Source organism: Xyrauchen texanus, chromosome 21 (genome assembly GCF_025860055.1).
Source record: "Xyrauchen texanus isolate HMW12.3.18 chromosome 21, RBS_HiC_50CHRs, whole genome shotgun sequence".
Classification (NCBI taxonomy): Eukaryota; Metazoa; Chordata; class Actinopteri; order Cypriniformes; family Catostomidae; genus Xyrauchen; species Xyrauchen texanus.
This window is the reverse complement of record NC_068296.1, coordinates 15,255,095-15,358,990: the sequence shown is the minus strand read 5'-3', so window position 1 is coordinate 15,358,990 and position 103,896 is coordinate 15,255,095. Positions and strand designations below refer to the sequence as shown.

Sequence of the window (103,896 nt, the reverse complement as noted above, 5' to 3'; positions counted from 1 at the left end):
TATTTGTCTAAAATTTTCTTTGTGTTTTGCAGAAGAAAGAAAGTCACACATCTGGAATGGCATAAGGGCGAATTTAAGGTACAAATAAGTAACAGTTATGGTAACAGTTGCAGGATACCACTTTTTACAGTGTGGGAACCAAAAATTGTTGGTTGGGAAGCCATGTATCCATGAACTTGTTGACCCCGTTACAAAAGACAGTCAGGGTACGAGATCATCAACTGTACCACACACACAAGGTGACATATATTCCCATGCAGAGGACACACCCCTCTATTGGCAACTTGAACTGCTAGTACTTCCCACACTGATATCTACATGTGCATAAACGCACAACGTCTTTCACTCATCGATCGCTCTTTTTCAGCGCGATTTTTCACTTCTGTCACAGGTTTATAATTTGTCGGACGATTTCAGCGAGGCGCGTACTGGGGTTACGCGAGGGTAAAGCACTCATCCACATTCAGTGAGTGAATGGAAAAGTAAATGGGATGAAAGCTCAAGTCAGTGAGCCAGCAGGTCGGACCGTCAAAGCGTCTTAACTGCTGCAGCTGGAAGGAGGAAGAGGAGAGCCCATCCAGGAATCCGCACGGAGCGTGGAAAGGACTGGTGCGTTTGAGAGATTGGTGAACCACCTCAGTGATCTTATTATCTATACCTGTGCATCAATTAGCTAATTTATTTTCCTCAGTTTCATGTAGTGTCATACACAATGGACATATTGACAGTCTGAAGAAAGCGTCACTAAACATGCTGTTCAATACGCGCAGATCAACTCCGCAAATGTCTGCTATAAGGATGGATAGAGACCGAAAGTGTTGGCACATATGGGACAAATCGAGTCTGGGCAGAAGGAGTGATATTAGGGCGATGATAAGGGATGTGGAGAGGGGACAGCAATGGACCGTGATTTTTCTGGTGTCACTCGCTCTGCAGCCGCAGGTAAGCCGCTGATTACGCGCTATTTTCAGCCGCCGTTTAACCCTGCTTTGTCTTTTTTCACGGTTGTTTTCCATGCCCAGTACTTCCAAGATACAGTTGTTCCAGCTTCACATCTCTACAACATATTTGCACCTATTCCATTTTGCTGACACCGTTTGGAGCAACCTGTTGCTCCGTCTTGCTTTGTTGCGCGCTGGACTTGTCGCTCTTTTGGGCGTGTTGTTTCATTTTTCATGCTGATATTTTGTTCTCATACTCAATCATGGCTCATATACTACAAAACCCACAAATATCTGAAGCGCATAGGAATTTGTTATAAAGCTTTTTTTTGCGCACAAATTTTCTGTTGCAGAGAATTTAAAAACAAGGCTAAAACATATTTGTGTATAAAATGTACCCTATTTGACAGCTCTCGATTATTTGTTTATTTGTGGAAATTGCAGTGTTTTTCTGTTTAGAGAGAGACTTATTGTTAAAGGGATAGTTCACCAAAAAAATCTCATGCTATCCTCATGCCATCACAGATTTGTATGACTTTCTTTCTTCTGCAGAACACAAACGAAGATATTTAGAAGATCTCAGCTCTGTATGTCTGTATCAATACAAGTTAATGGGGCCAGAAAGCATATAAAGGCATTAATCCAGTTGATAAATCTATATCTTCAGAAGCGATAAGATAGGTGTCGGTGAGAAACATATCAATATTGAATCCCTTTTTACTATAAATTCTCTTCCCTGCCCAGTAGGTGGCGATATGCACAAAGAATGTTAATAGCATTCAAAATAAGAAGATAGTGAAAGTGGAGATTTATGGTTATGGTATCCCTGAAATTTCTTTATGTCTACATAAGACAGTAAAGTAGCAGCTATGGTGATTTTACAAAGACTCTATATAGGCATGTGATTTTGCTGGTGTTTGCAATCCGATTCCATCCATATGGCTTTGCTGCATTTAGTAAAGTCAAAAAATATGTATATATCCCTTAAGAATCGTGTAAGGAAAATGGTTTGAAAATGAACAAACTGATTTACTTGCTGTTTTAAGCCAAAAGTTAATTGACTAGTAATTTATAGCAGTCAATCTCTAAAGGGGTATAATATAATTCTTGATTCTATTGTACTCCCAATGATACAACTCCCTCCCCAGGACCAGCCACCTACTATTCCAAGCTTTGAGGTTTCCACTGGGGTAGTTGGTCTATGGTAAAGATGACACCTCACCTGCTGTGGAGGGCAGGCCCTGGGGATGGGAACCCTTTGACTGCTGAACATACCTGTCCTGACATTAAGGGCGTGTGAAAACTGCAAATATTTTGTTTCTATGGTTTTGTGCAACATGATCTTTCTTGGATGATAATCTCAAGACTGTTCAGCAGTATGTTGCAGTTAATCTTAAATTTGACAGATCATAGAAATGCAGATTCCTGAAGTGAAGGATTGCATGGCTTTGTGTTGTTTTTATACAGTTTGGTAATGCTTTGTTTTTTGGGTGGTAAATAATATTGCATAGGTTGCAAGTGTAACAATTATGCATTAAATAAGGAGACCCATAGCAGAACAGTTTCTAATAGGCCAGCTGTGTTATATGCTGTGTTGGATAATGCTGGTCTTGTACTCAGATTGTGGATGTAATAGTTGAATAATAGCCATTTTAACTGAGATATTTGAAAAATACAGTTTTTCTTTCATAAATTGCCAGATGTATGAAAAAGTGAAATTACAAAATTAGTACTGGAAAGTTAAACAAATAAGGTTTTGCTTTTGATCATTTGGCAACTGATAATGTACAGGTATCCCATGCATGCATAACCTGGATATGTCAGGGAATTAAATTGTTTTTTATTAAAATGACTAAAACTGTTCATACATTTGTCCAATTATGCTCAGCACACAAATATTTTAATCAGCTTGAAATTGCTCTTTGTTAGTGCAATTTCTATAAAATCCTTATCCAGTAAAAACAAATGACTGGAAAAGCCATGGCAAATTTTTGGTCAAAATGTGTGTGGGTACCCTGAATATTGAACAGTAACTCAATTCCAGCCTTTTAATTGGGTCATTGTCCCCTCATGTTGGGCACGGGTCCTCTTTGTTTTGAATAGCAGCATCTCTTTGTCTCTGATGTTGGACAGACGGAGTTCAGCAAGAGTCTTTGTGGTGTTTTAATGGTTTTAATGAGCTCTGTCACCAGCGCAGGAATGAGGTTGTGTGTGATTTTACAGCAAACTGGGATGGTTGTGACCATCATTCCGCAGTCAACATGGCCAATACTTTAAAATTAATAACAATAATGTGGCCAATTTATACCAGACCAGCTTCCAAGATTGTCAAAATCACAGAGACTGAATATTTATTTGTCAACATACAGTACACAGTTAGAATGGCAAATCAAGGCAAGGCAAGTGTATTATATAGCACATTTCATGCACAATGGAAATTCAAAGTGATTTACATATAAATTTGAAAGAAAATACAAGATACATAAAAAAAAAAAAAAAAATCAATTAAGAACATGAAATAAGAATACAAATTAATACAATAAAAATTTTTTTATAAATGATTAAAATGAATAATAAGAAAAATAATATTAAATGGTTGACACCATCCATAACTGTTGTTAACCTTCCCTGATTAAAAAGAGGATAACCAAAATTGTTGATACACACTTTTGATTGTTGTCAACCTTCCTTGGCACAGCAGAGGATAACTAAGTTGTTAACACCATAATGCTGAAGTAATCTAAATAAAGAGATTCAAATCTGCTTCCGTGCCGACACAGAGAGAGACTGCATTATATTACAGTTCACACATACATTTGAGGCAGCTGTCTTCGGTTTTGGATATTACTGGAACACTGTTTTGGTTCAACTGCATGTTCTTGTGCATCGGTCCCTCTTTTTATGTGTCTGAATTCGTTTGACAGTCATTTTATTGTCTACGTCTGCATTTAACAATGTTACACAAGCACAATATGCCCTGTGTTTTATACATTTTTAAAGCAACATATTGCATTTGACTTTGTGTGACTTTAAGTGTTAAGGGTTAAAGTTATTTCCTCCTACCCAGTAACAGGATGCAAAGCAATATTTGTTCATTATCCTACTTTGTCTAATTCTGCTGACTTTATGACTGATCTTTGACATCAATCTTGTCTTACTGTGAATTGTCAAATTTCCCTCTTGAAAGAAGAATAACACGAAACCCACATAGGTTTTAAACCACCATTATTTTACTTGATAAGCTAGAAAACATTGTGCAAACAGTATATGGTCATTCTATAAGTCATATTATGCAAGTTATAACTACTTACATAAACATCTGGATTTATAAAAGAACATCTTCTTATGGTTCAACATGCATCTACAAACAACACAGAATGGCAGTGACAGTCAGCGCATCCTCATCCACTTTCATTCGTTCCTGGCTTTTTTTTTATTCAGGTTCCGGGGCTTTTGTAGATTAGTGGTTAGATCGATCAATCACACATCTGCATTTATTCCACTTTTCTTTGTGCAAAGGGCAAAAGAGCATGTTTACCTATTTAAATGAATATCAGATGCTAACACTACATCAAATGTATAGTCTTTACTAGGGATGCACTGATACCATCCGATACCAGTGTTGTTTTGTTGCATAATCAGTTTAGAATATCTTTACATTGTTGTGTTGAACTAATTGTAATTGTCTTTAATATGTAAAGAAACACAAACCGCTAACTACACATTATTTCATATATTTCAGAATAGCTTATTAAGAAACATGTTATTATTAACTAGTATACTGGATAATGTAGCAGCAAAATTAGCAGTAATTCCAAAAATGTTCGGTAGAAATGAAACCAGTGTTTTTTTTTTTTTTTTTTTAAACATTTGCACTTTCTTGGACTGACCATTTAGATAAAGAATAAATAATAAAAAAAACAAATAGCTAAATAAACATCAGTAGTACTGTTTAGTATCAGTCAAATGCTGACTATATCAATACTGCCAGTCAGTTAGTGGCAGGTTGTAAAACAAGAAGCATTTACACATGTCGAGTCAAGAGATAAACAGCACAGCGGTGTTACACCGTATTCTGCTATACAAGTTCAGGGGAAACTTTCAATGGTGGAAAAATAGACTTTTAAATATTACATTTTGTAAATGCAAGGACTGGACTTGTTCGGTTGAAGGGGGTACCAAACTGCGAATCCTGAACAAAACAGTTTGGTGAATACATGTTTACACATTAACTTTCATTGCTTGTAAGCTGAGTGTAAGTAGCTACGTGGTTGGTTAGTTAGCTATAAGCTTGTTGTCATGGAGAGTAAAAGATGGACGTTGTTTATTTACAGCATTGCGTCTCACCTAACAACGTAGCCTGAAATCAACACTCAACCGACACAATCCACCACCGCACCGTTGTCTGCTGAGCTGCAAAATGATGCTCTGATGTTTACCTTTCAATCTGCTACATTACTGACTGCACTGACAAATTATAGCTAGCTAACATAGCAAACAGATGTGATAAACATGAGTGAAATTGTTGTCTGGGACAGGGTTAACGTTATATTAGTTATATTGAAAAGGGAAAATGATGGGGTCATTGTTTATTCAATTTCCAGTATGTATTTCAGAAACTAGTTAGCAACTTACCATGAAGACGCTGCTTAACTCCGCACTGTCTGCAGAACCACCATCAGCTCAGCTCTGTAAACAATGTAGTTGGAGCGCACTCTGCTGGACAAAATACTTTATGACACCAATTCTAAATCACCCCAAACATTGTTTTCTGCATTATATGTTCAGAAAAAAATTAATGGTTATCACAATGCTTTTCGGAGCTCTGAATCAAGTGAATCACTTAATTTGATAAAAGTGTCGGTAAATAATGCAGCGTTTTGGATGCCTCAGATTGTCACACACTGGATACTCCCGCTGGTGAAATCACATGATTTGACCAGTGTGATATACGCTTAGAAGCACTGGAAATGAAACAATTTGTTCAATAAGGTTTTAAACTTAATGCAGCATATTTCTAAAGTGCTCATCACTTGTTAAAGTCTGCTGATGCTTGACTTTTGGATTGCTTGAGGGAGACATCAGTTTGATCATTATTATCTATCAGGAACAAGAAAGCAATGACTCAAAGCAGCTAGTAGTCATTCTTTTCAGTCAATTCCCATGCTATACTAATATTAATGCGTGCACCAGAAGTGCCCACATTTTTATGTCAGCCGAAGATCTGTTGAGGTGTAGGCTAAAAGTGTAACCCCCCAGTTCCGGCGCCCCTGAGCTCTGTGATGAAGCTCCACAAGAGAACTTGCTGAAATACAGGTATGTCAGGAATTACTCTGGCATAGAAGAGAAGCAGAGAAAGAAAAAGAGATGGAGAGTGATGGCTGGTGGTCTATCTGCAGAGTGTTTGATGTGTCCATGCTTAGGAGCAGGAATGGGACAACATGCCATGCCAGAACAATGGGAGGACAGTCCAGACATTCAGGGGCCCTGCTGAGACGTAGGGTCACAGGGAGAGTACAGGCACCACAGAGTCTTACTGTCTGTCTCTGCTTGGAATGCCTCATTTACAGGAGAATCTGTCTCTCTCTCTCTCTGTGTGTTTGTATATTTGGTTCTGAAAGATGCTTTAGATTTTTTTCCTTGTATTTGCATCTTTATGTCAGAGTTATCATATTGGTGTTCCGGTGAAACTGAAAGCATGTCTGACCTTGAAAGACAGAAAAGATGAAAATTATGTGTCATTACAAAGCTGTATGATGTCATTTTTTATGTGGAACAAAAAAGTAGAAGTATTTGAAGAAGTTTTTTTAGTTTATTATTGTGACCATATCTGTCAATTTCCAAAAAGGACAAAACATCCCACCATAAAAGTAGTTAATTCAATTCACACACTATATTCCAAGTCTTCTGAAGCCATATGATAGCTTTGTGTAAGGAACAGCCATTGATGCGTGGGCTTCATGCAAGCTTTTGTGGAGTTAACATTTTGGTACAGCTTAAATTTTGGTCTGTTCTCCACACAAACCTTTCATGTTGGTTTAGAAGACTTGGAATATAGTGCACAAGTCGTATGGACTAGAGGTCATCCAAAATATCAGTTTTACCATTTAATCTGTGCCTATAGTTGCTTTTTGGAACTAACGGTTATCGTCAAAAATCAATGTTGATATTTGTTTTTATTTTTTGTATTCCTCCATGCTTCTCTGTGGCTTTTGGCCTTCATTTGGTGAATATAAAAGCTACAAAAAGCTAAATTTGGTGAATATTTATATATAGAGTATTTCCAATCTCCAACCATCAAGGTATTCCATTGCCAGATGTTTGGATGATGATGGGTAAAGAAACAAAACTGCTACACTAGCGTTTGTGCTACAGGTAGTGTCATTTACCATGTTTTCAACATCTGTCTCTGCAAAAGTTTGTTAAACAAGCTTAAATATCATGTCATGAATCCTTATCACTAACTTTATACATCTCCCTTGGCACTGACATACTTGTGTGACATGCACATGCATGTCGGCAAAATTGGAATTGAAGATTTCCGCACAAGTTTCCAAGTTGAAAGTTTGATTTCAAGTGGCATCCATTGCACAGTTCCTAGTAGAATCTGAATTGAATGGAATGAAGCATGTCACCATCACAGTTTAGGGACTATTTCATGATTATTAATGCTAAATTTGATCAAAAAGACATGTATAACCTGTTGACAAGGAATCACCGATGATCTACAATTGATGAATGATGATCTGCTGTTGATAAATTACTGTTCACACAGTATTTATTAGTCAATATTACAATGTTTACTTTATAGTAATTTTATTGTAATACATGCTTTCTTTCACTTGTGTGTTTGTGTGTGCTGGAAACACAGACATTGTTAAAATTAAACGTCTTGTGTTATACACCAAATCTTCATTTTCTGGTTATTATTGGGATTTTGGTTGCTAAGCAACCAAAGGGGCATTACTCATTTTGTACTCTTGCAGCCTCTATGTCTGTGCCTGTCACAGTAATTAAAGTAAATACAGTTTTAAACAATTAATGAACATGCACCATTGGAACGGTCATTAAGACACTAACAGCTTACAGATGGTATAGGCAATTAAGGTCACAGTTATAAAAACTTAGGACACTAAAGAGTGTAAAGTTGGTCGGACTCGCGTTTATTGCCGAAGAAATGAGAGTTACACCAAGGCCAGTACTCTGGAGCGGAATCGATTTGGAGGTGGAGGGTCCGTCATGGTCTGGGGCGGTGTGTCACAGCATCATCGGACTTAGCTTGTTGTCATTGCAGGCAATCTCAATGCTGTGCATTACAGGGAAGACATCCTCCTTCCTCATGTGGTACCCTTCCTGCAGGCTCATCCTGACATGACCCTCCAGCATGACCATGCCACCAGCCATACTGCTTGTTCTGTGTGTGATTTCCTGCAAGACAGGAATGTCAGTGTTCTGCCATGGCCAGCGAAGAGCCCGGATCTCAATCCCATTGAGCGTGTCTGGGGCCCGTTGGATCAGAGGGTGAAGGCTAGGGCAATTTCCCTCAGAAATGTCCGGTAACTTGCAAGTGCATTGGTGGAAGAGTAGGGTAACATCTCACAGCAAGAACTGGCAAATCTGGTGGAGTCCATGAGGAGTAGATGCACGGCAGTACTTAATGCAGCTAGTGGCCACAACAGATACTAACTGTTGATTCTATTTTGTATTTTTTGCCCCCCTTATTCAGGGACACATTATTCCATTTCTGTTAGTCACATGTCTGTGAAACTTGTTCAGTTTATGTCTTAGTTGTTGAATACTTACGTTCATACAAATATTTACACATGTTAAGTTTGCTCAAAATAAAAGCAGTTGAAAGTGAGAGGACTTTTTTGCTGAGTTTAGATGTGATTAATCTCTTATCAGAACAAGTAACATTGGGAGAATTTACAATTCATAACACGTTTTATGGATGAAAGTGCTGCTTCCCACAATAAAGATTTAATGCACTCATGTCAGTTTTTCTTTTTCTTTTCCATTTTGTAACCTCTCTGTTTTAAACTTTCATAGGTGGTGTGTGCAGTGGGCACATTTGAGGTGCAGATTCGACAGTGGCTGAACCCTCAGGGCTTTCTACAGAATGGGCAGTGCTGTGACCCCCAGGCCAGCGGGGGGCAGCACTGTTCATCAGGTGATCAGTGTGACACATTCTTCAAAGCCTGTCTGAAGGAGTACCAGGCCCGGGTCATACCTACTGGCACTTGCACATATGGCACTGGCAGCACACCTGTCCTAGGTGGCAACTCCCACACCTTACATCACCATGGGAACGAGGGAACTGACAGCAGAAATGGACAAATTAATATCCCATTTAAATATGCGTGGCCAGTGAGTAGAACACTAATTCATTAATTGCTCTGCAATACCTATTGCAACACTGTTAATGTGAAAATATATTTTCTATATACATCATGTATTGTTTAACTTTTTGGCATTGACTGCCGCTGATACTCGGATTCGATGTGCAGGCTTTTTATCTGTTATCATACAGATGATTAAACATGTTACAATATTTCGGGGAGGGTCTAAAAGGTATCTGTCATGTCACCATTAAAGTCTCTCAGTTACCAAGACATAACTTCTGCTGCCATTTTCATCTCAGATTGTAAGATAAACAAAGCTTTTTCGAAGCACTGGTATTTTATTGAAGCATTTTGACACTATCAAGAGTGCTAGAGAAGTCTGTATTTATATTTTCTGTTATTTCATCAAGTTCTTCTAGACTTTATGGCTCACTGAATATGTGAGAATACTGGAAGATTATTAGTGATGCTATCTTTAGAGCTTGAAAGAATAGTTCTACCTAAACGATAGTTTGGTGTATATTGAGTGACATTAGCTGATCGCGACAAACAAGAGATGAGGTAATGATCTGAGATGTCATTGCGCTGCGGTAGAATTTCTATTTTATCAACATCAACTCCATATGCAGGGTTGGGGAATAACGGATTACATGTAACAGGATTATGTATTTAAAATACAAAATATAAGCAAGTGTATTCAACTACAGTTACAATTTAAATAAATGGTAATTAGAATACAGTTACATATAAAAAGTATTTTGATTACTGAAGATATTACTTTGCATTTTATTGCCATTTGTTTAATTTGATATTTAGTCCTTTCTGATGGAGTCACTTTCTTATGATGTGTTACATTCCTACGAACAGACAGAGAACTACGTTTGGAGCAGAAGAAATGGAAATAAACCTTGTGTAAATTGTCAGATTTACGCGAAGATAAAATGCTATTTCAAGCCATTTTACATGCACATGTTACCAGGCACGATCATATTTTTTATCAAGTAAATTCACGTTGGATCATAATTTCTTTCTTTCTAGTAAGACCTTTGATATAAGGGCAAAAATCCTATTCTTGATTATCATATTTGTATTGTTTACTTAATATATCTAAATATCTAAAAGTCCTTAAAACAAGCTCAATTAGATTGATAATAATATTAAAATAAAATAAATAGCTAAATAAACATCAGTACTGTATGTTTAGTATCAGTCAATTGCTGACCATTAAAATAAAGAATAAATAAAAATACAATAAATAGCTAAATAAACATCCATGTTGTATGTTTCGTATCAGTCAAATGATGACCATTAAAATAAAGAATAAAATAAATGGCTAAATAAACATCAGTACTGTTTAGTATCATTTAAATGCACACAATATTAATACTGCCAGTCAATTAGTGGCAGGTTGTAAAACAAGAAGCATTTACACCTGACGAGTCAAGAGATAAACAGCGGCAGCCGTGTTACACTGGGGTTACACCCGGGTGATCCATATACTGTAGCAAGGGCAAAAGACGACAGAGATTTTTTTTATTTATATCTGACTGTGTAATATTAAGCATTAGTAGTTCAAAAGACATAAACTTATATTCTGTCCTTTGTAAAGGACAACAAAACCTCCTCCTCGACCCTTAGGACGAGGCTCATATTTATAACAATAACCTGGGGGAGCAGATTCATTTAAACTAATACACGCTATGGTTCGACTTGCATCAAGTCTACTCTCTTTACTGTTCTGAGCTTGCACTTCCACTGCAGTTTAGTGCTACATCAACGTGGGTGGGATTATAGGATGATCGTCATAATTGCGCAGCCTCTGCTGCTGTACCATCATCTTAAACACGACACAAACTGACCAAAACAGTAACACAACCGCTAGCTGTTAGCTACTAGCTCATTGTGCTGCATAAAGCAGTTGTTGCATGGTGATTTTACACAAGTGTAACAGTTAAATTGGCCTGGTTGTTTTTTCAGTAGCTTTTCAATGAAATAAAGTGAAGCTTTCAAGCAGAATATAGAATTAACATACCTTCCTCCATTGTGGCTGCGTCCAGGCCACTCTCCCTCCCATTGCTTGCCGGTTTGGATAGTGTCCATTTGGTGGAACCACTTCCACTTTTCCTTGATGGTTCTGTAGTCACTTAAGTTTATTTTTGAAACTTTTCCCTACACTATTGGTAGGTCCGGTGGCAGCCGTGTGCGGCCAACTGATGAGACACTTCCTGAGAGACTTTTTCGTTTCACTCATCTCTAACGAGTGGACCGTCTGCACCTCGTTTATTGACCAGGGCGTGGTTTTGCGCACAACCATTTCTTTTTTCACAATTCAAAAGTCGCGTGAATAAATGATACTGTTATCGCTGTTACTAACTTTAAAACTAGCGGGTTGATGTCACGTATCGGAAATCCAGTGATGTTGGTAGTGACGATTCTCCCTGACCAGTCAGTGATCTGCAGGATTTCGATGTCACATTTAGTATCAGCTCGGCTGGCTTGGAACCTCTACAAGGTAATACTAAAAAAGTATCAGGTACCAGGTACTATCCACAGTGGAAAACTCCAAAAAAGTGAGCTGAGTCGAGTTGAGTCGAGTCGAAGTTGTACCATGCAGTGGAATGCACGGTAAGGGTCAATGACGTAAAAATAGGCATTGCATATGCAGGTGTATTTTGCCCTTGTGACATCACAAGTTCTTTTTCTATTATAGAGGAAGTTTTCAATTCTGAAACTGAAATGTTTTTATAGTCCAATGCCCTCTTATTTGTCAAAAGATGAAGGAAATTTGTATTCCTCATGCCATGACCCCTTTAAAAATGTGACAGAAATATATTGCTTCTGTATAGTAAAATGTAATATTTAATGTAGTAGTAGTAGTAGGCTAATAATTATGATAACAATAATATATAAATAATAATTACATTATATTTAAACAATATCTCAAACAAGAGTTTAATCTCTGCTTTTTAAAACTATGATGCTCTACTGTGCAGCATTGTATTCGATGATAATAATAATAATAATAATAATAATAATAATAATAATAATAAACAATTTTGTGTTTTGAATTGTGCTGTGAGGATCAGCACATAATTTAATAAAAAATAATGCAATGGTTGAAAAGTAATTGTTTTGTTTTACATTTGATAAAAATTCTATTAATAAATGTGATTTTTTTTGCGATAAAATGTAATTAAACTTTAAACCCTGGAATTCAGAGTAAATAACATGGAAAACACAGAATTTGGGAACAAATCTAATGGAATTTGAAAGAAATCTTACGGATTTCATACGGCAATAGGAAATCAATTTGAAAATAGTAATTTGGTGAATATAGTGGTGCAGAAATTGCAGTTAAGGTTATAAAGGTTAAGGTTATTTTTATTGACTTTCTAATAGGGAAGTATTTTCTTAACCTTGATCTGACCTAAGTGGCATTACAGCTAGCATACAGGGGCATGCTGTGCCAGGGATCCTTACTAAACTTCACTGCTGTGAGTGATTCGGTCAGTGTTTGGCTCGCTCCAGCCTGGGTCAATAAAGTGATTCTCTCACTTATTGATTAGTGCAGATAGATAGTGTGTATGTGTGAGTGAATGAGAGAAAAAGATGAGATTGTAAGACTGAGATATGAATTGAGATATTTTTTTATTTTATGTATTTGCATTGTGTAGGCAGGCAATATATATATATATATATATATATATATATATATATATATATATATATATATATGTGTGTATAATTTTAAGTGAGAGTTTTACTCTCTAGTCATTGGCTTGACTACATTAGTGTCTCATCCACTCCGCTTTCTGTTAACCTAAAACCCTTTCTCTCTTTCTTTGTCAGTATGTCTCATCATTTTCTATATTTTCTCTTATGTGAAACATTGTGTTTTTACACTTCTCTTCCTGACATATTGACATCACTAGTTTATATTATCTGAAGTAGCAAAGCAGACAGACCCAAGAAGAACACTACAATTATATGCCATTAATCGTTAAACTTAAATGCAAATCTTTAGTTAGACCACAGTGATTTATTACTGGTGTAGTTTTTCATGTTATCATTTCTCAACTTCAACCAAACTCTACTTGAAGAAAGGAAGGGATGTCCAAAACCCAAAAAAGGAATCTCTTAAGTTAATGAACTTGACACCCCTAAATTGCCTCTCTTCTGTTTTTATTGTGGTGGAGATCATGAATGTCAAAAAATGTCACATTGTTATTACACAGTATATCAATTTTATGATCATCTGATGAGTCAAAGAAATCTCCAATATTAGAAAGATAAATCTTATGACCTCCAACTCTCTCATGTAAAACATTTTACAGTATACTCTTGCTGTAATTACTGTCTACTATGGTGCAACTTTACAATCAGCTCCGGGCCACAGAATCTCTTCAAAATAATTTGGCAGATGGAGGAGACTGATGGTTTGAAAGCAATGCTTGATAAATATTTGCAATAATGTATTGCAGTTAAAGATAGTTCACCCAAAAAAAAAATAATTATGTCATCTTTTACTCACCCTCATGTTGTTCCAATCTTCCAATAAGTCTTTTGAAGCCATATGGTACACTGAAAAAAATTGCTGGATTTGCTTAAAAATATAGTGAATCATTTTGCGTCCCACTTTTTATGCAAATTCCACTAGGAATTTTAAGCAATGTTACTACCTCAAAAAAAAATTAGCTGATAGATTAGTAATGAGCTTCCATTCAAAAATGTTTACTTAAAATACTGTGCCTCACCAGCTACTACATTTAAGATTTTTTTTAAAACCTAAGAGTCTCTGTTTGCCCAACTATGCATTTTAAGTACATTTTGCTCAATTGTAAGTGCTAATAGCATCTTCAAATTCTAGGTGCTGTTCATTTATCTTCAATTAAATTTTAAATAAAATTACCTTAAGAAATAACAGACAACTGGTGAATGTCAAAGGATTTTTATTGTTGTTTACACATTTACAATCTAACATAGATATTCATGCTCTCCTAGAACCAAAATATGTTCTCAAATACAAAAACGGTAACAAAATCATCACGATAAACCAAAATTATAAAAATAAAATGGGCTATGTAATGACTTAAAAGGTAACTGTTGACTTACAGTAAATCTAAATAAACGCAATTCAAAATGCATTTTCACAGACTGAACACTGCAGAAATATATACAGGTAGGAGAAAACTATCTGAACTAAAACTGTAACAAAAACACCAGAAACAGTTTGTATTTAGAAATGAAACCATTAATTCAAAAGATCTTTTCAACTTGGCCAGACATTGCCATCATCAATACACAACACCATTTGTTGTATGATCTTAAAAAAAAAAAGAAAGAAAGTTTCAGCTTCTTTGGGTAGATGATGTGAAGGGCATAAAGTAGCCCAAATAGTCAGTGCACTGACCCAAGTTTTGACAAATGTCCCCAGCTCATTTCCAGCGAGTTGAATGTCAACTTTCGCTCTTACTTCTCCAAAGCATTGATGGCATCTGCTCCTTTCTGTGCTTGGCCAAGCTCCTTTTCCTAAATGCATATAAATAATCTTTGTCAAAATGTAGATTAACAGTTTCCATTGTGTTTATTTGCACAATTAAATATCCTCACAATCAATAATTACAGAGTAAAAAAAAAAGTGATGCTTAAAAGGATAGTTCACCCAAAAATACAAATTCTCATTTACTCACCACCATGCCATCCCAGACAGTTGCAAGAGTATTACACTTATAATGTGACTCTTTTCTACAAACCAACTTACACATGTTGCTACCAGGGTGTCTCCTTGAGGCAAACCAAAAATTATAATTCTCTCATCATTTATGCAGACTTATGCCATGTCAAACTCATTTGACTTTCTTCAGGGGTATACAAACAAAGATTTTTAATGGATATATGATGTGTGTGTGTCCATATAATGGAAGTCAGTGAGGTTGAACACTTTCAAGATCCATAAAGGCAGCATCAATGTAACCCAAATGACTTGAGTGGAAATTTTGGTTTGTGTTCCACAGAAGACAGAAAGTCATATGAGTTTGAGAAGGCATAAGGTGCAGGCGAGAAGGCCAAATGAGAAGAGAAATATAATTTTTGGGTGAAATCCAATACTAAAATAATTTAATTAAGCTGAAAAGTGAATATAAACCAACACTCAGCTAATGTAAGCTGGTTTCCCTTTAAGACGAAGGGGTTCAATGAGACATTTGCATTGAAACATGTAGAAAAGTTACTTGTTGCCTGCTGGGTTTCTGCCGTGTGAGTGATGCCTGAGCAGCAGTTTAAGATTAACTGTCTCTCCGGTGAAAAATCTGCAGGAAGTCTTCACCACTGCCCGACAATGAGAAAGCACAATATTTTCAGATGAGAAAAGTATGGTGTAAGTGCCACATACAGAATATTTATTATTGTCAATGACAACCTCTATGTCGGTTAAGGCAAGCGGCAACCACAACAGTGAAACTCATTACAGAGACCGAAATGTATGCTTCACATGATATTGATGTATGTATTTATTCACGTCATCTCTAACACTAACTGAACGCTAAAACTGTAGATGCAATAGATGAAGCTGAATATAAAACAACACTCAGAAAATGTTAGCTGGTTTCAAGATGTACAATTTGATGTTTGCATTAAACAAATTAATCTAATCAGCCTCATGCAGACAAACTTTTGCTATAAATAACTCTGTGTTCAATGGAAGAAATAAAGTGAACCATTCCTTAACCATTCCATACATTCTACTTTATGAGTATATAATGTGAGTCTGTACAATGCAGATATGTATGTATGCATGCATGTGTTTAATATTGCATCAGGGTTTAAATTTGTCACTAATGTGAGTGTGAGAAAATTCGACAGTAAAAAAGACTGTCTAGATCACTTTCAGGGCAGGGCTGAAGGGCGAGAGAGAGGGAGTGAATGGATTTCTGTGGGCATCAAGGGGGTGAAAGAACAGTATTATCAGTCCATCTTTGTGTGGTGGTTAGGGTGGAGGGAGGGGAGGGGGGTATCAAAATCCCAAAGCCTCAGGTGAGGAGACATACAGGTGAGCATGAATATTATATGAGGAAAGGTGAGCTGTTCTCACTCTCTCTACCTGTCTTTCTTCCTCTCTCTTCGCCTCCTTGCTTTCTGATCCTTTCTTTCTCCCTCTCCCTCCTTATGCTGAAAGTGTTGAATGCTGAGTGAAGACACACACAGTGTTTCACCGTTAAATTGTGTTGTCATACTGTAACGCATTGTGGCTCCTCTATTGTTTAGTGTTTCCTGATTAATGGTGCTGTGATTGAAACTGTTGGCCTTTATGTGGTCACTCAGAAAACTAGATCATCACTCTCCCTTTCTTCCGTTATGAAGAGAGATGACAAGAAAAGAAAAGAAAAGAAAAGAAAAGAAAAGAGAGGAGGGCGTTTATGAGAAGGATGAATGGATATGGAGAGGAAGTTGAATAGTTGATGGGTGTGTGAACTCCAGGTTGTGGGATTTGGGTTTTTGTTGGTGTCTTCAGTGTCCAAAGTCATTACTTCTCTCTCACCCCATAAACACTGGGGCATTTAAAGACAAAGGGGCAGATCATATGTGACTGGGGGTTAATGTGGGTTATTAGGGTGACAACAGCACTGGCTGTGGATAATCACCATCTGAATGGGTCATTGTGTGTCAGCTTAACCAGAGGTCCCCATTTATATTTACTTACATAAGAAATACATATAGAAGATCAGAGGCAAAATACGAAATGCCATTGTATTTATGGAGTAATCCATTATTCAGTAGAGGGGGGTCAAAATCAAATTCCCTTAGATTTGGGAGCAAAACTACAATTAAAAAATGACTTAAGAAAGATGTCAGGATTATTATTTTTACACTGAAATAGGTACTATTTCTGAAGTCAGTTGACTTCAGCTCCTCTTGTCACTTTGTATGCCAATGAAGTGTCCAAAAAAAGTTATTTCTCCAAAGTTGAAGTACCTACAGCTCCAGAAGGTTTTTTCAACAAAACAAAGGCCTGAAGTTCAAATTCTGTAAAAGAGTTTCTCAATGATATAACAGGATATTTTAAAGAAATAAATTAGGCTGCTCGCTGCCTAATGCTAACATTTTTCTCAACACAACTTTGGTAAAGCCTGAGCAGCAGGGTAAATTAAAGAGGTTCGCACACCGGACGCATATGGCGGACAACATAGCGTGTTCTAAATTCGAAACAATTATTTTCTATGAGGGTACGCACCCACCGGCAATGCTCAGCGTCAAAATTCTGCTGTGCCACATAGGGCTGCTCGTATAGAATTCCATATAATTCGACCCAGATCAGTATAAAAGGACACCGATTATTTACTCTAGCCATCGCTGGATGATATATTGTGTATATGTATCTTTCATATAGACTACACAATGTATTTTAATTTTTTTTGTTACTAATATATTTTGACAGCTTGAATGAGAGAAATTGCATAATAAACCTTTCAATTTATAATCATACATTTTGCACAGTTACACCAGTTTCAAACACTAACCTGTAAACTCATCAATGTGACTGTTAATTTTTGAAGAAGTACAAAAACCTTTGTTAACTTTGGACTGCCATTTACTGAGCTGCATAAGCTCATCCTGTGTGAGTGATCGTGACCACGACCTGCTACATTAAATGTTATATCACCCCCTTGTGGTCTCTCAATGCTATTAAAACCGAGGCCAACTGACTGAGTTGGAAAGCACACAAATTAGGCTTCTAATTTAAATGTCGGCTAATTTTAATATATTGACGGCTCAAAAATATATATATAAAACAACGTGCCGATCAATAATAGATAAATCAATATTTTATGACATCCCTACTTATGATAGAATTATATATTAAATCAACAATATATATATTAAATAAACTTTGTGATCATTTTTCAAATGAAAGATATTTAATTTCATTTAATTATTATTTTGAATTTTTGGGGGGAATTTATTTGGAACACAAACCAAGAGAAAAGATTATTTTTAAATAAATGTTTGGTCTGGAATAAGTACAGTAACAGCTTTATGTTTTACGTTGTGTTATATATCACCTGAGATAAATAACAAGACTCAAAATAGTAAAGCCAATATTATTAAACAGAGAGATTTGGCTCTCAAATTTTTAAAGAGGGCAATATAATGTACTTGAGGGGGATATGCCTGGTTAAATGGCATGTTAACAGAGTGGGCATGTCCAGACATGATTCCAGACAGTGCTTATGAATCCTATCCATCAATTAAAAATGTAAGATCAATTTACCCATGGCTACACTTCAATTCAAATGAGTAAATTCAGGAGCATATATTTGGGTGGATAAAAAACGACACATTGATTTCTGTGGAAGTGTTTCCGTTGCATTCCATTTGAATAAAATGTATTAAAATGAATCAATGCAGCATTGATTTTGTTTTGTCTTAAAATTTTGTAATTACATGTTGAATCTCTGACTGCCCCAAGTAATTGTTTTCCTAACGCTAATACGTTTTTGTCTTCAAATCTTCAAAGCATTTTTAAGACAATTAGAAAATAATAGAATAAAATATATTATGTTATATTTTGTTGTTTTATTTTTCATATTTCAAAGAGATGATGCAACAAATGATAGAACGGATTCATTAACTCCACGCCTACATTTTGAGACTCAACTGACAGTCAAATGCATATTGAGCTACACTTAAGCATAAGCTACACAGAAGCTACAAATATGTATTTCCTCAGACACTTTATTAGTCTAAACAGACGTACAACTTACAGAATTTCTGTAGTACACCCAAATGTCAATAGTCTGTTCATGTGCTGTTCTTCGTGAAATAGCAATGCCAAATGTAAATCAAGTCAATCACTGAAGTATCAGTGCCACCTTGAATAACAAATAACATACTGTATAATATGTATGTGTACACACATATCAGATATCGATAATTCACCACTATTGTGCAGAATGCCGATATAGTTGTAATATGTATTAATATGGCACTAATTAGTCTTGTAATAAACAAAGAAATAAATGTCCTGTGATAGCAAATTTAAATAGAAATGAAATAAAAATATGATTTATAGAAATGGAAATATATATTGGGACACTATTACATATCTCAGAAAACTAAAGACCCTATACACTTATGTAATTAAACTATTAGAAAACATCTGTATGTGTGTGTGTGTGTGTGTGTGTGTGTGTGTGTGCGTGCACAATTTTGTCTTTTTTTTTTTTATTTTATTGATGGATGATTCATAAAAGAAAGGTTGAAGAATACTAAAGAAGTTGGTGCATAAATAAAACAAAATGGAAAAGAAGGTGGAATGAGGTCCCGGATCAATAAAGACCTGATGCATACATTTAATGGTTAAAATAGTGCTTGTATTTCTATACTATTAAGTATAAATACATTCTCAGTAAAAAAAAAATAAATAATTATTATCACTAATTTCCACATTTTAAAATAATTCAAACTATAATTGAAGTTTGGAAATCATTATGGCTTAAGCACTGAAAGGGTGGAAGCCCTATTGTTCTTCTAAGGATTGTTATTATTATATTATTATTCATGAGACTGTCATCACATTTAGACAAAATTATGCCAAGATATTGAAGATGCTAAATTGTGAACAGATTGTTGATATATCGAACGGTGTTGCCATGGCGAGGCATGAAATTAATGGCGAAAAATGGGAAACAGGAAGTGTCTTATATCTTCTGTGTGCAATACGTGCATCTAAACTGAGATGTATGTTTAGTGTTGGTGGCTAATTACATGGATGTGACTATTTTGGATCATGGTCACAATGCCACCACCTGGCAGCAGGAAGTGTGGATTTTACAACAGTTTTTAAAATAGTCCTCTTATATTTACCCAAATTGCTTCAAAATTGTTAAGAATAATGCTAAATGCATATGTCCACCTTGCATTGTTTTCCGAAAGCAACGGGGTGGAAATGGACCCATGGTACTGGGCTCGTCATTGCTGCTTGCAGCAATATTTGTTATTATTGTTATTATTTTTTCAAGGTTTTTGGTATTTTTATGGTAATTAACATGCATGAAAACTCTTGAAATTGTTCACACACATTTGCAAGGGGAGGACATACTAAGTAGTGGGAATTGGGCATTCCAAATTGGGAGAAAAAGGGGATAAAAAAAAAAAATGAAGACTCAGACTCGAGTCCAAGTCCAAACTTGAGTACACCAACTCTACTCTGTAGCACCCCCATTTTCATATATATATATATATATATATATATATATAGTTTTCATTAAGCGGTACAACTTTCATACTCACAGTCATTAGCTGTGCCCAACAGGAAGTTGGCCATTTTGGATTTTCTGAAAATCACAGGCTCTGAACTTTTAAATGCTCCTCCTAAGGGATTCGTGTAAATGGCACCATATTTGTGGAACATCATACCAAGACATTCCAGATGCTATGTTGTGAACAAATTGTTTATATTTTGAATGGTGTTGCCATGGTGAAGCAAGATATTTTTGATGAAAAATGGGAATGTTGCCTTACATCTTCTGTGTGCATTGAATAATTTTGATGAAACTTCAGCTGTATGTTTGGTGGTGAGGGCTGATCACATTTACAGGTGAAACTCGAAAAATTTGAATATCGTGCAAAAGTTCATTAATTTCAGTAATTCAACTTAAAAGGTGAAACTAATATATTATATAGACTCATTACAAGCAAAGTAAGATATTTCAAGCCTTTATTTGATATAATTTTGATGATTATGGCTTACAGCTTATGAAAACCCCAAATTCAGAATCTCAGAAAATTAGAATATTACATGAAATCAATAAAAAAAAAAGGATTTTAAATACAGAAGTGTCGGCCCTCTGAAAAGTATAATCATGCATATGTACTCAGTACTTGGTTTGGGCCCCTTTTGCATTAATTACTGCCTCAATGCGGCGTGGCATGGATGCTATCAGCCTGTGGCACTGCTGAGGTGTTATGGAAGACCAAGATGCTTCAATAGCGGCCTTCAGCGCTTCTGCATTGTTTGGTCTCATGTCTCTCATCTTTCTCTTGACAATGCCCCATAGATTCTCTATGGGGTTCAGGTCAGGCGAGTTTGCTGTCCAATCAAGCACAGTAATACCATGGTCATTGAACCAGGTTTTGGTACTTTTGGCAGTGTGGGCAGGTGTCAAATCCTGCTGGAAAATGAAGTCAGCATCTCCATAAAGCTTGTCTGCTGAAGGAAGCATGAAGTGCTCTAAAATGTCCCGGTAGACGGCTGCATTGACTCTGGACTTAATAGAGCACAGTGGACCAACACCAGCCGATGACATGGCTCCCCAAACCAACACAGACTGTGGAAACTTCACACTGGACTTCAAGCATCTTGGATTGTGTGCCTCTCCATTCTTCCTCCAGACTCTGGGACCTTGGTTTCCAAATGAGATGCAAAATTTGCTCTCATCAGAAAAGAGGACTTTGGACCACTGAGCAACAGACCAGTTCTTTTTTTCTTTAGCCCAGGTAAGACGCTTCTGACGTTGTTTGTTGTTCAGGAGCGGCTTGACAAGAGGAATAAGACATTTGAAGCCTCAGTCCACTCCTTGTGAAGCTCCCCCACACATTTGAATGGCCTTTTCCTGACAATCCTCTCCAGGCTACGGTCATCCCTGCTGCTTGTGCACCTTTTTCTTCCACACTTTTCCCTTCCACTTAACTTTCTATTAATGTGCTTTGATACAGCACTTTGAGAACATCCAGCTTCTTTTGCAATTACCTTTTGAGGCTTTCCTTGTGGAGGGTGTCAATGATGGTTTTCTGCACAACTGTCAGGTCAGCAGTCTTCCCCATGATTGTGAATTCAACTGAACCAGACTGAGAGACCATTTAAAGGCTCAGGAACCCTTTGCAGGTGTTTAGCTGATTAGAGTGTGACACTTTGAGCCTACAATACTGAACCATTTCACAATATTCCAATTTTCTGAGATTCTGAATTTGGGGTTTTCATAAGCTGTAAGCCATAATCATCAAAATTATATCAAATAAAGGCTTGAAATATCTTACTTTGCTTGTAATGAGTCTATATAATATATTAGTTTCACCTTTTAATTTGAATTACTGAAATTAATGAACTTTTGCACGATATTCTAATTTTTCGAGTTTCACCTGTATGTGTCTATTATGGGTCACGGTCATAGCACCACCAACTGGCAGTAGGAAGTGTGGCATTTTTAACAGACTTTGAAATAGCCCTCTTGTGTTTACATGAATTGCTTTAACATTTTAAAATAATGTAAAATTGTAAAGGAATTTTTGATATCTTAATAATTTATCTTAAATAAACAATGCATTAATTGTTATTATTCCTTCCTTGCTATATTTGGGTGTTTTTGAGGCACTTGGCATGCTTAAAATATCATTGACATTTTTGGAAAATCGTGCATTTTCCAAAAGCCACCAGATGGAAATTGACCCATGGTGCTTGGGCCCATCATCGCTGCTTGCAGCTATATTATTATATTTACATTTGTTCTTCTTTAAATAGCTAGAAAATCATTATTAGGCACAATTTATACTTGTCTATAAAATGAAATTAATTTCTAGCATTTAAGGAAATGCCTTTAGATCAAAAGGGTTTACGGATCATAAGCAACAAAAATTCAGTCTAGTGTGTCCAAATGTTTGAATGGTAGTGGAAGAGTATTTTTGTATGTATGTGTGAGAGAGATCGAGAAAGACTGGGCCTCCAGGGTAATCTGTAAACTGTAAACTGATCCTCTTCTATTGTGTCATGTTGTATTTTGGAGAGTTTCACCACTCAGTTACCTGGACATACCTGCTGCCTGGGAACCAGATAAACTAATTTACCACAGGGACGAAACGAGAGCCTTCTCTCTCTCTCTCTCTCTCTCTCTCTCTCTCTCTCTCTCTCTCTCTCTCTCTCTCTCTCTCTCTCTCTCTCTCTCTCTCTCTCTCTCTCTCTCTCTCTCTCTCCCTCTCTCCTCCTTCCTCTGTTAGCTCCTACAAGCACACACACCACATACCTGTGCAGTCATGCAGGTAGACTAATGTATACACAATTGTTTCACTATTGTCTCTCACTCTCTTTCATTTTATCCTTGCACTTTCCTCCAAACTCACATTCTCTGAAAGCAGCCACATGCTTACTCTGACTAATCGACATTTCAAGTGACAGAGGATGCAAATTTAATGCATTAAGATTCATTATTTTATGCTACAAGATGGCACAGCAGATGGCTGCTTTGGTGTGGAGCATATTTGTTACTTTTGTTTGTTTGCCATGTTTGTTGTCACTCTTTCTCGATTAGTTTCACCAGGGATGAACTGCTGAAAATTTGGCAGAGCATACCTGATAATTTTTTGCCGGTATGTGATTATTCAGATGTTTTATTAGACATCTTAGTTGGAGGTGCAGCGGTGCTCTACAATCGATCCAAAAGACGCTCATGAGGGAAGCGAGCCGGCGTGCTTGTGAAGCTTCATCAATACGGCCTTAAGACTCCGCTGCCGAGTATTCATCAAATGTCCGCTCCCTCACAAACAAAACTGACATACTGCTTCTGCTCACTCAAACAAATAGGGACTTTTCTAACTCCATTTCTCTGTGATTTGTGGAAACCTGGCTGAATGAAGCCATCCTGGACAGCGCATTTCATCTGCAGGGCTTCCAGCTGTTCAGAGCAGATCGTGTTGCGGAATCATCGGGGAAAACGAGAGTCAGTGGAACATGTTTTTACATCAATGAAAGTTGGTGTACAGATGTAACAGTGTTGAAGAAGATGCCCTGTCCTAATCATAAACCTGTAAGCCTTCATTCATAAACTCACTGCAGGAGTTTTCCTCGTTTATTCTGGCGAGTGTGTACATCCTGCCTAACCATGCCAAAATCAATCAAAGGGAGTCCAAAACAGACTACAAATCCCATGAAGCCTTGCTCACTTTACACCTATGTGTGAAATTCCAAAGGATCTTACTCTCAACTCCTATTGGGTGAGGCACGATAGAATGCCCCTCAAACATGACATTATCGGGAGTAGAAATACCTCTGAGATCCTTCTGGGTATTACGCACTTTGCGTGCTGTGCATAGACGCAGCTCATCGATGCTCTCAGGTGTAGCCTCGTTGCACAAGGAAGTAACGTACGACTTGAAACCGTGGCCATATAATCTTCATCTCGCTGGACAAGTTGAGATTACTCTGTGTTCCACCGAACACTCGAATGGATCCGAAGGAGACAGCCAAGCAATCCGCATCTTCATCCGTTTGCCTGCAGAAGTGAAGAAAGAAGATTTCTCTTCCCTCTTCAATCAAGTTGACCCAGGTGATTTCTCCACCAGCCCACCGATAATCAGCAGCCATACCGCCCACCGTCAGAGCGAGGAAATGGCCTCCTGTCATCACCTGAGCCTGGAGGAACAGAGTCGGAGTTTAAGAATGGATGAACACACATTCTACCTGCGTCCTCATGCGATTAAGAGGCTTACGTCTGGGCAGAGATAGAATATTCTGGTGTGTTATTCTTGTGTATCAATTTTATTGCTTGTTAAGTTTATGGACCACCAAGTCCACTCATTGCTGCTAATAATGCTGTGGCAGGGTGGAGGGCAGGGCCGGGTCGTGATCATACACATCAGGTCCCTTTTCAGGCAAATTAAGCCTCCGAGAGGGATAAAGGCCGATGACAGACGGTGGTGCGAAGAGAGAGAGATAGTTTATGGACATGTCCGTCATGTGTGTGTTTGTGTCTGTTTAAGTTTTATATTAAAAATATTATTTATATTGACAAGCCGGTTCTCGCCTATTCCTTTCCATTGACTGCTTTACAAATACTTAGTATTACTGTACTGTAATGTACTTTTATCAAGAATGAGATTTGCTTTGTTGTAGTCCAACCACATTGGACTGTTGTGTATTTCTGGCATCACAGATGAGACCGGCACACTGAGTTTATCCATTAAAGAGCCAAAGACCTCGGGACAGTTTACAAGCCATTCACCACGTATCTGAGTGATAAACTAACAGCTGCTTTCTCTCCCACGATCGCGAAACCGTCTTCGTTGCCGCCACTTTATTCTCTCTCTCTGTCGCACACATACGTGACCCCTCACAAACATACCCGCACACGCATTTGGCTAGTAGATAACTTGTTAATAAAGCTCAGCTTTGTCCCTAAGTTATCGTAAAAGCAGAGACATGCGGTAAAAAGTCATAAACCATTAACCGGCCTCTCTCCGCCCACATTCACGGCCAGAGAGTGAATGTACTCTCTGGCCGGAAATCTCGCGTGTTGTACACTCCACGAGAGTCACATCTGCCATTTTATGCACGTCACTCCTTTCGCGCACACGCACACGCACACGCACACGCACACGCACACACACACACACACACACACACACACACACACACACACACACACACACACACACACACACACACACACACACACACACACACACACACCCCTCCCTTCCTCTAATGTGTTATAGGTTTATTTTGGTTACCATATCTTGTCACTGTTTAGTTTGTAGTTGTAAGTCGGAAGTATATTGCCTCTATTGTATTGATTATTAATTTATATTACTGCATCAATAAACTTTGTTATATTTCATTTTGGTTTGTTTTGCATACACCTTTGTCAAAGGCTGGCAGGGAATGTTAGTGCTCTGACTCAAGTCTTCATTGTTTCCTTTTGACTGTTGATGTTCTCCGGATGTTGATTTTCCTAAGAGAACAATCTAATATTGAGACTGTTATACTGTCTGGTTATTAGTCCCTGATTCCAGGGTGGTGCCATGGCGATATTAATCCTTATTAATATTCTATTGATTTTGATAATAGTTAATTATCTTTGATGATTGTTGAATTTGAAGGATCAATAAGCTAGTGTTAATTCTAATCAATCAAGTCAAGTCAAGTGGTTTTTATTGTCGTTTCAGCCATATACAGTTAGTACAGTACACAGCGAAACGAGACAACATTCCTCCAGGACCATGGTGCTACATAAAACAACATAGGACAAACACAGAACCACATGAGACTACACAACTAAATAAAATACCTATATATACCTATATACCTATATAAAGTGCACGTGCAAACATGTGCAAAACTTTCGGGACAGTACAAGAAATTTCTAACAATGAACAGGACAATAGGCACAGTGAGAGAGTACAGCGCCGACCAGTACACAGTAGTGCAAAAAGATGACAGTTTCTAAAAACATAAACATAATATACTATGAGATAGTGTTCTATGCACATAGCAGTTATTGAGGTAGCAGACAGTTATAAAGTGACTGTAATTAAAGTGCAACTCAGGACACGTGTGTGTGTGTGTGTCAAACCAGTCTCTGAGTATTGAGGAGTCTGATGGCTTGGTGGAAGAAGCTGTTACACAGTCTGGCTGTGAGGGCCCGAATGCTTCGGTACCTCTTGCCAGACGGCAGGAGGGTAAAGAGTTTGTGTGAGGGGTGTGTTGGGTCGTCCACAATGCTGGTTGCTTTGTGGATACAGTGTTTTTTGTAAATGTCTTTGATGGAGGGAAGAGAGACCCCGATCATCTTCTCAGCTGTCCTCACTATCCTCTGCAGGACTTTGCGGTCTGAAACGGCGCAAGTCCCAAACCAGGCAGTGATGCAGCTGCTCAGGATGCTCTCAATAGTCCCTCTATAGAATGTAGTGAGGATGGGGGATGGGAGATGTGCTTTCCTCAGCCATCGAAGAAAGGTGATAGAGCTGGTGTTGAGGGACCAGGTGAGATTCTCCGCCAGGTGAACACCAAGGAATTTGGTGCTCTTGACGATCTCCACAGAGGAGCCGTCGATGTTCACAGACAGTGTTCACCTTGTGCTCTCCTAAAGTCAACAACCATCTCTTTTGTTTTGTCGACATTCAGGGACAGGTTGTTGGCTCTACACCAGTCCGTTAGCTGCTGCACCTCCTCTCTTTTTGCTGACTCGTCGTTCTTGCTGATGAGACCCACCATGGTCGTGTCATCTGCGAACTTGACGATGTGGTTCGAGCTGTGCATTGCTGCACAGTCGTGAGTCAGCAGAGTGAACAGCAGTGGACTGAGCACACAGCCCTGGGGGCCCCAGTGCTCAGTGTGGTGGTGGTGTAGATGCTGTTCCTGATCCGGACTGACTGAGGTCTCCCAGTCAGGAAGTCCAGGATCCAGTTGCAGAGGGAGGTGTCCAGGCCCAGCAGGTTCAGCTTTCCAATCAGGCGCTGAGGATTTATTGTGTTGAATGCTGAGCTGAAATCTATGAACAGCATTCGAACGTATGAGTCAATATTCTATTGAATTTGAAAATTAATGGTTATCTTTGATTATTGTTGATTTAAAGGATTAAAAAGCTATTGATTTTATTAATTGATAATTATCTTCGAGGGCGGCACGGTGGTGCAGCGGTTAGCACTGTCGCCTCACAGCAAGAAGGTCGTGGGTTCAAACCCTGGTTGCCCTGGCCTTTCTGTGTGGAGTTTGCATGTTCTCCCTGTGTCTGCGTGGGTTCTCTCCGGGTACTCCAGCTTCCTCCCACCATCCAAAAGACATGCAGGCTAGGTTAATTGGTGTCTCCAAAAAATTGCCCTGGATGTGGATGTGGAGGTGAGTGTGAGTGTATGTCTGTCTATGTGTGGCCCTGCGATGGACTGGCGACCTGTCCAGGGTGTCCCCTGCCTTTCGCCCAATGTTAGCTGGGATAGGCTCCAGCCCCCTGCAACCCTGTACACAGGATAAGCGGTTGATGATGGATGGATGGATGGATGGATAATTATCTTTGATCATTTTTAATTATTGCTAATAACCAAACCCGCTCTTGAATGTAGCACACAACAGGAAGTTCAACCTGCCACAGGAGCTGCTGACACAGTTCTACTCGGCCGTCATTGAGTCTGTACTGTGTACATCTATAACTGTCTGGATTGGTTCAGCCACCAAATCAGACAGAAGGAAACTACAACAGACACTCAGGACTGCTGAGAGGATTATTGGTGCCCCCTGCCCACCCTCCAAGACGAGGACATCTCCAGAGTGAGGAAATGTGCAGGTCGAATCACTCTGGACCCCACACACCCTGGCACTCCCTCTTTGAAATGTTGCCCTCTGGCCTGCGCTACAGAGCACTGAGTGCCAGTTCATCCAGGCAGAAGAACAGTTTTTACCCTCAGGCCATTTTCCACATGAACAATTAAACTGCCTCAGGACTCCCCCATAGTGCAATAATGTAAATACATATCTCATGTACATACACTACCGGTCAAATGTTTAGGGTCACTTACTCATTCTTTATTATTATTATTTTTCACATTTAAGGATAATAGTAAAGTCATCAAAACTATGGAAGATCAGAAATGGAACTAAAGGAATTTTGTTGTTTCTGAAAATAAATAAATAAATAAATAAATAAAACCTATATAATATTTTAGCATATTAGAAGTAGTCACCCTTTGCATAGAATTTTCAGAAATGTACTCTTGACATTTTCTCAACCAGCATGGAGAGGTGCTGGTCTTGTACACTAATCATCTTCAATCAAAAGGGACACAATTTACGGTTGTTCTGGAAGTTTAAGCTTGTTTGGCTAGTGCAAGTGAATCCCCTAAAATCCCGTTTGCATAAACTGTAGTCACTCTTGCGTTAAGAATGCTAACTGTTTAACCCATTTGGTATTATCTACTTTTGATGAAAGAAGCAATACCGTTGGCATCCAGAGACATATTATAGTGAGACAGTTGTTAGTAACCTGCCATTTATGGAGGCACTGTTTTGTTTGTGCTTGTATGTTTGTATGACTTGCTGCAAGACCACATGGCTGTTGGGAGAAACTAGGGTGGAGAGATGGTATCAAAATCGGCGAATGAGTCAAGACACTTCTTCTCTGATTTTCGTTACACCTCAGGCAAGCTGTCAGTATTCAAAGAAAGTGATGACACTGAATTTACAAGTAGTTGTTCAGTTCAGTTCTGTACACACTAAGTGGATTTCATAAAATTTTGGTCATCATCACCTTCATTTTTGGGAGGAAATTGGTTTTAGAATGTGGTCTTCACTCCCGCAAGGGGCCATTCAGAGCAAACAATTTCTTTCTCTTAAAAAAAGTTAGATATATTCGTAGCTTATTTATGCGTAACATATATAAGAGAATACAGGTGTCTAAAGATTCTTTTTTTACTTTGCACGACATCTAAAAAACATGTCGCTCCTGCAAAAGATGCTGAAAAAACAATTGGATGTGGTGCAATGGTCAAAGATGTTCTTCTAGCACATATCTACATAGAAAAACAATAAAAAAAGTGCATAGAAAAATGGCCCTATAATAACTTCAGAAATTAACCTTGGGCCATAATGCCGCTGAAAGTTTCTGCCATCTAGTTTAGTGTTAGTTTAGGGTTAAATATGGGTTTAGTGCATTTGCAAACACTGTAATTATCTGTTGCTGTCAAATATAAAAATAATTGTTATATTATTTAAAAATTATATTATTTAATAATACCAATTAAAAAAGTAAATTCCAGGGGACAAACATTGCTCTTTAAAAATAAGTTAATTCTTGACACTGCCGTGTCTTTTGTGTGCTATGATAATTTTATGTGCTACTGTATCATTACTCTTATACCATTAATTTCTATTTATTCACGCTTTCTTTTGCGTTATTCCTTAATTTTGCTCTTCTCTGAAAGTTAGTCACCCATAGAGTCTCGCCCACGGTCTCTCTCTCTCTCTCTCTCTCTCTCTCTCTCTCGTAGTCTCTCCCTGCATCTTTCTCTTTTTCTCTTTTCATCTATTTGCTCTTGGGTACTGCCTTGTTAACTAGACTATTCGCTCCTGTCTTATCTACTCCAACACCCCAGTTTCTTGTTATTTTATCAGACTGACTTCTGTCTAATGGTGAGACAATTACATATTGAGCAGCTGGGACTCAGACACAGGTTTGAGTTCTGTGGAATTATTTTTAATTGACCTTGACTGGCAGGTTACTTTAATTGGCCATTCTCGTTTTAACAAGTCTGGTAATTTGTACCTGATGCATTATGTCTTCAAGCACTGTACTGTACTCTTCTGTGTGTATCTTTTATGACACCTCCCTCTCATTAGTTTGAAATCAGTTTCTTTTTTCACCTCAAGTGTTTTCCATTTCTCCCCTGGTTTAGGGTAAAATATTAGTGTCCAGGCTAGTTAACTGGTGCTCTGGGGGCTGAATGTGGCAGATCTCTGTGATGTTCTGCAAGTCTGATTGGCAGAATTGTGACTGTACCATCTCTCTAGTGGCTGTTTCACTTATTTACTGGTGCTCAAGTCTCCTTCAGACAAACAACCACCCTTAGTGCAATCAGTCTCACAGGACAAATCACAGTGAGGCGAATAAACTAAACTGTTGTGCCACTTTTGTGTGTAGTATTTCATCTATACTGGTGCTATCTGTGCTGGTATAGTGCCATGCTACGTGTATTTAAATTAAAGGGATAGTTCACCCAAAAATAAAAATGCTCTCATCATCTTCTGCTGAACACAAATTAAGATTTCTAGAAAAATATCGCAGCTATTTAGGTTCATACAATGCAAGTGCATGTGATATGATATGATATGTGTGTAAATATTTTAGTCCTTTTTTTACTTTTGATCAAAAACCTCCACTTTCACATTCTTCTTATTTTGTTTTTGGCAATTCACATTCTTTGTGCATATCACCACCTACTGAGCAGGGAGGATAATTTGTAATAAAAAAAGTACTTAATTATTTATCTGTTTCTCTCCCACACCTATCATATCGCTTCTGAAGATATGATTCAACCACTGGAATTATGTGGATTACTTTTATACTGCCTTTGTGTGTTTTTTTAACCTTCAAAGTTCTGACCACCATGTACTTGCATTGTTTGTACCTACAGAGCTGAGATATTCTTCTAAAAATCTTCATTTGTGTTCAGCAGATGATGAGAAATTTTTTATTTTTGGGTAAACTCTTAAGTCTCAGTAATTCTTTTCAAAGAGAACACACATTCTCTTCAAGTATAATTAATTCTCTTATAATGAATTCTGCCCAGTGTATCACAAATACTTATTGTTACTTTTTGGTGATGATTATGTATTTTGATGTAACCATATTTTCTTAATACAGCTCCTTCCATTTTCATGTACCCACAGACATGCATATGCTAAAAATGCTTGTAATGTTTTTATTTTAACGTGCCAGACAAAAGGGGCCACCCACCCCTGCCTTGGGACCTGTCATGGAGTGAGTGCTCAGGAATCACATACCTTTGTCAAGCCAATTAATCCAGAAATAATTTGACTGTGAGAGAGAGGGAAATTTACTGGATGGAGAAAGAAAGTGAGTGAGGGAGTGTTAGGCACCTGGTAATCAGTCCTGGAAAGAAAAAGAATATAATAAAAAAAAAAAATAATAATTGCGAAAGAGAGGTCAGGTTTAGCTGTGATTATGGCTATATTCGGAAAAGCATACTACCAGGGCCGTAGCAAGGACTTCTGGCCCCCTAACTGTAGGCTATATTGCTCTGGGCAATTTACCTATTAAAAGATTTCAGTTTTGAATTTGTTGTGGGCCCCCTGGATCCCTGGGCCCCTAGAATCATTACCACCTTTCACCCCGATACCATAATACTATTTATGTGGTATATAGTATGTGTATTGTTCCCCTTCTGTCACTTACTCAACAAAAGAGTGTATACCTGTAAAAGAGAAGTATTTTCCCCTCTAAAAGAGTATGTATTTTTACTCACAAAAGAGCAATACACAACATGCGTTGAACGTCCTTTTCAGGATGCATCTTTTTAAAAATGCCCTTCCGCCACTGTGTAGTTCCTGGATAATGTTGATATCTCTCCAAGACAGACGTTCCCCAGGTGGACAAAGCGGATGCGATTCACCTGAGCCCCGAGAATGCCGCCACCTGGAGGTATCGCCCGGTACTCCCTTCCAAGGCCTGTAGAATGATGTTGTCACTGACCTCGAAAGCCTAAAAGCAGCGCCACTGGTCAGGCCACCTCCGCCCTGCATGCCATGGCTCTCCTGCAGATCCACCAAGCCAAGGCACTGCACCTGGTAGTCCCGACCCTGATGTGCTGCAGGAACTGAGCTCTGCCACCGACCTCTCTCTCAGAGCCACGAAGGTCACAGCGCGGGCATTCGGGTGGGCGATGGCCACCCTTGTGGTCCAGGAATGCAACCTCTGGCTGAACATGGTCGAGTTAAACTCAGTCTCAATGACAGCATGCCTCACGAACGAGCGCACGCAGTCGGTGATCAAGTGCATCGTTCTCTTCGAGCCCGGCACAGTGGTTCCTATAAAACAGTTCCAGAGTCTCCTGGGGCTCAGGTCGCTGCACGCCACACATATCCCTGGCAACCGCAACACGACGGCAGACACGCATTCGTGACAGGTTTTGCCCAGCGTAGAGTGGAGGCTCCACCCCCGGGTAGTCCAGCTGATTTGGGGCCAATGCGGCATGGCACAGGTAGATTTATTTGCCTCCCAAGACAATTCCAACTGCCTGCTCTGGTACTCACTAAAAGAGGCCCCTCTTGGGACAGACGCGCTTGCACACAGCTGGCACTGAGGGCTGCGCAAGTACGCATTTCCCCCAGTGAGCCTTCTTGCACTGGTGCTGTGCAAGGTCAGGGAGGACGAGAAACAAGTCACCTTAGTCGCTCCTTACTGGCCCACTCAGACTTGGTTCTCGGTTCTCATGCTCCTCGCAACAGCACCTCCCTGGCAAATTCCCCTGAGGAAGGATCTTCTTTCCCAGGGACAGGGCACCCCCTGGCATCTGTGCCCAGACCTCTGGAATATCCGCGTCTGGCCCCTGGATGGTACGCGGAAGATCTGAGTGACCTACCATCTGCGGTTATAGACACGATCAACCAAGCCAGAGCTCCCTCTACCAGGCAGCTTAATTCCCTAAAGTGGCACTTGTTCGCAAATTGGTGTTCTTCCTGGTCTGAGGACCAGCAGAGATGCGCAGTTCGGTCAGTGCTTTCATTTCTGCAAGAGAGGTTGGAGGGGATGCTGTCCCCCTCCACCTTGAAGGTGTATGTAGCCACTATTATGACCCACCATGATGCAGTGGACTGCAAGTCCTTGGGTAAGCATGACTTGATTATCAGGTTCCTTAGAGGCGCCCGGAGGCTGAATCCTCCCCGGCCAAGCCTGTTCCCCTCCTGGGATCTCTCAGTGGTCCTCTCGGGCCTTTAGAAACCCCCCTTCGAGCTGCTTAACTCAGTTGAGCTCAAGGCCCTCTCCTTGAAGACGGCCCTCCTGATAGCGCTAGCTTCCATCAAGAGGGTGGGGACCTGCAAGCGTTCTCTGTCAGCAGCTCTTGCCTGGAGTTCGGTCCGGCAGATACTCACGTCATCCTTAGACTGTGACCGGGCTACGTGCCCAAGGTTCCTACGACCCCCTTCAGGGACCAGGTCATGAACCTGCAAGCGCTGCCCCGGGAGGAGGCAGACCCAGCCTTTTCGTTGCTGTGTCCGGTACGTGCTTTGCATATCTATTTGGACCACACGCATAGCTTTAAATGTTCCGAGGAGCTCTTTGTCTGCTTCGGAGGACGGCGGAAAGTGAACGCCATCTCCAACAGAGGTTAACTCACTGGGTCATTGACGCTACCTACCTGGCCTACCAGACCCAGCCCGTGCTCGCCCCCTTGCGGATTCGAGCACGCTCGATGAGAAGTGTGGCATCCTCATGGGAACTGGCCAATGGCACCTCCCTAGCAGACATCTGCAGAGCAGTGGGCTGGGCAACACCCAATGCCTTTGCAAGATTCTACAATTTCAGGGTTGAGTCAGTCTTGTCCCGTGTTTTGTCAGATCCGTGCTGGTAGAACTCGGTAATACGAACAGCCGACCGGATATTCCGCTTGCACCTAGTGCCCTTCACCAAAGTGATCCAGTGTGCTCTCTCTCCCAGGTTAGCCACTAAGCTCTCGCTTCCTGGATGTTATTCCTCCCTGGCATTCTGTCCTGCGAATTCAGCGGAGGAATTTGCAGCCAGACCCACTACATTGTGTCACTACATTTGACTCTGCGTCTCGTAACATGGTCTAGTGAACGGCGTTTATTAAATGGGACCCCTTGTGTCACTACATTCGACACAACGTTGAGTGAGTGACAGAAGGGGAACATCAGATATAAAACTATTTGCACACACACACACACAAATGCAGACACACACACGCATATATATAACCTAATGTGAAAATCTCTTGTGATTACTGCAGCTGTTTCTATGGTTACAGAAGGTGTCTGCGTGGTGCTTTGACATGTATCACAGACCGAACGTAAAATTGAATTCCAGTTGTAACTGAAGACTGCACGAACGCAAAATATCTTAGAGGAATTCGATCTAACATATATCCACCAAATAAAAGTGATTTGAAGCGGCTGTTTAGGAGCATCTGATTGACAGAGGGATACTGAAGAGGATGGATGTAAAACATGCAGACAGAAGTCATATAAAGGTACACATCCTACAAATGGGACAGGATGTTCCACTAGTCGTCCAAAAAACAACTAAATATTTTTAGCTGTGGTGCTTTTAAAGGGATGAATTGAGAGATGCAACTTTTTGGAATGTTTAAGCTAAGGATGGGCATTTTCAAGTAATTTTGGAGTCGAGTACTGCCAGTGCTGGACGGATTACTTGTGAATTGTAATCAGGTACTGATTACAAATTTCATGACAAAAATTGCAATCAGTAACATAATGTAATTGATTATAATTTGGGGGTAATCTAATCTGATTACTTTTGGATTACTTTCAACCTAGTTATATTTTATGTCACATGCATTTGAGAAGGATAATCATTTTAAAATACAAGTACAAAGAGCAAGAAAATGGACTCCACTGCATCAGCAGCAACAGTAGAGTGATTGGCTTTGTTACATATTGCTGCACATTTTGCAGTTGAACTATTGTGTACCCTGCAGGCAAGACCATTAGAGATGGCATCCACTAGATCCTTTGAAGCAATTAAATTCAATGTGTAAGCTGCACACCATTGGTGAGGTAGTAAGAAATATATATATATATATATATATATATATATATATATATATATATATATATATATATATATATATATATATATATATTTAAATTGATATGTAGTTTATTTTAAGTGCATAAAACAATAAAAACATTACATGAACAAACAGTGATATTCCTGAAATCAACAGCAATGACATTGCTAGATCAAAGCTAATAGCTCAAAACACAGACTCATTTACTTTGAAACCTTACTACTTTGTAATAGTCCATCACCTATTGCTTAGCTGAGGTGCATATCTCACTGCTGTAACGTAAAAGGAGCACATGCTAAAAATGTTCATCTGTGATACTACTGCACTTTTGAATATGATGATATTGATATGAAAATGATTAATAAATTAATTACAATTTACTGCTATTGCCTTTTTAATGCAATGTAATCATGTTATCTATAAAAAGTAACAGTATCCCGATTACAAGTATTATAAAATGTAATTTAATCAAATTACAAGTACTTGATTTTTATAATCTGATTACATAATCTTGATTACATGTAATCCACTACTACCCAGCACTGAGTACTGCACACATAATAAGAAAATTAGCAAATAATCATAACCAGTTAACCACGATTCCCCTTCTGTCGCTCTCTCCACGTTGTGTCAGAGAAGCTACACTAGGGGTCTCTCTTGAGCGCCGATATTCACCTCTGGACTATGAAAAAAGGCCAATGAGAGTTGGCAACCAGTATTTGCATGTCCCGCCCCCGGACATACGGGTATTTAAGCGGCGCAAATACGGGAGTTCATTCAGAAAATTTCTTCGGAGCCGATGGTCATGCATGAACTCTGCTGCGAGTTACACACCAAGTACCTGTTTAATCCTCTGACGCTCTGCATGCTGTTGGATCTGACGGCGCATAACAGCGGCTTTCTCCTTCGTGCACGGCTGTGCATTCTTGCCCCTGGGCGCTTCGACAGCGCTGACAACTCGAAAGAGTTATTCTAAAAGAGTAATTTTGCTCTAAAGAGCAAAACACAGCGGCGTTGAGCGTCCTTTTCAGGACGCGTCTTTTTAAAGACGATATTTCCGCCCCTGTGTAGTTTCTGGATGTGGTTGATGTCTCCCCACCTCTGACGGTCATAAAAACTGCCTTGCATTCCTGGATTGCGATCACACGCAGGCAGCGCTTTTATGAATGGTCTATGTTTTCAGTGCGAGAACATAGCCATGACAGCATTGCGGTCATAGGCTTTCTCTTGTAGTGAGGAAAAGCCGCTTCAGCCACCCCCGCGCCTCGCCTCCTTCCCACGGGATTGAGGTAGGCGCCGCGGGCGATGAAAACGATCTTGGGACAATGACGGGCTGCGTTTCGCCGGGTGAACCCCCTCGAAACCCCCCGCCTCCCCGGCATGCTTGCTGGTTTCCGTCCGAGCTCGGGATGAGCATTCTCTCCATTGGGTTATGTTTTCAGTGTGAGAACATAGCCGCGGCAGCGTTGCGATCTCTGCTTTCTCTTGTAGTGAGAGAGAGCCATCTCAGCCGCCCCCCGCGCCTCGCCTCCTTCCTACGGGATTGAGGCAGGCGCCGCGGGCGATGGAGAATGATCTGGGGAGAATAACGGGACGCTTTCGCCGGGTAAATCCCCCCGAAAACCTCCCGCCTCCCCGGCACAAAAAGCCTGCTTCCCTCGAGCTCGGGATTAGTGCAGTCCGCTTAACAGCCTACCGTCCGGTCCCTCGAGCTCCCCGGCATTGGATGATGACATCACCGCTGCATCGGAGAGCGTAACAGCGGCGTCGGATGCAGATAACTCGCCTGGGCCGCCACCTCCGGGCCTCCGCCCAGTCTGAGCCTGACGCAAGAAGGTCCGCTATGCTTCCCCGGGCTTAATTGGTCCCGCGGGCATGTGCGCCGCTCAGAGCCGCGCCCCCCGGATTCCTTCCCGGACGCGCATGACGAGCTGAGCAAGCCCAGCTTCCTCGCTCCTCCGCTCTCGCTACCCTCGGTGGTAGAACGGTCCCAGACCGCTCCCCCCTGCACGCCATGGCCCCCTCCTGCAAGTCCACCGGGCCAGGGCACTTCAAAATGTGCACTTGGGTAGTCCTGTTCTTGACGTGCTGCAGGAACTGCACCCAAACAGGCGATGGCCACTCTGTGGTCCAGAAACGCAACGATGGACAGGCAGTACGGGAGGCAGACAAAGCACGCTTTCTCAAACGCCCCGTCTCCCAGCTCCGTCCATTCGGCGACACCACTTGACGACTTCACCCAGCAGTTCTCAGTGGTGAACAAAAAAAAGGCTATTTTCAAGCAAAAAAAAAAAAAGCATCCTGCCCTGCCGCAAACCTGCCGCCAGGGGCCATGCCCTGTCTGCTCGCCGAGGGCGTCCTCCTGCGGCTTTCAAGAAAGAAAGAAAGCGGTGCTCTGCCTCAACTAATAAGTGAGTGGGCCCAGCTCTCAGCCCCAGCGTTGAGTCCCCTGCAGAAGTTGGACGCCCATCATCTCACGGACCCCCTTGAGGACCCAGAAGGCTCCCAGGCGCTCCTGAGATGACAGACCCAGAGACCGAGACGTTAGCTCCGGAGCTGGTAAGACCACTCCGTTCCCCGGTGGAGGGCCAGGAGGAGAATTTTTTGTTAAATTCGTTACACTCTATAGAGCTATTTCCTTGTTGTCTCTGGGGTCACCTGGCCCGCAAATGCCGTTCTCATGGCACTCTGCTTTCAGGCCTCAACAGTCCCGGCTCCATGGACGCGGTGTCCCCGCCTTCAGCCTCACGACTGTTCCCCGGCCGGCCAGTTCAGACGAGTCCAGAGAACGCCAGCATCGGACCTCCTCCTCAGTCACGAACCCGCCCCCTGCCGGGTGCGCGGAGCGAGGTAAGTGCTTTGAGCTTATTCTCAGCACCGGAGCCTCGGGACGCCACGTTGCCTCCCGACGCCGCGTTACCTGTTCCGCACCGCTGCGAGGCCCCGCCGGGTACGTCCAAAAAACTCATCCCCTTGGTGCCCTAGCACGGAGCTTAGAGGCGTGGCTTTCACTGCCCAACCCGTCACGCTGGCTGCCCCGGACCATTCGACCCGGTTACGCAATTCAGTTTGCCAGGTTTCCGCCCCCCTTCGTTGGCGTACATTTTTCCGCAGTACACGGCCAACATGCCCATTCCCTGCGCGAAGAAATTGCCTCCCTTCTATTAGAGGACGCGATAGAGCCTGTCCCTCCAACCGAAACGAAGAAGGGTTTCTACAGCCCTTACTTTGTTGTACCCAAGAAAGGCGGCAGCTTACGACCGATCTTGGACCTGCGAGTTTTCAATCGGACCTTGTCCAAACTCCCGTTCAAAATGCTCACCCAGAAACAAATTCTATCTGGCGTCCGGCATCTAGATTGGTTTGCAGCGGTAGACCTGAAGGACGCGTACTTCCACGTCTCAATTCGCCCTCGACATCGACCCTTCCTACGGTGCGCGTTCGACGGCCAGGCGTATCAGTACAAAGTCCTCCCCTTCGGCCTGTCTCTGTCCCCTCGCATCTTCACGAAAGTCGCAGAGGCAGCCCTTGCCCCGCTCCGAGAAGCCGGCATACGCATACTCAATTACCTCGACGACTGGCTCATACTGGCCCACTCCCGAGAGTTACTATGCGCACACAGAGACCAGGTGCTCAGCCACCTCAGCCGTTTGGGGCTTCAGGTCAACTGGGGAAAGAGCATGCTCTCCCCGGTCCAGAGCATCTCTTTTCTCGGTCTGGGGTTAGACTCAGTCTCAATGACAGCACGTCTCTCCAACGAGCGTGCTCAGTCAGTGCTGAAATGCCTTGCTTCCTTCAAGCCAGGTGCCGTCGTCCCGCTAAAACGTTTCCAACAGCTCCTGGGGCATATGGCATCCTCCGCGGCGGCCACGCCGCTGGGGTTGATGCATATGAGACCACTTCAGCACTGGCTCCAGACTCGAGTCCCGAGACGAGCATGGTGCCGCGGTACGCAAAACGTAAAAGTTACTTCTGCCTGCCGCTAAACCTTCAAACCCTGGACAGACCTCTGCTTTCTAAGGGCAGGTGTACCCTTGCAGCAGGTGTCCCGGCGTTCTGGTCACAACCGACGCCTCCAAATTGGGTTGGGGCGCCGTGTGCAACGGGCACGCAGCCGCAGGCCGGTGGAACCGAGGCCCGCTGCGCTGGCACATCAACTGCCTAGAGCTGCTGACTGTTTTTCTGGCCCTGCAGAAGTTTTTCCCGTTAATTCAGAACAAACACGTCCTAGTCAGGACAGACAGCACCACGGTCGTAGCCTACATAAACCGCCAAGGCGGAGTACGCTCCCTCCACATGTCACAGCTCGCCCGTCGTCTCCTCCTTTTGGAGTCAGCAGCGACTGGAGTCACTGCGCGCCACTCACATCCCGGCAACCTCAATGTGATAGCGGACGCACTGTCAAGACAAAGCTTGCCCGGCGGAGAGTGGAGACTCCACCCCCAGTCGGTCCAGCTGATTTGGGACCGGTTTGGCAAGGCTCAGGTAGACCTGTTTGCCTCCCAAGAAACCTCCCACTGCCCGCTCTGGTATGCCCGGACAGAGGCTCCCCTCGGGGCAGATGCGCTGGCACACAGCTGGCCCGCGGGGCTGCGCAAGTACGCATTTCCCCCAGTGAGCCTTCTTGCACAGGTGCTATGCAAGGTCAGGGAGGACGAGGAGCAAGTCATTCTGGTAGCCCCCTACTGGCCCACCCGGACTTGGCTTTCGGACCTCACGCTCCTCACGACAGCCCCTCCCTGGCGAATTCCCCTGAGGATGGACCTTCTTTCTCAGGGACGGGGCACGCTCTGGCACCCGCACCCAGACCTCTGGAACCTCCACGTCTGGCCCTTGGACGGGATGCAGAAGATCTAGCCGGCCTACCATCGACCGTCATAGATACAATCAAGCAAGCCAGAGCCCCCTCTACCAGGCATCTTTACGCTCTAAAGTGGCGTCTGTTCGTGGACTGGTGTTCTTCCCGAGCCGAAGACCCGCAGAAGTGCGCAGTTAGGTCAGTGCTCGTGTTTCTTCAGGAGAGGCTGGAGAGGAGGCTGTCCCCCTCCACCCTCAAGGTGTATGTCGCCGCTATCACGGCCCACCACAACACGGTAGACGGCAAGTCTCTTGGTAAGCACGACTTAATCGTCAGGTTCCTAAAAGGTGCCCGGAGGATAACTCCCTCCCGGCCTAACCTGTTCCCCTCCTGGGATCTCTCGGTCGTCCCTACGGGACTCCAGAGACCCCCCTTCGAGCCGCTTGACTCAGTTGGACTCAGGGCCCTTTCTCTCAAGACCACCCTGCTGATCGCGCTCAATTCCATCAAGAGGGTCGGGGACCTGCATGCGTTCTCTGTTAGCGACGCTTGCCTGGAGTTCGGTCCGGCAGACACTTTCGTGATCCTAAGACCGTGACCGGGCTATGTGCCCAAGGTTCCTACCACACCCTTCAGGGATCAGGTGGTGAACCTGCAAGCGCTGCCCCGGGAGGAGGCAGACCCAGCCCTTTCACTGCTGTGTCCAGTATGTACTTTACGTATCTATCTGGACCGCACACAGAGCACAAGACACTCTGAGCAGCTCTTCGTCTGCTTTGGGGGACAGCAGAAAGGGATCGCTGTCTCCAAGCAGAGACTCGCCCACTGGGTTGTCGATGCCATTTCCCTGGCTTATCACACCCAGGCCGTGCCCCCCCTTGCGGGTCCGAGCCCACTCCACCAGGAGTGTTGCGTCCTCATGGGCACTGGCTAGGGGCACTGCCCTAGCAGACATTTGTAGAGCAGCGGGCTGGGCAACACCTAACACTTTTGCGAGATTCTACAATCTCCGAGCTGAGTCAGTATCGTCCCGTGTTTTCTCAGGTACCGAGCCCGTAGAACTCGGTGGCACGCCGACGATCTGACCGGGTGAATCGCTTGCACCTAGCGCCCTTCCCCTAACCAGGGGAAACAGTGCGCCTTCATTCCCAGGAGATCCCAGGTTTGGGACACTGGTTGATTCCTCCCTAGCCCTCGTGGGTCGCAGTTCAGCGGAGGAACTTGCCGACCCAAGCCACTGCGGGTACCGCAAGCTACCCTGTACTGGTATAGGTGCTCCACAGTTAAGGCCTCCTCCGGAATCCCCCTGTGTGTAACACCACGGTTCTGTCCCCTCTGGCGAGCGGACTCCCGTGCTTCCCTTAGGCAGTCACGGCTGCCTCGGTTGCCGTGCTGTATGTTCCCCCCTCTATAGGCTGGATCCACCACCGCACCGACTTTTCCACATAGGCCCTAAGTCAGGCCTCTGATGGTTTTGCCACTTAAATTTGCCTCCCCTCTCGGGTAGGCGTGGCCTCCGCAGGGTCTTCTCCGCCCTGAATAAGGGCTAAGACCCCCTTCCCTCAATGCGTGTAAGGGCCCCGGCCTAAGTTGCTCTATGCGGGAAACATAGAGAGAAAAGAGGCCCGGCCAGGCTTGGCCCGTTCCCAGGTTGGCGGCCAGCACCTTGTTCCCCCCCAGGGTAACGATAAGGAATCCTGATGGCTTAAATGGGGCATTGGGGACGGGTACGTGCAGCCTGATACAGTTGGTCATCCTGCACGTAAGAATACCTGCTCGCTCCTGTATCAGCAGTTCACGTACATGGCTCAGCGCGTGGCGCTTTTATAAGTGGACCCCTAGTGTCGCTTCTCTGACACAACGTGGAGAGAGCGACAGAAGGGGAACGTCTAGGTTACGTATGTAACCTCTGTTCCCCGATGGAGGGAACGAGACGTTGTGTCTCCCCTGCCACGTTGCTGAGCCGAGCCACTGTTGTGGCCGGACCATTTCTGGCTCCTCAGAAAAATCCTGAATGAACTCCTGTATTTGCGCCGCTTAAATACCCGTATGTCCGGGGGCGGGACATGCAAATACTGGTTGCCAACTCTCATTGGCCTTTTTTCATAGTCCAGAGGTGAATATCGGCGCCCAAGAGAGACCCCTAGTGTTGCTTCTCTGACACAACGTCTCGTTCCCTCCATCGGGGAACGGAGGTTACATACGTAACCTAGACGTTCTTTTTTTTTCTCAGACTGTAATCTAACCATCAAATCTCACACCGTTTCATCCCTAGTCATGTGACAAGGTAGCATTCCACTATTTGAAATGTTTATCGTACAATAGTGCACTTTGTTTCACATAACAAAAAATAATTGCCAGTTTACACTGTGATACAGTATTCAACAATACTGCTTTTATGTGCTTTTAAACAGCACTCTTTTAGGCAGTTTGGCATGTGGCCACAGTGCAGCTCACAGGCATTCACTTCAATTTACAAACACATAAACACTGGCATTGTCAAAGAAGAAAACAACTATACACATACTGCCGAACACTGATCCACAACATCCTTAACAGCACACACTGACCATCACTCTGGCAGATAATGATGGCTTTTCAGAACCTCCTCAGAAACCATACATCCTTCTCAAAGACCAAGACAGAAAAGGAAGATGGGGGACAGCAGAGAATATTAAAATATCATAATAAGTGTACATCTTGGAAATTAGACATTAATCAATGAGAAAATACCCAGCACCAGATTTGCAAAAAAAAATAAAAAATAATCTTCAGTATTTTTGTTTCCCAATAAAACACCTTATAACAAAATAAATGTACTTGAGAAGCAAAATCACATTAGATGTGAAAATTATAGTTCACCCAAAAACGAAAATTCTGTCATCATTTTCTCACCCTCGTACTGTATTTTTACCGATTATACACTAAACACACAGCTCTGCAGATAGATATTGGACACACTGCATGAAAATCAAGCATTAGTAGTGTGTGTTGCATTTGTGTACATGCCTGCTTGTGTGAAGGAGATGACAGAGCATAGAGGCGCATCTAATTTGTTCTGTGGTGTGCAGTGCATGTGACTATATATTATTTCATTGAATGACATCCTTCTGCTGTTTAATGATCACACATGGCCATATCGAAACTTCTTTTTATTATTATTTTCAAACGGTCTTTGATTTCATCTCCAAATTCTCACATTATTTATATTTTGCTTATGGCAGCAAACTTTAATATGGTACTGAAATTAACAAGATATCGTACCATTTACATTTTTTTAGTATTGTGATATTTCGTTAATACCACACGACCCTACTGACTAGTTTGTATATTCTTTGTTTGATGTCAGAAAACATGGCTGCATCGCTGATTTAAAACAGTGCCCTTTTATTTAGTGATTGTTTGAATGTTTGTAACATAAAAAAAAGATATTATTCTGATGTTGAAAAGACTATTTGAGCAGCTGGTTCATCATGTCAAACAACACGAATGCAGATTGGACCGGCTTGATCGTATGCCTCTGAGCCCAGCCTAGTGTAATCACACTAGTTTGATTGTACATGCGAAAGGGTTAAGTCTTGTTTTCAGAGAAATCTAACCAAATTTAGGGAGATTTATGCTTAAAACAAGAAAAGAATATCTGCAAATGGGGTAAAAAAAAAAAAAAATTAATTAAAACAGAAGTACCATTTTTTCTGAAAATACTTTTCTTCTTGAGAACCTAGGGGTATGATTCTCGCTTCGGGTGCGGAAGGTCACGGGTTCAAATCCCGGACTAGCCCCCATTTGTTATAGCTCCTTGAGACTGTAACAAGGAAGGGAGACCAAACAAATATATATATATATAGTATAATTTATTACAGGGTTATATATGAAGCCCATGAGTGCAATTTACAAAAGAATGATGGAATAAATTATCAATCTATTAATTTGAATACGTATAAAAATTAGAGTAAATAAAAATAATGGACAAATAAATAAACACTTTTAAATGTGAATAAACCAATTTATAAATGTACAAATAAATAGACACATTTAAATGTGTTTATTTAATTCATGTTTTAAAATGTACTTATATTAGCAATAAAACAACACATATGTCATTTTTAAACGCACCTTTTAAAAAGCATTTGGCAATTGCTTTTCTTCATCCATTTGCCAGTTTCAAATTTATTGATTGATAATTTATTCCTTCATTCTTTTGTAAATGGCACTGCTGAGCTTCCATAGTTCTGGGGGTAAACAGTTATAAAGTGAAAAATGTCACATGATGTCCAAGGCACCACAGTCAACAAATGACAGATCAGTCATGCCAGAAAGAATGAACAATGCATTCTAGGAGATGGGACATTTAATGCTTTATGCTCTAGTTCAGTGGTGGTGCCCTGAATGAGCAAAGGAGGGACACTTAAATAGGCCAATCCCCAATCAGGACCAGGTGTTCATATCATCCTTGAAACCTGCTGATCTGACAGAGCAAAGAAACAATAGAGAGAGCCAAATAAACAGGGACAACACAGACAGGCAAAGACACAGCACCACAGCACCGACAGGACCGTAATAAAAGGATGTTTCAATATTTTTGCTGTAAAACAAGAAAAAATACTAGAAGAAAATGTTTGTTTTTTTGCAGTGTGGAGATAAACATTGTAGTAAAGGACATTACATGGTGTTCCTAGTGCACACAAACAACAGTGCTGACCCCTCAAGACCCTGGTCTCTCTCTCTCTCTTTCTTTCTCTATCTTTCTGTCTCTCAGGGCATTGGGGTTAATTTAGAGAGATAATTAATATACGTGTTCTATTTTTGTCTTTTCCGCTCTCGAAAACCCTCTATGGCACTTGAAGCCTCATTGTTGTGCTGGTATCACCTTGTGCTTCCATCAGGATTAGATAGAATGCTACAGCTTCCATGGCAACACCTGCTCTTTGTAGATGTGTGAGAGAGGTTAGGAATGGATGAGTATCATTATAATGGGGTTGGGTAAATATGTGTGTGTGTGTGTGTGTGTTTTTTTGAGCATGCATAATTACTCTTTTGATGTTTTAGGGGACTGTTTTTCTGCATTAGTCGATGTGTAGGCCTGCATCTATCCTTATTATTGCATGGATGTGATGTGATTTTGTATTGTGGTTGGTGAGGTATGCACTGAATTCAATACATTGGCACTAAAAAGTGTTTGGATATTGAAGCCACACTTAAAAATGTAAGCATATCTTTTGCACTATGCCAAAATATCAACCCAAATGGTATTCATTTTAAAGAAATATAGCACACTTTTCAAACAAATTACTTCAGAAAAAGTAGTATGTTAGATTTCAAATTATAATGCAAGAGATATTGTATATTGGGAAAAAAAATTAAGTACAGTAATTTCACACATTCACTAAAAATAACTCTGGGAGAAGATGGTTAAAAGTCATTGAAAAATGGAAACTTGTTTTGAGAAACTTGCAGATGCCTATTGGTATATTGTTTTGTTATCTAATGCATTTCTTTTATATCATTGAAACATTATCAAACACATAAAGCAAGAACATTTACATGGGACAAAGTATAATAATGTTTTCAATATATTCTGCTGGTGTGGGACAATGAAAATTATGATAGAGGATTATGTCAAAATAAAGCATGTAATAGTTGTGAGTGAATGACAGAAAAAGGGAAATTCCTCTTGGAGGGCTAGAGTTCTTCCTGTTGTAATGAGCAGTGTTTGTACAGGCTGTCTCAGTCGGGATATCCTCCTGTACCCCCATCTGTGGGAGATGAGATGAGTTTTAAAATTGACAAGTGCTTCTATTTGTATTTAATAACTTTTGTAGAGCTACACATGGTTTGTGATATTGTATTTTGGCAGCCATTGAACATAGGAGTATTTGAACAAAAAGGAGTCAGAGAAAAGAGAGAGAAAGAGAGAGAGAGAGAGAGAGAGAGAGAGAGAGAGAGAGAGAGAGAGAGCAAGCAATGTGATGAATGCAAGTTGGCATATAGATGTTTATGGGTGGAGGGACATATATTTAGAGGGGAGAAAGATGGTGGGTGAGCAAAAGGGCAGAAACAAAGGAAAAAGGCCCCTTTAACAAAAGCCGTCATTAGGGGTTAGATGGAAATAGATGTCCAAATGATGGAGTGGAGATGAAGAGAAAGAGAGGAATAGGAAACTAATTTAGTATTTCATAACAGTTAAATCTTGTCAGCCTGAAGCAGTTTTTTCCAGAAAAAAGTTCTCTCATAGTAAAAGGTTGGGAACTTATCCTTCATCCTGCATAAAACAAGCACAATTCAATGTCACTTAGAAATAAGAGACCAGACACTAATTCATAATTATTTTTAATTTTTTTTAATTGGCAAGACTACTTTTACTTTTGCTTAGAAGCTAAGTATTGAACTTGGGATGAAACTTGTCATGCAAAGTTTGGTCTACAGACATACAGTAGATAATACCTTAAATCATGTGGCTTGTTGAAGAAAGGTGTGCTATTTCTTGACTAAGCATTCTGAATAATTTTTGCCTCATGGACAATAAAATGGGAAGAAAATTCCATAGCTGGAGGGACCCAAGCCATATCTAGTCACCAAAATACTTGGTGTGGCTGTTTTGACTTGGGCCAGTAATTAACCACCACCCTAGCAACTGCATTGCAATGTGCTCAAAAGTGCTCAGAACACCTTAGCAACCACATAGCAACGACCTGGTGACCACCTATAACACCCTAGCCTATGGGATAGCGCAACTCACATTTTCTTATTCAAAATATTTTAAAATCAAGTTTTGATAGCCATGTATTCTGCATAAATGCATTAATGAAATCGTGATAAGTCTGTTTGGTGTGTATAAAAGGTCAGATTATTCTCATCCTATGTTCTAAGCTAATAATGTTTCACATTATTAGAAATAGACCCAGATTGCTTATGTCTGGACGCTGAACTCACGGTACAAGTCTAAGACAAGTCTTAATCTTTGTCTTAACCCCCTACCAAACGCTCATTCTGATCCCAGCCAATCCTCTTAATTGAATGTTACTGAATGGATGATGGATTTCAGATGCGGGACTACTATATTAAGAGAACTGGCTAACATGCTTGGATAAATCTATTATCTGTGATCAGCATGTGAATAGACTCTTTCGCTATATTTTGAGGTCTGTTCAATGGTATGAAGTGTTGCTATTCTCAGATGCCGGATGCATTGAAATCCAGTGCTAGCAAACTTAGAGAATCCTCATTATAAATTCACTGCAGTGCAATTTTGCCTATATTTATAAGTGTGAATAGAGCTCTTTCATACATAGGCATCCATGGATATTACACTGTCAAATGTCTCCCTTGCCGAAGGCTTTTGGAAATGCAAAAAAAAAAACCAACCAATTTAGACATTAAATTAGAGCATATGCATATACAAGCAATCTCATTCCAGAGGGAGAACTCTGTATAATAAGGTTTTACATACAGAATATTTATGTCTTTTGATTGGCAGCTAGCCATCTTCATAGACAGTGATTGTTCATGATGGTTTTTGATATATTCAGTGAAATGGTTTTGGTGTAGCTCCTCATGTGTTTTGATGCAGGGAGGGAATAGCAAAGGCATCACTGAGGCACAGCTACTGCAGGAAAAAAACTGCTTTTAAAATTTTAGTGGAGACACAATGGGAACTAAAATTAAATGGCACTTGAAACATATAGAGTACAGAGTTGAGTCTGAAAAATCAAGTATTTCTTTTTCAACAAAAGGTCAGTGAAATGGAAGTGAATGGGGCCAATCTGTAAACGTTAAAATACTCTCTGTTTCAAACGTATAGCTACAAGACATTAACAATATGTGTGTTAACATGATTTCCATGTGATACAATCACCTACTAACCATATCTTTGTAAAGTTATAGCCAATTTTACAACTTCACTGCCATGACGATGTATTGACAACAAACCCTAAAATTACGATTTAAACAACTTTACAGATAAAATAATAATGTTTTAATGATAAGATTCACATTTAAGCCTTTAAACCTTCCAAAAAATGTAAGTGCCTCACAGTAACTTTGATTGTTTTAATTAATTTTGTTTTAAAGAAAAGGAGGGATGAATTATTTTTTGTGGGAATCAACATTATGCCACAAATGCTGTCGACTGAGCTTAACATACTGAACTAGGAATATTCCCAATTTTTTTATTTTTATTAAGTTTTATTTTAAACAGACAAAATGTATAAAATTATAAAATATATAAATAAAATAATCAAATAAAATTAAAACAAATATATGCCAGAATGGGTAAGGGGCTGTTCAGACCAAATATGTTATTGCAAATATTGCTTTTGGATCAAATGTTGGTTGTAGTTGTAGTTATTGATACATTTATATTTGCCATAAATAAAATATATATATATATATATATATATATATATATATATATATATATATATATATATATATATATATATATATATATATATATATACACACACACAATATATTTGTTTAATTATGTTGTTCTTGAACTACAGAGTTGAATGGTTGAGAAAATAACAGGCTAAAATTACACACATTTGTAACTAGCTACTTTACATGCTATGCTAGTTTATGTTTTAAAGTTTATCTCTAATAAATCTCATGTGTGCCTTTAATGCTTTTTTGTGCTTCTAAAAAAATTATGTGATACCAAAGTGGATCGTATTTGTGGAAAGTTGCAAACGGTTGACTCTACCAATTCACAGATACACATGCACCCTCTTTGACTCTTGCATCACTCTTGCTATTATTGGTACAAAGTTTTGTCTCTAAACTCTTATCTGATATATGTTTATGTTGTTTACTGTTGGATCTTCCGGCATCTGTGTGTCTTTTCCCCTCTTGTTAATTTGCTAGTTTACTCCATTTATTTTGGGTGTGTGTGATTATACATGATTGTATGAGAAACAGCAGCACAGACATGATAAACAGGACATTATATATTTGTGTGTGTTAAGTAATGGGACAGTCTTTGCTCTTATCTAGACTGTTCCCACAGGTCTCAAGAATACTGCATTAACACAAAGAGCTAATTATAACTGTCTGTCATTCTTAAAACCTTTTTAAAGATTTAAAGTCTTTTTAAGTCACCATTATTGTATTAAATAAGGTTGAACTTATATTACTATATGAGTTTATGTGAGTATACAATCTGTATTGGAAGGGGTCTTAAAATACTATATGAATAATACACCAAAATAATTTTTTAAATTTGTTTTTATTTTTTACATGTGCCAATTGGTACATGACACCTAATGTACCCATTGACTTTTTATCAACATTACGATTTTAGATATTAATGGATATGAATGTATAAGGGAAAGTGAAAATCTTTGATAAATGATAAAAAAAACCCTCAAATATTCATTATAGTCTCTCAATTATGATGAACTGACAAAAACTGCATGCATAATTATGAAATTATTAGAAAAATGCTTTTAAAAAAGTTTTAAATGAAATATAGGAAATGAGCAGTGTTCAAATTGAGTCTCTTGGGGTCACCTACCCTTACACTTTCTGTATTATTGCTATTATTTATCAGCATGGCTTGTGTATTTAAAGACGTTGAAGGAGGGCCTCTCATGGGCACAGCATAATAAATGGACAAAGAAATTTCTCCACATAGCATCCAAGTAATAACTTTACAACTATTTCATAGTGAGCTAACATATAGTGATAGATATACCGGCAAATCTCCTCATATAGTAACTGCATGCATGTTAATGAACCTCAAGCGATGGTTACGTTTTAAGATAAAATATTATTTAATGTTAGTAATTCAGTTGTACCAACAATCATAAATCAAAGAATAATTACAACTATGAGCCAAAACATTTAAACCACCTGCCTAATATGCTTTTGGTCCTCTGCGTGCTACCAAAACAGCGCTGACCCACAGAGGCATGGACTCTACAAGATCCCTGAAGTTGTCCTGAAGTATCTTGCACCAAGACATTAGTAGAAAATCCTTCAAGTCCTGTAAGTTGCGAGGTGGAGACGCTGTGGATTGGACTTGTTGGCCCAGCACATCCCACAGATGCTCAATCGGATTGAGATCTGAGTAATTTGGAGGCCAGGGCAACACCTTGAACTCTTCCTCAAACCATTTCCGAATGATGTGTTCAATGTGGCAGGGTGCATTATCCTGCTAAAAGAGGCCACTGCCATCAGGGAATACCATTGCCATGAAGGAGTGTACCTGGTCTGCAACCATGTCTAGGTAGGTGGCACATGTCAAATTGATGTCCACATGAATAGCTGGACTCAGGGCTTCACAGCAGAACATTTCCCTGAGCATTACACTTCCTCCAATGGCATGTTGTCTTCCCACAGTGCATCCTGGTCCCATCACTTCACCAGGAAAACAGCACACACGTACACAGCAGATAAAGATAAAACTGAACTCATCGGACCAGGTGAGATTTTTCCACTGCTTCAAGGTCCTGTTCTGATGCTCGCGTGCCCATTGTAGGCACTTTCAACGATGGGTGGGGTCATCGTGGGCACTCTGACTGGTCTGCAACTATGCAGCAGCCCCATACGCAGCAGGGTGCAACACATTCCTCTCGTAACCATCATTATCATTTTCTGTGACTTGTGCCACAGTAGACCTTCTGTCAGTTCGGACCAGATGGGATAGCCCTCGTTGCCCTTGTGCATCGATGAGCCTTGGGCATCCAACACCCTGTCACCACATCGCTGGTTTTTGGTTTATCCCTCCTCGGACCACTGTTGGTAGGTACTCAAAACTGCTGACTGGGAGCACCCCACAAGCGTTGTCATTTCAGAGATGCTCTAACTCAGTCATCTGGCCATAACAATTTGGCCCTTGTCAAAGTTGCTCAGGTCTTTACTCCTGCCCATTTCTCCTGCATTCAACACGTTGAATGAATTGATTGTTCACTTATCATCTAATCTATCAAGACCTTGACATGTGGTCTAGTTAGAAGATGATCAACGTTATTCGCTTCACCTGTTAGTGGTTTTGGCTCATCAGTGTATATCTTACCATTATTGTGAGGTGTAAATGAGTATCCAGTGCCATTCAGTCACCATCCCTGCATTCCAAATGGGATAAATCTACCCCCGAAGGGCACTTCAAAGAGGGAACAATTTTGGCTGCCATGTTGAAGGGTTGTTCCAAACCGAAGGGCTCATAAATAGCTGCTTCGAAGTGTATTTCGAAATGGCCATTTCTGTAGGGTTCAACAGATGGACACTTCGATGCCAAGCGGACTGGCACCGGAGCATAGGTCAGAAATCTGGAGGTTTGCCAAGTGTAATTTAGTGTAAATTAAACCAGCTGCAACGGCAATCTCTTTTCTTTAAATAAAAACATGTGACTTCACTTAATTTCCTTAATCCATAACAGCTTTTAATTATTATAATGAACTTTTAAAATTATTTTAAATCACTTATTTGATTGAAACTAGTTAATGCTTGTGTTATTTTACTGTAAATTTGGAGGAGTTTAAATAAAATAATAATGCACAGTGATATTGTATTGATTTAATAAATGCACTGTTCATTTGTTTATTTTAATTATTAATAATAAGATGTTTAAATATTAACTTTAACATTTTCATAAAGAGTTTCGCATTTCTTTTCAGTTTGCATTCTGAAAGCAGTTAGTTATGCAAAATCATGTGTATTTCTGATTAGGTGCAAGTGATGTTTAATAACATCAGCCTTTGTGCGACAGCAGCAGCTCCTTTGGTGTGGATAGATGATGCAGAAGTGCGTTACGAATTACCAATACTTCAACCCTCCGAAGCTCTCACTCTGGAGAGTAAACTCTCTGAAGGGATTAGAGCATAGAGATGAACCCTTCAGAATGGAACGCACCCTATCTGTAAGTTTAGTCAGAAAACAGTGTGTGGGGCATTTGGACGTGTTTGGAATTTTCCGATGTATATACTAAAATGATATACTAAAAAATTTAATATGGAGTATTTATGAAATCTGGGAAAGATAATTTTGCATTGTCAGTGAAAAAAACATCTGCTTATGTTTCTAGTATTCTTGCTTTGATGAAAAACCAGGGGACCCCCCCAAAGTTAAATTCTTTGGTCCCTCAGCCCCACCTCAATTCGAACACTGTATATGACCCCACAAATACCATTATACGTGAATATGTTGATTATTCAGTACAATGGTACATATCTGTGTACCATGAGATTTCCAACCTAATACCAACATCGACTTTATAGACTTAAAACAATTTTGTTTGGATAGGTTTTGTAAGGTTATGATCCATTGTGTCCTGTATTACTTGCTTAAAAGAGATACCATTAAAATTCTTGTCAAAATACATTACACATGTTTGATAACGATAGTGATTCATGAGTCATTAATCAAAACGTAAAGACGTCAAAGATGTAAAACTTACATGACAGATACATTTACTAGAACAGAAATGACAGTAGTTCATCCAGAGCCAAATGTGTGGTAAACCGGGTGAGCTGTAATGTAGCAGATTTCTGAACTTGACCTTTTACAGGAGACACTCGTACACCCTTCCTGCATGTGTGTGTGTTTGTGTAACTGGCTCACCTATGTGTTTGTGTGTATGCCTGTATATGCCCTTGGCACAGCCACAGGTCCGTTGGCCTCCTCAGTGGTGTTGTAGTCTGATAGAGAGAGAGAGAAAGACAGAATAGAGGAAAGAAAATGGGAAATACAGTTCTGGATGTAGGCCAGCACTGATGTAATGGGTGTGTATGAGTGTGGTTTTGTTTTAGAGAGCTTCACATCCTAACCTCTCTGTTCTTTGCCTCATCTCTTCCCCCAGGATGTCCCAGAGCCAAAACACAGACTGTGAGCTGAGATATCAGCGGCTCCCTAAACCCACTCATTCACATACACACAACAGTCATTACACACAACACTTTAGATATACTAAGCTACACATGGCTTGATGGGCTTAACATGAATCAGCCTCCCTCAAGTAAACATTTATTAGATCTACATGCTGTTTATCCAAAAAAAAAAAAAAAATCCCATCAGGAATGCAGTCATAAGGATTTTTTGGGACATCTGACTGTTGTATTAAACAGTTTTTTAATTTATTGTACTTTAAAATATTGCCTCTAAAATCATATATTTGAGGTACAGATGTGGTCTGTTTAAAGCAAATTGGTGCCTTTTAAGCTATGGTATAAAATAAGTCAGCCTGACTTAAACGTGATTTTGAAACTGTTTATAATGTCTTATGCTGATTTTCTAATTTAACAATAAGAAACAAGAGGTCATGCAATATTGTAAATATAGTCACAAGCTGTTGTGAAGCAAAACGCACAAGTGTATTTGAGTTGTAACAATATTCACAATACTGCACAGCCTTGAGGGCGTTTTTGCTTTTGTAAAACAGTTTTACCTCTAATCCTTCTAAATAAAATAAAAAGTAAATTAGTATTTTAAAATGTAATCCATTTTAATGAATAAAAGAAACATTGTAATTAAAATAAATAACAGATTTTGGTGTTTTGCATTTTATGAGATCTGCTCCTACAAAAAAAAGGACCCAAAAGTTCCATGGAACTACCACACATTTTTACTATTTGGGTATATGTCTGTTTTTATCAACATCAAGAATATGAATGTACAGTAAATAACAAATTTAATATCAGTGCCCACTCCAGTGCCATTGGAATTTCTGTTTGATGGATAGAAAATAGAGAGGTAGAGATATGTTTTGATAATGGAGATAGTATCGTCTCTGTGGCTATTTACTGCTGAATAGGAGCTTCAAATCCTCCTAGGTTTTCAGTGTGAGGTGTATGTGTGCTTATGAGGGTGCCAAGAACAGAGTGAGTGTTCTGGTTTATCTCATTGCAGAGGGTTGAGTGAGGGCTCTTGGGTCTGAGAGGGGTCCACTGTAGGTGGACATTTTAGTTTGTGTGTCTGTGAAATTTGCCTTTGTTCTGTTTGTTTATTTAAGGTTGTGGGTGCTGTGAATGCTTCAAGCTTTTTAGGGCACTGAGTGCATGCTGTGTGTGTGTGTGCAAGTATGAGTGTGTGAAGAGGTAAAAGAAAGAGTTTGCATCTCAGGTTGTTATTTTTCACAGTGCTGTTGAGTTGTGGAGAGCTTTAGCTGATTTTAGTGACCAAGCGTATGTGTTAGTGTTTGTACTTTTACAACAATTATCAAGTGTAAATGTGGTGTTGTCGTTGTCTCTGTAGGGGCCAATGGGGTAAACATGTCTGTTTACATTGTGTAATGACTCCTAGCTCATTATATGAAACATTTATTAGGTGTTTAGCATTGGTGGCACATATCTCAAGTGTAGTGAGATACAATATTTATATTGTAATTGGTGCAGAACATTTCACTTTCTAGCACAAGTGTGCATTTTTCTTTATAACAGCAATTATTTATATAATAAATCCATTAGTTTTATACTTGCAAAGGACATGGAGTCTTGAAATGATGTTGACTATTAGTTGGTAACAATTACAATCTATAAATGAGTTACTTATCAAACTTTACAATGTTTGACCTTATCAGACTAGCAATCGTTATGTGTAATGTAAACTAACGTTGCCTAACTTTAGTAACATCAATTATTTTAAAACAGTGTTTCCAATAAGTCAAAACAACAGCATAAGGGATGGATGGCACTTACATGACATACAAGTGCCACATGACATGTTTTCGGATATCCGTCTTTTCCTTTCTTTTGTTATTTATTTGTTCATTCACTCTGATAAGATATCCTGTATCCTTGTGTACACCGGTGTCTCGTACCACATTTGTCCGCGCAGAGCAGAGTCGAAGCACAATTACATCATTACCAAAAAATGTTCTTCCACAGACACATGTAGTTTTATAAAAGTTTGGAATGCTGATTTTGCTCTTATGGAAAGAAATTGGTAAAATGACTATTACAATTTGAAAAAAAAAAGAATATTCAGAACGTCTTAAACTACTTCAAAGAGTTCTCATCAAAAAAATCCTCCATGTGCAGCAATGACAGCTTTGCAGATCCTTGGTATTCTAGCTGTCAGTTTGTCCAGATACTCAGGTGACATTTCACTCCACACTTCCTGTAGCACTTGCCATAGATGTGGCTGTCTTGTTAGGCACTTCTCACGCACCTTACAGTCTAGCTGATCCCACAAAAGCTCAATTGGGTTAAGATCCATAACACTCTTTTCCAATTATCTGTGTTTCTTTGCCCGCTCTAACCTTTTCTTTTAGTTTTCCTGTTTAAAAAGTGGCGTTTTCTTTTTAATTCTTCCGATAAGGCCTGCACCTCTGAGTCTTCTCTTTACTATTGTACATGAAACTGGTGTTGAGCTGGTAGAATTCAATGAAGCTCTCAGCTGATGACATGTGAGGCATCCAGGTGGATGCTGCACACTGGTGGTGGTTGAGGAGATTCCGAGTGCCTAGAAAAGCGCTATATAAATGCAAGGAATTATTGTTATTATTATTATTATCTATTTCTGAAACTAGAGACTCTGATGTACAATCCTCTGGTTTAGTTGTACATCTGGGCCTTCCACATCTCTTTCTGTCCTTGTTAAAGCCAGTTGTCCTTTGTCTTTGAAGACTGTAGACAAAAGACTTTGGATGAATTCTTTAATTTTTTTTGCCAGTTTCAAGCATTGTATAGCCATCATTCCTCAAAACAATCATTGACTGATGGATTTCTTGAGAAAGATTTTATTATTTTATTTATTTTTTTCATTTTTAACTGATTTTGAACTTAACACATGCCAGACTATTGCATACTGTGGCAACTCAAAAACAAACACATAGGCAATGTTTAGCTTCATTTAACAAACAAAATAGCTTTCAAATGTGTTTGATATAATAGCAAGTGATTTTCTAGTACCAATTTAGCATGATTAATCAAGGATAAGGTTTTGGAGTGATGGCTGCTGGAAATGGGGCCTGTCCAGATTTAATAAAAATGACTTTTTTCAAATAGTGATGGTGTGGTTTTTTACATCAGTAATGCCCTGACTAAACTTTGTGATCAGTTGAATGCCACTTTGGTGAATTAAAGTACCAATTTCCTTCCAAAACAAATCGGTACATTATTCAAAAATTTTGGCAGCCAGTATACACACACATATATATATATATATATATATATATATATATATATATATATATATATATATATATATTAAAACATTCATATAATATTCACCTTCAAATGATTACAAAATCATTTCACTCTATTTTGTTGCCCCCTGCTGGACTTTTCACTGGAGAAATGCAGCCAAATGTGTAATGAAGCATGTAATTTTGGTTTGCAAACATTTAGCCAATGGCACGGAAATTTAATGATATCAGACTTTCTAATCTACTTTGTTTATGTGCTTTGGTTTGAGATACCCATTAGGCTTTTTAGTCACATTAAGTCATTCTTCTTCATCTCATGTCCATTTCCCAGTCAGTCATTCAATCACTGAAACATTTTCTTTCATTATGCTCCCTCTCTCCTGTCCTCTCCTCTCCTCTCCTCTCCTCTCCTCTCCTCTCCTCTCCTCTCCTCTCCTCTCCTCTCTTCTCTTCTCTTCTCTTCTCTTCTCTTCTCTTCTCTTCTCTTCTCTTCTCTTCTCTTCTCTTCTCTTCTCTTCTCTTCTCTTCTCTTCTCTTCTCTTCTCTTCCCTTCCCTTCCCTTCCCTTCCCTTCTCTTCTCTGTAGTGGGCACTTATGAGACAGGCGTGACTGCACATCCAAACTGCTTTTTAGAGTGTCGTTATCCAGAACACAGCAGCTGTGTCATTTGCATGGCAAGGTTTGGACCTCTCTCACTGGAGAATGCAAGTGTGGCTTTAAATTATTCATTTTAGGGGACACAGAGAGGAAGAAGAAAATTATCCTCTTTCTCTCTTGGTCAATCTATCTTTTTCTACTCATTCTGTGCTCTTACAGATTTGTTAGCTCCCCTTTAAATCAAGTTGAAATGTTGTGGTCCGCTTGCTCAATACCGCAATCTTTTAAGTCTACTCTATTTGTTTAAGTTCTCAGGGCTGTCTGTAGATGACTGTCTGACTGCAGACACACTTGGTCTCTGTGGTAGTGCCAATCGATGGTGACATTTTTCAGTTTCCTGGGTTGTTTGTTGTTTTCAAATTGCCACAATCTGTTCCCCCATTGGAGTTTAGAGAAATATCAGAATAATAGCTCAAACCAGCAGATTTAAAAGCAGATTTCAGACCAGTACACATGAAGAGCACATCACAAACAGCCATGATGGATAATTACTTGAAGTGGTGCTTGCTAAAGAAAATATTGCTATTGCTTATTCTGTAGTATTAATCTTCAGTGCATAAATCTGCATTGTTTATGCTACAGACATGAATGATACCCTCAAATCATGCTGCTTGCTGAGGACAGGAGAGTTGCGTAAAAATAAAATTTGTACTTATGCAATCTGACATTGTCACCTGGTGGATGATAAAATGGGTGCAAAAAAATCTAACTTATATTAACCCAAGCCATATAACAGAATGTCATAGGTACATTGGGGTGGGTTGGACACTTGGGCCTGCAAGCAGTGACCTTTCAACTACCCAGAACACCCTCGCAACCACATAGCAATGCATTAAGAAAACCTCCCCGAGCACTTTATCAAATGCATAGCAACCACCCAGAACAACCTATTAGCATGGTGGCAACCTTCACATGGTCAAGCACCACTCTCGATTTCTGAAAAAAAAAAAAAAAAAAAACATCTATTTGGTCTTTTCTGCTTTACATGAATTAGAAAAAATATAGACTACACTCAGTTATTTTATACTGTCTTTATACAGTATTTTTAGTTTATCTACTGAATAGTCATGTAGTTGATTTCACTTAACATACATTTCTTTGTTTGTGTCTTCTGTCTAGAAATCATTTTCTCTGGTGATTGATGCTTTGGACCATGACAATGAAACATCAGAGCCAGGTATGATGATGATGATGATGATGTTGTGTGTGTGTGTGTGTGTGTGTGTGTCTGTGTCTTAAATAAAATCCATGGATCATATGCTTCCTCACACAAACTATTTGTTGCAGTTTAATACTAAAGGGAAAATAGAAAGAAGGAAAATTCTCACACAACAAAAGACAATCCTTGTTTCCCCCTCATGCTTTCTCTTGGGGATTACAAGAGGTCTGAAAGATGCATAGGGTCACTCTCCATGACTCTTTCATTTCCTGTTGCTTTCTGATTTCTTTCTCCTCATAATTGCAGAAAAGCTCCTTGACTGAAAATGTTGCTGCATTTTACCCAAACACACACATAGACACTCACCGATTATGTTCTCACACAAGTTATGGTAGACTTTTTTATGAATAAATTCATAAATTACACACACATGCATGCTTATTAAAATAATACATTTTAATAATTTGGCTATTACCACTTTATATTTTAAAATAACAAAATGAGGAGAAACATAATGACAAACCACAGACTGATATAGTGCTTACTAATAGATGAGGTAATCATCACATGTAGTACACTGGAAAATGACTGCTGTCATGTTCAATACCTAAATCCAAACCAAGACTTTAAAGGAATAGTTAAAGTTAAAGGAATATGAACAGTTATTTACTCTGCTTTACCAGAATGTTATTCCAAACCTATATGACTTTTTTCTATGAAACACAAAAGGAGTTCCCTTTCAAAAAGCTACACTTATGATGCTGCGCTGAGTTAGCACTTTGGGAACAACTTTAGGTGTGACCAGCTGTGAATATGTGTGCAACACTTCAGTGAACATTGACTGGAATTTATAGCCTCTGGCGGTGACATCATTGGATGCACCTGTAGCAGGGCTATAAATAGATGCGTCACAGGTGCATCGTCAGATCTTTTGTCTTCAGATCACTCTGTGTGTATGTGCTTCATGAGCCCGTCAGAAACTGTGTGGTGCGAGCATTGCGATCTGCTCTCGGTCAAAATGCTCCACGCTCCTCTCGCATACTTCCGAGAGGCGGCGCCCACACTTCAATCGTGGGGCTCTCGTATGGATCTGGCTGAGGAACGAGAGACGGGTACGTCCCTATCGCTCGCTCTCTCCCCAGACCCAGCTGGTCCTTCCCGTGATCCTGAAGCGCGCTCCGGTGCCTCTTCGGTTCATGAGGGGGACCTTGAATCTCTTGAGTCTGCGAAAAGTTACCCACCTCCGAGCATTCCGGGCATGATAGTAAATCATCGGAGGAATTACTCGAGGTGATTACTCGTGCGGTGGCCAGGCTTCAATTAGACTGGCCACGCGAACAAGAGACCCCCAAACGCTCCAAGTTGGTCTAAATACTAGGTCTCATGGCGTCTGCGTCCACGGTGATCCCTTTGGGCCTTCTGCACATGAGACCGTTTCAGTTGTGGCTAAAAGCCAGGGGATTTCATCCAAGGACCAGTCCCCTAAGGCAAATAAGGGTTACGCGTTGCGCGCTTCCTTCCCTTTCTGTGTGGTTCAGACCCCGGTTTCTTACCCTGGGTCCCACTCTGGGGCACATCAACAGCCTTGAGTTGATGGTGGTATTTCTGGCCCTGAAATACTTCCTCCAGCATTTGATAGGCTGCCATGTCCTGGTGTGGGTCTCCTACATAAATCATCAAGGAGGTCTACGTTCACGTCAGCTGAATACTCTGGCATGTTGGATTCTCCTTTGGGCCCAGGGCAAGCTCCTGTCACTCAGGTCAGTTTATAACCCTGGATGTCTGAATGTGGGAGCAGATTTACTGTCCAGACAGAAAATACTGATCGGGGAGTGGAAACTCCACCCCGAGGTAGTGGAACAAATCTGGGTGAGATTTTACAGGGCAGAAGTGGACCTCTTCGCGTCTCAACAGACAGCACAATGTCCCCTCTACTTCTCTCTGAGTAACCTAACCCCCTGGGTCTGGACGCGATGCGCATACATGGCCCAGAATGCATCTGTATGCGTTTCCCCCAGTTTCTCTGCTCCCGGGAGTCTTGACCAGAGTTTGCCAGCAAGGGTCCTGCCTCTTACTGATAGCGCCACGCTAGCCGAACAGGGTATGGTTCTCGGAGATAATGTCTCTCCTCAATGGCTCGCCATAGCCAATTCCGGACAGGAAAGACCTTCTGTCTCAGGCACATGGGACAATATTTAATCCCTGGTCCAAGCTGTGGAACCTTCATGTCTGGCCCCTGAAGGGTACCAACTGAGGGACACTGGGTATTCACCTGAGGTAGAGCGAGACCATTTTAAGTGCTAGGGCTCCCTCTACCAGAAGAATCTACGCCAATAAATGGGGTGTCTTTGAAAGATGGTGCAGTGCACATAATGCAGATCCAGTTAACTGCCAGATTGCTTCAGTTCTGGACTCTCTGCAGGAAAAATTGTCAGCAGGCATATGCCCCGCAACTCTCAGGGTCTATGCAGCCACCATTTCGGCTTGCCATGCCTTGATGGACGGGGTGCCGTTGGGGAGACATCCTCTACTCGCTCACTTCATTCATGGAGCTATACGACTGAGGCCTCCTACTAGGACCAGGACCCCTTCATGGGACTTAGTAATAGTCCTTGAGGGTCTGGTTGAGACCCCCTTCGAACCTCTAGAGTCAGCGTCTGATAAACTTCTGACTCTCAAGATGTTTTTTCTTATGGCGATTACCTCTCTAAAGAGAATTGGGAATCTACAGGCTATGTCTGTCTTGCCAGCCTGCTTAGATTTTGCCCCAGGAATGGCTAAAGCAATTTTGCACCCTCATCCTGACTACCTGCCTAAGGTGCCTTTCTCTATCTTACATCCGGTCACTCTCGAAGCCTTCTGCTCCCCGCCGTTTACAACGACGGAGCAGGAAAGACTTCACAGACTTTGTCCAGTCCGTGCATTTCAGACTTATGTCCACCGCACTAGCCAGTGGCGTGAGGGCAACTATTCGTTTGCCATGGGGGCCGCCACCAAGCAGAATATGTCGCATTGGGTGAGGGACGCTATTGCCTATAGGGATAGTTCACCCCAAAATGGAAATTCTCTCATCATTTACTCACCCACAGGCCATACCATTTTGATTTTTTTTCTTCTGCAGAACACAAAGATTTTTAGAATAATATTTCAGCTCTGTTTCAGCTTCGCACCCAAAACTGATTGGAGCACTTCAGAAGACATTGATTAAACTACTGGAGTCTTATGGATTTCTCTTATGATGCTTTTATGTGATAAAATTTGGACTTTCAGAGTTCTGGCCACCATTCACTTACAGAGCTAAAATATTCTTCTAAATATTAGGGATGTGCACGAATAGTCGAATACTCAAGTTTTCATTCTGCAATAGTTATTCGAATAGTAAAAATACTATTCTAATTTCGCAAAGGTTTGCTTTGCTGGCCAAATATACAGTGAGATGCATGTTAAATCTTGAACATACAAACTAAACCTGGCAGTTATAACAGAATGCACTGGGTGGCGCTGTTGAGTGTGGACACAAGTTGATCACATTTGTTGAGCAAACGGTTGTGTCAGCACGTTCTGATGGACACCAAAAAATCGGGTTATTGCGAGAATGTGGCTTACTGTGAGAAAGCTGGGTACCTGTTTACATGTACTGGATAAGCAGTGTACACTTTACTCTTGTATATGTGCAGCTCATCAGAAAGCAGCATCCCATAGCAACGTAATCCCTGCAACGCTTCTGTAAACAACAAACATGGCATCTGAGAAAGACTATGCTAGCTGGGGTAAGGGATATTACATCATTTAAACTGGTGTGTATAAATGAGTATAGTTTACAGAGCACGTGGATATGCTTGTTTTTCTCAACAAAAACATGAGATACAATATAAACATGATAACTATTATATGGCGAGTGATTATATTCGTCCTCTACATTAACTGCCTCAGTCTACTTCATTAGCGGTTCTTTTCCTTCGCTTTGCGTGAGCTTAAATGCTTTCATTCTATACTTTTTTTTCATGCATTGCTTGTTTAAATATTTTCAACAACAATAAAAAAAAACACACAGGACATGATATAAGCTTGTTTTGGATATAATTAGAAGCTTGATTTTTTTTTAATGAACCTTTATGACTAAAATATAATTTTACAACATCTCTTTCTCACTAATTACCTTCATTTAAATAATAGAATATTCAAATATTCCTTTTTATGAGCTTAAATATTAGAATACCAAATTATTGATGAATGCCCCATCCCTACTAAAAAGCTTTGTGTTCTGCCAAAGAAAACAAATCATACATATTTGTGATGGCACGAGGGTGAGTAAATGATGAGATCATTTTCATTTTTGGGTGAACTCTCCCATTAATAGGGATGTACCAATACCACTTTTTCTATTTTGATCCGATTCCAATATCTGAAATCTCAATATCGACCGAGACCGATTTCGATCAAATACCAGTGTTTTTTTTTGCATAATCAGTTTAGAATATCTTCTATCTTCTTGTGTGGAACTAATTTGAGGTACTCTTTTATATGTAAAGAAACTCAAACCTCTAACCACACATTATTACATCATAAAAGTATTGCCTATTAAGAAAAACTTCATTGTTAGCTAGTCAGCAAAATTAACAGTAATTCCAGATTAAGTTTTCAGTAGAAAAGAAGTATTACTGTATATACTGTCATGCAGCTATAACTTTAAAACCCTCTTGCTTTTATTTTGACACTCTGAATTTGCCAGGAAGTCCTGTACGTGTCTGTATGTAGGCTAGTTCAAAGTAGTTTATTTTGCTTCTTATTGAAATTCTTGAAAAATGCACCTCCGGTGCCATTCTAAATGCATATTATAAGTGAACCGAACTATTGAGCATCTACATCTGAGATGTAGCGTTCAAATATTGTGCACCGCTTTGAAGTCTGATAATAGTCACGAGTGCATCCCCAGCCTGCGCTTGCTTATGTGTGTGTTTGTATGTGTGTGTTAACAGAGCATTGCCATTCACTAATTCACTTGGGCTGCGCATGCATACTATATATTTACTTATTAAACACAGTCTTTTGCCATGTGGCTTTGAATAAAATGCACGAGTCATAACGACTAATTTAGTGGTGTTTTAATGGTTCTTTTATGTCATTTTTGGAGCATGACAGAAATGAATATGACTAGCACACAGGATTTGGATCAGGCTCGTCGGACCGATAACCAAATTATGTAAAAACGTCAGCATTGAGGCCGATACCAATCCAGGTTGCATTAATAGAGACAAAAAGCTACACAATCAGATTGCAGTTTTGTAAAATGATTTGAATCAGGAATGATTCAGAAACAAGGGGAGAATTTTTGAAGAATGTTTTTTGCATACATCAACAGTTCCCAGTGTCCATGGCTCTCAAATGAAACATTACTAATAATTAAAAAAACAAACACACTATCCTAAAGTGCTAATAAAGTAGTCCATATGACTCTATATTCCATGTCTTTTTAGTAGCTTTACTGCCGTGGTCACTATGAACTTTAGTTGCATGGAAAAGACATGCATAAAGGTTCTTAAAAACTTCTCCTTTAAAATGATTACATTTCTTGAAAAAATAACAATGTACAGGTTTGGAACATCAAGAGGGTAAATGAGTAAATAATGCCAACACTGCATAATTCCTTGAAGTTTTGAGACCCAGGTATCAGCATTACAGATCTGATATGCAGTTTCTGTTTTCCAACACTGTTTCTCACTTTTATCTTCATTCTTATTTCATTTCTTCCAACCTCTTTTCTGAATTCCACCTGGAAATCCAACTTCATTTTCTCATGTTTCTTTTCTCAATCTCTCTGTGTCTTTCTTCTTTTTTATCTCTCATTGTCACTGCCCTCTAGCTCCTGCCATGTCTTTTCATTTACTTTATCCTTCCCTTCTCTTATTCATTAGATTAGAGCCTGTCTCCAATGAGGTGAGGCTTAGCTGGGCTGAGTCGAGATTTAGAGAGCTATTTTTCCTGCCAGCTCTGGCTTATAACACAGCCATGTACTGTATCTGAGTCTCATATAGCTTCAACAGTCTTTAAAAGTGTCCGTCCTGATCCATTTTGCTATTGAGAAAGAGTGTGTGTGTGTGTGTGGGAGAGAATGATTGAGACAGTGACAAGGACACAAAAGTTCTAAACCTGTAGGCCTATAATTTCCTTTCTTCTGTGGAGTTGTTAGGCAGAATGTGCAAGCGTCTCTTTTTTTATACAATTAAAGTAGTAGTAGTGGTTATTTTTACTGTCAAGCCTCAAAAAGGACAAAAACACACTTAAATGTCTTCTGAAGCCATTCGATAGCCATTTGAATTCTCTTACCCTGGATCTGCCCTCCACATCTACACCCATGGCCAAAAGTATTGGCAATGACATACATTTTGTGTTTCGCAAATTTTTCTGCTTCAGTTGTTGTGGTGTTGATTCACATTGTTTCTAGATTGTTGTGCAGAGTGATCAGATGCATTTTAAATAATTGCAAAAATCTTAATTGCCCAAAAAATGAACTATTACAAAAACCCAAATTTCACTGTTTTATGGTCCTGGCACAAAATGACCAGCTAACATAATTTCACTAATCATATCAGCAGCACCTGGTAAAGTGTGAATGAGTACTAGTCGGGTGAAATCCCTCATTCTGATTGGATTATAAGAGCAGACTGTTTGCTATAAAAGGAGAGGGAAGTAGTGCTTCCAATCATTGTGTTCTTGTTAGTGATGGTTACCTCTAAAGAAAGATGTGCAGTCATCATCGCATTGCATCAAAATGGCCTCACATGCAGGGAAATTGCTGCAAACAACATTGCACCTGAAAGAACTGTTTACTTGATCATCAAGAACTTCAAGGAGATATGTTCAACTGCAGTGAAGAAGGCTTCAGGACGTCCCAGAGTGTCCAGCAAGTGCCAGGACTAACTCCTGAGGTGTCCGCTACTGAATCGTGTCACCACCAGTGCTTGCTCAATATTGGCAACTGGTTGGTGTGAGTGCATCTGCACGCACAGTGAGGTGAAGACTTTTGGGTCTGGTGTCAAGAAGGGCAGCAAAGAAGCCACTTCTCTCCAAGAAAAACATCAAGGACAGACTGAAATTCTGCAGGAAGTACAAGTATTGGACAGGAGAAGACTGGTGTAAAGATATTTTGTCTGAAGCCCCCTTCCAACTGTTTGGGACATCTGGAAAATCGATAGTCTGGAGAAGAAAAGGTGAATGCTACCATGAGTCCTGTGTCGTGCCAACAGTGAAGCATCCTGAGACCATCCATGTGTGGGGTTGCTTTTAATCCAAGGGAGTGGTACTCTCACAATTCTGCCCAAAAACACTGCCATGAATAAAGAATGGTGTCAAAACGTCCTGCAAGAGCAACTTCTCGAAACGATCTAGGAGCAATTTGGTGATGATCCGTGCATTTTCCAGCATGATACAGCACCATGTCACAAGGCAAGAGTGATAATGAAGTGGCTCGGAAATCATTGCATTGAAATTTTGGATCCGTGGCCAGGCAACTCCCCGGATATTAATCCAGTTGAGAACCTGTGGTCAATCATCAAAAGGTGAGTGGACAAACAGAAGCCCACAAATTGTGATCAAATCCGAGCACTAATAAGGCAAGAATGGATCGCCATCAGTCAGGATTTGGCCCAGAAGCTGATATCCAGCATGCCAGAGCAAATTGCAGAGGTTATGAAGAACAAGGATCAACACTGAAAATATTGACTCCTTGCATAAATTAAATGTTTTTGCCCAAAAAAAGCCTTAAAAAATGAGTGAAACGTTTATCATGTTTTCCAGTATACCAGAGAAACATGTGAAAAAATTATCTACAAATACTGAAGCAGCAAACTTTGCAAAACACAAAATTGATGTCACTGCCAATACTTTTGGTCACGGCTGTAATATCATTAATTCAAAGGACCAGGAATGATATTGAGTGTTTAATTACTGTTTATGCCTTTGATGTATATACATTGTTATAGTTATCTTACACGTGTGAGATTACACACATATCATGTGCATGAACATGTCAGTGATAAACAGTGTTCATGCTCCTCTACATACAGTAAATGCAGCTCTGCTATAGTATTACCATCTCCCTGACTATTGTAGAATTATGTATAAATGGACCACTAACTGTGATTATGCTGCAGTCCATTAACAGAAGATGAGACCATGACGAGCAGATCTGTGTGTGTGAATTTTGTGTGTGCTTTTGGGTGTAGTAATGAGTTTATATTTATTGAGTGTGTGTGGTTGTTAGGATTACTTATCTGTGTTTGAACACCTTCACTCTTCCCTGTTTTCATTCCTTTGTTTTTGAGCCCAGATGATCTCATTTATTAGACATGAGGCCTTCAACCATTCTCAGGCCAAGGCAGTCTGACACAGCTGGTCGCCTGTGCACGTGAAATACCTGCCCGCTCCTCTGTCAGCAGAACACGTACACGGCTCAGTGCATGGCGTGATTTAAATTGGACCCCTAGTGTCGCTTCTCCAACACAACGTCGAGAGAGCGACAGACTGGGAATGTCTAGGTTACGTATGTAACCTCCGTTCCCTGATGGAGGGAACGAGACATTGTGTCCTCCCGGCCACGTCGCTGAGCCGAGCCACTGTAGTGTCCGGACCATTTCCAGCTCCTCAGAAAAATCCTGAATGAACTCCTAGTATTTCCTCACCTTTATACCCGTATGTCCGGGTGCGGGGTATGCAAATACTGTCTGCCAACTTCTCATTGCCCTTTTTTCATAGATCAGAGGCATATTCGGCGCTCGAGAGAGACCCCTAGTGTTGCTTCTCCGAAACAACGTCTCGTTCCCTCCATCAGGGAACGGAGGTTACATACGTAACCTAGACGTTTTCTTTCTTTCTTTATTACTTTCTTTTTCTTTCTTTCTTTCGTATTTATTGCTTTCTTTCTTTCTTGCTTTCTTTGTTCTTTCTTTTTTGCTTTCTTTTTCTTGCTTTCTTTACTACTTTCTTTTTATTTATTTCTTGCTTTTTTCTTTCATTAATTTCTTTGTTGTTTCTTGCTTGCTTTCTTTGTTGTTTCTTTTTTGATTTCCTTTTCTTGCTTTCTTTTCTACTTTGTTTTTATTTATTTCTTGCTTTCTTTTCTACTTTGTTTTTATTGCTTTCTTTCAGTTTTCTTGCTTTATTACTTTTTTCATTTCTTTGTTTCTTTTATTGCTTTCTTTCCATCATTATTTCTTCATATTTTCTCTCTTTATTGGTTTCTTTCTTTCTTTCTTTACTTTTTTCTTTCTTGCTTTCATTCTTCCTGTCTTTCTTGGTTTCTTGCTTTCTATCTGTATTTCTTTTTTTCATTCTTTTTTCTTTCTTTCTTGCTTTATTTTGTTCTTGCTTTCTTTCATGATTTCTTTCTTTTCTATTTCTTGGTTGCTTTGATTCTTTCTTGCTTTCGTTCTTTCTTTCTTTTAACAGCAAACTGAAGTGCTCTGTGAGAGATAATGCACTGTAAACAGGATGAGACAGATGAGACAGGCCAACAGTCTCCCTGAAAAACCTTGTCTCTCGCAGCAGTTCTGTAGACCTGTCCAATAGAACACACCAGGGATTAAAGCGAGAGAAAGAAGATAGGACAACTTCAATGTTGTCCTATCACCCCTCAGAGTTGGCTGTGAACCTCAGTATGCTGCCGTCATAGATGTGTCTATCTCTGCTCAGTGTTATACTTTATGCTCTGTCACTCTTATTTGCAAAAATTTTCAGTAAAGCTGCTTTGAAACTGCATGTATTGTGAAAAGTGCTAAGCAAAGAAAAATTACTTGACTTGATATTTTTTTTAATTTTATTTCCTCTTAAATGTCCAAGGTTTGGATGATTCAAATAGAATGGTTCAGTTGAGTTAACTGCACCATTCAAAATATATGAGGCTGCGAATAAAATAATGTTATTTTATTATTTTAAATTTCTTTGTCACCCCATTCAGGTCGGGATGAATTAGTAGAACGAGTGTTGCTATCCTCCATGCTGAATCCAGGGGAACAGTGGCAGCCCTTCCGCCACCACGGCCATGCGTTCACTCTCGAATACCGCCTGCGCTTTCGCTGTGATACCAATTACTATGGCCCACTCTGCAACAAGCTCTGCCGTGCACGAGACGACTTTTTCGGCCATTTCGACTGTGACCCTTCTGGTAGCAAGGTGTGTAATGAGGGCTGGACTGGACCAGAGTGCAGACAAGGTGAGTGGCTCCAGCACATTTTCTTTAGATGCTTCTGCTTCTAAAGTACTAACCTTGTGGACTTGTAGGTCGAGATTTTCATGTACTTTATGAAAGAATGCATAATGTAAATGAAGCCAAACACATGACCTCATGACCTACTGGCCATAGATGATTAAACTAATAGCTGAAAATTATAATTCCCTTATGCTGCCTCAAACTTGTATGACTTTCTTCTGCGGAACACAAATGCAGTTATTTTTTAATGGATATATGATGTGTTTATGTCCATATAATGCAAGTCAGTGGGATCGAAAACATTCAAGCTCAAAAAAGGACATAAAAGGCAGTAAAACAAAACCACCTCATATATACTTTTAAAAAAAATAGTGTTTTGCCGAAGAAAGAATGTCTTACAAGTATGAGAAGGCGTAAGAGTGAAGAGTTTTTAGGTGAACTATACCATTTTGATAGAGTATTGTTATCATTATTCCTGTCTCTGGTCAGCCAAACAGATCATCTGTGCTATTCACATCATCATTTATCTAAAGCAATGCTGTCTGTGTATGTACCTATGTATAGCGGCGTGCAAGCAGGGATGTCATCTGGACCATGGCTCATGCCATCTACCAGGAGAGTGCAAGTGAGTCAGAGCAAGAAGACTGTTAGAGAAATATCAAGCAACCTCTGTACATGCTCAACAGAGCACTGAAGCATGGCAGATTCAATACCTGTTTACTTTTGTTTGTGTATTTTGCACACGTCTTTATGTCTATTCATTTATAATTCCCTCTCTCACTGTCTGTAGGTGTCATTATGGCTGGAAGGGGGATCTGTGCGATGAGTGTGAGACATTTCCTGGGTGTGATCATGGCACTTGCACTGAACCCTGGAAGTGTGTATGTGACACAAATTGGGGCGGCCTGCTCTGTGACAAAGGTGAGATGACAGCTCCAACAAGACAAAATGTGTATGTGTGAGTGTATGCCTGCAAACAAGCAAATGTGTACTTTTCAGGTTTTCACAGTCCCAGAAAACCTGTAAAGATCAGGAAATTATAAAATTGTGATTTCAAGGCCTAGATATAGTCTGTCTGACTATCTATCTGATTGGGTTGTCTGATTATTTACTATCTAGTAAAAATTCTTACTGAAACTGAAAACGGTGTAGAAAAGTCATGGGAGCCCTGGTATTAGGAGTGACCAGCTGTGAATATGTGTGTAACACATCAGTGAAATTGACTGGAATTTATAGCCTCTGCTGGTGACATCATCAGGATGCGCCGGTACCAGGGGCTATAAATAGATGTGCCACAGGAGCATCGTCAGGTATTTTGTCTGAAGAGCAGTCCCGGGGCATCCTCGGTGTGGCAATGAAGCGCAGCATCTCGTTATGCTCTTTAAGGGAACAAGGGTTACAGTTAAGTAACCTGAGACGTTCCCTATCAAAAGCTACACTTTGATGCTGCGCTGATTTAGCGCTTTGGGAACAAGAATACCCACGCACTGCGGATGTCTGGACCCCTTACAGTTATGTAGTTTGTGCTCACAAGAACGTGAGAGGTCTCAGACATGAGCTTGTGATGTTGACTCAAGGACGTAAAAGCCCGGATTGGCATGAACATCCAAACTATAAACTCTTATGAATGTACGCGGAGAGGACCAGCCTGCCACATTATAAACATGCTGTAGAAGGACACCTCCAGTCAAAGCTTTAGAGGAAGCGATCCCCCTGGTAGAATGAGCCCTGATACCTACTGGCGAAGCTTGACAGTGCGCCTCATAGGCCAGGGCAATAGCAACCCTCACCCAATGTGATATTGTTTGTTTGGTGTCCTTAGGACTAACTCCCAAAACACCAGAGGTGGTGGGAATGGAGAGGTTTCGTGGGGGTATCGGGAAGGTGCAGGTGGATGTTTCATGCGCCCCATATCGAGGGGGGCTACCTCCACAAGGCTGGGTGCAAGACTGTCGGGACTTTCTCTTTCTGGAGATAATGATCCTGAGGTCTTGCTTTGGAGGCTGCTGAGGGTGACGAACTGGTCCCCAGTACTTACGAGTGGGAGCGCGGTCCGCCACATTTTGTTTATGAGCCTCCCTTCTGGAAGGGGCGGGGCTGGGTGGCCGGCGGCCCCTCCCCCTTAGTGCGGCGAGGAAGGAATTGCCCGAAGGCTTCCTCATGACCCTTCGCCTCCTGAAACCTAGTGATGACAGTGTTCATCGAGTCACTGAACAGGCCAGAAGGTGAAACCGGGGCATCAAGAAAGTACATTTTGTCCTTATCGCTGATGCCCGAAAGGTTCAACCATAAATGTCTCTCCATGCTGACCAAAGCAGCCATCGACCGGCCAAAACAAAGCTGGTGTGTGTCCGCTTCAGCCATATGGCGTAAACAATAATTCCTTGCTTATTGCTCATGTTAAGGAAGAAAGAAAGGTTTTCTGCACACTGCCTAACAAATCTAACTCCTATCAGAAGAAAGTAGAAAGTTTTGACAGGCTTGAGAAGCACAACACACACAGAATGGTCTGAAGACAAAAGACCTGATGATGCTCCTGTGGCGAATCCATTTATTGCCCCTGGTACCGGTGCATCATGATGATGTCACCAGCAGAGGCTATAAATTCCAGTCAAATTTCACTGACGTGTTGCACACATATTCACATCTGGTCACTCCTAAAAGACGTTCCCAAATCGCTAAATCAACGCAGCTTCAAAGTGTAGCTTTTGATAGGGAACCTTAGATTGTAGCTTGAACTCTGTCTCACACACACACACACACACACACACACACACGTTCCTAAACCTAGTGAGCACCACATTTTAAGGCATTATAGGAGTGCTGTTCCAAAAGATGCAGTTGGCATTTAAATTATGCTGCCTCATAAGAGACCATATAATGGGCAACATGGCATGTATCCTTCATGAAGAATGCAGTCCTAGAATGCATTGCAATGGACTTACATTATTGAAAAGCTTACAAGTACTAGAGAAAATAATACTTTGATATAAGTTTCTTATAAAGTTGGTTAACCCTTTAAGATCTGAAGGTGTTTTTAAAGATTTTCTGTTTAAGTGGCATGCCCAAAATAAAGGTTTATTGCTCTCCAAAAAACAAAAATTAAACAAACAGTCAATTGTTTGATATCATTTTAAACTAGTGGAGAGAAAAAATGAAAAGAAGAAAAAAACTTGAGCCAAAAATTAGCGATTTTCTGTTAAGATAGTCTGTGGCAGGATAGTCTGAATCAACAAATAAGAGATTGTCCCTTTATGCATTACAAGCTGTTTTCCATATATCTGATGCTATCAATGCATTTGGAGGTAATTTAAATGAATAATAATTAATTTAATAATTTACATTTTTATAATTATTAAAAATCAATTCTAATTATTTGTATGTGTGTTTGTGTAGGTGCACTGTTGGCTTTACTTAATTTTTTCGCTATAGGTTGGAAGACTGTTTGTGTTTCTTGTTTTTTGGAACAAGGACAAAATTAAATAATGACAAATTTACATCGGTTTTATCCTTACCGTTAGTTTTCAAATGTTTCTGAGACAACATTTAACGCCATTTGAAACCATATTTTTGCTTCCATAATCTGATGCAGTTCTGGGTGAAATTGCATATTTAATGATAAATGTTGTTAGACAGGACTTGATTTTATCCATCTGGAACTGTTTGAATTGTGAAAATGGTTGTCTTGGTGACATTAGACAGATAAGAAATTTGTTATCGAGGGCAGAGCAAGTTGTAACATTTTGATGAATAAGAACAAACATTTCATCCTTTGATGAATACTATTATTAAAAATCTTTGATTACTCTCTGATATTCTTGGATTAATTGCTTCTGCTTGTATTATTCTCATTTGTAAGTCAATTTAGGATCAAATTGTTTGCTAAATGAATACATTTAAATTTTCCTAATTGCTTTTTGTCTGTCTCTCTCTCATATTTAGATCTGAATTATTGTGGTACCCATCAGCCCTGCAAGAACAGTGGTACTTGTACCAACACTGAACCAAATGAGTACTTGTGTATTTGCAAGGAGGGTTTCCGTGGCCGCAACTGTGACATTGGTGAGCCTATAAGTCTATAAAACACAACTATAAAGTATGTCAGACAAGTCAGCCTATTACAACAAACCCTAAAAGATGTGCTGAATTACAACCTTTTTGATTCTAATGTTTTGGGATTTTGCTGTATTATTGATACATTAATAGGGACAGCAGGGAAAATCAGTTGGCTGATTTCTGGACCAACAGAGCTTTGGATGTTGGAGCTTTGCATGTTATTTGTGCTTTCAGTCCCTATTTTTCTTTGTGTCACCCAGCTTGAGTTTAAATTCATTATCAATTATATCCTTGTCACCTCTATAATCTTAAATTTACCCTGTGTTAATGGGTGATTTCTGATGTGTCTCTGTGAGGTGTTGATGGCTAGAGATACATTTACATCACAGATGCTTTGATGTTTGATTCCTCAAACCAAGAGTTACAGTTGAGATCATACGTTTACATACAGAATCAGCAAGTTGTTTATTTATTTAAGAATAAGGATCATAAAAATAGTTTTTTCATTCAGTACTGTCCTGATGAAACTATTTTACATACAGATACAGTGGTTACCAGGGAGGTGCAATGTGGCTACTAAGTTGTTCTGAGTGGTTGTTAGCATGTGCTATGCAGATGTTATGGTGTCCTGGGTGGTTACTTACAGGCCCAGGTCAAAAGAGCTCACCCCCAAGTCTTTATGATTATTCTGGTCTCTTGATATGATTTGGGGACCTCCTTCAATATAAGTATGTCTAAGCGATATACAGACATTATCTCTTAATCTTTGTCCCCACAGTGGAGCATGCCTGTCTCTCCTCTCCATGTGAGAATGGTGGAACGTGTAATGAAGACCCGACAGGATTCAGCTGTGTATGTGCACAGGGTTGGACAGGACCCACCTGTACTGCCGGTACTTGCAGTAATACATATATGCACACACCTGCTTTGACTGCAATCAGCAGCAATCAAATGCAGCTGCTATTTCCTGTTCTGCTGCAGACAATTTCAGTCAGGAATACACCAAGATACACAATCAGCAGCCACACACACACATCTAGGATGCACAGCTGATGTAATATGATTTTGAGAGATAAGATTTGAGTAGCTCCTCAGGAATGAAGAAACTGACTGACTGTAGTGACCAGGGTCATATTTTCAGATGGTTTTTCAAACGTGTGATAACTAAAGTGTGTTCAGTGTGCTGATACATTTAGGCTCAGATCAAAGCTGGAAATTCTCTTAAAGCCACCTTTTAAAGCATTTACGCTAATAATAGGTGTGTTTGATGTTAAGATAGAAGTCAGTCCCCACTATGTTTGAATAACAGCTCAGGCATTTTTTATTCACTGATGTTTGAATAGATTCTAGCACATGACACTAAAGGACAGTATAGACTCTGGAGCAATAAGACACACAGAAAATGTTCTCAAAGATTGTATTTACTGTAATTGAACAGAGTCTTCAGACGTCACCAGATATTTTGCCCTTTGAGAAGACCAAAGGTTTATGTAGTCATATAACAGAAATTTCCCCACAAAAATGTGCATCAGGCATTTTTAACTTTACCTTTGAGTTAGCTTAAATTTCAAATAAGGTATGAAGAGAATAAATTGGCCTACAGGGAGGAGATATCTCTTCTCTGTCTTACTCTGTATCTCTCTTTCTGTTTGATTTATCTGTGTTTGTTCAGGATCCACAGGGTGAGTGTAGGAATAAAAAAGCAGCCTCAGGAACAAAATCTGCAGTATGAAAACCCATAACTATAACTTGCTATTCATCCATGTCATAACACAACCTCCAGCATTTATACACACACATACACACACACACAGGACTTATCACATTAATTACCTTGTCCTGACCCTCATGCCTACAGATGCAGATACTACACACACCAAAATGATAGATAGATAGATAGATAGATAGATAGATAGATAGATAGATAGATAGATAGATAGATAGATAGTATTTGACTCAGTTTAATGGCAATTAATTCACAATGATGATTCTGAGAACCCATTTTTTTCTTCCCTGCAGCAGTGTTATTGTGTGACTCCAGTCCATGTGGGCGTGGAGCTACGTGTAAAGAGACTCCACAAGGCTTCCTGTGTCTGTGTCCTCCATTCTGGTCTGGCAGGACCTGCCAGCTTGGTAAACACTCTACCTTCACCTGTCCTAAGCTGTCCATACATGTCCACACTTGCCTAACTTAGCCTTACCCTGATACACATTCACAACCACACCTGACGAAACCTGCCTCTACCTGTTTAAACTTGTTTTAAACTGTCCTTACCTGTCTGTAACATGAACACCTGTTCTCACTTGTTTCATCTCATCTCATACTCAGAGGGTACGTGGACTTGCCCTGCATCAAGGGATTTACTCTACGAAACCATAAAAAATAATACAGAAGGCAGGGGACTGGCATCGTGTTTAGCATTGTGTTCAAAGGCTCAGCTTTCTGTTGGAAGCAAACACAAGCAATGGTTTAGGAGCACAGTTTTCTGTCCTGTGTTAACATATTTCTTTATGAAACAGGCAGTTTGGGTGGGACATTTCAAAGAGATCGCTTTTACCTAGTAAACCATAATTTGCTACTTGCTAGTCAGATGAAGGTGGTACTAGGGGGAAGGACATTCTCATTCTACAAAGCATTTGAATGGACAAATATCTGTTGTCATCAATCTTTTTGGTCCGTTCTCCAGGAAGGGAAAGACTGTTTATTTTTGATGCAATTACAGTACAAGTGAGTTTTGTGAAATTTTAGGAGTACACTAAAATATAGATGGCCTCAAAGCTAGTAGATATTGAATAAAAGCAATTTTTTTTAAATAAAAATCCAGTTTTGATTTGGGGGTTGGGTTCTTTAAAAATTCCATATCAGCACAAGCCACATTGAAATTGTTATTCATCATACCTCTGCATCACTGTTCCACAAACAATTATCTGTTAACCTAGATCAGTCAATTTCATGCTACAATGTGCAGTATATTTAATTGCTGAATCAAAATTACGTGTGGCTGGATCTGCCGCTAATGTTGTTGACTGGTGGGAGAGTCTTTCTCACACTCCATTGCCCCCTGAGGCTTAAATCAGCTCTAACTCTGTGGAGTGTATCAGTCTGTCTGGACGGCTGACTGCTCTCTCAAATGCACTCATGTGTCACAGTGACGCCTCAGAAAACAGCTGCTAGCATCAGCACAAAGAGATCTCTCATTGAGGGTGAGATGTGTGTTTTAATCAAAACAGACACGACAATTGTGGATAGAAGTAATATATTTTATTTATTTTTTTATTATTTTTTTATACAAGGAATTAAGTATTTTACCAGTAATTTAAAAGCAAGAGATTTTGAATTTAAAGCAGTACTATGTAACTTTGTGCTCTCTAGTGACATCTGTTTTTGAAACTTAAAATTGCAAGCAATTTGCAGAAGAACACTAAAAGTGATTCCTGTTTCTGCTCTTCTGGTGAATGAATCTCATGATTTTAGCTTTGCCTTTGTGTGATCATGACTGGAGATATTCAGAGCAGACAATTACATGCTATTTTTGTGTTGATATAATACTATACGATTAAACATTTAAAACTGAAATATTACTTGCTTTTATGAAAATAAACAACACTCGTATTCACATATTTTGAATTAATTAACTTTACACAATTAGCACTTTTCCGACACTACACTCAAAGCTCGTTTCTATTAAGAACAGGAGACTCAATCACTACCAGTATATTTTAATATATGTTTTCTAGTGTTTTATCTACTATTAATGTTTTGTACTACACTTATCAAATTATGAGGTGATATGGCTGATACAAGTTCAATGGAAGACTTTATCATTTTTATATTAAATTGTACAGCCTCAGTTAATAATGCAAGTGAACCGTAATACTAAAATATTTTGTCTATAAATGCATACAATAGCACAGTAAACTAAAAACATAAAATGAGGATTCAGTAATGATGGGGATAAAAAAGTTGAAGTTTACATACACTTAGGTTTAAGTCATTAAAACAAATGTTTTAACCATTCCACAGATCTCATATTAGCACACTATAGTTTTGGCAAGTCATTTAGGACATCTACTTTGTGCATGACACAAGTCATTTTCAAACAATTGTTTACAGACAGATTGTTACCTTACAGACATTTAATTGACTATATCACAATTCCAGTGGGTCAGAAGTTTACATACACTAAGTTAACTGTGCCTTAAAGCAGCTTGGAAAATTCTAGGAAATTACATTTAGCCAATTAGCTTCTGATAGTGGGTGTACTGAACTGGTAGTGTACCTATGGATGTATTTTAAGACCTACCGTCAAACTCCGTGCCTATTTGCTTGAAATTATGGGAAAATCACAAGAAAAAAGCCCAGACCTCAGAAAAACAATTGTGGACCTCCACAAGTCTGGTTCATCTTTGGGAGCAATTTCCAAACACCTGAAGGTACCACGTTCATCTGTACAAACAACAGTATGCAATTTTTAACACCATGGGACCAGGTAGCCATCATTCCGCTCAGGATGGAGACACATTCTGTCCCTTAGAGATGAACATAGTTTGGTGCAAAAAGTGCAAATCAATCTCAGAACAACAGCAAAGGACCTTGTGATGTTGCTGAAGGAAACAGGTAGACAAGTATCTATATCCACAAATGAGTCCTATATAGACATAGCCTGAAAGGCTGCTCAGCAAGAAGATGCCACTGCTCCAAAGCTGCCATAAAAAAGCCAGACTATAGTTTGCAAGTGCACATGGGACAAAGATCTTACTTTTTGGGGAAATGTCCTGTGGTCTGATGAAACAAAAATTGAACTGTTTGGCCATAACCATTGTTATGTCTGGGGGAAAAAGGGTGATGCTTGCTAACCGAAGAACACCATCCCAACCGTGAAGCTTGGGGGTGGCAGCATCATATTGTGGGTGTGCATTGCTGCAGGAGGAACTGGTGCACTTCACAAAATAGATGGCATCATGAGCAAAGAAAATTATGTGGATATATTGAAGCAACATCTCAAGACATTCTAAATGAATAATTAAAAAAAACAGGAACTTAATTATTTTTCTGACTCAAACATGCATACCTATGCCAATGTGAATGGTACACTGTGCTAAGTTACTTTTGCAGTGTTTCCTGCTACCATTTGGTGGCACTGCAACACTGCTATTGAATCTGCACCATGAAACATAGTTCTCTATAGAATCATTTTTGCATGCATATTGTATTGATGAAGTGTTATACTATGGTGCATAGTGACTACCATTGTAGTCTGATTCCTGAACAAAAGACTCTTATTAGTTTTTTCATTTGAATCTACAGCACGAAACTTACACTGCAACCAGTGCAGTCAGATTTCTGAACAAATGGCTCTAATGAGTCAGTTCAATTTAAATTTAACCAAGAACAGTTACTTTGTTTTTTTTAGATACTTAAAAGGTGCACTCAGTAATATTTTCCTAATTTTAAAGTTTTACATCTAAAGAAATGTATTGTAATTTTGAAACATATATATAATATCATGAGCACTCACATGAGATGAAGACTCCAGTGATATCAGTAACCTTATAAAATCTGTTGTATTATACTTGGAGAGAGTCCCCTCATGGGGCTACCATGTTAAAATTACATGACCAGTCGAATACATTTACATTTATGCATTTGGCAGACGCTTTTATCCAAAGCGACTTACAGTGCACTTATTACAGGGACAATCCCCCCAGAGCAACCTGGACTTAAATGCCTTGCTCAAGGACACAATAGTGGTGGCTGTGGGGATCGAACCAGCGACCTTCTGATTACCAGTTATTTGCGTTAGACCACTACGCCACCACCACTCTGATCTCATCATTTACTCACCCTCATGCATCCCATATATGTATGACTTTCTGTCTTCTGCTGAACATAAAATTAAGATATTTGAAGAATATTTTAGCTCTGTGGGCCCTCACAATGCAAGTGAATAGGTACCAACATTTTGAAGCTCCAGAAGGCAGCAATACAATACATACAGAACAACACTTAAGTCCCTTTTTTCTATCAATTCTACTCCCGCAAGGTGTCAGTGTCCAAGTTTAAGATGAATTAAAAAAAAAAAATACTTGGTGCAACTTTAAGACTTACACTCACCTAAAGGATTATTAGGAACACCTGTTCAATTTCTCATTAATGCAATTATCTAATAAACCAATCACATGGCAGTTGCTTCAATGCATTTAGGGGTGTGGTCCTGGTCAAGACAATCTCCTGAACTCCAAACTGAATCTCAGAATGGGAAAGAAAGGTGATTTAAGCAATTTTGAGCGTGGCATGGTTGTTGGTGCCAGACGGGCCAGTCTGAGTATTTCACAATCTGCTCAGTTACTGGGATTTTCACGCACAACCATTTCTAGGGTTTACAAAGAATGGTGTGAAAAGGGAAAAACATCCAGTATGCGGCAGTCCTATGGGCGAAAATGCCTTGTTGATGCTAGAGGTCAGAGGAGAATGGGCCGACTGATTCAAGCTGATAGAAGAGCAACTTTGCCTGAAATAACCACTTGTTACAACCGAGGTATGCAGCAAAGCATTTGTGAAGCCACAACACGCACAACCTTGAGGCGGATGGGCTACAACAGCAGAAGACCCCACCGGGTACCACTCATCTCCACTACAAATAGGAAAAAGAGGCTACAATTTGCAAGAGCTCACCAAAATTGGACAGTTGAAGACTTGAAAAATGTTGCCTGGTCTGATGAGTCTCGATTTCTGTTGAGACATTCAGATGGTAGAGTCAGAATTTGGCGTAAACAGAATGAGAACATGGATCCATCATGCCTTGTTACCACTGTGCAGGCTGGTGGTGGTGGTGTAATGGTGTGGAGGATGTTTTCTTGGCACACTTTAGGCCCCTTAGTGCCAATTGGGCATCGTTTAAATGCCACGGCCTACCTGAGCATTGTTTCTGACCATGTCCATCCCTTTATGGCCACCATGTACCCATCCTCTGATGGCTACTTCCAGCAGGATAATGCACCATGTCACAAATCTCGAATCATTTCAAATTGGTTTCTTGAACATGACAATGAGTTCACTGTACTAAAATGGCCCCCACAGTCACCAGATCTCAACCCAATAGAGCATCTTTGGGATGTGAACGGGAGCTTCGTGCCCTGGATGTGCATCCCACAAATCTCCATCAACTGCAAGATGCTATCCTATCAATATGGGCCAACATTTCTAAAGAATGCTTTCAGCACCTTGTTGAATCAATGCCACGTAGAATTAAGGCAGTTCTGAAGGCGAAAGGGGGTCAAACACAGTATTAGTATGGTGTTCCTAATAATCCTTTAGGTGAGTGTATATGACTTAAATCAGAGTAATTACTGGATGGTTGTTGATAAGACAATGTGTAGTTAAAAATACACATTATGAGTTTTGTTGTAGACCAAATTAGTTGTAAAATATAATAATTTAAATGTATGTATTTACACCCTTTGCAAGAATTTGTTCTGTTAAAATGTGAAATACTCTCATAATTTAGTAACAAGAGGGCAATAAATCCAATAAGATCTGCATTTCTTATTTCAAAATATTTCTTCCTCAAAATTACTAAAATAATTGTTGATGGAACCATTAAGGAACCAGAATCGTTTAGAGGAATTGGAATCAGAACCATAATCCTTAAATTCCTTACAATTTCCATACCTAGTATTGAAAAATGCTGTATATATTATAAAACAGATAGGCCCATCTCTAAAAATCTGATTGGCTGAAATCTGATTCAAAGCCATTTTATTTGAGCCAATTTACATATCCTTGTGACCACAAATCAGCTGAATTCTACATTATTGCACCATGTGAACCACCTTTTTGGTCATTTTGTTGCTTTGCAATCATACATTGCCCAAAGTGAGACTCATGAACTATGTTACTAGGTGAAAGAATTGTTTATTGTGATTATTAATAATAAATGGAACATATAAACAAATTGCCTTGCCTTGCTATTCCGAATGTTGCCTCACTTTATCGCTTTGCTTCTTTGCTCTTCCCTCTTCCTCAGACACTAATGAGTGTGAGACTGGTGTATGTGTCAATGCCCATTCCTGCCGTAATCTAATTGGAGGTTATTTGTGTGACTGCCTTCCTAGCTGGTCGGGGCCAAACTGTGACATCCGTGAGTATAAGATGATGCTGTAGTGTGTGACATATGGTATACTTTTCACAGAACCAGCAAAAAAAAAAAAAACTCTAAGAGTTACCTTTCAATCAAACATGACAGTTTAAGTGCTGGTGGAAAATTATTTTAGAGCAAGCTCATCTAAAATCTCATCATTGTCCACATGGACACATTTCACATACACAGCATTCACCAGTAGTTCTCTATAGAATAATTATTGTATTTATATTGTATTGATGAAGTCTTATACTGTGGTACAAAGTGAATTTAGTTAGCCAGTCTCTTTTGTTCTGCATGTTTTCACTTTGTTGGCTATTGATTTTCTTAAATATCATCTATTCAACAGGGAACAATAGCTGCCAGGGCTTGTGTCTGAATGGAGGACACTGTGAGGTAAGACACACATTTTGTACAGTCACTGTGAACTTTCGTTCCATATCAGTGATTTTCTTCACTAAGATTACTAGCTCCTCAAAGATAGGAATTAATTCTCAGATTTATCCATTGCTCCTTCAGTATATTTAATGTAAATATGTGTGACGTGCTTGGCATGTACAGGATTCTCAGTGTGTGTGTTTGCCGGGTTTCTCTGGTAAACTCTGCCAGACAGTACTGAACGCCTGTAACAGCAACCCTTGTCTAAATGGAGGGCAGTGCGTGGAACCTCAGGGAGGCAGAGGAGTGTTCTGTAGATGCCCTCTGGGATACACTAGCACCTATTGTGAGGCAAGTGCTTATTTGGTTAATAGTAATGGTGGTTGCAAAGCTTGCTTTATTTTCTTCTATACAGCTTTCTGCAATAAATTCAGCTGGATCCGGTTAATGTACAGAACATTGTTTTGTAGATAATTTAAGTCTAGGGGCGATTTACACTGAATGCATTTATGTATACTTACTAGACTGAGTTGCTTGATTGGTGTGTTGCATCTTGCACGGGAGCGCCACATTTATTTTGCGACTTTTGCATATCTTGTGGCTTTATAAATATTTAGACTTTTTGTCTATACTGCATTGTGTCCATTCTCAGTAAAGTTAATTGCAGTTCTTGTGTTTTAGATGGCACTGGATCTTTGCAATCCCAACCCTTGCCCAAAGGATGTGCCATGTCGCAGTACGGAAGGAGGCAACATGTGTGCTTGTCCTGAGGGCTTCCATGGAAATGAGTGCATGAGCCTGAATGATCCATGTCATGAACCCCACTGCCAAGGTTAGTGACTTAAACAGTTAAATAGGGTTGCTGTGTCATAAAAAAGGTAAATAGAATTTTATTAAAGGACTAGTTCACCCAAAAAATGAAAATTCTCTAATCATTTACTCACCCTCATTCCATCCCAGATGTGTATGTCTTTCTTTCTTCTTCTGAACACAAACAAAGATTTTTAGAAGAATATTTTAGGTCCATATAATGCAAGTGAATGTGGACAGAACTTTGAAGGTGCAAAAAGCATATAAAAGGCAGCATAAAAGTACATTTACATTTATTCATTTGGCAGACGCTTTTATCCAAAGCGACTTACAAAAGAGGAAAACATAAGTGAATCATCTGAAGGAGAAAGTGGTACAAAAAGTGCCATACTACAAAGTTTCACTATCATCAGAATAGTATACAAAACAGATTTAAATATAATTTTTTTTGTGACCGGTTAAGTGCTTTTGGAAAAGATGTGTTTTTAGCCATTTTTGAAGATAGAGAGTGAGTTAGCTTCCCGGATTGAGTTGGGAAGGTCATTCCACCACCGTGGCATGATGAAACTGAAAGTCCGGGAAAGTGTTTTGGTGCCTCTTTGTTTTGGTATGACAAGGCGACGTTCTTTAGCCGACCGCAGGCTTCTGGTGGGAACGTAGCTCTGCATAAATGTTTTTAGGTATGCTGGAGCAGACCCAGTGACTGTTTTGTATGCCAGCATCAGGGCCTTGAATTTAGTACGTGCATGAACCGGCAGCCAGTGGAGAGAAACAAAGAGTGGTGTAACATGCTCTCTTTGGTTCATTAAAGACCAGACGTGCTGCTGCATTCTGGATCATTTGGAGAGGTCTAATAGCACGTGCAGGAAGGCCTGCAATGAGAATGTTACAGTAGTCCAGTGTAGTTATGACAAGTGACTGAACGAGCAGTTGTGTGGCATGTACAGAGAGGAAGGGTCTTATCTTCCTGATATTGTAGAGTGTAAATCTACATGATCTTGCAGTCTTTGAGATGTGGTCTGTGAAATTTAGCTCATCATCAAAGTGTTTAGAGTAATTCATAAGACTCCAGTTGTTAAATCCATGTCTTCAGAAGCCAAATGATAAGTGTGGGTGAGAATCAGATCAATATTTAAGTATTTTATTTCCTTTTTTGTTTTGTTTTTGGCGATACACATTTTTCATCATATCGCCACCTACTGGGCAGGTAGGAGAATGTTGTATCGCATTGTATAGACCTACAAATCTGAGATATTTTTATAAAAATCTTTGTGTTCATCAGAAGAAAAGAAAGTCATGCACATCTGGGATAGCGCGAGAGTGAAAAAATGATGAGAGAATTAAATTTTTTAACTTTCCCTTTAATTACACAGTTCTCTGGAACACTTGATTCTGATAGATCACTCATGGAATTTTGTATTCAAATCATTTCTTCATGCAGTTCAAATTAAAATGTATGTATTCTCACTTAAAAATAATTTTAGCTCAAAGAAAATTTGTATGTTCATATATTAAAAATGTTTCATCCATGTTATAAGTAGTATAATGTACAGTCAGTCAGTCATTATCCCAAAATTAACCTCTTAAAGTTGATATAAGACCTAATCATTCATCAGGGTTTATTTTACATTAATGACCCACTGACTGTAAATTATAACTTACATATACTTTGTTCACCAGCAAAAATGGGGTCTTAAACAGCTGAAATTATCTGGCTTTTTCTCCTTTGTAATTTAGGAGCAGTGTCAGACTTTGGTGTAGGTGGGTTCAGTGTTTATATGGTGTTGGTGGGAATATTTTCCCTGCTTGTCGCAGGCGGCTGCTCTGTATGTGCGCTAATGCTCTCCCGTATGCACCACCGTCATCGTACCAAAGAGCAGCTGCGCATTTCAGCACCTGAGGACAATGCCATTAATAACCAGCGGCAGTTCTGCACTCTCATCCATAACTTGGACAACAGCGTGGCCCTACTGCCCCCTGCCCAGACAGTACCTGCCGTTTCCGTGCCAGAGCTCTGCAGTGAAGAGATCGAGCTTACACTTCCCCCCTCACCTGCGCCCTCCAAAGCTCTAAAGCCAGCCCATGGGCCCAAGTTGGACATTTGTAATCGTGAGCGAGAGAAACTGAACCGTTTCCACTATGCAGACAACCAGGAATTGGAGGTGTGACCACCCGATTGCCACAGGGAGTTTCCTGGTTTTCGAGGATAGTGCTCTAATGCAGTTGATGTGTCTTAAAGGTGCTGTAAGAGATGTAAATCATTTCAGAACATATGAATAAGACACAACCCCTTTTTCTAAAACCCACCCTCAAAATATACTGTTGTTTAAACCATTGTAGTCAAATGGAGTAAAAGAGCAGCGTCGTGTCATCTGTCTTGCAGCAAGCAGCAGTTGCAAATTTGCGTTCTCACACAACAAACTTGCAACTGCTTTTAAGATGAATATGCCATTTGACTTGAATGATTCACTCTAAGCACCATGCTTTCAGCTTCCTGCTTCCCATAAATGGGCTGCCCTGTGAACATGCAAAATGACTGAAGGAATAGTTCACCCCAAAATTTGAATTCTCTTGTCATTTACCCTATTGCCATCCCAGATATGTAGAACATTCTTTCTTCTGCTGAACACAAACAAAGATTTTTTTATGCTGCCTGTATGTGCTATTTTTGAGCTTCAATGGTTTCGACCCTGTTGACTTGCATTAAATGGACCTACAGAGCTGAGATAACTTTGTGTTCAGTAGAAGAAACAAAGTCAGCATTCTGGCATAAGGGTGAGTAAAGGATGAGAGAATTTATATTTTTTGCTGAACTATTCCTTTAAAAGGCAGAAAGTGCCTCAAAGTCTTCTGATTGGCTAAAAAAAGAATCTGACTGTCTGGCCTGCTGTCAGAGCTGTTTTTGCTTTTTACAAAGCCTAGGACTATTTCAGAGACTTTATATATTTCAGGACACATAATTCAGTGATATCCGTTGAGTAATGGATATATTTTCTGTATGCCATTCCAATTTTCTGTATGCCATTCTATTACAGCACCTTTAATCATCCTCTGCTGTTGAACATTACATTACATTATAAAATAAAGACCTGAGAAGAGAAGGAGAAGACCACTCCTCTACCAGCTGAAGGAACTGTACTGACCTTTACAAATTAGTTAAAAATACAGCAAGTGTTTTAAGGCCAGTGATTCAGCGTCCTTGAATCCTGCTTATTTAAGTGTATTTTATTGTATGTTTACACTTGTGCCCTTTATTAGTACACGTTTGTCTGATTGTAAGTGTGTGCCTGTTTTTGAGTGTGTACTGTAAGTGTGTATGTATGATTGTGTTTGTGAATGGTCCGCCATACATTTCCACAAAGACTTTTTGATACTTATAGGAACATGATAACAGTGTATTTGTTCTCATAACTGAAGGAATTATAGCACAGACAGAAAATGTGCCACTTGACATCCTTATCCTAATGAATTCCTGTCATGTTGGAGATGTACAAGATGTATGATTTTATTTTTTAAACAACTGGATGTATATAGTGCTGTTGTACATATATTGTACATATCAATTTTGCCAATTTTTGTGCACTGGCTCCTTGCGAAATGTCACCTTTTTAATTCCCTGTTTTCATGCTTTCCACTCAACTATTTGACAGAAGATTGAATTGTAATTGAAATACATTTATCAACCAATGCATAAGTGTTTCTGTGCGGCTATTGTTTTGGTATTGTAGAATATTCTGTATATTCGGGTGTGTTCGGTGTCAGAACACTATTGTACTGTGTACTTGCCATTCCGTAAGCTTTGTAAACTGAATAAAAGGATATTTGATCACTGAGGTTCCTGCCCTTAACTCTGTTTGTGTGTTAGTGTGTCAGCATTCACTTACCATTGCCTTCACATATAACAGATATTGTAGCATCGACATTATAGACATTACAGTTTTATTTTCTGTTAGTGCCTGATCTTCTGTAAAGCTGTTTGAAACAATGTATGTTATGAACGGCACTATACAAATAAAATTGTCTTGACTAGCATGTGTCTTCGGACAGATAAAACTATCAACACAATGTTGATGATTTTGTGGGCAGTTTCATTTATGTTGACTTACAGTCTGTAACTACTGATGTTGATTGTTGGGAAGTCTGATTCATTTTATAGAATTGATCAATGCTGGTCAATGCTGGAAGTGATGTGGAAAGGCCCCCAGTAGCACCGATGCTGCAATTCACCCTGTGTTAAAAAGAGCTTCAACTTAATGAAACACATCTTGAGACACCTGTGTTCTGTCCCATTCATTGCACTGTGTCTCGTTTTTTTAAATACAGGAATGTGTTCGGTCCAAATGGCCCCTTTGCTGTTTATTGACTACATTTTCATTATGTAGTTTGCACCAAATGTTTTTATTGTTTATTGTTGTTCAAACAACAACAGCATTAAAGGGATAGTTCACCCCAAAATTCAAATTTCTCACAGTATTTACTCACTTTCATGCCATCCCAGATGTGTATGACTTTCTTTTTCTTCTGAACACAAACACTGAGTTTTAGAAGAATATCTCAGATCTGTAGGTCCTTTTAATGCAAGTGAACAGTGGCCAGAACTGTGAAGCTCCAAAAATCACATAAAGGCAGCATAAAATAATCCATATGACTCTAGTGGTTTAATATACTGTATGTTTCTGCAGTGATGCAATCACTTTGGGTGAGAAACCGATTAATATTTCAATACTTTTTATCATCTCCACTTTAACTAGTGAAAGTGAAGATGATAAAAAGTATTGAAAGTGAAGATTTATAGTATAAAAGAAGTTAAATATTGATCTGTTTTTCACCTATTATATTGCTTCTGAAGACAAAGACTCACAGAGCACTTATTAGAAACACCTGTACACCAACATATTCATGCAATTATCTAATCAACCAATCGTGTGGCAGCAGGAGTGTCAGTTCTGTAACTGCTGATCTCCTGGGGATTTCACGCACAACAGTCTCTAGAGTTTACTCAGAATTATGCCAAAAACATCCAGTGATGCGGCAGTTCTGTGGACTGAAACACCTTGTTGATAAGAGAGATCAACAGAGAATGGCCACACTGGTTTGAGCAGACAGAAAAACTATGATAACGCAGATAGCCACTGCATCCAGAATAGCATCTCAGAATGCACAACACGTCAAATCTTGATGGGTGTATGGGTTACAACAGCAAAAGACCACATCAGGCACTTTATTAGCACCATAGTGTTTCTAATATAGTGCTCAGTGAGTGCACACTGATCAGCCACAACATTAAAACCACTGACAGATGAAGTGAATAACATTGATTATCTCGTTACAATGGCACCTGTTAAGGGGCGTGATGTATTAGGCAGCAAGTGAACAGTCAGTTCTTGAATTTCATGTGTTGGAAGAAGGAAAAATGGCAAACATAAGGATCTGAGCAACTTTGACAAGGGCCAAATTGTGATGGCTAGACGACTGGGTCAGAGCATCTCCAAAACGGCAGGACTTGTGGGGTGTTTCTGGTATGCAGTGGTTAGTGCCTACCAAATGTTTTAAAAGGAAGGACAACCGGCGAACCGATGACAGGGTCATGCTTCAGTAAGGAGCATGTGATTTGTGAAACAGACAAAGCGCTTATAAGCATCGAGGGTTTAATTCTTATTGGATTTTTTTTTTGCTATTCATTTGTAGATGTGTTAGGAGTGGAAAGCGATTGAAAACACATAGGCAAAAGGTGAATGAGAATGAAAGGATGAAAAAGTATTTATTTACTAGGCATGTTTCACCAGCAGAGAAGGCTTTGCTGGCCCTGAGAAAACACCATTGGATATAAAGTGTGTATTGGTGTTTAGTAGTATATTACTGTGTTAGGGAAAGTGAGTCAGAGGTCAACAGAGAGTGAGTGCCAAACTCATGGGCATGACAAATGTGACCTTTACCTCTTACAAACAGAGAATTGGCGGATATAACTCTTGCATTCCTGTTCCCACCCGTCCGTGAGGAAATGTAGGAAGTTTGGTCCTCCTGAATCACTAAAATGAGCACATACTCCCCGGTGATGAAGCAGACTACATCTGCTGTGACTCATTAACAAAACTGCACTCAATCATAGAGCATATTTTCTGGTCTCAGAAAACGTCCTGCTCTAGCTTAGGAACTGATCTTGTGCACCTCTCTTTTTCTTAGATCCTCTCCACTCTCCCCTGTCTCCATCTTTACCTTCCTTTTTATAATTATCCTTAATTGTTTTTGTTCCATATATGGGTATGGATGGGGTGGATTTTTTCATGCACCACCTCTCTCTCCCGACGGACGCTCGACCACGCCCCCACTGCCACAAAACATTAAAGGTCACTGTAGTGCTGTGGGGTTGAGGATGCCATCACATCATACACTTTGCTGACTTTGAGAATGTAAAAATACATTTTTACATGGCAAGAGGGTAAAGAGTTTGTATATATGGTTGAACAAAAATAAAAACCACTTGACTTGACTAGTGAATGCAGACAATATTCACTTTCATACCACTTTTTTTCTTCTTCCATACAATGAAATAGAATAGTGAATGGTGTAAGGCATGTGTTTAGCATACATTTAATGTATATTAATCCAAGCAATCTTCCACTAGAGCAGTTTTGCTGTAGTAACTGTATTTTTATATTCTCAAAGTCAGTAAAGTGTATGATGTGATGGCATCCTCAACCCCACAGCAAAACAAAAACAATTAAGGATAATTATAAAAAGGAAGGTAAAGATGGTGACAGGGGAGAGTGGAGAGGATCTAAGAAAAAGAGAGGTGCTCAAGATCAGTTCCTAAGCTAGAGCGGGACGTGCTCTGTGTTTGGCCAGTGTTAACTCCGGAGTGAAGAGGTTCCGCGCCGTACTTCCTTATGCCAGCTGCAGAGTGTTGTCATCATCTAATGCTGAAAGCCATTGTCAAGTAACCAGTTCAGGTAATCGACTTGTGTCGGCTTCTCTGGAACCTCAAGCCCCCGGGAATAGTTCTCCCTCCCATCCATGGTCAGTGGTTTACAAACACACGCACTAGCACACACACGATATCTGCTGATTTTGATTTAAAAATACAGGTACATGAGTCAAGCATCACCGATAGACTTTTTCAGCTATAGTTTTTTTTTTTTTTTTTAATAACCGTTTTCTGTTAAACATTGTGCTTGTTGTTGTGTTATGGATGGGGCTAAAAATATACCATGTTGAACTGCATTCAGTTGTTTGTGGTTTTTTTTGTTAGCTATCCTTTAGGGTTTAAAATCTACCAGTAGACAGGCTTGGACCTGTCTACTACCTGTCAACTATTATTGAAATTATTTAAAATGAAAAGTTTAATCAGTTTTTTGGGCCCACCACCATTACAAGAGAGAGCGGTAAGGCTGCATACACCTGAGCCAAATTTTGACTAACACCTGTCTCTAATTGTAGTGAGATTGGGGAGAGTGGCATAAATGGACCATGTCAGCAGCAGATCGAGAGAGATTGGGTTGAGAGCCTTACTGTGAAGCTGATGTGTTATTGTGAAGCTGATGATTTATTGTTTACTGTAAACCAGAGAAGTGGTTACTTAAAGGTTCCCTACATGTGTTTGAAAAAATTCAGCTCCCGGTGTCCTTTGTTACACTGGTGCCGAAACCCATGGTCTGATTTGAAGACTGCACGCCTCATGGAGTGCTTCCCACTGTCCGACATTATCAAGTCCCTCACCTACCTACATCACTCCCACCAACAGGCTTTGCCTGAGCTCCTCTGAAGCCTCCTCAGCCAGGAGAATGCCCCGGCTGCGACCTCAGACAACACTAGTCCATTGCATACGCCCTCACTCATGAAGATGGGCACGGAAGATGACCCCGAAGCCTTCCTCAACCAAAGTTAAAGCAGACCGCCGAGATCTGGTGTTGGCTGCGTGACGCAGTGGGCAGTCCGGCCTATCCCTTTGTTGTCCGTGGAGGCCCAGCTTGCAGCTCAGCAACTGTCAGCGGCTAGTCCCCTGTCCTACGATGTCTTGAAGAAAACCATCCTGCAGCGTGTTGTTCGTAACCCAGAACAACACCGGCAGCTTTTCCGGTCGATGGAGTTTGAGAGGACCGGCTGCCCGTATGCCTTGTCTCACCGTCTCTGTAACGCCTGCTGGAAATGGCTGCTGGCGGGGGACCGCGATGTCGAGGGAGTGGTCGACCAAGTGGTGTTGGAACACAGTGGCGGCTGGTGATAATTATTTTGGAGGAGGGGTGCTTTTTTTGTGGGCGAAAATAAATACAAAGCAGTACCAAAAAGCATGTTGACTACTTGAACATAAATTTTGCTCTTTTCTTTCTGGCCAGCAAATTTCTCAATGACTCTCTGATTAAAGTCAGTCATCTCAGTAACAAGTCTCTTTTCCATGGAGAGCAATGCCAGTGCATTCAGCCTCTCCTGGGTCATGGTGATTCTGAGAAAAGTTTTTATTCTTTTCAAGGTTGAGAAGCACCTCTCAGCTTCAGCCGTGGTCATGGGTGTGGTAATGAAAACTTTTAGGAGAGTCACAGTTTAGGAAAAGACTTCTTCGAGATTATTCTCCATAAACAGCTGGAATAGGTCCACAGCATCATGGCAGGCTGTAGATGAGACTGAGCTCTGTCTTCAGCTTGCTTCCACTGAGCATCGGGTATGCTTTCTTGGTGCTGCTCAGTCGCCTGCGCACTCGCAGTAGTGGCCAAGAGCGTAAAGTTGAATGACAGGTGAAGAGAACCAATCAGATTGGATAAAATAACATGTATCCAATTCTGATTCGCCAGGGACGCAGCGACCTGCGCCCGGAGGAGAATCTTTAAGAAACCAATTAGAGACCAGCTTCAGGTCACATGCTGCCCGAAAATTTAAGGACTCAGATAGACATCCATTTGTCCGGCGTCCCTCGCCCATGAAACCGCATGAAACATATTGAAAAACATAGAAAATAGTTAACTGATTAAAGCCAGTTTTTATTAAATGCTGAGGCTCTTACTACCAGCCTGCACATCGTATGAGTAAACTATTTAATGTTTTAATTTTTATTTCATTTTTATATCATTTTTGTATTCATGTATATTTCTGGAATTTTGATGGGGGCGGCGCCCCAGCACCCTCTATTGACAAGCCGCCACTGTTGGAACAGCTGATCTGTCGGCTTCCAAAAGTGACAGCAGAGTGGGTCCAGTGTCATCGCCTGGCATCGCTGGAGGAATCTGTCCGGGAAAAAGGTCCAGTCATTTTTTTTTCTTTTTATTGTAGGCTAATGAGGAAATCTTTAAAGTGTGTGAAACTATGCACACAACAATGTAGTAGTAACTACAATCTTACATCAGTGGGAGCTGTGGGCTTTGTTTTATTTTACCAGTTTATTGATTTAGTTGTTGTATTTCAGGGCATAGCACCTATTGCTATCCATTTTATACATTTTGATAATATTACTCTCTTTGTAGATACAATCTTGATTTTGTGATCTATATTGTTTGTTATTTGTTTAATTTGAGTATTAAATTGTGTATTTATTATTTTCTGATCTCTTCTCATCCAGCTTGAGTGCTGGCTGTGTTTAGGCTGTTGGCCAAGACATTGCTTGTGCAAATTATTAATTTCTTTTATGAGTGTTATTGGTAAAACCAAGTTATTGTAAGTTCTTAGCCCATTGTAACAGTGTTCTCTTTCCCAGGCAGTGGTGCTGTTGGGCACATGGTGAATGTTACAGTGGTTTGTAGTGGTGATTTCACAAGGTAAAGCCAAGAGGTGGGTAGAGTAGCCAAAAACCTTAATCGAGTAAAAGTATGATTAATTTAAAAACATAATTACTCAAGTAGAAGTAAAAGTACTAACATAAAAAAATACTTGAGTAAGAGTAAGAAAGTATCCAATTAAAAGAGTACTCAAGTAGTGACTCGTTACTTTCACAAATGACATAATGGACATTATCTATCTGTCATTCACCATCATGTTGTTCCAAACCCATATGACTTTCTCTCTTAAGGAGTCATATGGGTTTGGAACACAATAAGGAGATATTAGACCGAAATTTGAGTCACCATTTACTTTCAGTGAATGTTATATATACACTGAACATTCACTGAAAGTGTGTTTCTAGAATATATATATATATATATATATATATATATATATATATATATATATATATATATATATATATATATATGAAAGTGAACTGTCAGTCCCTAACATTCTGTGTAACATATTTTGTGTTCCACATAATACAAAGCCTAACACTGGTTTGGAACAACATGAGGGTAGAAAAATTATGACAGAATATAAAATTCTGGCTGAGCTATCACTTTAAAGAGATGGTTTACCCAAAAATGAATATTCTCATCATTTACTCACCCTCATGCATCCCAGATGTTTTTGACTTCCTTCCTTCTGCAGAACACAAGATTTTTCAGATTTTTAAAAGAATGTTTTAGCTCTGTAGGCCAAAATTGTGATGCTCCAAAAAGCACATAAAGGCAGTATAAAAGTAATCCATAAGATTCCAGTGGTTTAATCCATGTCTTCAGAAGTGATATGATGGGTATGGGTGAGAAACGGATCAATATTTATGTTCTTTTTTGCTAGACAGCAGGGGGAGGTATGCAGAGAAGAATGTGAATCACCAAAAACACAAGAAGAAAGTGAAAGTGATCTGTTTCTCATCCACACCTATCACATCGATAGAAGTGAAGATACTGATTTAACCACTAGAGCATTATGGATTACTTTTATGCTGACTTATGTTTGTTTGTTTAGCTTTAAAATGTTGCCACCCATTAACTTGCATTGTATGGATCTACAGAGCTGAGAAATTCTTCTAAAATCTTAATTTGAGTTCAGCAGATGAAAGAAAGTCATCGAATCTCGGGTGGCAAGAGGGTGAGTAAATGAGAATTGTGTTTTTTGGGATAACTATCCCTTCAAGGGCTCTCGTCAGATCTGGATGAATTTGTCAATAAGAAGAGGTTTGGATACATTTCTTCTAATAATTACAGTGAAAAGATGAAAATGTTCCACATGGACATTATATATATAACGCTGAAATATAATGCCTTCTTTTGCTATATCATAGCTTTAAAAGTCCTGTGTGGATTCTTATTTCAGTGTAGTTACAGTTTTCAGTGTCTTAAGTATTTAGATAATTAGTTCTGTACAGCAGTACTGCTGCTCTCTAAATGCAGAGTACACAACCTACGTAGGGCACCAACCCTGATCGTGGAACACTCGCTGTGTCTGAAACCGCCCCCATAGTGCACTTGAGTTTTTGCTATTTTGTATATTTGTGTTTGAATTCTGAGTGAGCCACTCGTTCCCTACTTTTGTTCACTCATTCTTACACACAATGCACTCTAATTTCAAGTGTACATTTCAAGTACACTCGATGACGGTTATTTTCCTACTATCCACCAGGGGGAAGACGTACAAGCTGGGAGTTTACTGCTTCCATCACTCCTGCAGTTTTATTTTATTCTGAATGTTGTAAATTACTTTTTGTCAAATCATTACTTGATTAAAATAAAATATAGAGAGACAAAACATACTGACACATTTTAAGATGTATACTTTATTTGGTCAAATGTGTTTTCTCTTAATATTACACACACACAGTATATATTAAAAATGACACAGTTATTCTTAAATAATATATTAATACAATAAATCTTCATTCTAAGACCCAAGTATTTAAAAATGTCATATGTGACATTTCAGCCCCAGAGTTCCGACACTCGCGTCCGAATTCACTCATTTCCTTCACTTACATCTGAGATATAATGCACTAACTGCCATTCACTATATAGGAAATAGTGAATGAGTTAACGATAGTGCACACAGCCACTCTCGTTGCCAAGATCGCCTCATGCCAGCACATCTCACACGTGCACGCACCTCGCTGTGCACGCCCAGAAATGCTGTCTGTTCGCGCTACAGTTGTCGATCACGCAGATGGCAGCGATTAACTTTGATGTTTATATGGATTTATACAGTTAATCCACCTGATATAGCTGCGATAGTTTCCGCGAGGGCACATAGTAAATGCATAAATACTGCTTATGACATGTGGGACAAAGCGCACTGATATATTGCTGCACTAATTTAAAAATGTAAACTTAAAAACTGATGTCATAAGAGCCCAGTTACAGAATCGCCCTGAAAATGACCATCTCATTACACCGAAAATCCCGCGTTAGAATTAGAGCCAAAATTTACCTCAGCGTGCTGCTTTAAGTTCGAGCTGTGACTTTAATCTTGAAATATCAGCTTGTCTTGGTGTTAAATGAAGGCATTGTATGACAAAACTATTCTTTTTTTATTTTTTTTTTATTGTGTGGAGTGCAGAAAGTGTTTCACTTTGAAGAGTTTGACGCTGCTGTACTGACTTGAGTGACAGTCTCATCACTCAAGTGGGAGCGTCGTAAAAGTCCCATTCAATAATCTCTCAATAAATTACACATTAATTCAAATTAAACCCAGTAATGTAACGTCACACATTGTAAAGATGTAAAAGTAAAATTTAAGTAAATGTAACTGAGTAAATATAACACATTACTACCCACCTCTGGTAAAGACTAACCAGTGTGCTGTGGTGTGAATAATTGTATTTATTATTTGCCTTTTTCTCTTCAGCTGTGCTTTAGTGTCCTGCCTGTGTTGGCTTGTCTGTTTAAATGAGTTTATTAGAGTATTGTTGCTTTCAATTGTTTAATAAAACTGCTTTGTTAAACTGATTATCATGACTGGTGGTTTTCATTTAAATATCAAATTGTACCATTCTGAGCTTATTGTGTGAGCTGGGTGATTACACATTGAACAATGTAACACCAATGACATTTAACAATGTGAGAAATTACCATTTAAAATGTAGATTCATAATTCTTTTTTCAACAAGGTGGAAAAATCACTGTATGCACATTTGAACAGCATCTTCCTCTGAACTTTGACCATGAAAGTTCTTTCCCTCAATGTTTTTTGTATGTTTCAAAGTACAGATTTATAACATTGATGCCAATGAAATGAAATCAAGGGACAGACAATCTTTTTAAATTATTCAAATGTATTTTATTTTTGCACACTTGTTATTCCTTGCACCAGTGCTTGACCTGAGAAATAAACTAAAGTTAAAAACAAACACATACATATCTGTAAATGTTATACCAGTTTTTTAGGCAGATGACAAGTTTATATATATTTTCTAAAACAATTATTATTATTTTTTTTTATAAAAGCCTGGACAATAGAAAGATGCAGGGGTTTCTTGACTATTTGAAATATGTTTTATGACTAAAAAGTCAAGGGATATGTTTTTTTTTTTTTTTTTTACCATATTTTGATAATGAACCAACTGGATATTTAATATGCATACACAAGCACTGCAGAAACGAAAAGGCTTCCAAAGATTTGACAACATTCAGGCCATTGATATCTTGTCTATAACACACAAAACAACAAAGTGCAATTGTGTCCAGGGAAGAAAGACCATGAATAGTTCCAGAGCCATCTTTCTGGATTTGGTCCCCAGAAAACTGGAAAAAACACTGCGAGAACACAAATGTGCAAAACATGTCTCCACAGTTCACAGAGGGACGATGTGGGAATCTCTTTTCTTGTCTTTTCTCTCTCCAAATTGTCCCTCACTCCCTTCTCTTTATCTAGCCTTTAATCACTCCAAGTGTGAAAAGTAAACCCAGCAAAAAATCATCCCTTTTTCAGGACACTATCTTAAATATAATTTTGTTATATATCCAAATAACTTTACAGATCTTTATTGTAAAGGGTTTAAACAATGTTCCCTTTACAAAAAGCTTCACTATGATGCTGCGCTGCTAAGCGCTATGGGTAAAATCCTAGTTGTGACCGAGCTGTGAATATGTGTGTAACACGTCAATGAACACTGACCGGAATTTATAGCCTCGGCTGATGTAATCATTAGATGCACCTGAGATCAGGCTATAAAATGGATGCGTCACCAGGTGTCGTCAGATCCTCCTTTTTCAGAGCGATTCTGTGACTGTGTGTTTCACAAACCCTGTCAAAACTTTCTTTCCTCTACTAGGATATAGAATTTGTTAGGCAGTGTGCATTGAACCTTTTCTCTTTTCTCTTCTGTTTAGAAAATATTATATATATATATATATATATATATATATATATATATATATATATATATATATATATATATATATATATATATATAAAGAGAATGACTGAAAGCCGCAAACGATTCCCCTGTTCTTGCTCTATAGCTGAAGAGGACACGCATCAGTTTTTTGCTCTGTTGGTTTGGGTGAAGAGCACGCTGCTCTCGCGTTACAGCAGGGCGGGTTCTTCGGATCATGAGGCGGATCGCGATTCTCATCCCGCCTCCGAGCTTTCCGTCCGTGATAAAAAATCTATGGAGGAATTGCTCGATGTTGTTACTCATGCGGTTGCCAGACTCCAGTTGGACTGGCCATGCTAAAAAGAGACACCCAAACCCGCCAAATTAGGGGATAGATTTTATCTTCCAGTCTAAGAAAGGGAACGCCTCATGAGTCCCTTCCCTTCTTTGATAACCTCCATGAAGTGCTTTCTCGCTCAAGGAGGTACCCCTAAAAAAAAAGAAGAATTTTCTTCCCGTGTTCACATACCCTCGACGTCATTATATTCGACTATGGTGGGTGCTGAGGCACGGGGGTATTCAGTGATGCCGCCGGTCGGAGAGACGCTTGCGGGCTATCTCTCGCCGGGCTCGGCATCGTCACTTAAGAAGCCCTCTCTCCCCTCAAAGCCTTGTAGGACAACCTCCACTTTAGTGGGAAGGGCTTATCAAGTAGCAGGTCAGGCTGGTGCTGCTCTGCACACTATGCTGTTTTACAGGTGTACCAGGCTGACCTCCTGGACGACCTGAGTGTGGGTTGTGCACTTGATGAGTAAGCCTCAGACCCGCCTCGGCCCAGTCTGAAGGGAGGCTCAAAAGCAAAGCGCGGCGAGTCGTGCTCCTCCTCTCAGGGTTTGGGGACAGTCTCGCCTCCTTCACCAGCCCCCGAAGCAAGACCTCAGGACTATAATTTCTAGTTAGAGAAAACCCTGACGGTCTTGCACCTAGATTAGGAGGTAGCTCCCTTCGGGACGGGGCGCATGCTTCACTTCACCCCTCCCGGTACCCCCTCGAAGCCCCTCCATTCCCGCAACCTCTTGGCGTTTCGGGTTGCAGAGGTTTCCGTCAAAATTGGGTGTTTTCATTGTTCCTGCATTTTATTCAGGACGCGAAACACTCGACAACCCCTCAACAAGAAGTGTTAAAATCTAATACCCATCTCAGAGATCCTGGCAGCGTGGAAACTTCTGCCAGATATATACTTATCTGTGGGTCTTATAAGGGCGTCAGGATTTAATTAATTCGCCGCTTTTCCGTGTTTCACCGGCGTGTTCTCACTACCGTAAACCGGATTTCTTTTTTATGTAAAAAACCCCCTCAAATCTCCTGGTTAAAGGGGCCATGGTATGTGTTCCCCTTCCAGAGAGAGAGTTATGTTATTACACTAAATACTTCCCGTTTCCCATGGATGGTGAGGGGTGGCGTCTGGCTTAGATCTTAAAGCTTGAACTGCTCATGGGTGTTCAAGTCCAAGATGATGCCTATCAAGACGGTCATGTCTCAAGCCCTACAACTCGTTTGACTGGTCACCATCGATCTTATGATGCACATCTATACTTCATTTAGAAGTTCTGCCACAACATGGAAAGTTCCTGAGGTTCGCTTCCGGGGGCGAAGTCTTCCAGTGTCAGGTTCTTTCACTCAGCCAAGCCCTTTTTACCCACACATTCACAATGCATGATGTAGCGCTGGCTCCTTGCGACTCCGGGGCATCTGCATTCTGAATTATGTAGACAACTGGCTGATCCTAGCGCAGTTCCAGGAACTGGCAGTTCAGCACAGGGACATCGTCTTAGCTCATCTGTTTCTCTGGGGTTGAGGCTCAACGCCAAGAAAAGCATCCTCTCTCCCACTCAGAACACTGTCTATCAGGGCATCGTATGGAGTTCAATCACAATGCGGGCACAACTGTCTCCCGCTAGGATTGAGTCCATTCAGATCACCCTGAGCAAAGTCAGGCTAGGTCAAGGTTGCACTGTTATCAGTATCAACGATTTCCAGGTCTCAGGGCGACCGCGTCCTCTGTGATTCCTCTGGACCTTCTGCTCATGAAACCGTTTTTGTTGTGGCCCAAAGCCAGGGGATTTCTTCCAAGGGCCAAAACCCCTAGGCTAATAAGGGTTACGTGCCTCAGGCTTCGTTCCCTTTCTATGTGGTTCAGACCCCGGTTTTCTGCCTTGGGTCCCACTCTAGGTGCATCTTGTTGTCACAGGCTGCTAACAACAGACGCCTCCCTGATGGGCGGGGTAGCGGCCTTAAGTGGTCGTCCAGCTTAATGGGATAGGAGGGTCATCAGCTCGGTTGTCACAGTCACTGTCTCGGGTTGATGGCTGTATTTCTGGCCCTGAAATACCTCCTCCTGAGGCTGCCATGTCTTGGTGCGGGTGGACAATACAGCGGTAGCCTCTTACATTAATCATCAAGGAGACCCACATTCTTGTCAGCTGTATATCTGATGCGTCGGCTTCTCCTTAGGGCCCAGGGCAAGCTCCTGTCACTCAGGTCAGTTATATCCCTGGATGCCCGTATGTGGGAGCAGATTTACTGTCCAGACAGAAAATACCAATGGGGGAGTTAAGAACTCCACCCTAAGGTAGTAGTTGCCCAGAGTTCGCCAGCAAGGGTTTTTGCCTCTTACTGATAGCACTGTGCTGGCCGAACAGGGCTTGGTTCTCGGAGATAATGTCTTCCCTCGACGGCACGCCTTGGGCAATTTCGAACAGGAAGGATCTTCTATTGCACAGGGCAATATTTCATCCCTGCCCCGAATTGTGGAATCTTTCATGTTTGGCCCTTAAGGGTACCAACTGAGGGACACAGGGCTTTCTCCTGAGGTTTATCGAGACCTTTTTAAATGCTAGGCTTTTTCCACTTGGAACACGTTTGGGTGAGATCTTAGGGCTGAAGAGGACCTCTTCGCCTCTATGAATAGCGCAATGTCTCCTCTACTTCTCCCTGAAATCACCCAGCCCCCTTGGGTCTGGACGTTAAGACACATAAATGACCCAGAATGCGTCTGTATGCGTTTCTTTCCCCGGTTTCTCTGCTCCCGGGAGTCTTGGCAATGTTCACCAGCAAGGGTCTTGCCTTCAATTAATGGCGCTGCGCTGGCAGAACAGGATATATTTCTCGGAGTTAATACCTCTCCTCGACAGCTCGCTTTGGGCGATTCCGAACACGGAGGACCTTCTCATCCTTGGCCCGAATTGTGAAACCTTTCATGTCTGGCCCCTAAGGGTACCAAATGAGGTTCACAGGGTTTTCTCTTGAGGTTATCGAGACCATTTCAAGTGCTCCCTCCACTTGGAACTGATCTGGGTAGATTTTTCAGGGCGGAAGAGGACCTCTTCTCCTCTGTTGATAGCGCAATGTCTCCTCTACTTCTACTACATTGTCTTCTCCGCACACATTCATTAGACTTTTATAGTTTGGATGTTCTGCCACTCCGGGCTCTTATGCCCTTGAGTCGACATCTCAAGCTCATGTCTGGACAAGTTTGTGATGCGGCAGGCTGGTCCTCTCCGCTCACATTCATCAGTTTTTATGAAAAGTTTGTGTTGTGATAGGGTTCTCTTCGCACACATTCATCGAACTTTATGGGTTAGATGCTTTGCTACTCAGGACTCTTATGTCCTTGAGTCGACATCTCAGCCCATGCCTAAACAAGTTTGTGATGCGGCAGGTTGTCCTCTCCGCACACATTCATAGTTTGGATGTTCTGCACTCCGGGCTCTTATGCCCTTGAGTCGACATCTCAGCTCATGCCTGAACAAGTTTGTGATGCGGCAGGCTGGTCCTCTCCGCACACATTCATCAAAATGTAATGGTTTAGATGTTTATGCTACTCCGGGCTCTTATGCCCTTGAGTCGACATCTCAAGCTCATGTCTGAGACCTCTCGCGTTTTTGTGAGTACACCGCACAACCGTAGGGGTCCGGACAGCCCCCAGTGTGGCGGCGTGAGTATTGCGTTCCCCATAGCGCTTAGCAGCGCAGCATCATAGTGAAGCTTTTTGTAAAGGGAATGTCTCAGGTTACATGTGTAACCCTTGTTCCCTGAAAAAAGCGGAACGAGATGCTGCGCTTCTTTGCCACACAGGGACATCCCAGGACTGCTCTTCAAAATGAAGTATCTGATGACACCTGGTGACGCATCCATTTATAGCCTGGCCTCAGGTGCATCTAATGATTACATCATTACAACCATGATGTCATCGGGAGTAGAAATACCTCTGAGATCCTTCTGGGCATTGCTTTCTGTGACTTTGCATGACGTGCGTAGAAACAGCTCATCACTGCTCTCAGGTGTAGCCTTGTTGCACAAGGAAGTAACGTACAACATGAAACTGTGGCCATACAATCTCCATCTTGCCTGGACGAGTTGAGATTTCTCTGTGTTCCACTGAACGGATCCTAAGGAGACCGCTGAGCAATCCGCATCTTCATCAGTTTGCCTGCAGAATTTAAGATTTCTCTTCCCCTTTCAACCAAGTCCACCGAGAATCAGCAACCGTACCTTGTATCGTTTATGGACCGCTGAGTCAGCTCATTGCTGCTAGTAATACTTAAGGTATTACTGTAATGTATGGTTACCATGAATGCGATTTGCTGTGTTGTAATCCAACCACGTTGGACTGTTGTGTATTTATGCCATTATGGATGAGACTGACACACTGAGTTTATCCATTAAAGAACCAAAGACTGGTTTACGGGCCGTTCACTGTGTCTCTGAGAGATAAACTAACAGTTACCTTCTCTCCCACGATCGCGAAACCGTGCCACAACTTATTCTATCTCTCTCTGTTGTACTAACCGCACACGTGACCTCTCACAAACATACATGCATGCACATATGCCTAGTAGATAATTTGTTGATAAAGCTCAGCTTTGTCCCCAAGTTATCGTACAAGCGGAGACACATGGTAAATGGGCAGACGCTATTAACCGGCTTCTCTCCGCCCACATTAATGGCCATACTCTCTGGCCAGAACTCTCCATGAGTAATTTTGTGCGCATCACTCCTCTCTCTATTACACACACACACACACACAACTTCCTCTTATGTGTTATAGGCTTCTTTTGGTTACTATATCTAATCATGTCATGGTTTAGTTTGTAGTTGTAAATCGGAAGTTTATTGACTGCATTGTATTGATTATTATTGATTACTGTATCAATAAACTTTGTTATATTTCAAAGAGAAGTGTTTTGGTTTGTTTTGCAAACACCTGTGTCAAAGGCTGGCAGGGGATCTCAGTGCTCGGATTCAAGCCTTTGTTGTTTCCTTTTGAATATTGATGTTCTCTGGACGTCGATTTTCCTAAGAAAACAATCTACTATTGAGACTGTTATATTGTCTGGTTATTAGTCCCTGATTCCAGGGTGGTGCCCTGTCGATATTAATCCGTATTAATATTCTATTGATTTTGATGATTGTTGAATTTGAAGGATCAATAAGCTAGTATTAATTCTAATCAATGTTTCATTGATTTTAATAATTAATGATTATCCTTGATAATAATTAATATTCTATTGAATTTGATAATTGATGGTTGTCTTTGATGATTGTTGATTTAAAGGATTAAAAAGCAAACATTGATTCAAATCAATGTTCTATTGATTTTAATGATTAATAATTATCTTTGATAATTATTAATTATTGCCAATAACCAAACCTGCTCCTTAACTTAGCACACTACAAGGGAGACAGGAAGGACAGCTGATCATCCTCGCAGTGACAGACACTGTGTAACAACACCTGCACAGGATCAGTATATCCGAATATCACACCTGCCGGACAGGTACAGGATGGCAACAACCACTGCCCAAGTTACACCATGGTCGGACTCTCGTTTATCATCAAGGAATGAGCGTTACACCGAGGCCTGTATTCTTTAGCGGGATCGATTTGTAGGTGGAGGGTCCATCATGGTCTAGGGCGGTCTGTCACAACATCATCGGACTGAGCTTGTCATTGCAGGCAATCTCAATGCTGTGCATTACAGGGAAGGCATTCTCCTCCCTCATGTGGTACCCTTCCTGCAGACTCATCCTGACATGACCCTCTAGCATGACAATGCCACTAGCCATACTGCTCGTTCTGTGCATGATTTCCTGCAAGACAGGAATGTCAGTGTTCTGCCATGGTCAGCGAAGAGCCCAGATCTCTATCCCATTGAGCATGTCTGGGACCTGTTGGATCGGACGGTGAGGGCTAGGGCCATTCCCCCCCAGAAATGTTCCGGGAACTTGCAAATGCCTTGGTGGAAGAGTGGTGTAACATCTCACAGCAAGAACTGGCAAATCTGGTGCAGACCATGACAAGGAGATGCACTGCAGCTGGTGGATACTGCAGATACTGACAGTTACTTTTGATTTTTTCTGTTTCTGTCAGTCACATGTCTGTGTTGTTGAATCTTATGTTCATACAAATATTTACCAATGTTAAGTTTGCTGAAAATAAAAGCAGTTGAAAGTGAGAGGATGTTTCTTTTTTGCTGTGTTTGTTTTGTGTGAATTCAAGTGATTTGCAACTTCATGTTTAATATAATTGAAAATGTCTCAGACTGACTCTAAGTGTGGCTGATACAATGGTCTCATCTGAGATCTGATAGTTCAGGGATATTCTACCTACTAAAAAGGGGTCCTGGATGTCTTTCATGTAAATCACCTTCTGCACCTAGATAAGTTGTGACCCATTAGGTCCAGTTTAATGCAAATTCCAATTGTTAATCTACAGTATGTCTGTCATATAGCCTATGAATATGAGTCTTAGAATGATCTTTGAGCATTTCATGTATTATATTGTTTATAATTGATTGTGTAATTGACATGATACATTTAAACTGGCAAATTGATTCTTCTGCAATCATTATCTTTATATTTAATGTAAGAAATCTATGACCTAAGAACTCACTTAGCCCATGATCTGAATGGAGCAGTAGACACTTCATTTTGGACATTAAGAGTTCTTGTTTAATCATCTGAAAAGTTGTATTTAGTTGAACTACAATAATTTTTAGTTATAAGCAAGCAGTAGGTTAACAAACTTAATGGTATAAGTTACTGCAACCTCTTTCTTTGAACAGGCTGGTGAGTTGGTGACTATTAGACCCAAAGTAATGGCCTAGAATGATTAAATATCCAATATTTCCAGGGTTGTATTGTTGTAGAAATTTTGATACTCATTGATCAGTGATAGTCATTGCAAGGGAATGCCTCTGTGTCTGAGGAATGCAGAGGGGGAGGATCTGTTTCTGTTAAGAAACCTTGGGATAAAAAGAGTATAAAATACAAGTCAGCCCTCCCCTCTGGGTCCCACTCACAGCACAGATTAACTCCTGTGTAATGACCGGGTCCTTCTTGCAAGAATAAATAATTTTAAAAGACTGTTTGATTCAGAGTGTTTCTTACGCAGTGATAATGGTTGGTTAATAATTTTTTTCCACAACAATTTGGTGTCAGAAGTGGGATTCCTTGGAAGTGACTTCTGGACCTGAGTGCAGACTGTGTTTGGCCACCTGGACTGAGAAGTTCCAGCTCTACCTCGTAAGATTAAGAGAGAGGGGCCGACCGCATCAGGGCCAGGAGAAACTCCACTGGAATCAAATGAAAACGAACCCGTGGCAACCCAAATATCTCTGGTAAGGGATGACTAAATTATTTTCTTTTGGTATAAAAGTGAGTGAACCATAGTGGCTGGGACTGTTTTTCTGTGGTGCGACTACAAGAGGTTCTCGACCAGAGACTGAGACCTACGAACAGGTCAAGAGGTTTTCTAACAGAGACTGAGTTCTCGCAAAAATTGTTTAATTAGGTTAGCTGAAATACTGAGTGCTGGAACGTCCTCCAGCAAAGGAGGAGTGCACTATGGAGTGCACCCTTAGCTGATCTTGGGTTAAGAAATCAGATCTGTTGGAGACGTCCGACAGATTATAAGACGTGCGTCGAACCGTAAATCCACGGAGGAACAGAAACAGCCAGTATGGGGAAATCTCAAAGCAAGCTTGCTAAATTTGTTACACTGGTTATCTCTCAAATGAGAAAAAACTATAGGAGAAAATGTATGCAGGACATAGAGAAACTGATCAAATACCATGATTTCCCCAGGGGAGGGAACACTGAGCACTGAGAGTGGT

At 40.2% G+C, this 103,896-nt stretch overlaps 1 protein-coding gene across 3 annotated transcripts; it reads left to right on the top strand.

Annotated features, from left to right (window-relative positions):
* Nucleotides 1-339: 339 nt before the first annotated feature.
* LOC127661723 (protein jagged-1b) lies at nt 340-85,465 on the top strand. Of its 3 annotated transcripts, none has more exons than XM_052152565.1 (15): nt 340-609; nt 771-942; nt 8,991-9,308; nt 57,985-58,042; nt 67,980-68,234; nt 68,796-68,856; nt 69,022-69,152; nt 72,174-72,293; nt 73,066-73,179; nt 74,307-74,420; nt 80,315-80,428; nt 80,778-80,824; nt 80,990-81,157; nt 81,488-81,638; nt 83,354-85,465. In XM_052152565.1, exons 2-15 carry the CDS (start codon nt 784-786, stop codon nt 83,782-83,784), a joined length of 2,241 nt encoding a protein of 746 aa, XP_052008525.1. In that variant the 5' UTR covers nt 340-609; nt 771-783; the 3' UTR covers nt 83,785-85,465. The 3 variants fall into 3 exon arrangements, with proteins under 3 accessions (XP_052008525.1, XP_052008524.1, XP_052008523.1); XM_052152564.1 differs by having other exon boundaries at nt 692-942; XM_052152563.1 differs by having other exon boundaries at nt 340-942.
* The last annotated feature ends 18,431 nt before the right edge of the window (nt 85,466-103,896 follow it).

Bases quoted from the DNA above. Each gene is read 5' to 3' on its own strand.
- LOC127661723 (XM_052152564.1), top strand. From the start codon at position 751: ATGCTGTTCAATACGCGCAGATCAACTCCGCAAATGTCTGCTATAAGG. The intron at 68,235-68,795 runs GTGAGTGGCTCC...ACCTATGTATAG, and splicing joins TGGACCAGAGTGCAGACAAG to CGGCGTGCAAGCAGGGATGT. The intron at 69,153-72,173 runs GTGAGATGACAG...TCTCATATTTAG, and splicing joins CGGCCTGCTCTGTGACAAAG to ATCTGAATTATTGTGGTACC.